At 43.8% G+C, this 108,686-nt stretch overlaps 3 protein-coding genes across 9 annotated transcripts; all 3 read left to right on the forward strand.

Annotated features, from left to right (window-relative positions):
• Positions 1–5,900: 5,900 nt before the first annotated feature.
• On the forward strand, positions 5,901–6,972 carry MTLN (mitoregulin). Its single transcript, XM_081254315.1, has 2 exons — positions 5,901–6,246; positions 6,867–6,972. The coding sequence occupies exon 1, from the start codon at positions 5,939–5,941 to the stop codon at positions 6,107–6,109; it is 171 nt and encodes a 56-aa protein (XP_081110441.1). The 5' UTR covers positions 5,901–5,938; the 3' UTR covers positions 6,110–6,246; positions 6,867–6,972.
• A 4,199-nt stretch (positions 6,973–11,171) lies between these two features.
• NPHP1 (nephrocystin 1) lies at positions 11,172–70,682 on the forward strand. 7 transcript variants are annotated; one of them, XM_081253549.1, is made up of 21 exons: positions 11,172–11,275; positions 14,189–14,262; positions 22,986–23,046; positions 24,134–24,258; positions 28,518–28,683; positions 28,997–29,098; positions 32,914–33,014; positions 33,340–33,382; positions 34,357–34,444; positions 35,934–36,028; positions 38,208–38,336; positions 48,720–48,794; positions 50,681–50,791; positions 51,863–51,945; positions 53,804–53,880; positions 55,045–55,144; positions 63,667–63,779; positions 66,008–66,081; positions 67,003–67,068; positions 67,986–68,030; positions 69,492–70,682. In XM_081253549.1, the coding sequence occupies exons 1-21, from the start codon at positions 11,207–11,209 to the stop codon at positions 69,762–69,764; spliced, it is 2,070 nt and encodes a 689-aa protein (XP_081109675.1). In that variant the 5' UTR covers positions 11,172–11,206; the 3' UTR covers positions 69,765–70,682. The 7 variants fall into 7 exon arrangements, with proteins under 7 accessions (XP_081109675.1, XP_081109676.1, XP_081109677.1 ...); XM_081253550.1 differs by having other exon boundaries at positions 34,360–34,444; XM_081253551.1 differs by having other exon boundaries at positions 28,533–28,683.
• Positions 70,683–81,659: 10,977 nt separating this feature from the next.
• MALL (mal, T cell differentiation protein like) lies at positions 81,660–107,412 on the forward strand. The gene is made up of 4 exons (XM_081253556.1): positions 81,660–81,826; positions 101,298–101,465; positions 103,688–103,810; positions 105,808–107,412. Exons 1-4 carry the CDS (start codon positions 81,722–81,724, stop codon positions 105,868–105,870), a joined length of 459 nt encoding a protein of 152 aa, XP_081109682.1. The 5' UTR covers positions 81,660–81,721; the 3' UTR covers positions 105,871–107,412.
• The last annotated feature ends 1,274 nt before the right edge of the window (positions 107,413–108,686 follow it).

Raw genomic sequence — 108,686 nt, forward strand, 5'->3', positions numbered from 1 at the left:
GGCACAGAATATGCACTCAGGAAATACTGGTGATAATTAGTGAATTATAGGTGACCACTTACCTTGGAATTATGAGGAGACTGGTTTGGGGTCTTACTCAGGATTTTTCTGTTCTCTCTGAAGGATTATAGGAGACCACTCTACTGTGCATGTCTCCAGAATTATAGAATAGAGAGGCAGACATGAATAAGTGTTTTATGGTTTCTGCCAAAGAGAAGAATCAGCTTTCCCCGTAGCATCCCTTGCATTTTTGATTCTGTACTGGGAGGAAATGATTCACACTTAGAAATCACACAAGGTATATTTAGTTGATATTGCTTACCCACCTCCCCTCAGTCCCAGACTCTTAGAGTGTGTACTTACTGGTGGAGGCAGGTGAGTTCGTTCAGCATGACACCCAACCATGCAGGGATTTCTCTTCCCACATCCAACAGTTCAGGGGATAAGAATGGGAAACAAAGGCTCTAGCAGTTAAACTCGGAGACTCAGGGTGTGGGCTTGTGGCCTGGGGACAACTGGCCCAGCAAGAGTTCTTCAGGGCCAGAACTCAAGGACCTACTGAGTTGAATGTTCCATTTTAATCATGACAAAGCTATACCTTTTAGGGTGTAAAATGCCTGCTGCATTGCTTATGGCCCTGGAGTTGTAGAGGAAACCAATTCCATTTACATATATACTATTTTTAATATTCTTTTTTTGTGAATATTCTTTTCCATTATGGTTTATCTCAGGAGATTGGATATAGTTCCCTGTGCTATACAGTAGGACCTTGTTGTTTATCCATTCTAAATGTAATGGTTTGCATCTACCAACCCCAAATTCCCGGTCCATCCCTCTCCCTCTCGCTCTCCCCCTCCACCCCCCCTCCCCCACCTTGGCAACCACAAGTCTGATCTCTATGTCTGTGAGCCTATTTCTGTTTTGTAGATAGGTTTGTTTGTGCCATATTTTAGATTCCACATCTAAGTGATATCATATGGTATTTGTCTTCCTCTTTCTGACTTACTTCACTTAGTATGATCATCTCTAGTTGCAATACGTATATACTTTAAATGAACCTACAACGAATAAAAGTCTAATACTGTAAATGGTAGTATCTTTTCCCTTGGCAAGCACTTCAAACAGCAAACTCAATAGTGGCAGTTAATGTATTATTCAAAAGATACTCTTGTAATCAGTTAAGTCATTACACTTGACTATTCAGCCTGTAAATCCACAGTAATCATCACCTCAAAGTTGGTTGACCATTATCAAGTCTACTAAAATGTCCCGTTGAAACAACGTACCCAGGGGAAAAATACAAAGTCTCAAACCAGGGACACACCGGCTTTTTAAGAGGGATTTAAATCTTACACAGCTGTCTCCTCTCCAGAAGTTCCATTCTTCTGTCTGGCCAGAGTTCCCTTCTGCTAAAACAAGGGCATTTCTACGGTCTCTGCCAGGTCTATGTGTCTAAGGTTTTCCCATATTTAAGGCTTCAATGTACATGATCTGGGTTTTTTTTGGCTGTGCCTCGTGGCTTGTGGGATCTTAGTTCCCTGACCAGGAATCAAACCTGGGCCCTCGGCAGCAAAAGGGTGGAGTCCTAACCCCTGGACCCCCAGGGAATTCCCATCGGGCTTATTTTTAACACAAAGGCCACTTAGGGATGAGGTACGGATTCCAAGTGAAGTTCTAATTTGCAATAACACCAGTGGCCCAAGTACACAAGGTCAGGCTGCCAAAACTAGCTTTTAAAAATGCCTTAGAGCTATTGAATCATACCAAGCTCCTCATTTTACAGCTGAGAAAACTAAGGTTCAGGGAAATTTAGTTTCTTCTTCTGATTATCCTACTTATCTTTCAAGATTCAGTTCAGCCACCCACAAAGAAGCCTCCTCTGACCACTCCCAGCCTGTTATCAACACCAAATGTTTATTGAGGGTCTGTTATGTGCCAGCCCCTGTCATAGGCACTTGGGATTCATCAGCATACAACTGAGAAAAAAAACCCTGCCCTCAAGTAGTTTACATTATAGTGGGAGAGCTGGAGATAAACAATTAGTGTAATAAGTAAATCCTACAGCAAGTGGAAGGCAGTAAGTAGAACAGAGATCAGGAGTGCCAGAGAGTGGGGATTGGTTGGGCTTGTGACTTTTATTTTATTTTATTTTTTTTTATTATTATTTTTTTCCAGTAAGCGGGCCTCTCACTGTTGTGGCCTCTCCCGTTGCGAGCACAGGCTCCAGACGCGCAGGCTCAGCAGCCATGGCCCACGGGCCCAGCCGCTCCGTGGCATGTGGGATCTTCCTGGACCGGGTTACGAATCCATGTCCCCTGCATCGGTAGGCGGACTCTCAACCACTGCGCCACCAGGGAAGCCCGGGCTTGTGACTTTTAAATAGTCAGGTAGGTCTCATTGAGAAGGTGACAGTTGACAAAAACCTAAAGGAGGTGAGGGAGTGGTTAAGATTCTGCGCTTCCAGTGCAGGGGGCACAGGTTGATCCCTGGTCAAGGAACTAAGATCCCACATGCCAAGTAACATGGCCAAAAAAAAAAAAAAAAAAAAAAGGAGGTGAAGGTGAAGGAGTTAGTCATGCAAGTATCTGGGGGAAGAGTATGCCAGGCAGGGGAACTGCACATGCAAATGTTCTTAGGTAGCACAGAACCTCATGAGCTCAAGAAACAATGAGCAGGGACTTCCCTGGCCGTCCAGTGGTTGAGACTTCACCTTCCAATGCAGGGGGTGCCGGTTCGATCTCTGGTCGGGGAGCTAAGATCCCAAAGGCCTCGCGGCCAAAAAACCAAAAACATAAAACAGAAGCAATAATGTAACAAATGCAATAAAGACTTTAAAAATGGTCCACATCGAAAAAAAATCTTAAAAAAAAAAACAACAATGAGCCGAAAAACAAATGAAACAGTGAGCAGACCAGTGAGATGTAAGAGGAAGAGGAGATCTGACCATGCAGGGGCTTTGGGCACTGCAGAGTTGGAGCAGAGGCATTGCATGGTCCACCTTCTGATTTCAAAGGCTCACTCTGGCTGCTGTATTGAGAATAGAATGTCGTGGACAGATATGGAAGCACACAAACCTGATAGGGGCTATTGCAGTATCTCAGGTAAGAGATGATGGTAGCTTGGGTGCAGTGGTAGCAGTCAGGTGAGAACAAGTTTAATTCTGGTCATATTTTGAAAGTAGAAATGTTGATGCAAATAATCAATAAACAATCTATAATAAGAATAGAAGAGAGTTTTATTTGAGCCAAACTGAGGACTATAGCCTGGGAAACAGCCTCTCAGTAGCTCTGAGGGACTGCTCTGAAGGGGTAGGGGAGGAGTATATATACATGATTATTTTGGGGCTAGGAAATACACGTAGTCAAGCATACATCCTGGTAAAAGATTACTGCCAATCACAAAGAATACATATCACAACTTAATGATTTTAGTGCCTTTCTATGTAAGAGAAGATGCAAAAATCTGGGGTCATTGAAATTCTTTCTGAGGTATGCATCTTAACTACCTAGGTACCATCTATTCAAATCACAGAATGACCCATCCTTTTTTTTTTTCCCTGAATTTCCCTCAGGGGGTACTCTAGGTGGGCAACTGCAGTGGGTTGCTACTTATCCCTTTGTATTACTAGATGGTGGGCAATTTCTTTAATGGTTAATGCAGATGTATAATGTATGTTTGACAGGCCACAAGACAGGCTGTTTTAGTTAGCATAAAGTTCAAGGCACATCACGCATAAGCCAGAATGACTTCCCTGTACCTCAATATGTGAAGATTTCTTCCACTAGAACCTACAGGATTGACTAATAGATTGAACGGAATATGAAAGAAAAGAAGGTTTCTGAGGGTTTTTTTTCTTTTTTAAAGGCTAAGCTACATACTTAACTGTATATTCCAATTCATCAGAGTGTGTCATAATTATTTTTTTCCATCTCTTTCACTCTGCACTAAGCTGTCTGAGGGCAGCTGTTGTGCCATATTCACCTCTACATTCCCAATACCTACTGCAACATTCAAGAAATATTTGCTAAGTAAATGATCATTAAGCATGGCAGACTTGAATTCACATTGGACCCAGTACTGTCTGTATCATCACCCTAATAATAATAATAATAGGTTTCATCTCAAGTATGAAAGTCCATTTGCTGATATCTATAGAGAGGCTAGGTCAGGCCCATGCTCTAAAAGAGTTCAGGCTCCACGTGCTGGTCTCCCTTTCATGACTGTATCTGTTTTCTATTGCTGTGTAATGAATTACCACAACACACATTTATAATCTCAACTTTCCATGGGTTAGGGGTCCAGGCACATGGGTCCTCTGTTAGGGTCTCACAAGGCTACAATCAAAGTATGAGCCAAGCTGTAATCTCATCTGGAGGCTGCACTGGGGGAAGAATCTGCTTCCAAGCCTATTCATGTTACAGGCAAAGTTAATTTCCTTGTGGTTGTAGGACTGAGAGCTCTAGCTTTTTGCTGGCTGTTGGCTGGAGGCATGCTGCTGTTCCTAGAGGCTACACATAGTTCTTTACTATATAAGCTTCTCCAACATGTTTGCTTACTTCATCAAGCCCACAACGGGAGTCTTCAGTCTGTTAAGAAGTTTTATATCACATAAGGTAAACACAGGAGTGACCTCCCAGCAAATCACAGATCAGCCCATACTCTAGGGGAAGGACTTAACACATGAACTTCAGGAGTGGAAATTGTTGGGGGTTACCTTAGGGTCTGTCCACCAGAATGAATTTCATCATTAGAATTTGTTTTCCCTCTATCCCCACAACTCTGACCCAGTGTTAGTTGTGGAATAGAATGGCTCTCTAGACCTTGCTGTCCAATATGGTAGCCACTAGCCCCTTATGTGACTAGTGTGACTGAAGAACTGATTTCTGAATTTTTAATAACAACTTAATAAAATTTAGTTTAAAAACCAATACTCGGACTTCCCTGTTGACACAGTGGTTATGAATCGGCCTGCCAATGCAGGGGACACAGGTTTGATCCCTGGTCCAGGAAGATCCCACATGCCGTGGAGCAACTAAGCCCATGAGCCATAACTACTGAGCCTGTGCTCTAGAGCCCGCGTGCCACAACTACTGAAGCCCGTGTGCCTAGAGCCCGTGCTCCCCAACAAGAGAAACCACTGAAATGAGAAGCTCACACACCGCAACAAAGAGTAGCCCCTGCTCACTAGAGAAAGCCCGCACGCAGCAATGAAGACCCAAAGCGGCCAAAAATAAATAAATAATTTATTTTAAAAAAGATACTCAACTCAGATATTGGAGAAATTTTTACATGTGTTTGAAACAACGTGGGTATATGAATCTAATTTTTCAGCTAACTTTTGTGAATTCTAGAAACTGATCAAGTATCTCCACCGAAAACTTAGTGTTCAAATTGAGATGTGCTGTTAATTATAACATCTATACCAGATTTCAGTCTTAGTATAAAAAAAGAATAAAAGATCTCATTAATAGCTTTTCTGATTACATGTTGAAAAGATAACATCCTTTATGTATATTAAGCTAAGTAAAATACGTTATTAACAATAATTTCATCTGTTTGCAGTTTTTTAAATGGGTGCCCAGAAAATTTAAAGTCACATATTTGGCTCGCATTCTGCTGCTGAGAGAAAATACAGAGGTTGAGCTGACCATGAGGTTGGAAAGACGCACCACCGTAGTTAGCTAATAATAATAAATCAAGGCAACATCTGATGAATGCCAAACAATAAGTATGGTAGGGGTTCAGAGGAGGGAACTGTGGAGCTATCTAAGGGCGGGGGAAGTCTTCAGCAGCAGGCGAGATCGACAAATCTTTAAATCGCAAGAGATGCGCGGCAGGGCGCGCCGGGCACTCACGGCCCGCGCCCCGCCCCGAAACGCGCTGCGCTTTTTGACCCGGCCGCCGCGCCGTAGGCCGCGCTGCAAGCCTGGGAGCCGCGATGGCGAACGTGTCCGAGAGGACGTTGCAGCTGTCCGTGCTGGTGGCTTTCGCTTCCGGAGTGCTCGTGGGCTGGCAGGCACACCGGCTGCGGCGGCGCTACCTGGACTGGAGAAAGAAGAGGCTGCAAGACAAGCTGGCGGCGACGCAGAAGAAGCTGGACCTGGCCTGAGATCCCTGCGCTGTCGGTCCCCGCCGGCCACCGGGCGGCCACCTCGAAGCCACCTCGCCTCTCCGGCGCGGGGCTCCAGCCGAAGCCAGGCTCGCCTCACTCTCTCCGCCCGCAGTGCCGGGCTCTTGCCGGAGTCGGTGAGCAGTACTTAACAGCGGCGCTCTAAGGGGAGACTTCGGGGACGGCCGGATATCTTGGGACAGGAGGGTCTTTGGAGAGCCCACAGGAGGTGACTTGTCCCCCCAGGCACCAGAAGGAGGAGGAAGTTCTGTTTTCCTTAATAACTCACATTTTGGTGTCGTAGTTCAGTTCACTGCGTGTGTTTAACGGGACTGTCTTAACCACGTGCAAAGTCGTTGCACCTTGGCAACATTAACCTTCAAAATGGAAAATACTGGAAAGAATAGAAAATGAAAAAAAAGGACCGTGGAGGTGTTCCTACCACACCCTTCCCCCCTCCCCACATAAATTTATTTTTTAAAATATCCTTGGTAGCACTATAGTACATCTTTGCATTCATGTTTTGTCATCTCCAGTCTAAATTCTTAGGTCCTTGGCAGGCTGACAATGGCTTGAAAGTCAGGAGCCTTGAGTCTAGTCCTGGCTTTTTCATCAGAGCTCTGCAAATTTACAGGGTCTCAGTTTTCTTATCCGTAACAGCAGATTTTGTTGTTCATGGTTTAACTAAACAATAGAATAATTTGAAGTTAACCATTATGTATTCCTAATTTTTATTTCTCTTTTCTGTTTCCAACAGCTTGTTGAAGATGAAATTAGAGAACTGGACAGAAATAGTTTCTCCTTGCACTTTATGAATCAATTTTATTTTTAAAATAAAAAAAATTAAACATATTTGAACCTTTTATTAAAAGGAAAAGGAGTATCTTGCTTCCCATGCAGCTTACTGCATTAAGAGATTTGGATCCTCAAAACTTATAATTACTGTTTTTGGTCAGATACCTTGTTTTCTAAAGAATCTATGCTAGTTCCTTGGTACAACTGCAAAGCAAAGTTGGTCTAGGAACCATTATGATTCCCTTTGGTTAGCAGTTTTGCTGGACCTATTCTGGAAAGCAAACGGCTATGTAAAAATAACTGAGGTAAGGGTAATTATGTAAGACCTTTACACATCTGGGGCTGACAACATACTCCAAGCACATAGTATAAGTTTTTATTGACAAAAATTTCATTTGTGTCATTATGGAGTATACATGTGAAGGAGAAACCTCATTGAATAGACCTTAGTGATAAATCCCAACTACAGTTGACCCTTGAACATGGGTTTGAATTGCACAGGTTCACTTATATGTAGATTTTTTTCAATAAATCTATATGTAAGTGGACCACTGTCCACTTACTATCCATGGCTGGTTGAGTCTGCGCATGCGGAAACATGGATAGGAAGGGCCAACTGTGGCACTTGAGCATCCTTGGATTTTGGTATCCGTGGCAGCTCCTGGGGTTCCAGGATGATGTCCTCCGATGATACCGAGGGATCACTGTGTCTGAAAATCAAGAGTGAGTGACCAAGTCCCAGGTTATTTTTGATTTTCCAGAGGTGTTTTCTAGAACACTGCCCTTGCTCATTCCTATAAAGATTAATTTTGTTTCTCAGTACATTTAGGATCAGCTCCGTATTAACATAAGAAAATTCAGGAAAGTTGTTTCCACAGAAAGCTTTTTTTTTTTCCATTTTAGTAGGGCCGTTATGCTTTATTCCTTCCAATTTTATTTGCATTCTCTGAATGCAGTACTTAAGGACTGAAATGTTGGTTCTTAGAGCTCCATTCCATCTGGGCTGCAGGTGGCTGAAGTATCTGAGTCACCATTCATCAAAGAGTTGATCTCTTTGAGGGTCAAAGAGTTGAGGCTCTTTGAGACAAGGTAGGTTTCTTATGGCACATCCACAGTGCCTCCAGACTGTTGGTATGTGCCTGGTTAAGCATCTAGGTTATGACCAGTTCTGCCTGTATGGGCCTGTTCTTGTGCCACGTTCCTGGTGGACCTGGTCTTTCCAATGTGACTCCTTTCCCATTACTTATGTGCAGCACCCGGACACACTCGTCTCCCTCTCCTGTCTCACCCCAGTGTTCTCTCATCCTGCCCCTCTGGGCCTGTGCTGTTCACCCCCGAGGCCTGACTAGTCCTTACGCGGTTTTCAGCCACCCTACACCACTCAATCTGCCCCTCATTTTCTGCCTATTGCCTCTTTACACTGTGCCCATGTGTTCCCAGCCCTGTGGTGGACAATTCCCCCCCGACATTGCCTCTCACTGTTTCTCCTCTAGCTGTCTACCCCTTGCCCTACTTAAATGTGTTTGCTTTTTTCCCTGAAACTATTGCCTTACATGGAGATGTTACATTTTCCATGTTAACCACTAGTTCTACACTATGAGTCTCTCCGAAGCTATTAAATTCTTTTTCAGTATCTCCTGTGAGACGGCAGTACAAAGTGGATACACATTGTAACACAAAGTGGATACATTGTAACACAAAGTGGATACACATTGTAACACAAAGTGGATACACATTGTAACACAAAGTGGATACACATTGTAACACAAAGTGGATACACATTGTAACACAAAGTGGATATACATTGTAACACAAAGTTGGTATACATTGTAACAAAGTGGATACACATTGTAACACAAAGTGGATACACATTGTAACACAAAGTGGATACACATTGTAACACAAAGTGGATATACATTGTAACACAAAGTGGATATACATTGTAACACAAAGTTGGTATACATTATAACACAAAGTTGGTATACATTGTAACACAAAGTGGATACACTTTGTAACACAAAGTGGATACACTTTGTAACACAAAGTGGATACACATTGTAACACAAAGTGGATACACATTGTAACACAAAGTGGATACACATTGTAACAGTGGATACACATTGTAACACAAAGTGGATATACATTGTAACACAAAGTGGATATACATTGTAACACAAAGTGGATATACATTGTAACACACTGATGGAAGAAAATCATAACGAGTTTTATGAAATAGCTTGTTCTCGGGAGAAACAATGGCCATGGTTTGCTTTGGTTTCAGCTACCTCACTTCAAAACGGTCTTGTAGGTTACTCTGATTTTCGTAATGTCATCAAGGGATGACAACAGAAGCAGTGACTAGTGCTAAAGTGACTATACTGAGCATTACAAGTCAAAAGAAATGTAAGTTAATGAAAAAGAAGGCAGCTAGCTGAGTAATCTCATTCCTTAGAGCGTGGTAAATACCTAAGTGGTATTTCTCAAACTTGAAGGTGCACATGAAACACTGGGGTATTGTTAAAGTTTAGATTCTGATCCTGTGGGTCTATGGTGAGGCCTGAGAGTATGCATTTCTAACAGTCACCCAGGTGATATTGATGATACTGATGCAGGAATCATAAGGAATAAACACTTCTCATGCTGAATAGTGTACAAAAATGTATAAAATCAAAGCATCTTTCCACCCGAGATGAACAAGAGTAATAAACCTTTTTTGCACCCTTCCTCATACATATGTACACGTGTAGGGGGTTTGTTTTGTTTATTTTTACCAACATAGAATTGTACCATCTTCATGACCCTGTAACTTTTCCATTTAAAATATGTAAATCCCTATAAAGTAGGTAGATTTAAAAATTTTTATAGACATGTAAAATAAATAAGGATTTCATAAATGACAGGTTGTCTTTAGTGCAGTTGTTTTGCTTACCTCTAACAAGACACTTAGAAGTACCGATTTATTAATCCATCTAAAAATACTTTATAGTACTTACTACTTCCTCATTTGGTGTTAGATTTTCAATGGAAAAACTACGGCTGTTTAAGTGAACTTTTAAGTATCATGAGCCATGATGGAGAAATTAATTCAAAGTAAAGACATGAGATACAAAAAAGTAGAATGGATAAGTATATTAGAGTATGTCATACAAGGAAACATCAGAGAGCAATGAGAATGAACAAACTACAACCCACACAATGATATAGATTCATTGCACAAACAGGTTGAATGAAAGCCTGACAAGATGCCAGTACACTGCGTGATTCCATTATTCAGTTCAAAAAGAGGCAAGACAGATTTTTCCAGTTAGAGATTGGGATAGTGTTTACTTTTGGTGTAGGGGGTGGAGGTGGGCAGGGACTAGAAGGACGGGAAGACTACTAGGGTGCTGGTCACATTCTGTATCCAAATCTGGGTTATGTTACTTACATGGGGGTGTGTTCACCCTGAAAATTCAGTGCGGTGGGCGCTTGTCACTTCTCTTTATTGAAGAAAAAAGTATCGCAAATAGCATGGCAGTTGGGCCTGTGGAATTACCTTGTGTGTTGTACTGAAGAACACATCAGTATGGTTCATCTTTGAAAAGTGAGCTCAGGTCGTCATTCTTATTCGGTGTAGTGGAAAGAGTTTGGGAACTGGATTTATAGGACTGAGTCCCACTTGGGGAAATGTTATTACAACCTCCCTGAGAGATGTAAAATGGGGCTCATAATTAGGTGCTCACAAAATTGCTGTAGAGCAGAGTCACCATCCTCTCAGAACTCAGGATGGACAATGTGCAAAACTACAATGAAGTGATACTTCAGCAGTATCCCAAGTGGCAAAGAATTTTAAACTGCCTTTTTGAAGTGAGAGTATGCGCCAGAACCACGTATCCCATTAAGGCCATATAGGAAAGCTATCCTTGCAGTTAACTTAAGACATTGAGATGCTTAAATTGTATCTTAAGATAAGTTTAGAAAAACTGGTGTCAGAAAACAAGTGCCAAAACACCAAGTACCCCAGGAGGAATGTCGTGGTAGTACTGAGTATCATGGGACTTGTAGTTTCGGCCGCTGCGGGGCATTCTCCCTCATCTCCACCCCAATCCTTTGGGACTGGCGAGAAAAAGGTGAGTAGCTGGGCAGTGAGCTCAGGACCTGCGGGCTGGCGGAGCGGCTTCCTCGAGGGAGAATCATCCCCACCCTCTTCCCGCACCAAGCAGTCGGGCTGCGAGGCGGGCGCGCGGTGATGGCGTCACTTTCCGGTGCCGCCGTCTTGGTTTCCCTGGCGACCGGTGTGAGCTCCGCGCCAAGGCGAAGGAGATGCTGGCGAGGCGGCAGCGCGATCCCCTCCAGTCCCTGCAGCGTCGTAATCGGGAGCTGAAGCAGCAGGTATCATCTGGCTGTCCAGTGGGGGACCTGGGCTCTGGCGACGGGCGAGCTCTGGGTCGCACCCTAACCCTGGGAGCCTACCCAACCCCCTTCCCTTTCTAAGTTGTAACCTACCCCACCCCCAGCATCAAACTGACCCCAGCACCAAACTAATTCTAATCCTTCACACTCCCAACCCAACCCCGGGGAGGCTAGAAAATCGGGACCATCGACTAAGTGCTGCCCTCCCCCGCACCTCACCCTAACGGCTCCATCTCCAACCTAACAACTCCCTTAACCCATCTCACCTCCAAATCTAAACTTTTAACAATAATTATTCCAACCACTTCTGCGCCCAACATCACTCTCCTCCACTTTTCATGCCCCCTTTCCTTTATCCCTCATCCAGTGGAGCTATTGAGTGTTTTTGCTTCACATGAATCCAAGCGAAATAGGTGGCAAGGAATAGTCCTAATATATAAGAAAAATAAGACCTGACAAATGAGCAAAGGACTTGAACTAAAGGAGAAATACTAGTAACACACAAATATGAGAAAAGTTAACTTAAAAGATAATCAAGTAATTGCAAAGGAAGTAAGAGATAACAAGCACTTAAAATATCACAATACCCGGTATTGGGGAGGCTGTGATGAAACAGGCACTTACACTGCTGCAGGGTATAAGGCACAGCGTTTCTGGAAAGTGGTTTGACAAGATGTAGCAAGTATTCATGCTCCTAAGCTGGGAATTACATTTCCAGGAATTTACCGTACATAATAATAAAAAATTGGACACAGGTTGAGGTATGGAGGTATTCATCATAGTATTACTTATAATACAAAAGGCTGGATGCAACTTAAATGATCAGTAGTAGGGGAATGGATAAATAACATGTTGGGATATAATACTGAGATTAAAATTTTAAGGAGATTTTAACATGTTAGGGAAAATATTTGTGATAAAATGTCAAGTTAGAAAAAGAATATAAAATTGAATATACAGTATTTCAGTTTAAAAATTTTATATGTAATATACATAGAAAAAAAGATGGGAGGAAACATGCCAGCATGGTAACTCTATGTGGCAGAATACTAATGACTATTATGTTTCGCTTCATAATTTTTGATATTTTCATAATTTTGGGTTGGGGTGGGGAGACTTCCCTGGCGGTCCATTTGTTAAGACTTCGCCTTCCAGTGCAGGGGGTGTGGGTTCAACCCCTGGTCGGGGAACTAAGATCCCACATGCTTGGGGGCCAAAAAAACAGAACATAAAACAGAGGCAATATTGTAACAAATTCAATAAAGACTTTAAAAATGGTCCACGTTTTAAAAAAAAATCTTTTAAAAAAATTAAGAAAGGGAATTCCCTGGTGGTCCAGTGGTTGGGACTCCACGCTTTCACTGCTGAGGGTCCTGGTTCAATCCCTGGTCGGGGAACTAGGATCCCACAGGCCACGTGGCATGGCCAAGAAAAAAAATTTTTTTAAGAAAAAAGTAAGTAGTAATTAATGGGTTGTTAATTTATTTTCTGAAATTCCTATTTTACTTTGCTAATTTTACTTTTTATTTTTCATTTGATCTATTACCAAATAGTTTCCACTAAACAGAATTATTTTATAAACTTTAGCAGGTAAGAGATGTACTGAATGCTCATATTTTATCCACTTTTGGACTTTCACTTAAGAAGTACAAAAGATGGGATGGATAAATGTTTCTTAATGGACTCTATTGGAATTATAGTGGTACAACAAAATAGAATACTCTTCTGGTAGAAATAAAAATAAAACTTGATGTGACATTGACTTAAGCTAAGCTTTGGCCAGATGCTTAATATGGTTTTGTATTTAATTTTAAACTTAATGGGACATTGAGAGAACCAGGAAATGTAGAACTAAACTAAAAAAATTATCATTATTACAAAGATGTAACAAAGCAAACTATTGCCAGGATTATTCAAGTCAGAGACAAACTGGCTCCGGAGCCTTTTGATACCCTGCATGTCTGTGAAGGACTCTGTAGGTAGTGTGAGCTCATTCTTCCCTGGCTCCATGGAAGATACCTGAAGCAAAAAATGGAACATATTTCCAACTTGGTATCCATGGGACAAGTGATCAAGTGCCCATCTGGGTCATGCATGTGATGACTGACTCTGTTACCATGTGTGTGAATTTTGTAAATAACAGACAGATGCAAAATGGCAAGAGTAGAGAATTTTTATTTCTCTTTTTTCATCCACTTTATCTTCTCCACAGTATCTATAGAATGCAAAAGATGTATGTGCCTCTTTTGTGGGTATGTTGGCAAAGTTAAACGTAGTGTTTGGAAATTACTAAATCACAATATAAGATATAAGAATGAGGATTAAAAATTTTGTCGTTTATTCATATAATGAATACTACTCAGCAATAAGAAGGAATAAACTAATGATACACACAACAATATGGAAGTATCTCAAAAACATTCTTGTGAAATGATTACACAAACGAGTACATACTTTCTGGAGTAATGGTAATTTTCTGTACGTTGATAGGGGTTTGGATTACATGGTGTATGCATTTGCCAAAACTCAGTAAATGTATACTTAAGATTTGTGCATTTCATTTGTATGTAAATTTTACACCAAATATTGAACTCTAGTTAGTGATACCCATGGTGTATTAAGGGGAAATATATTGATGATTGTAGTTCACTTTGAAATACATAAAAAATAAGATGAATTGATGAATAGATGGGTCATAAAAGTATAGTAAAATATTAATAGTAGAATCTAGGTGGTGGGTATTTGGATGTTCACTATAAAGTTCTTTCAACTTTATTGTATATTTAAAAGTATTCATTATAAAATATTGGGAAAAAAGAATTAAAATTTTATTTCCTGAGGTTATATGGTATTTAACAATATGATATTTTAAACAGTCTCCATTTATTGTAGGTTGATGATTTGCTTTCTGAGAGTCGATTGAAAGGAGCTCTAGAAGCCAGTAAAAGGCGAGATATTTACCAAAGGTAAAGCGTATGAAATTATGTTAGCTTTGTAAGGACTATACTTACATTTCAGTGAGCAGTATTTACAGCATTGAAATTGAGGAATTATTTCCTTTTTTAATTAATAACATTTCTAAAAAGACAAAATAATAATGGGAAGTAATATTGAGGTAACAATGAATGAAATTTTCCAAAATGTATTTTACAATATTTCTTCTAATTATCTATGTCTACCTAGTCTAAATGTTGGAATGATAAGATTAAATAGAGAATTACAAATGTTAAAAAGGGGCAGCTTACATTTATTTTGTACTCTGTGTGTACCAAGCAGTGTGGTCCATACCCTAAAAACTTTTTCTTAATTAATTTTTACAATAACATTTTGAGATACTCATTAATATAGATGAGAAAATTAAGGTTCACAGTGGTTAGTTAATATGTCTAACATTACTTAGCTATAAGACATTAAAGTGGGAAGGCAATAAAGATGTTTTAAGATAAATGCAGAATTTATAGATATAATTAATTAATTAATTAAATTCAAGTATAGTTGACTTACAATGTTGTGTTCGTTTCTGGTGTACAGCAAAGTGGTTCAGTTATACATATATATGTGTATGTGTGCATATATATATATATGTTCTTTTTCATATTCTTTCCATTATGGTTTATCACAGGATATTGAATGTAGTTCTCTGTGCTATGCAGTAGGACCTTGCTGTTTATCCATCCTATATATAATAGTTTGCATCTGCTAGTCCCAAACTCTGAATCCATCCCTCCCCCACACCCCCACCCCTCCTTTGGCAACCACAAGTCTGTTCTCTATGGCTGTGAGTCAGTTTCTGTTTCACTGATAAGTTCATTTGTGTCATATTTTAGATTCCACATATAAGTGCTATCATATGGTATTTTTCTTTCTCTTTCTGACTTACTTAATATGATAATCTCTAGGTTCATCCATGTTGCTTCAAATGGCAGTATGTCATTCTTTTTTGTGGCTGAGTAGTGTTCCACTGTGTGTGTGTGTGTGCATGTGTGTGTGTGTGTGTGTATATATATATAACATCTTCTGTATCCATTCATCTGTTGATGGACATTTAGGTTGCTTCCATGTCTTGGCTATTGTAAATAGTGCTGCTGTGAACAGAGGGATGCATGTATCTTTTCAAATTAGAGTTTTGTCTGGATATATGCCCAGGAGTGGGATTGCTGGATCATAGGGCAGCTTTATTTTTAGTTTTTTGAGGAACCTCCATACTGTTTTCCATAGTGGCTGCACCAATTTACATTCCCACCAACAGTGTAGGAGGGTTCCCTTTTCTCCATACCCTCTCCAGCATTTGTTTTTTTGTAGACTTTTTAATCATGGCCATTCTGACCAGTGTGAGGTGGTACATCATTGTAGTTTTGATTTTCATTTCTCTAATAATTAGTGATTTTGAACATCTTTTCATGTGCCTATTGGCCATTTGTATATCTTCTTTGGAAAAATGTCTATTTAGGTCTTCTGCCCGTTTTTTGATTGGGTTGTTTGTTTTCTTGTTGCTGAGTTGTATGAGCTGTATGTATATTTTGGAAATTAAGCCCTTGTTGGTTGCATCATTTGCAAATATTTTCTCCCAGTCCATAGGTTGTCATTTCGTTTTGTTTATGGTTTCCTTTTCTGTGGAAAAGCTTGTAAGTTTGATTAGGTCCCATTTGTTTATTTTTGTTTTTATTTCTATTGCCTTGGGAGACTGACCTAAGAAAACATTGCGACAATTTATGTCAGAGAATGTTTTGCCTATGTTCTCTTCCAGGAGTTTTGTGGTTCTATGTCTTATATTTAAGTCTTTAAGCCATTTTGAGTTTATTTTTGTGTATATTGTGAGTGTATGTTCTAACTTCATTGATTTACACACAGCTGTCCAGCTTTCCCAATACTGCTTGCTGAAGAGACTGTCTTTTCTCCATTGTATATTCTTGCCTCCTTCATTGAAGATTAATTGACTGTAGGTGTGTGGGTTTATTTCTGGGCTCTCTATTCTGTTCCATTGACCCATATGTCTGTTTTTGTGCCAGTACCATGCTGTTTTGATTACTGTAGCTTTGTAGTATTGTCTTAAGTCTGGGAGGGTTAAGCCTCCTGCTTTGTTCTTTTTCCTCAGGATTGCTTTGGCAGTTCTGGGTCTTTCATGGTTCCATATACCTTTTAGGATTACTTGTTCTAGTTCTGTGAAAAATGTCATGGGTAATTTGATAGGAATTGCATCAAATCTGTAGATTGCTTTGGGTAGCATGGTCATTTTAATAATATTAATTCTTCCAATCTAATTAATCCAATAGTAATTCTTCCAGTCAAATTAATAATATTCTTTCTATTTCTTTGAATCATCTTCAGTTTCCTTTATCAGTGTTTTATAGTTCTCAGCATAAGTCTTTCACCTTACTCAGGTTTATTCCTAAGTATTTTATTATTTTTTTGATGTGATTTTTTTAAATAAATTTATTTATTTATTTTTGGCTGCATTGGATCTTCCTTGTTGGGTCTTCGTTGGTGTGCGTGGGCTTTCTCTAGTTGTGGCGAGTGGGGGCTACTCTTTGTTGCAATGCGCAGGTTTCTCATTGTGGTGGCTTCTCTTGCTGCAGAGCTTGGGCTCTAGGCACACGGGCTTCAGTAGTTGTGGCACGTGGGCCGAATAGTTGTGGCTCACGGGCTCTAGAGCGCAGGCTCAGTAGTTGTGGCGCATGGACTTAGTTGTTCCGTGGCATGTGGGATCTTCCCGGACCAGGGCTTGAACCCGTGTGCCCTGCATTGGCAGGCAGATTCTTAACCACTGCACCACCAGGGGAGTCCCTTTTGATGTGATTTTAAAAGGGACTTTTTTTTTTTACTTTCCCTTTCTGATATATATATATTTTTTTTTCATTTTCTGTTTCTGATATTTCATCATTAGTGTAAATAAATGCAACTGGTTTCTGTATGTTAATCTCGTATCCTGCTACCTTGCTGAATTTCTTTATCAGTTCTAGTAGTTTTTGTGTGGAGTCTTTAAAGGTTTTCTACATATAATATCATGTGATCTGCATATAATGACAATTTTACCTCTTCTCTTTCAATCTGGATACGTTTTATTTCTTTCTCTTGTCTGATTGTTGTGGCTAGGACTTCTAATACTATGTTGACTAGAAGTGGTGAGAGTGGGCATCCTTGTCTTGTTGCAGATTTTAGTGGGAAGGCTGTCAGCTTTTCACCATTGAGTATTATGTTGGCTGTGGGTTTGTCATAAGTAGCTTTTAGTATGTTGAGATATGTTGCCTCTATACCCATTTTGGTAAGAGGTTTTTCTTTGTTTTTTTTAAATTTTATTTATTTATTATTTACTTTTGGCTGCGTTGGGTCTTCGTTGCTGCGCACGGGCGTACGCTATTTGCAGTGAGTGGGGGGCTACTCTTTGTTGCAGTGCGTGGGCTTCTCATTGTGGTGGCTTCTCCTGTTGTGGAGCACGGGCTCTAGGCACGCAGACTTCAGTAGTTGCAGCACACAGGCTCAGTAGTTGTGGCATGTGGGCTCACTCGTTGCAGCTCATGGGCTCAGTAGTTGTGGCTCGCAGGTTCTAGAGCTCAGGCTCAGTAGTTGTGGTGCATGGGCTTAGTTGCTCTGCGGCATGTGGGATCTTCCTAGACCAGGGATCGAACCCATGTCCCCTGTATTGGCAGGCAGATTCTTAACCACTGCACCACTAGGGAAGTTCCTTGGTAAGAGTTTTTTTTTTTTCTTTTTTTGCGGTACGCGGGCCTCTCGCTGTTGTGGCCTCTTCCATTGCGGAGCACAGGCTCCAGATGCACAGGCTCAGCGGCCATGGCTCACGGGCCCAACTGCTCCGTGGCATGTGGGATCTTCCCAGACCGGGGCACGAACCCGTGTCCCCTGCATCGGCAGGCGGACTCCCAACCACTGCGCCACCAGGGAAGCCCCTTGGTAAGAGTTTTTATCATGAATAAATGTTGAATTTTATCAAATGCTTTTTCTGCATCGATTGAGATGATCATGTGGTTTTTGTCTTTTCTTTTGTTGTTGTGGTGTATCACATTGATTTGCATATGTTGAACCATCTATGTGACCCTGACAACTTGATCGTGGTGTATGATCTTCTTTATGTGTTGTTGGATTCGGTTTGCTAATATTTTGTTAAGAATTTTTGTATCTATATTCGTCAAAGATATTGGCCAGTAATTTTCTTTTTTGGTGTTATCCTTGTCTCATTTTGGTATCAGGGTGATGGTGGTTTCATAGAATGACTTTGGGAGTGTTCCCTCCTCTTCAGTCTTTTGGAAGAGTTTGAGAAGGATCAGTATAGTTCTTTTTTGTATGCTTGGTAGAACTCCCCAGTGAAGCCATTTGGTCCTGGACTTTTGTTTGCAGGGAGTTTTTAAAATTATAGATTCTATTTCACCTCTAGTGATTGGTCTGTTCAAATTATCTAGCTCTTTTTTTTTTTTTTTTTTTTTTTTTTTTTTTTTTTTTTTGCATTACGCGGGCCTCTCACTGTTGTGGCCTCTCCCGTTGCGGAGCACAGGCTCCGGACGCACAAGCTCAGCGGCCATGGCTCATGGGCCCAGCCGCTCTGCGGCATGTGGGATCTTCCCGGACCGGGGCGTGAACCCGTGTCCCCTGCATCGGCAGGCGGACTCTCAACCACTGCGCCACCAGGGAAGCCCTATCTAGCTCTTTTTGATTCAGTTTTGGTGGGCTGTATGTTCCTAGAAACTTGTCCAAGAAATGCAGAATTTAGTTAAGCAAGAGAAGGAACTTCACTACAGTCTCAGTGGAGTTGCAGCCTTTGGTCCATTTGAATCAAATGCAAGAATTATGTCATGGTATAATTTGGGTCTAAGAGCAAACAACCTAAGCCTGAAGGTTATGGACTTGCTGTTGTGACAGCAACTATAAAAACAGCTCAGAGTGAACATCAGTGGCTTAGGCCAAATTATGGTAAGTCCTTGGCCTATGTAGCCCCAGATCCTGTGACCTGTCAGAAGTCTCTGTCTATTAGCAATTCTGCCTTGCTTGGGATGGTGACCTTAGCTCTCTTGAGATGGGAAAACTGTTCTCATGATGGATGATTGTTTTTTGTTTTGTTTTGTTTTGAATTTTCTTTTTAATCCTTGGGAGAGTTTAAAATTAACTAGAGTTTAAAATTACATAGACATGATGAACTAAATCAAATTAGACTATTATTACTTTTGTATTAAGTTTAGGACATCATTAAAATAATCTGTATGCTTTGGGTATTTAAAGAATTTATAACATTCAAATGGATGTGAGATTTGTGCTGCTAGTTTAAATGATTCATTAGAACATTTGAAAAAATTTTGCTTAAGTCAGGCATTCAGAGTGCTTAAAAGCAAAATAAAATTTAAATCAATTTTAAGATGTGGGAATTTAATTAACTACCTTCATTAGTAGGATTGATTATTTGAGGAATTTAGCTCAAGTTGAATTAATCAAACAATAATGAAAGAAAAAGAGAAGGTAATTGTCCTTGCTTTACTAGATTTTAATATAGAATGAGAGTTATATGCTGAATTGAAGTACCAGGGAAAACTAGATTTTTAAATTTTATTTTAATAAGCTAATAATTATTTTTATACCCAAGTAATAGTCTTCTCTGTGTATAAAAAGATCCCCTCACAGTCATTTTAAAATACACATTGATATTTGCATGTCTGAAAACAACATTCAACCCTTACGTTTGATTAATAATTGGGTAGATATAGAGTAAAAAATTTTGTACTTAAACCTTTGAAGCCATTGTCTGGCTCCTTTACACCCAGTGATGCTGCCAAGGTTCATGGTCATTCCTTTGTAATTGATCTCTGTTTGAGGCTTTTCTTCTCGGCCTTGGTGTTTTGAAATTTTGTCATGGTGTATTTAGGTGTTGTTTGAATTCTTCTCAACACTCAAGGGGTCTTTTCAGTTTGAAAACTCTTGTCTCTCATGGGCTCCGGGAGAGTTTCTTTTACTAAAAGATAATTTTTTTACTTCTGTTTGTTTCTTCCTGAAACACCTTTGAGCCAGGTATTGAACCTCCTGGAATTTTCCTCTAGGTCTCTCCCCACTAGTTTTTGTTTCTTTGTTTTTTTGTTTATGCCTGAGAGGTTCTCTTGGCACTTTTTTTTTTTTTTTTTTTTTTTTTGGCTTGTGGGATCTTAATTCCCTGACCAGGGATCGAACCCGTGTCCCCTGCAGTAGAAGTGCAGAGTCCTAACCACTGGACCACCAGGGAAGTCCCTAAATTCAGTCTTATCTTAGCCAATCCTGACCTTGCACAAGCCTTTCTCAGTGTTCCTTTTCCTCAAACCTTCTGAAACTGTGCAACTCAGGTTGGGATTTGAACCCATGGGCCAGGTCTCAGACCCAGCCAAAACCCAGCTTGGGACTTCTTTTAACTGAGATCACACACCTGGTTTCAGGACTTAATGAAGCTCAGGTTCTTGATGTCTCATTGCAGAAAGAACTCAGTGAGAGACAAAGTGATAGGTAAGACGTGGATTTATTTAGAGAGAAACACACTCCACAGAGTGTGGGCCATCTCAGAAGGCAAGAGCAGCCAACTTTTCTTTTAACTTTTCCGTGGATGTTTTATTTCAGCAGCTGTATTGTTAATTTACAAGTCTTTTTCCTTGTTCTTTAATTTTTCTTTTTTCTAGCATTATGTTCCTGTTTTTAGGTTATCTCATTAATACTTCCATGATTGGGAGTTGTTTTTTTTTTTTTTTTTTTTAAGTTCTTTTCTGTTCTCTGAGTTGTCTTTGGTTCCTCTGGGCTCAGATTTTTTTTATTTGTTTCCTTTTGGTTAGTCTTAAATTTTATATTCCATGTTGCTAGTTTTCTTCATTATGCCCAATGGTCCTTGGATTATCTTTTTTTTTTTAAGAATGAGGGACTAAGCTGATTATTCTAGAGAGTTGCCATGGGTTCTTCTACTGTTGTGTATATAGGTCTCAAGGACCAGCCCTTCCTGTCATTTTTCTCTATCCTCTTCAGCTTGTCCGTGACAGCCCTGCATACCATTACAAAGTCCCCAGTCATCATTACCTAAAAGCAGAAAGGGTGATGGTTCTTTACCTGCTCCATCAGGGAGAATAAAATGGGAGGAACTGCCCAACACATTTCTTTTATGTATCATTGGCCAGTGCTGGGCCATACACACACCCTACCTGCAGTGGAGGCTGAGCACTTGCGTGTCAGTGGGAGGCCAAGCATGCCAGCATGGAGGAGGGTGGCAGAAGGGCTTTGGGGTAGATAACTAGCAGGGTCAGCTGTGGGTTGATGTTTCTACTTCTCTTTTCTGCCTCTTTCACAAAGGATTTTTGTCCCCCTTTTCACTGCTCATTTCATTTTATGAGTCTCTGGAAGAAAAAAAAATAACTCAGCATAAAAAATAATGACTTTTTCAGGTTATTGGTGGAGAAAACATTTGATTTTTGAAAACTCATAACTAGCTGTAGCCCATTTTCAGTCATTTTTTTCTCTCTCTTTTTTTAAAATTGAAGTACAGTTGAGTTACAGTGTTGTGTTAATTTCTGCTGTACAGCAAAGTGATTCAGTTATACCTATATATACATTCTTCTTTATATTCTTTTCCTTTACGGTTTATCTCAGGATACTGAATATAGTTCGCTGTGCCTTGCTGTATGTAGGACCTTGTTGTTTATCCATTCTATATATAATCGTTTGCCTCCACTAACCCCAAACTCGGTCATTTTCATACTTCTAATTTGGGTGTCTAAGACTTAAGCCAAATTATATGAGCTGTCCATGAAATATCTAAAACACTGTACCCATATGGATGGGCCATGTTCACGAGGGGAGTGTGCTGTTGTGGGGAGAGGCCAGCTGTAGAATCCTAAACTCTGCCTTCACATGGCTACTCTCCCTCTGACTAGCTCTGGTCCCTTTTCAGAACCTCACTTTCTTCAACTGGAGTGAGGGTTGTTATGAGACTCAAATGAGGTGATGCTTGTAAACTGCTTAGCAGTATTTGTGACGCAAAAAATAAATTTTAGCTGTTATTATCATTATTAGTTTTGTCGTCTTGGTTGCATCCTAGGTTTATGGAATTTTATAGCTGGAGAAGCATTTTTAAAGTCCAGTGCTTTCCTTAGTTTAGGGATAGGAAACTGAAGCCCAGAGTCACTGAAGTTTTCTGAGTTCTGGTTATCATACCTCATACCTGAGATCTTGACTATGAGCATCACCCAAGCTAATGAATGGAAAGGCATTTACATGTGAATTTTTAAACATCATTCATGCAATAGAAATTGCCTTACCTGGGCTTCCCTAGTGGTGCAGTGGCTGAGACTCTGCCTGCCAATGCAGGGGATACGGGTTCGAGCCCTGGTCTAGGAAGATCCCACATGCCGCGGGGCAACTAGGCCCGTGAGCCACAACTACTGAGCCTGCGCGTCTCGAGCCTGTGCTCCGCAACAAGAGAGGCCGCGACAGTGAGAGGCCTGCGCACCGTGATGAAGAGTGGCCCCCGCTCGCCACAACTAGAGAAAGCCCTAGCACAGAAACGAAGACCCAACACAGCCAAAAATTAATTAATTAATTAATTTTTTTTAAAGGCAGATGCTTGCTTTAAAAAAAAAAAGAAATTGCCTTACCTGCTTAAAGACTTATGTATGATTTTATAAAATAGCTTTTCGTTCTGACAATTAAAAAATCAATATTTTGTTTCTTTTTTAAAATTTAGATGTATCCAATTAAAACAGGCAATAGATGAAAATAAAAATGCTCTTCAAAAATTAAGCAAAGTAAGTATTACGGTTAATCATGTTAAAAAAATTCTGTTTTTACCCAAATATTTTGTTAAGTGGAAGTTCATTAGAGGGGGTAAGTTCCTGGGTTCACGTAAGTTATGAAGTGTAACTGTGGTCAGTGCTGACCTGCCCGATGGGCTTACTGAATGTGCTTGGGAGCAGAAAAGCCAGGGCTCCAAACCCTGGTAAAAGTTCAGCTTTAATGAACTCACCCAGCATTAAGGACTCGGAAAAACCCGGAAGGAGCTATTTTTATTTTTGCATTGAGTAAGTTTTGTGTTTTACAGTTTAGAATTATTTCATTTTAATTACATTGTGGGGAGAGTACATAATCTGGCCCTGAGGGTAAGTGGTAGAGAAACTTCTTATATCACATGGCAGCCCTGATATTGGTGACTCTGCAGAAACAGGGCAAACTAGAATTTACTCTGGGCAGTTCCCATCAGGATTTCCTCTTTTAATATGAGCCTGAGCTTCAGCTAGGTGTCCGGGCCAGAGACTCACAGAGCATTTAGGGTGGAAGGCATTTGAAAGTCATCTGCCTGCCTGCATGTGAATCTCCTTTACTGCGTCTGAGACAAGTGGTCACTGAGTGTCTCTTCTGCATTTCTCCAGTGACACAAAACTGTAATTCCGGAGGCAGACTGACCCTAAATTTGAAAACCTAACTATTCCTGTTTCACAAATGAGGAAACTGAGGCTTCCAAAGGTGAAGCAGCTTTCCCAGTCTCACTGCCAGTAAGTGGCAGAACTTGGACTTGGCACTTGTATTTTTGACTCCAAAGCTGGTCCTCTGTCTGGAACCTGTCCCTTACTGACTATAGAGGGGCTGCCATACCAAGCAAGAAAACAAAACAAAAAAACAGGAGGTATACTTTTATTTTGTCATGTGGTTTGCATTCCAACATAATAATCTACATTTCTTTTAAACTTATTTCTCTAAAGTAGGCATAGTCTCATATCAATATTTGCTTTGTCTTTTAGCACTTACTGGAGTTTTTTACTTTTAAAATAAATGTAATCGGAAACTGAAATTTTTATTTTTATTTTTTTAGTGAAATAGACTTATATTCTCTCATAGGCTGATGAACCTGCCCCTGTTGGGAGTTACAATCAGAAGAAAGAGGAGGAACACAATCTTTTGGATAAGCTTACCCACCAACTGCAGGAACTTGCTGTGTCCATAAGTAGAGAAAATGTCACTGAGTATGCTCCCTTCCTTCCTTTCTTTCTTTCAGATATTATGTCGCCAGCAGTTTTAATGTTTGACTCAGAATAAAGTCATATATAGATAAAAACAAATGGCAGTAACAGTACAATTAGTCAACATTTATTTATTGTGTATAGTAGAAAGTGTGAGATCCCATGAGAGATGTAAAGAAGTAGAAGCCATAATCTCTGCTCTCAGGTAATTTATAAGCTAGCTGGGGAAATAAAACAGAGATCGGAAAAGCTAAATAAACAGATGTTAGAAAATAAGGATCGGGCTTCCCTGGTGGTGCAGTGGTTAAGAATCCGCCTGCCAATGCAGGGGACACGGGTTCAAGCCCTGGTCTGGGAAGATCCCACATGCCACGGAGCAACTAAGCCCGTGTGCCACAACTACTGAGCCTGTGCTCTAGAGCCCACGAGCCACAACTACTGAGCCCGCGTGCCACAACTACTGAAGCCTGCACGCCTAGAGCCTGTGCTCCGCAACAAGAGAAGCCACTGCAATGAGAAGCCCGCGCACTACAACGAAGAGTAGCCCCCGCTTGCCACAACTAGAGAAAGCCCACGAGCAGCAACAAAGACCCAACATAGCCAAAAATAAATAAATAAATAAATATATTTAAAAATTTTTTTAAAAGAAAATAAGGACCATGCCTTTAATGTCAGTGTTGATGTGTAAAAAGAAAATTATTTGGATTATTTGGATTGTTATACAGCCAACAACCCTATAATTCATGCCTGAAGAAATCTTAACACACTTATTTTCTCCATTAGGGCACATCACAGCCTTCTTGTGCTTGGGAACACTACACAGCATTTCAGCAGTATGTTTGGGGGCCATTTAAAACAGCATAGCTAGGTTACAAGTAAAAGATTGGAAAAAGGTATTCCATGTTAACCCTGACCAAAACAAAGGTGATGCAGCTATAGTAGTATCAGGCAGAGAAGACTTTAAGGTCAAAAGTAATTTAATAGATAAATACATCTTATAATAATAATAAAATAATAAAATACATCTTATAATAATAATAAATAATAATAATAATTTTTTATAAATAATAAAAAATAATGCATCTTATAATTTTAAAAAATAAAAATACATCTTATAATAATAAAAATAATAATCTTATAAAATAAATAATAATATATCTTATAATAATAAATTCAATAGAAAAAAATTATCCCTAATGTGTAGACACCTAATAACATAGCTTTGCAGTGTATAATGTAAAAATTGTTAGCACTGAAGGAGAGCTATATAATCCACAAACCTTAACCACCTTTACCTAATTAAAAATATGTTTGTAGAATGTTGTATCCAACTAGATAATATACCTCTCTTCCAAGTGCATGTGTAATGTTAACCAAAATGAATCATAATGGACCATAAACCAATTGTCAACAAATGTCAAAGGACTGAAATCATGTAGTGTGTAGTCTGATGACTTGGAATTACATTAAAACTCAGTGACAATCTAAAACTAATACAATGGTATATGTCAATTATATATCAATTTTTTTTTAAACTCAAATGACAGAAAAATAACTAAAAATCTCCAGATGTTTGCAAATTAAGTCACATACTTCTATGTAACCTAGGGGTCAAAGAAAATATTACAATGGAAATCTTAAAATATTTTGAATGATAATAAAATACAACTGGGGGCTGCAGCTAAAGCAGCATTTAGAGGGAAATTTATGACTTTAAATGCATAGTTTAGAAAAGTTGAAAATTAATTACTGAAGTTTCCAACCTAAGAAGCCAGAATAAGAATAACAAATTAAACCCAAGAAAAATAGAAGTAAGGAAATAATAAAGAACAGAAGACAGTGAATAATAAACAGACATACAGTAGATAAAATCAATAAACCAATAGTTGGTTCTTTGGAAAAGTTAATTAAATGGGTAAATTCCAAGCAAGACTGATTAAGAAAAGAGAAAGAGAAGTAAAACAGCAACAATAAAACAGGGAAGAAAACTAATCACTACAGAGTCTACAGAAATTAAAAAGATACTATGAAGATACTATGAACATCTTAATGCCAATAAATTTGAAAATTTAGATAAAATAAGTTCCTTGAAAAATAAAATGTACTCAATTTACACAAGATAAATAGAAAATCTTAATAATACTACCAAAATATCTACTAAAGTTGAATATATAATTAAAACCTTTCCACAGAATAAACCCTCAGGTTGCTTCACTGATAAATTTCTGCATTTAAGTAAGAAATAATACCAGTATTATAAAATCTTTCTAGAGAATTGAAAAAGAAACATTTCCCAGATCATTTCATGAGTGCTAGATAACTTCAATATCAAAACCTGATGAGTATTATAAGAAAAATACAAGGCCTTCATGAATGAATGCACAAACTCAATATAAAATATTAGCAAATAGAATCCAGGGCATATAAAAATGACAGTACATCATGACTAAGTGGGATTTATTCTAGAATGCAAGGTTAATTTAACATTGAAAAATCACTAATTGAAATTTACTGTATTAGCATAATAAAGAAGAGCCATTTGGGTCTATTTGGCTAGTTTTATGGTTAGCAATGTCCATTTGCATCAACGTATTGTTATCCCATTTTATTTTTTTATTTTTTATTTTTAAAAATTTATTTCATTTATTTATTTTTGGCTGTGTTGGCTCTTCGTTGCTGCGTGTGGGCTTTCTCTAGTTGTGGCAAGTGGGGGTTACTCTTTGTTGCAGTGCGTGGGTTTCTCATTGTGGTGGCTTCTCTTGTTGTGGAGCACGGGCTCTAGAGCACAGGCTTAGTAGTTGTGGCACACAGGCTTAGTTGCTCCATGGCATGTGGGATCTTCCCGGACCAGGGCTCGAACCCGTGTCCCCTGCATTGGCAGGTGGACTCTCAACCACTGCACCACCAGGGAAGCCCCTGTTATCCCATTTTAAAGATAAGCTTCTCTAATGTAAGCGTTAGGAGAGCAAAGACCTCTATTTTGTTCATTGTTACACCCCTAGCACATAGTGTCTGTCACACAGTAGGTGCCCAGTAAATGCTGCATGTTGAATGAATAAATAAAGCTCAGGGAGACTTAACGACTTATCCAAGCTAGTATTTTAGCTCCTCTCTCTTCCCTCCTCAGTATCTTTCCCAAACACCTTTCTCTTCATCCCTAATTCTTAGTTTAAACTGTTTCATGTCTCACTTTTAACAGCCATCTTTGTCTTTAGCCCTTCTTCCAATCCCTTGCCCACGTGACACCTGATCATCTTCCTGAAGTGAAGATCAGATCATGCCTTTCCCTTCATTTTTAGGGAATACCTTTAGAGATAAAGCTCACATGGGCTGCGTTCTGCTCACCTCTTTTCAATCTCATCTCTTGCTTATTTCTCCCAAGCCTCGTCCTACCACTCATGAGCTACTTGAAGTTCCCTGATCTTGAGCCTCCTTTCTCCACTCCCTTCCTTACCTTTCTACTCCCCTTTTACCTGATTAATTCCAATTCATCCCTCAAGACCTAATTCTAAGCCTTTCTGACCCCCACCCATGCAGTCGAAGTTAGGTGTCCCTCTTGTGTGCTTCCTTGGTATCCTGTGTTTACCTCTATTGCAGTATCTGTTGAACTATATAGTACTTATCCGTCTGATAGATTGTTTCATTGTCCTCCTTGAGGACAGGGAATTGTGTCTCATTTATCTCTGTATCTACTGTGTCTGACATGGAACCTGACATATATCATCATCATCATCATCATCATCGCCGACTTTTATTGAAAGCCTGCAGACACTGTTGTAAACACTTTGCAAGTTTGTAACTCCTCTCATCTTCATGATGACCTTATGAGGCAGGTTCTATTATTATCTCCACTTTACCAATGAGAAATGGGGAGATTAAAAGAAACCTATCCAAGGTCACTCAATGAGAAGGAGATAGAACCAGAACTTAAACTCAGAGCCCGTGCTCTAATCACTGTACAGTAATGCTCAAGCAGCATCTGCTGAATGGATGAATCCAAGATTTCAGTGCAAGTCTCTTGGCCTCAAGTCCAGCACATGCTTCACCAGGTCACATACGTTCCTCAGATATATTAACTCCTCATCACTCTCAGTTCCTCGGTCACATATTCTTTGCTAGATGGTAGAAACTGTTAGTTGCACTTTCCCTTTATTCCCTTTATTTGCCACTTCCAAATATAGGCCAGTTCTATATGTAGGAGTTATACTCGTACTCAATCTGGATCTGTTCTTATACGTTATTTCAGGTGACCCTTGTCAAAGAATTATTTTTTGCAGAACTGGGGCGCTTACTGAAGGAGAGGACGATGACAGTTCTGCTGAAGAAGATGATGATGATGATGATGATGATGATGAAGAGGCCACAAGTGGAGAATACATTGCTGTCGGAGATTTTACGGCTCAGCAAGTCGGAGACCTTACATTTAAGGTAGTAGAAACAGACTGCAAGCTAACCGAAGGATAAATTTTCATACCTAACATAGTAAGAAAACTCTACCTGTATCCCTGGATTAGATATTCCTGATACTAACTTTTTAAAGACTCAATCTGTTTAAATAAAATAAGTGATAATTAAGATTTGCAAGCGGTAGTCAGGCAAAATTCTGTTATCAAAGTTACCTGGTAGTAAAATGGTAAAAAGAGTAGATGCTCTTCTGTTTTTGAAAATAGTTTTCATGTTGATAATTCTGAATTTAGGGGTAAATTTTAATTTAAAAATTTTTACTTTTATTTTCTTTAAGAAAGGGGAAATTCTCCTTATAATTGAAAAAAACCCTGATGGTTGGTGGATGGCTAAGAATGCCAAAGGAAACAAAGGTCTTATTCCCAGAACGTACTTGGAGGTTAGTCTTTTTTGTTTATTCTTTCCTTTTTCTTCTTCAAGACATTTTTTCATTTATAAGAAAACACTAAGATGTAGTCTTTGATCAATTGACTAGTGAATGAGTTAAGATATAGAATTTGCCTCAATTTTAGAAGGACAGAGCATGGGAAAAACACTGTGTGTTATAGTTCTGGGGACCTGTGAAGTGCTCTTATGTAGCTGAGCCCTAGAATGTTATCCCACAATGAAGATGTTCTGTGGATTAATGTTGATCATAAAAATTAATAGGTATTTATTATTTGTTGTGAGACAAAACCACAGTTAACTTTGTGTTAACTTCCAAAGATATATGATCCTTTACTAAGATGTGGACATACTATATATGCATGTTTATGGCCTATTTCTTTCACATTTCATAATATAGCATGGTCATTTTCTGTGCCAATATATATAGATCAGTGCTGTCCAATAGAAATATAATGCAAACCACAAGTATATAAATTTGTTATAAAGCAAAAAAATAAATAAATAATAAATAGCACTTTCCTCTTTGCAAAAAAAAAAAAAAAAACCACAAGTATAATTTAAAATTTTATAGTAATGACACTGAGCTGTCTTGTTTTTCTTCACACCACTTCTAACACCAACTGTGTGTTTCTTTTCTGACACCAAATACATGTTGTTTTTCCACACTGATTCTTTGAAACCAACCAGGTATCCACAATTCAGTTCAGTTCTGACACTAGCTCCTGGAGTTAGCACAGACCTCCACAAGGTAAGGGCTCAGTCCCGCAAGACTGCCCCACTTCAGATGCCAGTCGCAAGTCCCCGGGGCTAGCTGTGCTTCTGAGTGACCGGCTCTAAACTTGGAAGTTCCCACACCTTTCCTCAGGTTCAATAATTTGCTAGAGGGACCCACAGATCTCAGGAAACACCTCACTTTTGCTTCCCAGTTCATTATAAAGGATATAGTTCAGGAACAGCCAAATGGAAGAGGTGCACAGGACAAGGTATTGGGAGAGGGAGGGAGTGGGACCTGGTTCTTCCATGTGCTCCTGGAGCCACCCTGCCAGCACTTCAAGTGATGGCCAACCCAGAAGCTCCCTAAACACTGTCTTTTAGGGGTTTTTTGGAGGTTTCATTACATAGACACGATTGATCGAATCATTGGTCATCGGTGATTAAATTCAATCTCTAGCTCCTTTTCCCTCCCTGAAGGTGAGGGGGTGAGTGGCATCAAAAGTTTCCACCTTCTAATCACTGGTTCCTCTGGCCACCAGCACCCACCCCTCCCCAAGCCATGACCTCATGAGCATAAACTCAAGTATGTTTGAAAGGGGCTTGTTACGAATAACAAAAGACACTCCCAGTCACTCAGGAAATTCTAAGAATTTTAGGAACTCTGTGCCAAGGACTGGGCGTAAAGACCAAATGTGTATTTTTATTATACCACACACATTTTTTTAAAGTAAACGGAAACAGGTGACATTATTAATTTTTAAAAACATTAATTTGTTTATTTTTGGCTGTGTTGGGTCTTCATTGCTGCATGCAGGCTTTCTTTAGTTGTGGTGAGCGGGGGCTACTCTTCATTGCAGTGTGCGGGCTTCTCATTGCGGTGGCTTCTCTTGTTGCGGAGCACGGGCTCTAGGCGCGCAGGCTCCAGTAGTTGTGGCACACGGGCTCAGTAGTTGTGGCTTGCGGGCTCTAGAGCGCAGGCTCAGTAGTTGTGGCGCACGAGCTTAGTTGCTCCGCGGTATGTGGGATCTTCCCAGACCAGGACTCGAACCCGTGTCCCCTGCATTGGCAGGCAGATTCTTAACCACTGCTCCACCAGGGAAGCCCGGTGGCATTATTTTTAATAATTTATTTTATCCAGTATATTAAACATTATCTCATTTCAACATATAATCAATATTTTTAAATCCTTTCTTTTTTTTTTTTTTTTATGGTATGCGGGCCTCTCACTGTCGTGGCCTCTCCCGTTGCGGACCACAGGCTCCGGACGCACAGGCCCAGCGGCCATGGCTCATGGGCCCAGCCGCTCCGCGGCATGTGGGATCCTCCCGGACCGGGGCACGAACCCGCGTCCCCTGCATCGGCAGGCGGACTCTCAACCATTGCGCCACCAGGGAAGCCCCTCTTTCTTTTTTTTTAATGCTAAGTCTTCAAATTCTAGTGTGTATTTTACACTTAAATAGCACATCTCAGTTTAGACTGGTCACATTTCAAGTATCAGTAGGCACAGGTGGTGAGTGCCTGCCCTATTGCCCAGCTCAGTTCTGGGTCATCTGTTTCAATGGTAGCATAGTATTCCAGTCTCATTTAGATGGACATTTAGGTTTCCAACCTATAATAACTATAAATGACATTGCAAAGAAGGTAAGATTAGCTTCCGCTATGAATTACAGAAGAGCTCCAAAATAGTGGCCTAAATAAGGTAGAAGCATATTTCTCTTGTGTGTGGAGGAAGTGTGGAGATGGGCAATCAAGGAATGGTAAGGCCCTATCTAATATTTTACCCTGTGGGTAGGTGTGAGCAGCTCTTCCTAGGGTTGTTATCTCTTTAGCTTAGGTTGGCTGCTAGATCTTTCGTTATTAACAATTCCAAGCAGTGAAAGAGGAAAGGGGAAGAAGAAGTCAAAAGGCATGAGTTGCCGTCTTTTAAAGGTTTCTTGGAAGTTACACAAAAAGCTTCCAGTTATATCTCCTTGGCCAGAATTTAGTTTCTTGACAACACCTAGCTGCAAGGAGGGCTTGGAAAATGTAGTCTTTTGGCTGATTCATTGCTATATTCAGGGATTCTGTTAGAAAAGAAGACACTGTGTTGTGATCAGTCTGCCCATATACCTTGTAGACTGTCTGGTTATTCCCCTTAAATAAATTCCTAAATGCTCATTGCTGGTGCAAAGGGTTTACACCTTTGTATTTTGATTGAATTTGCCATTTTTCCTTTTAGCAAAGTTATGCCTATTTGGACTCCCATCTCCAGCAGCCGAGAGTGCTTGCTTGTCTACACATTTGCCAGTGATGGTTGTCATCAATCTTTTTGCCATTGTGATAGACCAAAAAAAACCCCAAAAAGCTCATTATTGTTTTTTATTTGCACTTATTGTACTGCTAGTGAGGTTGAGCATGATTTCATTTGCTTTATGACCATTTCTATTTCTTCTTTGTAAATTGCCTTTTCAGTTCATTTTTCTAAGGATTTTTGAAAATTGTATTGATTTATAAGAGTTTTTGTAATATCTTGATAATAAGGATATCAACCCTTAGAAACTTGTGGCAGATATCTTCTTGGTTGACTTTCACCCATGTTTTATTTTTTATGTAGTTAAATCAAAGTTCCATGGTTTTGGTATCATGACTGGAAAGGGCTTTCGAATCTCAAGATTATTTTCTTCGGGGACTTCCCTGGAGGTCCAGTGGTTAAGACTCCACACTTCCACTGCAGGGCGCACGGGTTTGATCCCTGGTTTGGGAACTAAGATCCACATGCCATGTGGCGTGGCCAAAAAAAAGAGAAAAAAAAAGATTATTTTCTTCTAACACTTCTATAGTTCTTTTTGCTTTTTTGTCTTTTCTTCTTCTTTTTTTTCATTTGAATATGTCCCATCTGGCATTTATTTTTATTAAACTTGTTCTCTACCTCTGTCATTGTAATTTTTTCATATAGTGACATTATCAACCATGTATTGAAATCTTTTTCCACTGATTTTTTATATGCCCATCATATACTAAATCCCTATCTACACTTGAGCCTTTTTGAAAGTACGTTTATTGGTTGATTTTTGCATTAGGTAAAAAGTCCTTCATATTTCAATAATTTTTCAGCCCTATAATAAAGAAGAAGGCCAGGAGTCTAGTGAAGAAGGCAGTGAAGAAGACCTAGAGGTAGGGGGTGAAACGGCAGAAGGAACAGAAGTTACACAAAGGTAAAAAGGTGTGAGGGGACATCAAAGTAGGTTTAGGGAACATTTTGTTTATTTTTACTATTATAAGTAATTCAAGAATTTCTTGAAATGGAAACAGCTTATAGTTTGGGAGCAGGGCTTTTCATATTACTGTTTGCTTAAGATCATTACAACTTTAACTTGGTGATTATTGTTAGCACATGATATTATGCTTAGTTTCAGGTAGACTCTTTTAGGTTTTCAGAAGTTACAATTATATACTTTGTTCTTTGATTAATGAAATTCGCTAATTGAGCGAATAGGCATAACCTTTCTGTATACTCACCTAGCTACCGTTTCTCCCTAGAACCGATTCTCATTGGAGTGCTGTCCGAAAAGCCATCTCAGAGGTTGGTATCTCCTGTCTTATTAATGATGTCTCGTTTTGTTACCTAATAACTCTGATAAGAGTTCAGATTCAAAACAGGATGGAAACTTTAAATGAAAGCATTGGATCTTAAGCAGGATACAGATCATGGAATGCACAGAGCATTAAAACGTATTTCTGGTTTAGTAAGCCTATGCCTGTGAGGGCTTGGAAATGTCTCTCGTTGATTCTGCTTGAATTTTCTATCATTTGGGTAAAGACAGTTGTTAAATTTTGTTAATATTTAAAAATTCCAAAAAGCTCAAATAAGTAAGAAACTTGGGACTTCCCTTGTGGTCCAGTGGTTGAGACTCCACACTTCCAATGTAGGGGGCATGGGTTTGATCCCTGGTTGGGGAACTAAGACATGCCTCAGGGCGCAACCAAAAAAAAAGAAAAAGTAAGAAACTATCAATAATCCTATCATTTAAAAAGTTGCATAACAAAATGAAAATCCACTCCTTCCATAAGTAATCATCACTAACCATTTAGTAAATATATTCTTTCTGCCTTTTTTACCCTACTTATCACTTACATGGACATGCACGTGTGCGCACGCGTGTGTGTGTGAGTGTGTGTATGTACATATAGTGTACAAAAAAGCCATTAATTCTTCAGTGCATATCAGTTTACGATATCAACTCATCTGTGACATGGCCGTACTTTGTGGAGCAGGACAGGCCATTTTGATGGGGGCCATGCAGGAAGCAACAGGTCTGGAGCACAGAGCTCAGCCCCCTGGGCACTGCATGGGGCTTAGGTCCTCAGGAAAGGCCAGGATTCAGCAATGGCGTCTTCTCAGGAATTGGGGGTTAAATTGCTATATTCTTCCGCTAAAGTCTGTACATTTGTATTTTTCTTTCGGGGGTTGTAGTTGCTATAGTGATAAAGAGAGAGTATCCTAGAGGTGAGGAAACATGAATTAAACCAAGCAAATTTTTGTTTTACTCTCTTCAGCAGATTAACACCGTCGACGTATTGACTACGATGGGAGCTATTCCTGCTGGGTTCAGGCCTTCCACCCTCTTCCAGCTTCTGGAGGAAGGTAACAGGTGTCCATCCGCCACCACAGACTTTTAGTTAAGCGGTCACGGTTTACATCTCATTTTTCTGGCACAGCCAAAGCAAGTCATTGAAAAAGATGTAACATCTCACATCTCTTGGATGCTCATCTTTTCCTTCATCTTGCCTGTGAAGGAGGAAGGAGCCCTGATCCTATCAGAGGCCAAGCCCCCTTCCTTTATTTCAAAAACATGACTCTTTGATCAACCCTTTCCTGTGTCTTCAGCCTGCTCTCCCCTGCCCCACTGGCTGATTCCCTCATCAGCAGTCCTAGCAAACCTAAAACCTCCCACCTTTACGGACCAGCTCCCCGCAGCCCTGTCCCATTCTGGATGAAGCCTCCCTTTCTCTGCTTTTCCTCACAGTGAGACTTTTCCAAAGAGTTTTCCCTATTCGCTGTTTCTGTTTCCTTATTCATTCTTGGATTGCCCCGTACTTGGCAACATTTGTTCATAAGCTCATTTTAAAGAGGAATAATGCTGTGGGGAGGCTCCCTTGTATACCCTGAGCTGCTGAGTCATCTGTGGAGGGGCTGCTTTGAGGCTTCTCTGTTGGGAAGCTCTTCTCAGCCCTCGCTGAACACCCAGCTCCTTCTCATGCTTTGTTTTATTTTTTTTTAATTATAAATCTCTTTTTATTTATTTATTTATCTATTTATTATTATTATTCTTTTGGGCTGTGCTGCGCAGCTTGTGGGATCTTAGTTCCCCCACCAGGGATCAAACCCGGGCCCTCGTGGAGTCCTAACCACTGGACCGCCAGGGAATTCCCCGCTTCTCATGCTTTGGGTCTCAGGGTACATTCCCAGAGTCACCTTCCATGTAGGCCCTCCTACTCCCATTCACTTGAGCACCCTTTATAAGTCTAAGTCAGCTTATAATTATTTTGTCTTTTGTCTACTTATTTTTCATAACTCTTTCCCCCACTGAAGTGTAAGCTAATGAGGGCAGGGGCCATATTTCTCTGATTCACGTTTATGTTTCCAGCTCCCAGCATAGCACCTGGCAGAGTAGGAACTCAAAAATGAGTTCTTGGGTGAGTAAATGATTTTGTAATAGGTATTCGTCATGACACAAGTATGGAAGAACAGTATTAAAATGCTCTTGTGTTAAGAAGTAAAATTAATGATTATATACTTTTTCTAAAATATCTAAAAAGTGTTCACAGATTTTCTGCATTTTACAAAAATATTTGAATGGATCATCTTCATCCTGGGGCATGTTACTGGCCTAAAAGCCTTTAAGGTCTTTCCTGAAGCCACTTTAAGATCAGCTCTCATGTGCTTCTATCCTTACGTTTCCTGCTGTTGCTCTTATCTCTGTTGGTATGTCTGTCTTAGGAAGCAAGTTGCTAGTAAACAGCTTGGCATTTTCGACGTCTGTTTCCTAAGTCTGTACCATAACATCATGAATTTGGGGTTTTGAATTTCATTCGTTCTTTGTAATAAAATAAAGGAACACTTATTTTTGCAGGGAATCAATTTCGAGCAAGTTACTTCTTACAACCAGAGCTCACTACTTCACAACTGGCCTTCAGAGATCTAATGTGGGATGCTAAAACGGGCTCTGTAAGTATGGTTACTGTCAGTAAAATTATAAATTTTCCAGATTTTGTCATGGTTGCAAATATACAGGTAACGTAAATTGATTAACGCGTTATAAAAAAACAAAAAACAATTGTCTCTGTATTGTAATTTCGAAACACTTAGCGACAGTTTCATAGCTGAGACAAAACTTGGGTCTGTTACCTTGACTTTTTCTTGTTTCTCTTCTCCACTGCTTTCTTCTCCCATTGTTACAAAGGAAATAATACTAGGTATCAGTCTTAATCATTCGTTGCCTCAATTTTTTCATCTGTAAAAAGGGAAAAATAGTAATAATACTTCCGACATAGGGTTATTATGAGAATTGCACTGAATGTGTGAAGGGCTTAGAACAGGGCCTGACCCGTGATGATAACTTAGTAAATGTTAGCCAGTATCATCATTATTAGTGGTAGTAGTAATATTATTTTAATTAAATAGGAATGAGGAACTTGGCAGTACTTTCTGATTATATTTTGTGGGGAGCGTGGAGTGAAGGATTACTGGTCTCCCCCTTATGTGAAGTAGGAAATGCTCTTGACGTTTAATTCTCCTCTTCTCCTCCTTAGAAGGTATAAAGTGCATTTGAGCCCCTCACTCCCCTGCCTGTTTACCTTCTGCTTTTTCTCCCTTGCTCCCCCAGAGCCTCAGGGAAGAATAAGAGAACCCAGTGTGGTCAGGTTTTCTGGGGAGGGGCGGTGCAGCATTGTCGTGCTCTTTTCCTTCTCAACCCGAGCAGTGCCTGGAATCTTTTTTTAGCATTAAATATCTCCTATTGCAAGTTTACAAATATGTTATATTTGGTGTGTGTAGTATACTAGTACTGAATAAAAGGCATTTAATTTTGTGAACTTGTCCCCAGAGAGCTCAATTGTCAGCTCTCATTTCTTAAATTGAAAAGGTGACAAACTGTTAAACATGGTCTGATTTTTTTCAGTGATATGTTATTTAACTGGAAAGGCCCAGGACCATAAAGCAGAATGTTAAGAAGTGAAGATGTTCTTAAATAAAAAAAAAAACTAGAATGCCAGTTTTTTTAATTGACATTCTGAATTATCTTGTGAAGTAGAACTGAATAACTACATCCAATGGTCAGTGCGTTCTCTCTGTCAAAACATCTTGATAAGAAGCCAGGGAACAATGTAGATAAATGCTTGGAATTGAAACAAGGAGGAGCTAGCTGGATAATATTAACGCCAGGTGTCACAGGTCTCTATGCTGTGGTGACCTTCTATGGGGACCTGCCTTATGTAAGAAGGAGCTGTAAGAACGAACCTGGAATACAGTTGATTCCATGGTCAGGTCATTCTTCTTCCCTGATCGTACTGACTGTTCTTTTCATCACAATTTTTGTGTATTTAAGAAAAAAATGCAAAATTTTAAAAAAGATTTATTTATTATTTATTTATTTTTGACGGTGTCAGGTTTTAGTTGTGGCATGCGGGAGGTTCGTTGCGGCACTCAGGCCTCTCTCTAGTTGTGGCGTGCGGGTTTTCTCTTCTCTAGTTGTGGCATGCGGGGTCCAGAGCGCGTGGGCGCTGTAGTTTGTGGCCCGCGGGCTCTCTCGTTGAGGCGCGCAAGCTCAGTAGTTGTGGCACGCGGGCTTAGTTGCCCTGCGGCATGTGGGATCTTAGTTCCCTGACCAGGGATCAAACCCACGTCCCCTGCATTGTAAGGTGGATTCTTTACCACTGGGCCACCAGGGAAGTCCCAAAAGCAAATATTTTAAATATAAATATTTATGAAAATTTTAACTGAAGTTTTGGGTTAAACTAACAGACTATTGAAACTTTTCTTGTGTGTGTATGTTGTGTGCAAAATTTATTCTTTTGTTCTTTTTTATTCTATATGCATTTTCTTAAGCATTTACAAAAGGTGCTTTGAAAATGAATTTGTCTTATAAGTCATAAAAGTAAACCTTCCAGGGCTTCCCTGGTGGCACAGTGGTTGAGAGTCCGCCTGCCGATGCAGGGGGCACGGGTTCGTGCCCTGGTCCGGGAAGATCCCACATGCCACGGAGCGGCTGGGCTCGTGGGCCATGGCCACTGGGCCTGCGCGTCCAGAGCCTGTGCTCTGCAACGGGAGAGGCCATAACAGTGAGAGGCCTGCGTACCGCAAAAAAAAAAAAAAAGTAAACCTTCCTCATAACTAATTTTTCTCTCAGATTAGGTCAAGACCAAGTCATGTTTCCTTGATTCTGACCCTCTGGAGCTGTAAGATGATTCCTCTTCCAGGAGTGAGCATCCAGGTTCTGAGCAGACACGTGCGCTTCTGTCTGTTTGATGGCAATAAGGTGAGCTTGCTGAGGAGTTAAACCAGTTCCCACGATATGTTAATGCCACATATTAACCGCATACTGCACAGGGTCTGTCTGTCTCTTTCTCCCTCTCAACCTCTCTCTCTCTCCGTGTGTGTATATATAAGTATCTATATAAAATAATGTGTGGTAGAGTGCAAACTACATGTGTTCTGATGACACAGACTTAACTCCTGGCTCTTTCAGTTGCTAAGTGTGTGATATTTATACATCACAGTTAACGCCTCTGAGCCTTAGATTTTTCACTTACAAAAAGGTACTGATGCCTACCTTCTAGTATTGTATACAGTTCAGGTTTGAAGGTTAGAGTATTGCATTTTTGACAGGTGTACACACCTGTTTAACCAACATCCCAGTCAACATATGGAGCATTACCATCACCTGACAAAGTTGCCTTGTGTCCTTTTCCATTCTGTTCCTCTCTGATTCCTAAGAGAATATTTTTTACCCAGTACCAAAAAATTTGAATAACTCTTAATTAATTGATTTATGAGATACAGATGAAACAGTGCTTGGATGGAACTTTATGACTTTAATTGTGTACACTAGACAAGAAGAAAGATTTTTAAATCAGTGATCTAAGCTCGAACTCAAGAGCCTAGAAAAGGAAGAGTGAGTCAACCCCCAAGGAAGTAGAATGGAGGAAATAATAAAGAGGAGAAATTACTGAAACAGGAAATAAGAGAAAACCAGAAAAGGCAAAGTTTATTCTTTGAAAAGATTAATAAAATTGAGAGATGCCTAGTAAGACTGATCAAGAAATTTTAAAAGAGAGAAAGAAAGAAAACAAATGATTGTTGCCGAAACTCTGCCTCTGTTCACCGGTGCCAAATAGAAACACGGAAACAGAGTTCTGGGTGAAGTAGAAAAGAAGAGCTTTATTGCTTTGCCAGGCAAAGGGGGCCACAGTAGGCTAATGCCCTCAGAACTGTGTGCTCCACCCTGGAGCAGGTAGTGAATCGTGTTACAGCGCTCAAGGAGCAGAGAGTGATCGGCTCATGGACATTCTCCTGACTGGCTGGTGGTGAGGTGATTGGGAGTCAACGTCATCAACCTCCTGGTTCCAACCAATCTGGGGTCTGCGTGCCTGTGGGCAACACACAGTTAAGTTCTCCCACCTGGGGGGGGTTTCAGTATCTGCAAAACAGCTCACAGAACATGGCTCAGAATATTATCTATAGCCCTTGAGGAAGAACTAAAGGTCCTTGACTTTGTTTAATGGCTAAAGTATTATTATTTTGTCTTGCTTGACTGTTTCCCTTTCTTTCTGCATTTTTTCACTTCTCTGATTAAATTTATGCTTTGAGTAAAGTTTTTCTACAGACAAAAGGCAGGCGGAGGACAGGGGTGGGGCTCTTTTCTGGGAAGGCCTCATAGGGTCCTGCTTGGTTATGTGGTCACCATCTGACATGAAAATGGAGACCTCAGCACAGATCCTGCACACATTAAAGGGATAAGCAGGGGATATTGTAAACAACTTTATGGCAGTAAATTTGATGACATCAATTAACAGATAAATTCTTTGAAAACCATAACTTAATGAAACTGACACAAGAAGAAATAGAACAACTTGAATGACCCCTGTTAAAGAAATTGAAACAGTAATTAAAAATCTTCCAGTAAAGAAGACTCCAGACCCAGCTGATTTCACTGGTGGATTCCTCCAAACAATTTAAGGAAGAAATAATACCAATAGTACACAAACTTCCAAAGAATACATAAAGAGGAAATGCTTCCCATCTCATTTCATGAGGCCAGGAAAAAACATGATACCAAAATTTGACGAGATATTACAAAAAAGAAAAATTACAAGACCAGTATTCCTCATGAATATATAAACTAAAATCTTAAACAAAATATGAGCAAATTGAATCTAGCCATGTATAAAAAAGGACAATATATTATGACTAACTGGGGTTTATTCCAGGAATTCAAATGTACGCACCTGTGTAACCAATATTTAACATTTGAAAATAGATTATTGTAATTTGCCATATTAACAGAACTAAAGAAGAAAAATCACCTGATCATCTCAATAGATGCGGAAAAAGCAGTTGACAAATTTTGACACCCATTTATGATTTTTAAAAAGTTCTCACCAAACTAAGAACAGAAGGGAACTTCAAATTGGTAAAGGGCAACAAGAGAAAACTGAAGCACAGCTACTAGCATCATCATACTTAATGTGAAATATTGCATACTTTTCCCCTACGGTCAGGAACGTTTCAAGGATATCCAAGAAATAAAAAGATAACTCAGGTTTTTTTAATTGACAAAAGACTTGAACAGGCACTTAAAGAAAGAAAATATGGGGACTTCCCTGGTGGTGCAGTGGTTAAGAATCCGCCTGCCAATGCAGGGGACATGGGTTCAAGCCCTGGTCTGGGAAGATCCCACATGCATCGGAGCAACTAAGCCTGTGTGCCACAACTACTGAGCCTGTGCTCTAGAGCCTGTGAGCCACAGCTACTGAGCCTGCACGCCACAACTACTGAAGCCCGCATGCCTACAGCCCGTGCTCTGCAACAAGAGAAGCCACCGCAATGAGAAACCCACACACTGCAACGAAGAGTAGCTCCCGCTTGCCGTAACTAGAGAAAGCCCACGTGCAGCAACAAAGACCCAGTGCAGCCAAAAATTAATTAATTAATTAATTTTTTTTAAGGTATAGTACAGATGTTTAAAAAAAAGGAAGAAAATATGACAAACCAATGAACCTATAAAAAGATACACAACATATAATAAGTCATCCAGGAAATGCAAATTAAAACCAGAATGAGAGAGAGCCAACCATAGGCTATGCTTGAGAAACCACCTTAAACATAACAATATAGGCAGGTTAGAAGTAGAAGGATGGAAAAAGATACACCATTCAAAACATATTAATATCAGACAAAGTATACTTCAGAAGAAGGAAAATTACCGGGAATAAAGTGGTACATTACACGATAAAATGGACAATTCACCAAGAAGATGTAACAATCTGAAATGTCTATACACCTAACATCAGAGCTTCAAAATACATGCAGTAAAAATGGATAGAACTGAAAGGAGAAATGGGCAAAGCCACAATCATAATTGGAGACTTTAATACTTCTCTCTACAGTATTGTAGAACAAGTAGACAGAAAATTAGTAAGAATTAAGAGAACAGAATAGCACCATGAACAAACTGGATCTAATTAACATTTGTACAACAGTTCACCCCCAAAGAGGAAAATACACATTCTTTTTAGTGCGTATGGAACATTCTTCAAAATAGATGATCCTGAGCAGATTTAGAAGAATTGAAGTCATACAATGTACGGTCTTTGATCACATGTGATTGAATTAGAAATCAGAAACAGAAAGATAACTGGAAAAATCCTTAAATACTTAGAAATTAAACAACAGATTTCTCAAGAATCAATGGGTTAAAAGAAAATTTCAAGGGAAATTAGGAAATATTTTGAACCGAGCAAAAAGATGAAAATGCAGTATAATATTTGTGGGATGTTAGCGAAAGCATTGCTTAGAGGGAAATTTGTAGCACCAGAAAAGAATTCTATTATGGGGAGGGGGAAGGGTAAGCTGTGACAAAGTGAGAGAGTGGCATGGACATATATACACTACCAAATGTAAAATAGATAGCTAGTGGGAAGCAGCCGCATAGCACAGGGAGATCAGCTCGGGTGCTTTGTGACCAGCTAGAGGGGTGGGATAGGGAGGGTGGGAGGGAGGGAGACGGAAGAGGGAAGAGATATGGGAACATATGTATATGTATAGCTGATTCACTTTGTTATAAAGCAGAAACTAACACACCATTGTAAAGCAATTATACTCCAATAAAGATGTTAAAAAAAAAAAAGAATTCTCAATACCATAGTCTACCTCTTGAGGGGGTGATGCTTGCCTTGAGATCTGAGGGGTGAACAGGCCATAAGGAGATGAAGAGAAAAGGGGACAAGGGGAGCGTGTACCTGGCTGAAGGAGCAGCACAGGCCAGGGCCCTGACAGGAAAGGACTCGGGAAAGGGATCCAAGGGGGCTGAGTGGGGGCAGCAAGAGGAAGTGTAGGAGGGGATGAAGCAGGAGATACAGCGTAAGACGTTGTAAGCCATGATGTAGGGAGTTTCGTCTTTACCCTAAAAGCGGGGAAAGTCATTGGAGGTAGGACATGACTTAGATGTACATTTGGGGATGATTTCTGGCTCCTCTCTGGAGATGGATTGAAGGCGGGCGGGAGTCAGAGGGATCTGAGTAGATCACTTGGGGGCTATGTCACAGTGTGGTGGTCAAAGGGCAGCAAGTGTCGCCTCAAGAAAACGAAATCTGGAGCCATTTTGCCTGGAATTAACCCTGGCTCTGCCAGCTGGGTGTGGGACGCTGACCAAATGACTCGACCTTGCTCTCTGTCTCATGTGCATCCCTTAGGGTCGATGTGAGGACTAAATGAGTTAATGTAAGTGAAGCACTTAGACCAATATATGGAACATCAAAAGTTGACCAGATGAGAGATGACGATGGTAACTTAGATTAGGGAAGTGGAGATGAGAGCTGTGGCCGGAGGGATATTTAGGAGGCAAAACCCAACACCCTTTGGTTGGTGGTGGGTTGGATGTGGCAGGTGAGGGAGAGTGGGACGCCAAGCATGACACTAGGTCTTTGACTTCCACATCTGGGTGGATGGTGGTGACGTGCAGTGAGATAGAGAACACTGATAGATATCTTTCCTGCTGCTGAGTGTACTTCTAACTCGCAGCATGAGGAAGGTGCCTTTCTTTCATCTGCACTGGGGGTAAATAAATGAACTTGTGTTACTGTAAGGATCTTTCCTTCTACATGCTCTACACAAGATCACTGCCAAAAACGAGCCAGTAGGCGTCGCCAGTGACCAAGAAAGGATGAATTGCCTTCTTTTTCCCAGATCTGGTTCCATACTTTATGCTGTACCTCTCGCTATTCTCATACATGACAACATAAAACAAAGATTAGAATTTTATTTTGAATAATATATCAAAATAGTAGAAGTTCTTGTATATAAAAATAATAGAAGTTAGTTTATGAAACAAATTTATGCCAAATTTTCCAAGTTGAGGAGTTAGAGAACATATTTAATAGTTACATACTCATGCTATTTACTTAAGAATACTTTTTTTTTTTTTTGCGGTACGCGGGCCTCTCACTGTTGTGGCCTCTCCCGTTGCGGAGCACAGGCTCCGGACACGCAGGCTCAGCGGCCATGGCTCACGGGCCCAGCTGCTCCGCGGCATGTGGGATCTTCCTGGACCGGGGCATGAACCCGTGTACCCTGCATCGGCAGGCGGACTCTCAACCACTGCGTCACCAGGGAAGCCCAAGAATACTTCTTTAATAAGCCTAAGCCAAGTTACAAATAAAAAGCGTTATTACTAAAACTAGTTAATGAGACACTACGTCCAATAATGACTGAGTAAACTCTTCTCCAAATAACTTGCCCAGTGATGAGAACTGTAAATTCTGAGTAATATATGAAAGGCAACTCCCTCAGGGCTCTGAAAAGCATCCCAAAGCAGGCAGGTCCTGGAGGGGCATCTTTAACTCTTGAGTCTGCTGTTTTATTTCTTCTCTTTGTTCACTCTTTTTCATTCCTCTGTTTTATTTTTTTCTGTCTTCCTATGTGTTACCTGAACATTTTTTAGAACTCCATTCTGAATTGTCTGCCGTGCTGTTGAGCGAATCTCTTTGTATAACTTTTGGTATGACTTTATACCTACATAACTTCCCACAGTTGGCTAGTGTCAACATTCCAGTTGAAGTGACATGTAGAAACCTTACCTCCCTTTAAACCTCTTTACCCGCCCTGCTTTCTAATTGTCTTAAATATCTCCTCTACATACATTGAGAACCACATCACACAGTGTTATAATTTTCCTTCAACCGTCAAGCATAATTTAGAAAACTTAAGAGAAACCTCCTCATATTTACCCTTGTTTTTACTCTTTCCACTGTTCTTCCTTCCTTCCTGATATTCAGAGATTTCTGTTATCATGTTTTTTCTATTTAGAGAACTTCCTTTAACCATTCTTTTAGGGTAGGTCTGCAGGCTACAAATTCTCTTAGTTTTTCTTTATCTGAGAATGCCTGTTTCCCCTTTATTCCTAAGGGATATTTTCACTAGCTATACAATTCTAGGTTGGCAATTCTTTTCTTTAAGCACTCAAAAAATATCGTTCCATTTCCTTCTGGCCTCTGTCTGATGAGAATTGGTTTTTCCCTATGGGTGAATCTAGGTGGTGGTTCCCTCTCACTGCTTTCAAGATATCGTGTTTAGTTTTTAGAAGTTTATGTACTTTGTCATGGATTTCTTGGGTTTAACCTGTTTAGGGTTTTCTCAGCTTTTTAAACCATAGGTTTATGTCTTTTGCCAAATTTGGGGATTTTTCAGCCATTATTTTCTCAAATACTTTTCCAGCTCCAAACTCCCCTCTCCTCTGGGACTCCGATGACATGAATGTTAGTTAGATCTTTTGTTATAATCCCACAGGTTCCTGAGGCTCTGGTCATTTTTTCCCATCTATTCTATCTCAGTTGTTCAGACTGCATAGTTTCTGTTTTCCTATCTTCAAGTTCACTGATTCTTTTCTCTCTTTTCTATACTGTGGTTGAGTCTATTCAGTGACTTGTGTAGGTATGTGTGTATGTCTGTTTTTAATCTTGGTTATTGTATTTTTCAGTTCTAGAATTTCCATTAGGGTCTCCTTTATCTTTCATTTTTTTGTTGAGATGTCCTTATTTCTTTCTTGAGACTTTGTATTTCTTTCTATGTTTTAAATTTCTGTTAAGCATCTCCATAGTTGTTTATTGAAACATTTTTAGATGGCTGCTTTAAAATGCTTGTCAAATAATTCCAATATCTGTGTCATCTCAGTATTGGTATCTTTTGATACCAGTCTCATTCATGTTGAGATTTTCCTGGTACTTGGAATAATGAATGATTTTTTTCTTTTTTTTTTATTGTATCCTGGACATTTTGAGTGTTGGGAGTCTCTGGATCTTAATAAGTTTAACTTCTATTTTAGCAGGCCTCTGACACTATTACTGCTAGGTGAGAATGGAAGTCCAGATTCCCCACTTGGCCTCTGCCCACACCCCTGGGGGTAGATGTGCCTCCTTACTTTTGGGCCCTAATGGAAGTTCAGGCTCCTCTCTAGGCCTCCAGAGACAGCACTCACTGTGTCATTCCTCAGGACCTATGACCCCTAGTCAGCCCACTTTCCTGTCTCCATTCTGAACATTACAAGAAGATAAAAAAATAAGGTTACTGAATTTCATTGTGTTAAATTTTCGATCAAAAAAAGAACTGTGAACAAATGATGAACTCTAGCTAATGATATGCATGCTAATGTATTTAGAGGAAAGTTTACTTATGTCTGCAAGTTTGCAGTGTATCAAAAAATTATACACTGCAATTGATGGATGAATTGATGGATGGACAGAAGACATATGTGGTAACGCAAGTATAGTAAAATATTGATGGCAGAATCTAGGTGATAAGCTTATGGGTGTTCACTATAAGTTTCTTTTAACTTGTCTGATATATTTGACACATTTCATAATTAACCACCATTGTATGTTTCATCCTTAAAAATTGATTGAAAACCCTTAAGAACTCAGTAAGAAATAATACATCAAGTAATCGTATTAGTTTTGCCAATAATAAAAGAAATAGAAAAGAAGTGTAAATCTCACATTTAGACTCTTATCTTAGAACATTACAATCTTCCAATTTGTTTATTCTTTTCCTTTTACATGTACTTTATACCACAATCTGACTTTTACTGGAATTAGCAATATTTGTTAAATTAGTAACTATTTCAAATACATAGAAACATGAAGAAAAAAGCATAACAGCTACCCATGGCCTTGTCACTTAGTTCTATTGAAGCCTTTCAGTTTGCAATATGTAAATGTTTAGCCTACCTACTTAGCTGTAGATTATTCTCATAAATCTAAACTCTGTGTTTCTTTCTCCTAACACACCAAAGATACTGACATGCTTTAGCTACCTACGGCCCCATCTTGTCATCGTTGCCTAGAAGTTTTTTGGGTTTTTTTTTAATGCAAACAAATCTGTTTTTTTAAAAACAATAAATATGTAATTATGTATAGTGACATATTTTGTTAATATCTATGCTCAGGGTTGTTTCTTGTATTGTAAGTATTTGATTTCTTCGTGTGTCCTTAGAAGCACATTTTATGCAGAAGATATTTTACCCTTCCCCCGCCAGCCAAGCCCCACCAATCTAATGGTGTTGTGGTTGCTACCACCAATACTACCCCCACCTCCAAACTCCAGTCCAGAACCAGATCTTACAGTGAAGTTTACTGTTCTTGATCTAAGGTGATGTCAGGGACATCAGCGATTCACTTAAAGGTTCACTTGTTTACTTGGTTCTGATCCTGGTGTCACAGCTCCATGTTTGTCCTCCTTCCTGCTTAGGCTCTTTACTTCCTATGAGGAGGAGGGTTGGCCACCATCTTTCTTCCATCCTACTGGCTTCAAGCAATAAGGCTGTCTCTGTTCCTCTATCATGTGTTGAGTACCATCTGCCTCTGTAACATACAAATCCGGCTCCTTGTCACCACATCCCGCTCTAGACTCAGAGCCCAGGAGACCCCCAGTTTTAGTCTCGCCCTGTTCTTTGTTTTTCTCTTCTGTTTATGGGCCACTGAAATATTCCTCTCACTTTTGAGTCCTCCTCTGTCTTTTTAAGTGTCACTGCTTTATGTTTGGAGCAGAACAGCTGTGTTGAAGCATAAATTCATCTTGAGCAGAAGTCCTCATGCCTTCTTTGGTTTGTTTGTTTTTAAAATATTTATTTATGTATTTGGCTGCTCCGGGTCTTGGTTGCAGCACACGGGATGTTCGTTGCGGCACGTGGGATCTTTTAGTTGCGGCATGCGGAATATTTAGTTGTGGCATGCGGGGTCTAGTTCCCTGACAAGGGACCGAACCCGGGCACCCTGCATTGGGAGCGTGGAGTCTTAACTGCTGGACCACCTGGGAAGTCCCCCTTATGCATTCTTGATGCCGTTTGCTAAGTGGAAAAATCTCTAAAATTTTGAATCCTTGATTATTTCATCCTTATGCTCTGAGCCAGTCATTCACCCTCTCTCGGGGCAGTTTTCTCAAATGTATAATGAGATGTTTGGACTAAGTCCTTTTTAGCTCTCAGAGTCGGTAACTCAAGAAGGATGTAAAATTATCAAGCAGAAGAAGTTATTCCTCAATCAAAATCAGCATTCTCCAAGTTGAGAAGATAAAAGCAGCAATAGTATGAGAGCTCAATTTCAATGATTGCAGAGGACTTCTTAGATATTAGAAGCGGGGAACCCTTCTTGAAAAACCAAGAAGGACCTTAGAATAAATAAAATGCCGTCTTAGATTAGATACCAGATAGTGATCAAAAGGAGTTTGTACTCCAAGAGCCCAGTCTGGGAATATATATCATTTTAGAAAGGGTTTAAATAAATTCATTTATATTAGCTGTGGAAGGAAATGGAGACTTTCTCTGTGGAAAACAACTTAGCTGCCCATGAGATCCTCCTAGCTGCCTACCAATAGCGACACAGAGGGCAGTGAATTGAATTTGACCTCATAGGACATATTCAGGATGATTTCTAATTATTTTTAAAGCTTAGTTTTAGAAATGCTATACTAAGATATTTTTATCTAAAATAAAAATTGTATATTATCTCTTCTTCTGGAAAATGTCAGTTTGGGCCATAACTTTATAGAATTTGAACTCTTTTTTTTTTTTTTTTTACAGTTTTTGCTCCTTTTGTATTCTATTGATTTGTGTATATTATACGACTAACTTCTTGCAATAGCATTTTATAAGAGATTAAATTCCAGGAAAAATATACTTTATGGGCCTAGGGATCTTGAAGAAAGCTGTAACCGTGTATCAGAGCTGGTAGCAGGGTCTGTCTTGATGGCAGGGTAATGGATTGCACATAAAATGCTCTTGTGGGTCATATTTCTTAAAAGGTCATTCATACCTAACATTTCTCTGAATTTTCTGGTTAATGTATCTCATATATTAAGTATTTCACTTAATACAGTTTATCACTAGTGCAAAGATCTGAGTCTGAATTCATTTATCAGTTCTTCCGTTGTGTTATAAGTGCTGTAACACTTGTGTTTTTGTTCATCATTTTAAATGTTAGGTATGTATAATACCTGATGTAGAAAGAAAAAAGAATTGCAGAATTACACAAAGTAAGAAATAAAATATCCTCCTCTCCCTCTGCCCAGCTGTTAAGTGTTTGGGACCTGGAAGTGGTAATGTTTCAGAGAGCTTCTATGATATGATTCCAATGGGAAAATCTCATTTCAGGTTCTGAGCAACATTCATACAGTCAGGGCCACGTGGCAACCTAAGAAACCCAAAACATGGACCTTTTCTCCCCAGGTAAGTAATCTGCTTACTTGTGAATGGAAGTAAGCAGAATGGAATGAAACATGAACTTCTTTTTTTTACCTGATAAGTATTATATGATTAATTTCTAAGGCAAGATTGTCAAAGTGTATTCCTGAAATAATGTATGTGTATTTAACACAGAATATATGGGGCCAGATTTGAATCCTTAGATTAATGTTCTTTGAGGACTTTGATAACAATTACTCATGTTTCTGACTCACCAAAGTTGTAATGCCTATGAATCATCTCATTCAATGGGTCACAAGGTTTAATTCTAGAAAATTCCCTCTGATGAAAAATGAAAACAGAAAGAGAAGATTTAGGACGTGTTTTTCAAAAATGCAGTCCCCAACTGTGCCCATGAGAATTGTGCTTTCTTCAGATAAAAATCAAGGGTGACGCCTAGGGAACTGGTCATTACACCCAGCAACTGTCAAGACTGGGACAAACAAAGGCTGGAATGAGGTTAAGTGGCTTGAAACCACCGAGTCAGTGCCACATAGATGCCAGTGGAGACAAAGATATCTTTATGTTCTTTTAATAATATTAACTTTCTATAGTTCTATTTACTTTACTTTTTTTTCTACCTCCAGAGTTTCATTACTTCCCTCCCACAACTAACTCCCTTATGTCACTGCCCCTGAGAACCCTTCATTAACCTCCTCCTATTGCATCAGAAGATCTTACAGCAAGATAGAGGTTCACTGAGAGGACACAGCATGTGGAGGAGGCCCGGTCACCTCACCTGTGGGCTGTGTGTGTCCACACTTGTCTACCACGTGACTCCTACAAGTCCAGTTTGATCTTCTAAGCATCCTACTGCTTACATTTTTTTAAATTGTAACAATATAATTGTTCTACTCTTTTTTTTGTTAATTTCCCTTTTTTTTTTTTTTTTATGTTTTGGCCGCCCCACGCGGAGCGCGGGATCTTAGTTCCCCAACCAGGGATCGAACCCACGCCCTCTGCAGTGGAAGGGTGGAGTCTTAACCACTGGACCGCCAGGGAAGTCCCCCTACTGCTTCCATTTTAACACAGTACTTCACAGTTCTGATAGTGCGTCTCTGTGCCTGTGAAGTGGTTAGGGTAGAATTTTCCAAGGTTTTCCTGGATATAAAGATGAACTGTTTTGAGGGATAAATAATATGTGTATGTTGCTTTGTTGAATGAAATTAAGCATCCTTAGGTGTGAGGCATTCTTCCTAGGTACTGTGGGAGCTTACACGTTAGTAGAGAAGACACATAAAACACCAATATCCTTTATTTATGGAGCTCTGACCACGTGCCAGGCGTGAGGTAGGCCGTGATGTGCATTTTCTCATCTAATCCTTGGAGTCACTCTAAGGAGTGGGTGCTGTTGATAACTGGCACGTAGGCAGAATGTAATGTCACACAGGCAGCACCTAGGGATCCAAGTGCTGTGGAAGCACAGAGGAGGGTGAAACTAATTCTAGTCCTTAGGCTCAGGGAAGGTTTTCTAGAAGAGAAACAAAACTTTGAAGGATGGGTAGGATTTTATAGGCAAGGAAGAGGGATGTAGTTGTCCAGGGAGGGGGAATGGAGAGGGCAGAAGGGAAGGAAAGGAAAATTTCCAAGGCGTGCCTGAGAAAAGTTGAGCAAGTGTGTGTGCAGTCCGCACATTTTAAAAACATTTATTTTATGGAAGTGTAGTTGATTTACAATGTTGTGTTAACGTCTGCTGTACAGCAAACTGATTCAGTTATACACATATATACATTCTTTTTCATATTCTTTTCCATTATGGTTTATGACAGGATATTGAATATAGTTCCCTGTGCTATCGGTAGGACCTCATTGTTTATCCTCCAACCATTTTTCATGTTTATTAGTAATTTTCGGTTTTGGTATCATTTCAGGTTACTGGCATCTTGCCCTGCTTGCTTGATGGTGACTGTTTCATCAGGTCCAATTCTTCTTCTCCAGATCTTGGAATATTATTTGAACTTGGAATTTCTTATATTCGCAATGTATGTCAGTTGAAAGATACAGCTTTCTAATGTGTCAAAGGGGAAGTTTTCCCTTATGTCTGTCTTTAGTAAAATAATCGAGGTTTTTATGTGTAATAGAATTTTAATCTCTTGAGGAATGAGAGTGACAGTGATTCTAATTTTTTTATGATGCTACTTTTCCAGTAGTGTTTAAAATAAGTGTACTTGTTTACATTTATAGCTTGAGCAAACTCCAGTGCTTTTAAAGAATGAAGATTGGAAAAACATGAGACCTTGCAGAAAGTGATAAAAGATGCTCAGCGGCTTTGCAGCACAGTGCTTTAGCTCTGTCCTGGAGGGTCAGAGTGCCCCTAACCTTGTAAATGAGGGTTCTAATGAAGGGACCTGGCAGAGGGGTAATTTTTATAAAGGGAACACCAGAAACTTGGATTAATTTACATCATATAGACTATTGAATCAGTGGGTGTGGGTCTGTGGTAATAATTATATATTTCCATATTCCAGTAATAGCTTGATAGGTGTAGGATGTGCGCTTGGCCTCGTGATAACCCAGAGAGCCAATTTTTATTATGTTAATGGTGTAATACTGTCCTTTCATTTCTTTAAGGCAAATTCATCCGTCTGCTGCGGGTGGGTAGGACAGGAGCAGCTCCCCCAGGTGAACCCCAGATGCCTCTGACAATTGACAGTGGGGTTAAGTTCTGAGCAGAAGGACCCTTGAATGCTTTAAGTGGCTCATTCCATTTCTTACCGAGACAGAACCTCCCACTCTCATGTATACTGAGGCGATCTGGAATCATCCCACAGCATATTTATGTCACTCAAGAAGCAATAGTAACAGTTGTCATATCATCAGCTTTAGGGGTTTTTCAGGAGCAATTGAACGAGAGATTTTCATTTTACATCCTGCCTGTACCATCTGGCCTGCAAGTCAAATGGGACTCCACTGGGTTTCCCTTTGTTTTCTTGTGAAGAATTTTTTAGCTCTAAAGGCAAATACTAGTTTTATTCCTTTTAGAAGAACTTGGTATGTGCTTATAGATTTGACTGATTCAGACATTAAGTTTCATACACTTTTTTATTTTCTAGTCAACTGGTGAGAGAGGAGAATTAAGTTGTGGCTGGGTGTTTCTTAAACTTTTTGATGCCAGTGGAATTCCTATTCCAGCAAAGTAAGTTGGCTTATATATTCCTTCCAAATGGGTAATTTTGTGGGAATTCATTTTTTTTAGAATCTAGATGCCTTAGGTTTCTAGAGTGTATTATTTACATTTCAGTAACTTGTGTGGAGAGGGCTTTTAATGTTGACTTTAATGTTCTTTTAGGTAGTATATGAAAACAGTACACATGATCTCATCCTAGCGGGGAAGAAATGACACATGTAGCAAAGGTATTTTAAAAGATGTTTGCACCGGTTGTCTGCTGAGAATATTCTTTCAGTGATTTCCTGTGGTATTAGTACATTTCACAATGCTGAAATAGAGCCTCATTCTCGCCAAAGAGTGAGAAAGCTGAGTCTGGGGTCCCCAGGTCCTCCGTGACTCCGCCTTTCTTCCGTAGGTGGTACATGGAAATTGTAGCAGCAGCCACTGTAAACAAATTTAAGACCAAAAACAAATATTTGTAATGCATTTGCAATATATACCTAACAGTCACAAGATTATTATCCCTAATACAAAAAGAGCTTTCAAAAATTAAAAAGAGGACAATCCAAATTTGAAAATGGGCACACACACAAATCTAAGTCTGGAAGATAAGAAACCCACAGAAGAGATACAGATGGGCAGTCACTAGGATGATGATTGAGATCCCAGATTTGGAATGGTAAAATTCAGGGCTGTAGCCTGGGCTCTGTCCATGTAACTGTAAGCAGGTTGTCTGCAAGCCTCAACTTCCCCCATCTTTAAAATGGGATCATAATAGTTCCCAAGCCCAAAGGTTTAATTCAGATAATGCTCCCGTCTTCCATCTTTACTGATACCACAGGGGTGGGCGTGACCTCCTTACCACTGAACAGAGGTAAAAGCCCTCCTCTGATGTTACCCCAGTGGGAGGGGGAGGGGCACTCTATCACACCCAACCTCCCCAGCCACTGCCTGTAGATGTAGAGGCCCAGGCTTCTTGTGGGGTTTTTTTGTTTTTCTGCTTTTGTTTTTTGTCTTTAATACTGTTCAGGGTTTCTCGCTGTGCTTAGTGGGAGGGAAAAGTGTTTATCCTATCCTTCTTAAAGTGAAGTCATAGCTATTTTTTTAAATGAGGTGGAGGCCTACGTATTGATACAGAAACATCTCCAATGTATATTATTATATGAAAATGGCAAGTTGCAGAATCGTGTGTGTGCCGACTCCACCTCTGTTCACGAAGAGCTGTGTGTGTGTGCGTGGGTGTAAACTGTTCCCGGAGGTTGTCTCTGGGGAGCAGAACTGGGGAGGTGGTGCCACAGGATTAAGGAGGCCTCTTACCTTCTGCTTCCACACTTACGGAGTACGCAGCTTTAAACGTGTGTCAGTTTGAGATTTACTGGTTAAATGTATGTGTTTGTTTCCATTTGTATTGAAACAGATAGGACAAGGGGCTCCCAAACTAGGGGGGAAAGAAGGAGGGAGGGATTTTTCATTTTTTGTTTATCATTTCTATGCCATTTGAACTTTTTACAACAATCTACATGTTACTTTTATATTTTAAACATAGTATGAATTCATAATAGCTTTATTTCCAATGATGATTTGAAACATTTGGAAAATGCATTTAAATAACACGAGTCATTAAAGTCAAAAGACCTTAATGACATCAATTAATCTTTCTCATTTTTATGTAGAAAAATGTATTTTCTGTGGTTCATAGTTAAGAGACTTTATCTACTGAGATGATAACCCCATGGAGGTATCAACAACTTTCATTCTCATTTACCAATGAGGCATAAACAAAATGTCTGTGAATGCATCTGTGCTAAAAAATGTTCCACTGCTGACTCTCCTGTTTCTCAATGTCCATAACATGTATCCATCATGGTATATTTTTCTTTTGTAGAACTTATGAACTCTTCTTGAATGGAGGCACCCCTTATGAAAAAGGTGTTGAAGTGGACCCTTCAGTATCCAGAAGAGGTACCACTCTTCTGTGTTGCTTTCTTTCCTTTCCTTAAAGATTAAACAAGCAGAAGATGCATCAGAGAAGATACCTATAGTTTAATAAGCGTAACACTTTTCACGTGAATTCACATTTTTAAAAATATGTCGTTTAGGGCTTCCCTGGTGGCGCAGTGGTTGAGAGTCCGCCTGCCGATGCAGGGGACACGGGTTCGTGTCCCGGTCCGGGAAGATCCCACATGCCGCGGAGCGGCTGGGCCCGTGAGCCATGGCCACTGAGCCTGCGCGTCAGGAGCCTGTGCTCCACAACGGGAGAGGCCACAACAGTGAGAAGCCCGCGTACCGCCAAAAAAAAAAAAAAAAAAAAAAAAATATGTCGTTTGATGTTAAAATCTTAATCATTTTTATCTAAGTGCTTATTTTCTTGGTAGCATATTTGAGACTGTAACGTAGGAAATTAGGATGCATGAGGACCCTGTACTGGTTCCTTTTCATTGAACACTGGGCCACAGAATTGATAGAATGGGCCAATGCAGTGATTGCCTATTGCTAGGTCAAAGGGTGTAGACATTTGAAATTGTGGTATACATACCAGGTTGCCCTCCAAAAATACTGAGCGTCTTTTAATGTGTTCATTGACCAGGCACTGTGCTAGATAAAGGGAACATGGAGAGTAAGGCAGATAGGGCCCTTGCCTCTTGGAGCTCAGAGCCTGGTGGGTTTGAAACTCCCCTCTTGCTCCTCAGACATCCCCCTCCTTGTTCCGTGATTTAGGACACACAGCACTGCTGCCGCCCCAGCAATACCAGTCCCACCTTCTTGGAACAGGAAGGAGCTGGGATCTGGGATGCAGCTGGTTCTACTTGGAGTCAGACGTGCTCTTTAAACTCCCTTTTTGTTTGTCATCTGGCAGCAGTGACGCTGTCGCGGTATCTGGTGTAATGGCAGCTCCAGGGCTGGGCCGGTTGGGTACATTCTGAAGGTCCTTAGGGCACATCATACTTCATCAGTCCATTTAGGGCGTATGGACGACTCCTGCCTCTCACACAATTCAGCCCCACTGGTGCTGAAAAAAACTTTGTCTTATTTTTATATATAAAAAAGTATATAAAATACTCTATTTTATTCTATTCACTGCCTAAGCACTTAAAGTTTTGAGATGTATTTTTTATTTTTTTAAAGCACATGGTAGTGTTTTCCATCAGATGATGACAGTGAGAAGGCAGCCTCAGCTTCTAGTAAAACTGAGATCTTTGAACAGAAGATCAAGGAACATGCTAAGGTTGGTACCTGCTGTTACCTGTCCAGTGAACTTGGGCCCATTCAGCGTTTGTGGACCATCTCTGCTTCTGGCTTCTCCACATGCTTGGTCACCTTTTGTTAGTTATTTTTTTTTTTCATCACTAATTCTTCTGCCAAGGATCAGTAGGGAAATGGAATAATAATACATTTCAGATTAGCTTATTCTTCTGTTTACCAGTTAGCACAAAGGATAGATACGGTCAGAAATAGTATAGAAACTTTTGAGTCAACGGGACATATTATCCACAGTCCTACCCTTAGGGAACTTTGGGGAACTTTTTTTAATGTCAAGTTGGTTGAGGTATAATTTACACGCAGTAAAATTTGCCCTTTTTAGTTTAAGTTCTTTGCGTTTTGACAAGTATATACAGTCGTATAACTACCACACAGTCAAGATAGAGAATATTCCCATCACTATAAACAGTGAACTGATGCCCCTTTGTAATCAGCTCTCCAGCTCTGGCCTCAGGCTACTCCTCCTCTGTTTTCTTTCCCAACGGTTTTGCCTTTTCCAGAATGTCCTACCAATGGACTCACACAATACATAGCCTTCTGAGTCTGGCTTCTTTCATTCAGTGTAACGCAGTTGAGATACACCCATGCTGTTGCATGTGCTAGTGGTTTTTCCCTCCTTGTTCTAACTAGTATTCCATTTGGTGGATATACCATAATGTGTTTATTTATTCACTAGTTGATAGATACTTGGGTTGTTTCTGGATTTGGGCAATTACGAATAAAGCTGCTCTATATATTTGCGTAAGAGTTTTTTTGTGTGTGGGGGCATGTCTTCCTTCCTCGTGGGTATAAGTACTTAGGAGTGGGATTACTGGATCATCTGGTGTTTGTTTAACTTTATAAGAAACTGCCAAACTGTTTTCCAATATGACTAGGCCATTTTACACTCTCTCCAGCAGCATATGAGAGTTCCAATTATTCCGTATTCTTGACAGCATTTGATATGATCAATTTTTTTTCTGTTTTGCCCATTTGATTGATTGATTGATTGATTGATTGATTGATTTATGGTTGCATTGGGTCTTCGTTGCTGCGCGCGGGCTTTCTCTAGTTGCGGCAAGCGGGGGCTACTCTTGGTTGTGGTGCACGGGCTTCTCCTTGCGGTGGCTTCTCTTGTTGCGTAGCACGGGCTCTAGGCGCATGGTCTTCAGTAGTTGTAGCACTTGGGCTCAGTAGTTGTGGCTTGCGGGCTCTAGAGCACAGGTTCAGTAGTTGTGGCGCACAGGCTTAGTTGCTTCACAGCATGTGGGATCTTCCTGGACCAGGGATCAAACCTGTGTCCCCTGCATGGGCAGGCAGATTCTTAACCACTGTGCCACCAGGGAAGTCCTTGCCCATTTTAATAAATGATTAGTGGTAGCTGTTGGTGGTTTTAATTTGCATTTTCTTCAGGGAGACTTTGCACTGGTAGAATCCCAGGTCAATCCATTTCTAACTCAGTAACCTCCTGGACAAGTCATTTACCGTCTTTCTCAGGGTCTCAAGGTCTACGTCTTTAAAATGGGCATAATAATAATATTAACCCCATCAAGCTCTAAAGCAGTTTAAGGAAAAGAAAATACATAAAACACTTAGCTAGTACATGGCACACAGTAACACACAATAAGTACCAGCTATAATTATTACTATTATATAGTAATAGCTATATTATAAACAGCTATAGCTATTACTATTATTATTATCATGTCTAGATAAATGTAAATATAATGACCAGTGGCTGGTATTGTCATCAGATTTGTTCAAATGAGGATGTGCTATGTAGCTGGTAGGATCGGGGGATTCAAAATAGGTTTAGAAAAAAGAAAAATAAATAAGCTTTGAAGGTTTGGAAGAGGTGCCATTTGATGACGTGGAGATGTGGAGAGTACACAGTGGACAGGAGGGGCAGAGAGAAGAGCCTGGCTCGGGAACAGAGACTGATGCAGTTGACTGGTCCCCAGTGACCTGCTCTCTGCTCGCGGATTATCAGGAAGCAGGGAACCTTGGCCCACCTCGGTGAATGGTTGCTTTTCTCATTCTAGATCATGCTCCCAGTTTAAATATCCCTTGTTCTTATCTCTAGTACTGAAATGTGTATCATAATTATAGTGTTAACAGTTAAATCTTTCAATAACCATTAATTATGTGTTCATGGGTAGTATTCATTCTCTTGGCTCTTTTTTTTCCTGGATGTTCATAGAGCCTATAAATTCCCTTTCTTTGGCCAATCTTTCCTTGGACAGTTTTTATTTTTCAAGATTAATAAAAGAAGCACAGTAGCGGTCTTTGTAGAAGAAAAGCCAGAATCCTGTTTGGCCCCATTCTTCCTACTTCTTCAGCCTCCCGCTACCCCTCTTGTTGATAAGCTTTCGAGAGTCCAAAGCACTCCCAAGCATGTCTGTCAAGTACAGCTCTTAATACTGTTTCTTTGGCCCCAAATATCAGTTTGCAGATACGCTTTACTTACAATCTAGAGATCAAATCTGACTTGGGTGTGCGGCGGTCAGATGGGCGGGCCCATTCTCCCAGAGCAATGAACGTTCTTCTGTGTGCTGGGTTCTCAAAGAAGGGTCCCAGGTCCTCATCCCCTGACCTCAGGAACTGAGCCCTCGTTGGTTACAGCATACAGTAGGCACCAGAAAAATGTTTGTGAAATAATTTCCAAGCACAGCTCTTCCTGCTGGTGTAAAAGAGGTCGGGAGCTCTGCTCTGCCTTCTGCGGTCCCTGGCCTCCCCCACCTCGTCTTGGTGTGCGCTCCTGTCTCCGCCCAGAGACCTGAGCACCGTCTTGAAATCGCCGCTCCACTTTGCCTGATTCAGAAATGCACTCTGCTCTCCTGGTAGTGTCAAGCGTGGGCCGCAGGGCCCGCCGGCCTCGGGCAGGCTCTCCCAGAGGCAGGCCATGGGCATGGTGAAGCCAGAGGCCTTGGGCCCTACTGCCGGGCCATGGGCTGGGGTGCGAGGGCTGTGCTGTGGGTCCAGGATGAGAGGCTGGGATCAGGCCTGTGCGCCCTGGAGGTGGAGCCTGAGGCGGGGCTGACCCTTCTCAGTCTCTCCCTGACCTGCCACCCGCAGCGAGTGGAGAAAGAAGGCGGATGATGCTACCAACAGCCCTCCTCCTTCTCTCCTCCAAAAGCCCGTCCCGCCTCTGTCCCCACTCTCCCTTGCTTAGGAACTTCATCTTTGGGAATTTCCCTGGTGGTCCAGTGGTTAAGACCCCACGCTTCAACTGCAGGGGGCACGAGTTCGATCCCTGGTTGGGGAACTAGGATCCTACGGGCCGCAAAAGAAAAAACAAAACAAACAAACAAAAATACCCTTCATCTTATGTACATGTATAGCTGATTCACTTTGTTATAAAGCAGAAACTAACACACCATTGTAAAGCAATTATACTCCAATAAAGATGTTAAAAAATAAATAAATAAATAAATAAACCCTTCATCTTTGTTTAGCCAGAGTTCTCTGCTTGAAGGAGAAAGGACAGGGGCTCTTTTTGTTATGCCAAGGGACCTACAAAACTGCGGGCAGGGCCAAGGGTGGGAAGCCCAGTTATAATCTGCATTAGTGCCCAGTTTCCCCAGTATCCTTGCTGGTTGGCTTCATCCTGCCCTCTCACCAGCCAGCAGTCTTCCGTGTGTGTCTCCTTTGGCTGTCAGGAGCCCTGTGAAAATCCGATGAATCAACGTGGACTCGTCTCCTTGACGAAAGAAACAGCACCAGAATCCTGTCCCTGGGTCTCCTTTTACGGAGACAACTCTGATCATGTTGACCCTCAGCTGAGACGGAAGAGGAGCAAATAGATCCTCCTGTTTCACCAGGACTTGCCTTTCTGATTTTGGAGCTGTTTTTTTGATGGGGTTTAACTTGGTGTGATTTGGCCAAATGCATGCTTTTAAGCCTCTGATGAGGGAAAGCCCTGAATTTAGACCCAGACTCCCAGAGCACGGGTTCTGAATACCGAGACGTACTGGTCTGTGGCAGTAGGCTACATGCCTGTATATAAATTTGCTACAAATTTGTTTATTTTCCTTTGCCTTTTTGACGTATGCCATCTTTTTTTCTCTTTTACTTCCATTGTATTATTGCTAAAAATAAATGAAGTAATAGTGTTGCTTGAGGGGGGCCCAGTATCATGTTTATTGCCCTTCTGTTGGTCTGTCTGTGAGGTCAGAAAGAAGTATATCTTTACTTCTTCAGCTCAGAGCTTCCTGGTCACCTTGGATTTGGGAAAATCAAAGGATTTCCCTAAAGGAAGCTCCGATACAGCAGCATTGCTTCATGTTATGGGGAGGTGCCAGAAGGAAAGGAGTGCCTGCACTGTGGGCGCTGAAGGCCTCTACTGCAGGCTGGCCGCGATGCCTGCCAGACAGAGCAGGCCAGTCTGGGAGAGAAGGGGAGGAGAGAATGGAAGGAAGGTTCCACCCCTTCCCCTCGGAAAATTAATGTCTGCTTATCAGCATGAGACATGAGTTTGGGCAAGCTGCTGAAACACTGCCCACATGAGCCATAGACCAGAGGGCGGGGTGTAGAACAACCCTTGGGAATCACAGCATGAACACCGAGAAGGCATGTGGTGGCATCAAGGCAGCTTAAATGTTCCCCTGCAGCCAACCTGAAATCTAGGTCAGGTATATACACGATCAGAATTTTAGCAGGGCTGGAAAAGGATGGCTTCTGGCTCTGTGTATGAAATGCTCTATATGAACATAAGTGTGGTAAGAGAATCTATCTTGTGTTTTGGGGCACTTCTAGAAATGCAAGGGTTAGGGAGTGGTCAAGGATACGTATCTAAATTCCGTGAAACTAGCCATAGGGACCCATTACTCCTGCACCATCCCCGGGGTCACGTTCCTTCTGTTCTCTTTCAGCAGGCTGGAAGCCTGGATGTTACCTCTGTGATTAATTTTCCCTTCTAAAATTCTCATCCTAGAAGTTAGAAGGAAGGATTATTTTCTGAAGTTAAAGCCTCTTTTAACTTTAGGTGGTTTCCCTTAGCCCAAAGACATCTTCCTCTTGGTAGAGGACATTGTTTGCAAGGTTTTCGAGATATCCTATACGGTCCTTCTTCATGCTTAGTGACAGAGTTCATGTATTTCTAAAAAGAACACAGAAAATGTGTGTTTAGAATGATTCAAGACATTTTCTTGAGTATCTGCTAAGGTTAACTCTGGTGCTCAATATTCCCAGTAAGTATTTAGTGTGTACCAGGTGTCAGGTTTTAAAGCACTCACTTGTTGTATTTCCGGATTATATTTTGAAATCTCAATATTGAAATTTTATTTCTATTTTTTTATTCCCAAGTATTTTCTTTCTTTCAATGCTATTAGATATGCTATTAAATGAAATTAAAGTTTTAATTTCCTTTTCAAATTGTTCATTGTTAGTATATAGAAACATGACTGATTTGTGTATGTTGATTTTATATCCTGCAACTTTGCTGCATTTATTAGTTCTAACAGTTTTGTGTGTATGTGTGTGTGTGTGTGTGATCTTTAGGATCTTCTACATATGAAATCACGTTGTGTGTGAACAGAGATAATTTTACTTCTTTTTTTTCTAACTTAGATGCTTTTTATTCATTTTTCTTGCCTGACTGCTCTGGCTAGGGCTTCCAGTAATATGTTGAATAAAAGTGGTGAAAACGAGCATCCTTGTCTTGATCTTGATCTTGATCTTGATCTTGGAGGGAAAGCCTCCAGTCTTTCTCCATTGAGTATGAGGTTAGCTATGGGATTTTCACATATGGCCATTATTATGTTGAGATAGTTTCCTTCTATTCCTAGTTTGTTGGGTGTTTTTATTATGAAAATATGTTGCACTTTGTCAAATGCTTTCAGCATCAGCTAAGAAAATCACGTGTTTTTTTTCCCTTGATTCTGTTAATCTAGTGTATTACATCGATTGATTTTCTTATTTTGAACCATCCTCGCCTTGTAAGAATAAATCCTACTTGGTCATAGTGTATAAAACTTAATATGCTGTTGAATTATGTTTGCTAGTATTTTGTTGAGGATTTTTTGCATCAGTATTCATCAGGGATATTGGTCAGTAGTTTTTTTTGTTGTGTCTTTGTCTGGCTTTGGTATCAGGATAATGCTGGCTTCACAGAATGAGTTTGGAAGTATTCCTTTCATTTCAGAAGAGTTTGAAAGGGATTGGTATTAATTCTTCTTTAAATGTTTGGTAGAATTCACCAGTGAAGCCATCTGGTCCTGGGGTTTTCTTTGTTGGGAGGCTTTTGATTACTATTCAATCTCCTTTCTAGTTATAAGTCTGTTCCGATTTTGTATTTATTCATTATTTAGTCTTGGTAGGTTGTGTGTTTCTAGGAGTTTGTTTTATCTAGATTATCTAATTTGTTGGCATACAGTTATTCATAGTACTCTTTTATAATCCTCTGTAATTTTTGTAAAATCAGTCATAATGTCTCCTTTCATTTCTGATTTTAGTAACTTGAGTCTCTCTCTTTTTTTCTTAGTCAACCTAGCTAAAGGTTTGTCAATTTTATGTCTTTTCAAAGAACCAGCTCTGCTTTCATTGATTTTTCTCTGTTGTTTTCTATTCTCTACTTTGTTCATTTCTGCTCTAATCTTTATTATTTCCTTTCTTCTGCTTCCTTTGGGTTTCATTTGTTTTCCTTTTCAAGTTTCTTAAGGTGTGAAGGTAGGTTGGTGATTTGAAGTCTTTCTTCTGTTTTAATGTAAGTGTTTGTAGCTGTAAATTTTCCCTCTTAACAGTGAGCTGTCACTACATCCCATACGTTTTGGTGTGTTGTATGTTCATTGTATTTGTCTCAAGATATTCTCTGATTTCCCATGTGATTTCTTCTTTGAGCCATTGGTTGCTCAAAAGTATGTTGTTTGATATCCACATATTTGTGCATTTTCCAGTTTTCCTTCTGCTATTGATTCCTAGTTTCATTCCATTGTGATCAGAAAATATACTTTGGAAAAAAGAAAATATACTTCGTATAATTTGTCTTTTAAATTGTTAAGGCTTGTTTTGTGGCCTAATATATGACCACATATGTTAGGAGAATGTCCTGGAGAATGTCCCGTGTGCACTTGAGAAAAATGTATATTCTGCTATTGGGCAGAGTGTTCTGTATATGTCGGTCAGTTACAGTTGGTCTGCAGTGTTGTTCAAGTTCTCTTTCCTTATTGATCTTCTGTCTGGTTGTTCTATCCCTTATTGAAAGTGGGGTATTGAAGTCCCCTGCTATGATTGTAGACCTATTTCTCTCTTCACTTTTGTCACTGTTTACTTCCTATATTTAGGAGCTCTGATGTTTGTTGTGTACGTTTATAATTGTTATATCTTCTTGATGAATTGACCCTTTTATCATTATATAATATCTTTCATTGTAACAGCTTTTTGGCTTAAGATGTGTTTTGTCTGATGTTAGTATAGCTATCCCTGCTCTCGTTTGTTTACTATTTGCATGGAATATCTTTAACTATCCTTTCATTTTCAACCTATGAATGTCCTTAGATCTAGAGTGGGTCTCTTGTAGACACAATATAGTTGGATCCTGTTTTTTTAATCCATTCTGCCAATCTATGTCTTTGGGTTGGGGAGTTTAATCCATTTACATTGAAAATAATTACTAATGGGGAAGGACTTAATTGCCGTTTTGTTATTTGTTTTCTATATGTTTTAAGGGTTTTTTTTTGTCCCTCCTTTCCTCCCTTACTGCCTTCCTTTGTTTTTAATTGATTTTTTTTGTAATGATACATTTTGATTTCCTTTTGTGTATATTCTATACATTTTTTTGTGGTTACCATGAGGATTACATACAACATCCTAAAATTCTTACAGTCTATTTTAAACTGATATCAATGTAACTTCAATATTGAAATTTTCTTGTCCTTGAGACCTTACTACAGTATGTACCAGGCATTGCATTAAGCATTCCACATTTACCTCATTTTAATCCTTTTAGTAACCTGAGATGCAGCTATGACTATCTGTGTTCTACAAATGAAGAAACCAAAACACAAGGAGAATAAATAATTAACCCAAAATCACATAGCTAGGAGGTAGCATAGCAAAGTCAGAATTCAGTCTGATCTGCCACACCCTGCTGTGTTCCACCCAGCACCGGGAACAGTCTGAACTCGTTTCCTCTGCATTCGTCATGTCAGGTGGGGTGGCAACATGGCTTTGTTAAAACTTGTAGCTGACTAGTCCCGTTCTTTCTAAAACACATAATTGATGACTTTTATTTTTTATTCGACATTTAAGATGGGTGTATATGCGAACATGGAAACACAGGAATGGTAACCCAGAGTTGCAACTTGAAAGTACACACGTAAAAATAAAAGTTTTCTGAAGTTTAACGTGGTCAACTTATAGTGGAAGTTTTCCTCAAAATTATTAAACATTTTTTTCAATGAAGCAAAACTTGAAACTCTTCATTTGAGTAATAAGTATACATTTTAAAAACACCATAGGTTGGATCATAGGGGATTGTTTAATGAATACATTTTTTTTCTTCTTTAATAGTCTACTGCCGGAAACATTAATTGGAAGTATGTGCTCCGTTCATTTGTTGATATTTTATCGCCAGATTCTTGGAGACGTGCTCCTGAAAGACAGGATGAGCATGCACAGTGCTGGTGAGAAGTCTTTGCAGTTTCCTTACGTACAACAGTGCATCATGCTTTGAGTAAATGTAACCTCTGCCAGCCTTTATCTTCTGCTTCTGAAGGTGACATTTGGAGTAAAATATTTAGAATAGCATCAGTGTCAATCACTTACTTCAGATGCAAAGCATTGTGCTCAGTGTGCATCCTGTGTGAGCTCCGTACGTGTTCCGTTCTTTACAGTATACACTTTTTACCATTCAGATTCTGGGGACTTGAGATCCTAAATTTCAGATATAATCATATTTTCCTTTAATGTCTTTAATAATGTTTTTACTACGTGTTTGATATGTATATCATCTTTTTGGAAAGTGACCAAAATTACCCAAAATAACTGGTTCTTAATGCAAGAAGTTTAAAAATCAATAAAATTGGTGAATCCAGGTAAGCGGTGTTCAGGGGTTCTATTTTTATTCTTGCAACTTTTTTGTCAGCTTGAAACTTTTTCCAAGTAAAATGTTAAAAAGTAATTTTTGAAAATCAGTGAGCTGTCACACATGATTGAACTTGCACAGAGATATGCATGTGTTGTAAGAATTACCTCCAGAGAAAGTTGAATTTTATTGGATATTCTTTATTGAGTGCCTAGTATATGCCAGGCATTGTGCCAGGACCCAGTGATGAATGAGACAGGCACCATCATCCCTACTCTCGTGGAGCAACAGACTTCAAACCCAAAATTATATGAATAATCCTTTTCAACCTCAAGTGTTCTGAAGGGAAATACACAACAAGAGCATACCCTAGGAAGACCTGAATTAATTCATAGGATGAGGGAAGGCTTCTCTGGGCAAGGAATTTTTTTTTTTTTTTTTTGCGGTACGCAGGCCCCTCACTGTTGTGGCCTCTCCCATTGCGGAGCGCAGGTTCAGCGGCCATGGCTCACGGGCCCAGCCGCTCCGCGGCATGTGGGATCTTCCTGGACCGGGGCACAAACCCGTGTCCGCTGCACCGGCAGGCGGACTCTCAACCACTGCGCCACCAGGGAAGCCCAAGGAATATTTAAGATAAGACCTGAGAGAGGAGTTAGACATACAGGGGAGATGGGTGGGGGCGGATCCTTTCTGGATAGAGGGACCAGCATGTCTGAAGACCCAAGGCAAGAAAACCTGAGTGCACTGGAAGGATTGAAATTGAAGGCTGGCCAGTGTGGCTGGAATCGAGTGAGAGGGAGAGAGAGCCCCATGGTGACTCGGCTCTCGTGGACAAGTGGAGTTCATGGTTAGACACGAGTCCCCTCCCAGGCACACACCACCTGGATAGGTAGATAGAAATGGAACTACCTAGAGTCAGAGAAGCACCAACATTTCTCAAGGAATAATTGTAATTCTAAAGGAAGGACAGTTTAAGCCTTTTAGTCATCACTTGCCTCTGAATTTGTTTCAATGACTCTAGAAAAACTTCACGAACGACCTGACTCCTTAAAGAGGAGAAGGCTTACTAGTTTTCCCGTAGGTAGGGAGAAGCCTACTCAGAATTGTTGGCTTCATTTGAATCTTCACATCAGAATAAACTTAGTAAGACCTAGAGAGAGGATTTTTCTCTACTGAGGACACAAGATTATAGAAGTCACTGCCCTTGCCGTTTCTGAAGTGTCCTTCCTGGTGGGCCTCTCTGCACAGCCCTCCACGTGCCATTATTGATTGTGAAATATCAGTATTCTCCTGCACAGTATGTAGGCACGTGGTCAGAATCCCCAACTCCTCATTCCTCCCGCTGTCATCCAGCACCGTCCGTTGGCCCCAGGCTGGGCAGGAGCTGCCCACCCTCCACCTCCTTTCCCTTGGTGCCCCCTGGTTCCCACTCAGCCTCCTGAGAGTGCGGGAGCCTCCTAATTGGAAGATTTCTCTTACCACACCACACTTCAGCCGTGAGGAGGAAAGAGAGGTTGAAAAAAAAACATAGAAAGAAGAACAAAATGTTCTCGTCTTACTCTGTTCAGAGCCACTTTACTCCCACCTGAAAGCTTTATCTCCTTGGTACCAGACTCATTTCAGACTTCCCCGGGGTGTGGATATAGGGGCGGATGGAGGCTGAGGGGGCAGCTTCCAGCCCTCCAAGAGGGTCAAGTGAGTAGGATGTGTTATCAACAGATCACGTGGCACAGTAATTTCAATCTGAATGAATGTTTTTATGTCTGTTGCTATAAAATACATTGGCTGAAGTTTATATAAAATCCTTTTTATTCTTTTGTATTTCAGATTTAATCAGTAATCCAGTGCTGGCCACCTTCCCCAAGCTCTTGGAGCAGCCTGACGTCATGGATGCGCTCAGGGTGAGTAGTATGCGGCATGGTGGAAACCCGACGGGTTCTAAAAGCGGTTAGACTTACTGCATAATGAGTTCTGACACCAGCTCTAGGTTTTTGTGGGGTTTGTTTCTTCCCTATTTGGATGATGTCTCCCGATCCCTGTCTATTGTCTAGCTAACTTGGTCTCATCTGTCCTTTCTTACTGTGGATGTTACTTCCCCAGGGCTGCCTTCCCTGACCCAATAAGCAGATGGAGTGCCTGCCGTCTACCCCGTTGCAATCTCCTCCCTATTGTTTGTTCCTTGACTTAAGATGGCCACCGATCGTGTCCTAAGAGCAAAAATCCAAAATGGTTTGTTAGATAAATTGACTGAGTTTTCAGGGGCGAATCAGGGCATGCATATCATTTTTATTTTAATTTGAAGTATGTTATCTGTTGTATGAAAAAGCAGCTGGATATTAGATTGAACCATGTGAAATCTCTAATTTTTAGCCATTTATTGGCCTTCAAAAACGGCAGTTTCACGAAGTTCAACTTAAATATTAGAATCAACAAACATTAGGCCTGTGAGGCAAATACTCAGATAACATAAGTGCCGTAGGGGATGTGTAATCCAGGTCCTTGCAGATTTAAAGAAGGCAGCATCTGAGGATCAGGAGCCTGTTTCATTAAAGAGGTCCTCAGGGAGATGCACCTAATGAAAGCCTGGGGGCCTAGTCGGGTTTCGACATCCTGAGCCAGGAGAAGAAGACATCACACGTGGGATGATCAGCACAGGCAAAAAGTTTGACGCAGCAGGGAATAGGGCATGTTCTCGAGGAGAGCAGACGACCCAGTCTGGCCTGTCGGATGTCGTGTGTAGACGGTCACGGGCGATCTCAGTCTCATCCTGTGGGTGAAGAGTGTGGTAGGTGGTGGGCAACCCATGAAGCGTTTTGCTTTAGGGACCCCGGACAGCACAGAGCCATGGAGAAGCACATGCGCAGGAGGGAGGGGAGCTGTGTTGGGAGGTGAGTCCTCTTGCTAAGGAGGGAGGTCACACGGCCTGGTGGAGTTGGAAGGAGGGAGCATCATCTACGGAGGTTTTTATTAGACTCTGAAACTGATTGCACGTGCTGGTCTGGCTGGGGAGGGGGTGTCAACAGTAATGATGTTTTAGCAAAAAGATGTAAGAGAATGTTCTTGGCGTACGCTTATCTGTAATTTCAGACAAGCTCATCTGGCACTGTAGTTAGATAATGCAGAATTTCTCTTTCTTCCCCTATAAGGCATTAGTATATTAATATTTACTCGTTATACAAAACGTACATACATTGATTCATTCAACAGATATTTCACGAGAGCCCACTATGGCTAAGGCGCCATGCTGGGCCCTAGAAGGTCTCTGATTCATACTTCTGTGGGGTTAATTGAACTCTGGGTGTTTTATTTCTTTAAAGAAGCTTTCGTGAACCTTTATGCACAGATTGGAAATATTTACTTGCAAAGCTATACTTCATTCTACCTCTCCCTGACCATCTTCCTCATCACGGTCAATAGGATTGTCGAGGAGTGTGGTATTTGGCAGACTGTTCTATTTTCATGACTGTCTTACCTTGAAAGCTTAATGGTATTTTATTGTTTAGGTGCTGCGTTGGTGCAGTTTGCACGCATGTGTTAGCATTGCACTGATTCTGTTCTTAAATTAGTTTTGACTTGTAAGAATCACGGGCTTCTGAGGAATCGTTCACTGATACATCCCGCCTAGTCAGTCTGGTTCTGGGTCATTAGCACTTGATGCCTAATTAGAGATTCACTCCTTACATGTGCAGAATCTGTACAGCGTTTGTAATCCTGTCCGTAAGTGTAATTACAGAGTAAAGTTGCAGAGGTGTGGCAAAGACTTGTGAATACTCGGATTAACATAATATTTCTATTTGCTTTTTAGAGCTCCTGGGCTGAGAAAGAAAGTACATTAAAAAGATCAGAGAAGGTAACGTGATTGTGCACCCCGAGCTTCACACGTTTGGTGCTCAGTGTCTGCTGCACTCCCTAATCATGCCTCTTTTTTAGCTGAAGTAACCGTGGTCCTAATCCCTCTTGACAGTTAAACGGTGTTATTACGGTTGCAAAGCCACCTTCCAAGAAGAGTATGGGTGATGGATTCCAAGTGTAAAAAAAACACTTGATCGAGACAGTCATTTCAGATCACTGAGTTTATTGAACTGAGGGGAACTTTCTAAGCCAAAGTGTCCCAGTTGGCTATCAAATTTCTCTCATTTAAAAAAAAAAAAAAAAATTCCCCTAGCTCTCAAAGTCCGTATCAGGTAAGGAGAAGGAGGAAGAAAATTGGCACAAGCTGTAGCACACGTTGAAAGCATGCATGGCTGTGCTTACATGGCCAGAGCATGTGGTCATTACCAAACAGAACTTGCAGTGATCAGTGAGCAGTGGCTTGACTGCTCTAGTCTGGGATTGACAAACTTTTCTGGTAAAGGGCCAGAGAGTAAATATTTTTGGCTTTGCAGGCCACATGTGGTCTGTCTCAAACACCCAGCTCTGCCACTGTAACGCAAGGCAGCTTCAGGCAATATGTAAGCACCTGGGCAGGGCTGTTTTCTGTAAAACTATTTCTAAAAAGAGATGGCAGTGGGCTGCATTGGGCCCATGGTCCATGGTTTTAGGACTACTAATCTGAACTTTTCATTATCCTCAAGGAATCGTGGGAGAACAAACAAAGACACTAAAAATTGAACAAAAAGTGTATATATTGTATCCTTGTTTGAGTTTTTGTTTGACTAAAACTGGCAGGTTTAATGCCCTTCTAGCTTGGCAGTGGACAGGTGCTGGGCCTCGGGCCTGTAGAAGCTGCCTCTCCACACACGGTAGCCTGCGGGGGCCACATCGCAGTGTAGACCGCCACCCCGGCTGTGATTCCCACCCCAGCTGTCGGAGCCGGGCTGCTTACCCGTGTGGATATTGCCCAGCTCTTGTTATGGGGAGGCGGGGTTGACAACACGTTCTTACTGCTCGGGGCTCCTTTCTCTGGATTTCACGCAGAGCCCTTGATACCCCCGTATCACCTTGACCTCATTCAGCAATACAGCTGATGTCACACTGTGTCTTAGTTCCATTTACCTGGAACCGCACCCTTGTCCCCGGAATTAGATTCTGGCACCCCAGTCTGCTTGATGGAATGTCCGAGACACTCCGTGGCACCCAGGGGGCACCCTGGCCTCAAGGAGCCCCTTGCAGACCCTCAGAGAGAACCACTTGTCTCTCTCCACGTCCTGACTGAGCAGCCGATTCAGAGCCGACTCCCTGCCAGACACTGATGGCACCTCCCTCCCACCCCCTTGGCGGCTTCTAGTGAACAGAGCTCATACAGTGTAACACGTGAGGAGTAATGAGCTGGGTCCACTCACAGTCACTGGTGGTGCCTCTGTTTTCCCAGAGAGACAAGGAGCTCCTGAAGGCCGTGTTCCTCCTGGTTTACCACGACTGCGCGCTCCCCCTCCTCCACTCCGCGCTCCTGCCCCCGTTCAGGTGGGCAGAGGAGGAGACCGAGGCTGCCCGATGGAAGGTCATCGCCGACTTCCTCAAGCAAAACCGAGAAAACGAGGGAGCCCTTCAGGCTCTGCTGTCGCCAGCGGGGCTCCATGAGCCTTTTGACATTTCAGAGCAGACCTATGACTTCTTGGGTGAAATAAGAAAGATCGCCGCCTGACAGCGGTGCCCCTTGACCTTCCACTTCCCGCTGAATCTGATAGACCCTCCATGACAACCTGCATCGCATGACAAAACCAGAAGTAACTGTACCATCATAACTTAGGCTTTATTCTTTTTTGTCCAGGCCACATTCTATAAGAAATATTTATCTGGTAATTTGAATATGTGTTAATACAGTGAAGTAAATTTTTATAAGAAATACTATTATATCTAAATTTAAAGAATTTATTTTCAAAAACCAACTAACAAGTTTTTGTTTTGTTTTTCTTTTTTTATTGAGTAGAGTTGATTTACCATATTATGAAAGTTTCAGGTGTACAACGTAGTGATTAACAATTTTTAAAGATTATACTCCATTTAAAGTTATTAATACTGGCTGTATTCCCTGTGCTATACAATATATCCTTGTAGCTTATTTATTTTATACTTAATAGTTGTGCCTCTTAATCCCCTGCCCCTATCTTGCCTCTCCCCACTGGTAACCACTAATTTGTTCTCTATATCTGTGAGTCTGTTTCTTTTTTTCTTATTGAAGTATAGTTGATTTACAATGTTGTGTTAATTTCTTCTGTATAGCAAAGTGACTCAGTTATACATATATATACACTCTTTTTTATATTCTTTTCCATTATGGCTTGTCATAGGATATTGGATATAGTTCCCTGTGCTATGCAGTAGGACCTTGTTGTCCGTCCATTCTGTATGTAATACCAAGTAACAAATTTAAGTTAACTGTATCTATAGATTTGTATGAAAGCAAGATTTTATCAAAAGCTAAATTTATGACTATTCAAGAAAGTGAAAATATAATCCACAGAATAGGAGAAGATATTTGCAAATGATATATCTGATAAGAGTCTAGGACCCAGAATATATTAAATATACGATTTTGCTAATAAACTTTGTGTTGTGAAATGTAGGGGAAATCAGAGTAATAATCTATTTGAGAAAGTTGTGTTATTAATCACTGAATTCAGTCTAATATTTGAATGTGGTTTATTCTAATTAGATATAAAAACAGAACCTAGTTTTACCTTTTCAAGTCCATATAATTGGTGCTCTTAAAAAGAAAATAAAACAAAACAACAAAACACCTCCAGGCTTTGGGGACTAAGTTAACCCACCCCTGTGTCAAAGAACAAAGATTTTGTTGCATTTCAAATAAACCGGTGACTGCCAGTAAATTGTCCCAAGGCTTCACTGTTAACAATAACAGTACAGCTGGCATCTGTTGAGTGCCTGCTGCATGTGTTCTCATTTACTAGGTTAGCGCTCACAGCTACTATAGGAGGCCAGCACTGTTTTTTTCCTGTATTACTACTGCTGAAGAAACAGGCCAGGCAGATTCGATAACTTTCCTAAAGTCAGAGCTAGTAAGTGGCACAGCTAATGTACCTCGTAGAGAGACCATGTATAATCTACAACCTAAGACAGTCCCCTCATCAGTGCAAACATTTAAGAATTGCATGTGAGGGCTTCCCTGGTGGCACAGTGGTTGAGAGTCCGCCTGCTGGTGCAGGGGACACGGGTTGGTGACCCGGTCCGGGAAGATCCCACACGCCGCAGAGCGGCTGGGCCCGTGAGCCATGGCCGCTGAGCCTGTGCGTCCGGAGCCTGTGCTCCGCAACGGGAGAGGCCGCAGCAGTGAGAGGTCCGCGTACCGCCAAAAAAAAAAAAAAAAAAAAGAAAAGAATTGCATGTGAACATAAAACATAAGAAGGCTATTGGAAGAAAAAGACGATCAAATTAGAGGTTAACCTAAAGTATCAGAGCACCAACTGAGGAGCTTTTTTTGACAGCGTGCTGCCTTAAAGGAGGCATTTGCTTTGAGAGATCCATTGTATTATGAAACTCCTGGGCTACATCTTTAGTCAGCTTCCGCTAAACCCTTAACCGAAACTCAACGTGGGCCTTCATCTCCGAACTTAACATGGTATGGAAGGGCTCCCAGCCACAAATGTCATGAGAGAACATGGCCTTGGAGAAGAGACTTGGCTACGTCTCCACCGCCCCCCCGCCCCAGACCCCACCCCATGCCTTCAGTGACGTGTGGGAAGCCATCATGACGAGCTGCCTGTCCCCTTCCCAGGGCGGTGCCTCTCTCCCTCTGGGACCATGGCCCTCCACAGCTCCTGCTGCAGGAGAGGGGTTCCCGCCTGTGTAAATGGAGGTGGCGAGCGTGTGTGCAGAGATTTCCCCGTCTGTCAGAGGTGTTTCATCTTAGGTCCCTGCTGTCTTGTTTGAGAGAACATGAAACCATGTCACTCCCCATTGCGAAGGTCATTTTTCTGTAGACTCTTTAATTCCTAGCTGCCACCTTTTACTTTTTCTAATCATTTAGCTTATTCTTAGCATCAAGCCAGAGGTGGGGCATTCTGAGTGAAAGAAAATACTGCTGGTGAATTCCTTTCAGTGAATGCACGGCGTGGAGCGAGGGAGCTTTCCTTAGGGGGTGTTTTCACAGACTGTCTTCTGTGTTCATTTGAAATGTGTCGTGTTTGACGAATGCGGCCAACTTCAGGGTTTCTGACACATAAGCAAAACACGGAGACAGGAGAGAAAGCAGTTTTAGTCACGCTCAGGCCCAAAAGGAAAGCGCGGTGGCAGTTGGCCCACACGGAGGAGGCTGTTCCGCAAGGGTGAGCGTGTCTCTGCCATCGAGAGGCTGAAGTTACCTCCTCAGTCAGTGGAGGCTTTTTTTTTCAGAACAATGAAACCTCTCTGGCTTTTTAATGCCACCTTTTAGCTTCCAAAACAGGAAGAGGCTGGCAAGGAGCCAAAAACATCCTGGAAACGAGCCCTTGGGGGTCCGCGTGTCAAGGAGCGTGACTTGGCAACACACCGACTTAACCGTGAACTGAAGCGGGGGAGCAGGAAGAGGGCAGCAAGTATGGGGTGCCTCCCTGTGAGGGGGCGTCCCCGCATCAGAGTCATGGGTCGGGGCAGGGGGACCTTCCCTGGTGGTCCAGTGGTTAAGACTTTGCCTTCCAGTGCAGGGGGTGCGGGTTCGATCCCTGCTCGGGGAGCCAAGATCCCACATGCCTGGCAGCCAGAAAACCAAAGCATAAAACAGAAGCAATATTGAAACAAATTCAATAGAGACTTTTAAAATGGTCCACATCAAAAAACAAAAAAAAATCTTAAAAGAAAAAAGAACCATTGTGGAGGACGGGGGAATTGGCCCGTTCCCTCCACCTCCAGCCTCATGCAATGGATTGAGCATCATATCCATCAGATCTGCTGGAGGCGGAAAATGTTGCAATTCCCTGGTCTGGGGGCCCCGTCTGGATGGCAAGGGACGGGGCGTGTACTACAGAGCAGGTACCACCTCAGTCGCCAGTGGTTTTATGGTCTAAGATTGAGGCCAGAACAACTCACAAGGGAGTGGTTGAAATGCATGATACCACATACAAACGGAGCAGGTTTGACTTGCCAACCCAGCAGCATCTGGGAAACCTCCAGGGACCAGGGAGGGCGCTGGAAGTGACATCTGCCAGCCCAGGGCTTTGTCAGTTTACAGTGTTACAGGACATCCTTTGCTGTGGACTTGCTCACTTCCTCTGGTGTGAAGCATTCCAAGCTGGGAGGTTTTCTCTGGGCGTGGAGGTGACCAGAGCTGGCTGTGACCTAGCTGCTTTGTGTTCTACTTCCTCAAAACAGAGAGTCTGAGACAGAGCCCTACTGATTCAAGGCACCATACATCTGAGGTTTATAATCGCCCATTCGTTCGTTCATTCATTCATTGTGTATTTGCTGAGCACCTACTATGCTCCAGGCACAGCATCGGCTTGGAGGACCCGGTGGGAGCAGCCCTGATGAGATCCCTGTCCTGACTTACAATGCACGATGTGGACGTAATCACACATGAGAACCGTGAAGAAGGGCACAGACTGCTGGAAGGGCCTCTCGCTGTGTCTTTCCGTTGCTGCCGTGATATTTAAATTCCAGCCATCCCGTGTCTGCGGGGTTAAGAGTCCTGAAGCGGGCACCGAGTAAGCGATCAGCACAGGTGGTCCTTCTTACCGTGCTCTCTCTCCCCAGACACCGCCATCCCACGTTGGGGACCAGCTGGCTTCCACTCAGTTTTTGGATGAATCCCTCACTCTCTGCACTCCCACCGTTCGCTGTCTGAAACTCAGGAATATGTGGATTTAATAACATGTGGGTCCCTCAAGAGCCAGACTTGCTAGCAGAAATTCTGGTACTTGAAGGCAGTAATCGAGTAATCACATAGATTTGGACGGCGAGGGATGGGAGGAGTGATAAATGAATGGTGAGTGAAGGGCTGTGCATGATGGGTAGGAAAACGGAGGCCTCAGAATTTATGTCTCAGTGACAGACACTGAATGAGGGCGTGCAGGCGTGCGGGCAGAGTATAAAATGGAAATCAGAAATCAAGGATGGAAAACAGCTTGCACTCGGGACTTTGGTAATATGGCCATTGGGTAGTCCATTTCTCATACTCTGGAGACAGACTGGACCTTAACCTGCTCATTTGTATTTGACTTTGCCAACAAAGATTAACTTTGCCGAACTTTGCCCTTTCGAAGAGGCCACTTGGGGAGATAACAAAAAAGGCTCCAGGCTTTCTGAGCCATTCTCCAGGGAGGTCTCTCTGGAGGACCCAATCATTATCCCATGAGTCTGTCCTTTTTCCTGCCAGCTGTCCTTTGACCCTGAAGCATTCTGTGCCTGCCCAGACCCCAAGGACGCTGGGAACCAGACTCAGTTCTTCCTGATGGCCACAACCAGCATTAACCGCAGCCTCCTCCCAAGCCTGGTCCTGTGGGTTTGTGCCTTCTAACTCCCCCATTTGGGAGTCAGGTTGATTTGTAGAGATAGTAGCTGCAATCCAGCTGTGTCTGAATGAGCAGGCCAGAGCCAGTGAGACATGAGTGTCCCTGCAGTGTGAAGGGGGAGGGCTGGGCTCCTCCTTCTACAGGGGGAAGCAAGTGCATGGACATCTGGTGCATTTGCTGTCCAATATCCATAGACTTCTGGTAGCTCCACCCCCCTTCTCCTCCTGGAGGAGCCCCCCCACCACCACTACACCACACCCTTTCATCCCTTTCATCACAGCTCCAGGAAGGGCTATGATTGGCTCAAGAAGATCAGGATATGCCACTCCCCTGGTCACAGTGATTGGATTAAGAATGGGCCAATAGAGAGCAAACCCCAGAAGATTTACTCCAGAGCCCTCTCCTTCCCTGCCCAGTGTAGCAGGAGATGTGAGATCTGGAGCCACTGTGTATTGCAGCGATTTTACTACTGGGAAGTGAAAGCCTAGAGCTGTGTGTACATGGGGGTAGCACTGAGTGAGGTTAAGAACAAAGCCAATGGTAGTGACAGCGACAGGCAGGCAGGTCTGACCAAACAGGGGATCTTAGGTCCTTGGTAGCATTGTTTGAGTCCCTGGATCAAGCCTCACCTGAAGCCAACATTCCCCCAACTTCTCACTTACCTGAGGCAATAAATTCCCTTGGTTGTTAGAGCCAGGTGGGATGGGTTCTTCTAACACGTGCAGTGGGAGGAATGGATACGCTGTCCCTTCTCCAAGCATCTCTGGCTTTCTCCTGGCCTGCCCCTTATCTGTCAGGCAACCAATAAAGCTTTTATGAAAAATGTATAAGGCGCTTTATTGGTGGGGATAGAGTTTGAGGAAGAAGAGACCAAAAAAGAGAGAAGCAGTTGTCTCCAAAGTCTTTCTAATGGAGAGGGTAGATTCAATCATTCGAAAACATTTATTGAGTGCTTACTGTGTGCCAGGCAATATTCAATACAAACAAAGTTACTGCTCCCCTGAAGCCAACATCCGAGGGAGGGCAGGGGCGGGAGACAAACAATATGCAATATGCAAACGAATCAATAAACAAAGATACGAGGTAGTGATAAGTGCTATACAGAGAATCAAAACAGGCTGGTAGAGTTTTGGTTCTGGTCAAATAGAGATGGATATTCTACCCTTTCCTCCCCACTGAATGCAACTAAAGCCCTGGATAGGATGCATGGAACAGCTTTCTGAGGACTCTGAAAAATAAGTAGAAGTGGGACTATTTGGGAAGGAAACCAGAATTGAAAATACTACCAAAGTGGTGGTGAGTTTCCCATTTTTTCCCTCCAGATTCTTCAGGCCTGGGCTCAGACAACATGAAACCTAGAACTGTGTACAGGATACAGACCAAAAACGTCTCCGAAAAAGCCCTCCATTTCTGGGCTTAGGAATGGGAAAGAGAGCCTGTATAAGTCAGAGAGAGTGTAGAAAACCCCCGTTTATTTGTGGAGTTTTTTCCATTCTTTCCTGCCCCCAGGCAGTCTAGTGACAGTAGGGGTGACAATGGCAGTGGCAGCCAGACAGGTGACTAAACTCTAAGGAGGGGCACCCTTCTCTCTGACCAAAGGAACTGTGGTCCTAAGAGCATGGGGGGAAATCCTTCTTTCTCTCTCTTTCTCTGTGTAAATATATCTTGTTGCTTTTTGTCACAGTAGAGCAGGGAAAGTAAAACCCTGGCTTTTTAGCCAGGGGACCAAGGTGAGGGTGGAGGGGTCAGGATCACCTGGGAACTGGAAAGTGGGGGGGGGGGATCATGGGGAGGAGGGAGCTAAAGAAAGTGATCCCATAAAGTAGTGTGTGAATGTCTTAGCTGCCCCTAAACAGCATGCCAAAGGATTTTAGAACTGAGCAGCACGGTCCCAGACTGATCCTAGGTCCAAGACTAGCACACACACCAAACAGATCTCAGTAGCACTGCAAAGCCTTAAAAACTGAACTGACATTGTTCAGGTGGTTTCAGACCAGAGAAGGTAGACAGGAACTTACTTGCAGCCTGCCTCTAACCAGGTTGGTCACCTGCTAAAGCAAACAAAAAAATCAACATTTTCTATAGGATTTAAAGAAGACCCATAATCCTATAACATAATATTCAAAATGTCCAAGGTAAAATCCACAACTACTTGATATTTGAAGACCCAGGAAAATCTCTCAAAGGGGAAAGATGAAAAGACAGTAAGAGACAACAAGCCTGAGATGACATGGTTGTTGGAATTGAGACATTAAAGCAGCTGTTATAATCATGCTCTAAGAAGTAAGGGCAGAGGCTTCCCTGGTGGCGCAGTGGTTGAGAGTCCGCCTGCCGATGCAGGGGACACGGGTTCGTGCCCCGGTCTGGGAGGATCCCACGTGCCGCGGAGCGGCTGGGCCCGTGAGCCACGGCCGCTGAGCCTGCGCATCCGGAGCCTGTGCTCCGCAACAGGAGAGGCCACAACAGTGAGGGGCCCGCGTACCAAAAAAAAAAAAAAGAAGTAAGGGCAAATCCCCTCGAAATGAATAGTCTCATCAGAGAAACATGATATAAAAAGAACCAAATTGAAGTTTTAGAAATAAAAAATACAATAACCAAAATGAAAAAGATTAATTGGATGAACTCAATAACAATGCAGATGATAGAAAACTCAGTAAATTTAAAGATAGTTCAATAGGTCAACATAAATCAATATAGATAGGTCAATACAAATTGTCCAGTTGAAGAATAGAAAGAAAAGAGATTGAAAAAATAAACAAATCCTTAAGAACCCATGGGACAATGCCAAAAGGTCTAACATTCTTGTCACCAGAGTCTCAGTAGGAGGGGAGAAATAGTGTAGTACAGGAAAAAAAAAAAAGTTTTTTTGAAGAAATAATGGCTGAAAACTTTTAAAATTTGATGAAAGGCTTAAAAGTTACAGATTCAAGAGCTTAGTGAACAACAAAAAAGATAAACTCAGGGAAAGCCATGCACAGCCATATCAGAATCAAACTATAAAACTAAACACGAAGAAAAAAAGTCTTGAAAGCAACCAAAGAAAAACAATGCATTCAACAGAGGGAACAACAGTTTGAATTACTGAGAATTGCTCATCAAAACCAGAGGCCAAAACATTTCTTAAGTGCTGAAAGAAAAAACAAAACTGGCAACCCAGAATTCTATATTCTGCAACAATACCCTATAAGAACGAAGGTGGAATTAAGACATTCTCAGATGAGGGAAAACTAAGGGAATCTATTGTCAACAGACTTGCTCTGAAAGAAATGCTAAATGAAGTTCTTCAGGCAGAAGGGAAATGATACCAAAGGAAAGCTTGGAACATCAAGAATGAAGGAACAGCAACAGAAATGGTAAATATCTGGGTAAACAGATTAAATTTTTCTCTTAAGTTCTTTAAAATATGTATGATGGTTGAAAGCGAAAAACATAACATTGTCTGCTGGGGTTTTCATCGTATGCATTTATAACATGAATGACAACTACAACTGAAAAGAAGAGGGTAAAGGGACCTGTATGGTCTTCACTGCATCCGAAGTGGCAAAGTACGCTTGAGTCGACTGGAAAGTTAAGTATGTATACTGTAACTCCTAGAGCAACTTCTAAACAAATAATACAAAGAGACATGGTAAAAAACTCAATAGATGAATTAAGATGGAATACTAAAAATGGTTTTAAAATCCAAAAGAAGGCCCAAAAGATGAAACAAAGAAATGAAACACAGAGCAAACAAATAAAAAACAAAAAATGAAATGGTAGACCAAAATCCAAATATATCAATAATTACATTAAATGTAAATAGCCTAAAAATACCAATTAAAGGCAGCAAATTGTTGGGAGTTCTCTAGTGGTCCAGTGGTCAGGACACAGCACTTTCACCGCCATGGCCAAGGGTTCAATCCCTGGTCTGGGAACTAAGATCCCACAGGCTGTGTGACCCAGGCAAAAAACAAAACAAAACAAAACAGCAAATTGCAAAACGGATTAAAAACAAAGGCCCAACTCTGTCATAACCACACACACACACACACACACACACACACAAACCATTATAAATATAGTGATATAGGTAAGTTAGAAGTAAAAGAGTAGGAACATATATATCACGCAAACACCAAGTGTATTATAATAAACACGCAAACATCAATTATAAGCAACAGTATTTGCATACATTGTTGGTGGGAGTATAAATGGTTTAACCACTTTGAAAAATAGCTTGACATTTTCTAAAAACGCACACCACATGACCGACAATTCCATTCCTGAGATATTCCCAATAGAAATGCATACTTAGATGCCCTAAAAGATATGTTCTAGAATTTCCATAGCAGTGTTACTAATTAAGACCCCAAATTGAAATAACCCAAATGTTCATAAACAATAGAATGGATAAAGTGTAGAATATTTATATAATGGAATACTGTGCAGCAGTGAGTAAACTACAGCAGCACACAACAACGTGGATGAGTTTCCCAGGCATAATGTTGGGCGAAAGAAGCCAGACGCACAGAAATTCATTCAAAAACAAGCAGAACTGAGTGATAGGGTTAGACATCATGGGAGAAGACATCTGGGGAGAAGGGAGGGCGAAATGACTGGGTGGAGTCTGGCAACGTTCTAGTTCTTGCTCTGGGTGGTGGTTTCATGGCCTGTATGTTTTGTGCATTTTTTCTGTAAGCATATTATACATCAACAAAAACAATTTTGAAATGATTTTTTAAAATCAGAATGGAGGGACTTCCCTGGTGGCACAGTGGTTAAGAATCCACCTGCGAATGCAGGGGATACAGGTTCGATCCCTGGTCTGGGGAGATCCCACATGCCGCGGAGCAGCTAAGCCGTGCGCCACAATTACTGAGCCTGCGCGCCACAACTACTGAGCCCGAGTGCTGCAACTACTGAAGCCCACACGCCTAGAGCCCCTGCTCTGCAACAAGAGAAGCCACCGCAGTGAGAAGCCCACGCACCGCAATGAAGAGTAGCCCCCGCTGGCCACAACTAGAGAAAGCCCGCAAGCAGCAATGAAGACCCAACGCAGCCAAAATTAAATAAAATTAAAAAAAAAAATCAGGATGGAAATATTAACAGAGAAGGTGCTGGTCTTACTATGGAAAGGAGAAGCAAAGAGAAGTGATTTCAGGATTAGAAGTAGATGAACAACTACTTGTAAAGCGTCTGCCGTTAGCCAGAACTGTCCTGGAAGTTTTCAAATAGACTGTATCTCATTTAACTCGCCCCAACACACAAAGGAGAAAATGTGACCCACAGCCTCACACCAGGCGCTGACCTTGCCTCACAGCGCATCCACACCTACAGCCCCAGCGAGGCATCAGCTGGACTGGAAGGCGAAGATGTTCTCACAGCTCTAAACTTCTGTCCGTCCTGGCATCCCATTGCCTGTGGTGCATTATGAATCCTACAGCTTTCTTATGAAGAGCCTCCGTAGAGTGTCCTATACTTCATCGCATATAATTAAACATGACTTGGCTAAATGTAAAATGTTTAAACTATGCCAAATTTTTTACAGCCTTGTTTTGTCGCATCTTCCCTTCTAAACATATGAATTGTCTCGGAAGGTAGAAGTGGCTCAGGCCCTGTCCAGGTTCTGGTATTAACTCTACTTCATAGCCCGAGAAAGGTTATTTTCCTTCTTGTTTTCCCTGAGCTGTTCCCATAGACTATGTGCCATGTTGTAGGTGGCTGAGTCCAGGGTATCCTACAGCCCAAGAGAGTGGCCATGGCTGACTTACAACAGTCCGGAGAGGAGGCAAGAGGTGGGATTCCTGGGGCAGAGCCTGCTGTGCTGGGTTCATCCTGCAAATGAGGTGGGGCTGGAAGGCAGGTGGGATCAGGGCCTCACTTCCCTGCTAGATCTCCCCAGGCCTGAAGGAGGGCATGACTGGGCTGGCTTGACGTTTACTCCATGTGCCCTTTGCCTCTCTTTGCAGTGACTTTGCTTTGGGCTCATTTGTCCAAACTCCCCTGTCCCCTGGCCCTCACCCAGCTCTCTCCCAACCAGGTGAAGGCCCAGCAGATTGCTACCCCGACCTGTGCCCAGGAGGGCCGGCCCTGGTTGTTCAGGAACTGGCCTCTTGTGGTGGACATTTCCTGACCCCAGCACACAGAGCGGTCCTCCCTCATCCCCTCCACTCCAGGGCTGAGGCCACGGAGGGCAGGGAGAATGGACCTCCAAACCCCGAGCATCCCCAGCAGACTTTGGGGCACCAGGCCTTCCTGCAGGGTGGCAGATTCTCAGATTGACAGGCAAAGGGCCCACATCTCCAGGCCCTTTCTTTAGAGGGAAAGGAGGCACTTGGTCGCTGGGTCACAGCCCTGGAGCTCGGCCAGCAGGCAGGCGGAAGGCAGGAAGGAACCGCTTGGCCCCAAGCCTGGCTCCTGGAAGCACCGGCTGGGGCGCTGGGACAGAGAGGGGAGGAGAGCTCGGGTGCCCACTGGGGCGGATTCTTCCCAGAGAGGGAGGCCTCCTCCTCTGCTGGGAGAGAAAAGTAGGAGAGGAGGATGGTGACAAGGGTGCAGAGAGAGAAGGAAGTGCCACGTCCCCAGGATGGGGCAGGAGCTGGAAGTGAGGGCTATTCCTCTCCCTCTGGCTTGAGGCCCCCAAGGATGGAGAAGGCGGGAGCAGGGCATGCTGTGACCTTGACTTGACCTGGCAGATTCTTGGTCTCCTCACTTGGAAAAGGGGCCACCCAGTCACGTGCCGGGCTGTGGGAGCACCAGAATTGACTGCAGATTTCTTAGCTCCTAGTAGCTCCTCAATAAACGGTCCTTGTCATTCAAGCGGCTCAGCCTGTATTCTGGGCACCCGGTTGGGGTGGTGGCTATAGCCGGCCTCCCCTGGAGTAGCACGCCTGGGATTCAAAACTTCCTTAGGAGGAAAAGTCTAGGAAGAGGCTCCGGCTCTCCTTCCTTAGCGACTCTGCCCCAGCCCGGGCGAAAGCCTGTCTGATGCACAAACCGCATTTCACTGAGGATTCTCTTGGCTGGAGCCAGTGGAAGGACCTGCTGGGCTGGAACGGTTTTTTTTTTTTTTTCCTTCCAGGCAACGTCCTCTGATGGGTGTGTCGGGCAGGAGGTGATATTTGAAGGGCTGCGGGCACAGGCTGTGGAGCCAGGGCGCCAGGCAGTGGGTGAGAGCATGGCCTCCCGCGACCCACCTCCCACCAGCTACACCCAGCCCGAAGTGCCCTCGGGGGTCGCGCTGTTCCTCACCATCCCCTACGCCTTCTTCTTGCCCGAGCTGGTGAGTGCGGCCCGTGGGGGCCACCTGCATAAAGCCGGGGCTGGGAGACACAGGCCTGGAGCTGGAAGCAGCTCCCTGGGGAAGGGGCTCCAAGGCCAGAGCTGCCGTGGCCTCCAGTCTCCCCCACGGGGCTCCAGGCTGGGTGTCCCCTAATCCTTCCCTGAGCGCCTCTGGGCTTCTGCAGTATGGGTGGGTTACCTCCTCCCAAAATGAAACCCACCGGGGTAACTGGGCAGGCGACCTGGTGATCGGAGGTGTGGGCGAACTGCTAAAGTATCCTGGGTCCTCAGGAAGATGTTGGGAACGGACTTTTATTATGTGGTTTCTTTTCTCCAACTACTTGTTGTTTGTGCTTTTCTAAAGTTCACAACAGGGGCACTCTGTCTTTCCTTCTGAGAGCAGCTCTTCCAGGATTTTCTTAATTGTCACGTCAGCTAACGTTGAACTTGGAGCTGTGTGGGAAGTTGCTTATGACAACATCTGCCATAGAACAGTCGTGTGAGATGCCCTGGGTGCTCTCAACGACCTGTCACTGCCTTCCTCTCCGGGTCCCTGGGCTGAAACGGGGTCCCAATCCCTGCTGGGTCCAGAGTGTTCAACAGAATTTGAGTCCACTCCGAGCTGGCTGTCACCATGTCCTTTTCACTGACGGGGATCACAAGTCTGGTGAACAATTTAGGGCAGAGAAGTTTCTTGTGGTTTTTGAGCACCTTCTGAAATATCTAGTTTGTGGGTGATATTTTTTTACCAACTCTGAGTTTGGCAGTGCTGCCCCCAGGCAGGGAGAAAAAGAAAGTGGTTCCAACTTCCAGTTGGAACTGACGGCCCTGTCACCCTGTCATCTGCCTGGAAGGCTGGCCTGATTGAGTGATCTTTTGGCAAACTGGCTAAAGAGAGCCCATTGATGGCAACAAGAAAGCTAAGCCTGGGAATTCCCTGGTGGTCCAGTGGTTAGGACTCCGCACTTCCACTGCAGGGGGCTCGGGTTCGATCCCTGGTCGGGGAACGAAGATCCTGCATGCCGTGTGGCACTGCCTTAAAAAAAAAAAAAAAAGAAAGAAAGAAAGAAAGAAAGAAAGAAAGGGAAGCCAGGCAGGGTGGGCCCCACGTTTGGGTGGCTCCAGCTGAAACCCCACCCAAGAAGCAGGTTTCTGCCAGGCCTGGCCCCTAGGGGGATACAAGTCAGGGCATCCCACCAGACTGATAGCATCTCAGCGCTCCTGCGAGTTCTCTGGACCAGGCGCGCCCTTCGCCTCAGAACAGCCACAAGAATGGACAGGGTCGGGGTCGACCCCTCCCCTTTTTGTGGAGCACATGCTCCGTGTCAGCCACACCAGCCACTGGCAACAGGACCCATGCCCTCCCAGGTTCTCTGTCTGCTGGACAGAGGCCCGCGAGCACTTCCTCGCTACAGTCAGACGGTGCTTGAGGGGGCGAAGGTCCTGCGCTGTGACACCAGCAAGGAGAGGCCATCCGATCTTGTCACCTCGGAGAGGGGTCTGGGCCTGTCACTGAGGAGGTGACTTTGCAGTTGGACCTCAAAGGACAGGCTGGATTTCCAGGCTGGGGGGCAGGAGAGGGAAAGGCCTGGACCCCAGGAGAGGCTGGCAGGCAGGAGGCTGGAGGGATGGGGCTTCAGGAGTCAGGATGGGCAGTCGTGAGAAGGGCCATCTGGTGCCCACAGCCCCAGGACGCTGGGCTCCTGCAGCGAATTCCCGGCGGGGAAGAAAAGTGCTTGGTTATGCTGGGCTCTGGGGCCTTGAGTATCCCAGGGCGTGGGATGGTGTCACTGGTTCCATATCGTTCATTTCTTTTTCTTTTGAAATCATTTTAGATTTATAGCAACGCTAGTAACAGTAGAACAGTGTTCCCATATACTCTCTACTCAGCTTCCCTTAAGGGCCACATCTTACATAGTACAACTGTCAAAATCAGGGAATTAACATTGATACCATGCTAGCCACTGTTCTAATGAACCTTGTTCAGATTGTGCTGAATTCCCCACAAATGTCCTTTTCCTGGTCCAGGATCCAGTTCAGAATTCTGCATGTCATTTGGTGGCCGTAACTCCTTCATCTACTTTGATCTGGGCCGATTCCCTCCATCTTTGTCTTGAGACTTTTGAAAATACCGATCAGTTATTTTGTAGAATGTCCTTCTATTTGGCCTTGTCTGGTGTTTCCTCATTACAACTTCAGTTTTAATTCGTAAGTAATCCTTGTTCATCGCTGAACACTTAGAAAATACAGAAGAATTATAATCCATGTATATGCATATATTCGTATTTATACACATATAAGCATATGTTTAATGGGTTTATTCTGCACCTGCTTTCTCCTTAAACGAGCGTTCCTAGCATGGAATATCGGACCAAGTGTGCATCACATCTGGGGTGCGGATGGGAAGGTAAACGGGCGAGGACGGAAGAATGTCCAGTTGGTGGTTAATTCTTTTTTTTTTTTTTAACCGCATCGCGTGGCCTGAGGGATCTTAGTTCCCCAACCAGGGATCGAACCTGCGCCCCCTTAAGTGGAAGCATGGAGTCTTAACCACTGGACCACCGGGGAACGCCCTGGTGGTTGATTTTGATCCCCCTGAGCGGGAGATGTGCTGGGCTGGAGAGAAGAGCACAGGATCAGCCTAGCAGAAGCCCCTCTGTCCCCGGCCGCCTGGATATGCTGCCTGCTGCCGCCCCACAGAGCCCCAGGCCTTGGGGGGGTCCCAGATTCTCAGTCTGGGGGGCCTAAGGCATCAGGGACAGGCATATGCTTTTCTAAGGCCATGAGTCCAGAGAGTGAATTCTCAAATTGGGAGCTCCGGCCAGCCAAAAGGGGCAGAGAAAGCAAACTCTATAACCTGGATTCAGATGTGGTCCATGATGGGGGCAGCCAGGGTGTACATCAGGGGTGACTGGAGGCACAGCTTCCTCCAGCCACTGTTTCCTAAGACAGCGAGGGTCTTCTTATAAAACGAGGGCCCCAAAACACAGGGACAGCAGAGGGCTCCCCTGGGGCCTCACTGCAGCCCCGCTGCCAACAGCCTCCAGCTATTTTGTATCAACGATGATGACAGACTAGGATGGCCCAGACACCAGGGGCTCTGGGCGTTCCCTACCAGCTCCGCTCCCCACAGCCTGCTGTGAACGCTCTTTGCCTAAGTGGCTTTATTTTAGAGCTTTTAACACTAAAATGCACATTTTCAAACCTTTGTCATAGTTATACATTGATAGGCAAACAGAGTTCCGAGAGGCCTCCCACACCCTTCCCCTAGCCTCTTCCTGTAGTCACACCTTTTGTAATAACTCTCTCTTACAATATGACACCAGGGAGCCGACATTTGTAAGCTATGTCTCTACTTCCATGCCATTTTCTCACACGTGTAGATTTACGTGACCCCTACCACCAAGACACAGAACCGTTCCATCACCATGAGGATCTCCCCTCCTGCTTCTGTTTTATAGTCACCCCATCTTGTCTTCCTTCACTCTCTCTCTCACCCCTGAATACTATTAATTCCATCCCTATAATTTTTTTCTATAAATTTATTTATTCTTTATTTTTATTTTTGGCTGCGTTGGGTCTTCATTGCTGCTGCGGGCTTTCTCTAGTTGTGGTGAGCGGGGGCCACTCTTCACTGCGGTGCGCGGGCTTCTCATTGCGGTGGCTTCTCTTGTTGCGGAGCGTGGGCTCTAGGCGCGCCAGCTTCAGTAGTTATGGCATATACATTTATTCATTCTTTTTTAGATTCTTTTCTCATATAGGTTATTGGGTGGATGTAATTTTCACGTCTCTGGGGAAATACCAGAGTGAGTGTGATTGCTGGGTTGTATGTATAATAAAGTGTCTGCTTCATTTTTATTAAGAAACAGACAAACTGTTTTCCAGAGTGGCTGGGCCATTTTACATTCCCACCGGCAGCGGATAAGACTGGGGATTTTAACATTAAAGTTTGTATTTTGTCTGGTTTACAGTTGAATTCAGATTTCTCATCTGAAAACAATATTAATTTCAAAACGTAAGCTCCAAGCGTGAGGAGCCTTTGAATCAGTGCATTTTAAGGTGAGAACAGATGTCGTTTATTCCCTTTCTCCTTCATTCAGTGAACAGACATTGTTTATTCCCTCCTTTCCTCAGTGAGTGTGGGAGCCTGCTGGTACCAGTGCCCGGAGGGCTGGGGACCAGGTGACTCACAGCCCCACTGCCTGGCTCTTCAGAGCAAACAGCGTGTGGGTGGCCGGCCTGGGGCAGGGATCACGTGACTGTTACCCGCCTGCTGTGAGTTGGCTCATCAGCTTTTTTACAAGATGAAAGGTGGACACACAGCTGGCCCTGGTGACTACAGCTGAGGGACAGCTTTGTAAATAAGAGTCCAAGGAAGTCTTTTAACTTTCAACCTTTTCACTAGTTAACTTATTAATTAGATACTTGACTAATTACAAAGAAACAGCTAAGAAGGTTTCTAGAGAGTCAGCCAGTTAAAAGGAGAGTCAGTTTGGACACTCTGGTGTTTGATGCTTTCAGCTTTTTAATTTGCCCACACAGTGGTCAGAAGGAAATACTCTGACCACCCTAGAAGCTCATTCCAGAACCTTCCCGCTGGGGAAGCTCACCTTTATATCTTATCCAGATCCCCAGCTTCCCCTTCATTTCAGCTTGTTTTTGTTTTTTGTTTCTTTTGCGGTACGCGGGCCTCTCACTGTTGTGGCCTCTCCCATCGCGGAGCACAGGCTCCGGACGCGCAGGCTCAGCGGCCATGGCTCACGGGCCCAGCCACTCCGCGGCATGTGGGATCTTCCCGGACCGGGGCACGAACCCGTGTCCCCTGCATTGGCAGGCAGACTCTCAACCAGTGCGCCACCAGGGAAGCCCCAGCCTGTTTCTTTTTCTACTCTGTTTATATGTAAAAGCCCGTTTGAGAGCTTACTGAGCCCCAGAACCGTCAGTCAATGGTGTGGGGCTGAGAGAGGGAATTAGGGCTCATCTTGGGCCTGGCTTAGGGCAGGTACCTCCCCTTTGTTACAACACTTCTTGAGAAGTTGAGTTTTCCAAAAGGAAAAATCCTTTCTCTTGTTTCCCTCTGCTCCCTTTTCAATTCTGCATACTTCTGGGGAGCAGTAAAAGTAAAGTCAATGTGCCCCAGCTTTACTTCATCTTGGTGGCGTCTGTCCTTCCCTTCATTCCACACCTGGTCCCCAGCCTCCCCCGTGACCTTGCCCAGCCCCTGCAGGACCAGGGGCCAACGGCCTCCATGGCCAGGGCGCCACTGAGACCCAACACAGTGATGCCCAAGGAGGCCCCAGGAAAGCTGCGACAGGGAGGGCCGACAGGGCAAAGGGAAGGTAAATCAAAGTGTGGTGCTGGGAAGAGCAAGCATCCTGAGGAGCATGGGAGGCGCCGTGTGGAAAGGAGTCGGATGTCAGCCTCCCCAATTGCCTGGACCCATTTTGGCTTCCTGGCCCCAGGCCCAGCCCTTACCCTGGGAGGCCCCCCGCCCCTCCCCCTGTGCTGTTCAGGTTCAGTAAAAGAGAGTCAGTTGGGAGGGGTAAGCCTGGCTCTGCCGCCTAACGGCTGTGAGACCCTGGGCAGGTTACTTAACCGCTCTGAGCCTCAACAAGGGGGGAGCAGCAGCAGCAAAGATCTCCTAAGACGGCTCTGGGGTTTCAGTAACAACTGTTCTAGAAATGTGAGCCCATACTATGTTATTGTTGGTGGTCGTCTGGACCTCTTACTAGAAAGCGTGGGTCTCTTGTGAGCAAATCCCAGTTGTAAACCAAGAAATAGTTACTGAGATTCTACTATTGCTCTAGCCCCATGCTTTGCTTTCAGGGGCATACAAGAGTCAAAATGTAATAATAAGAGGGATATGGTAAATCCTGGACCCTGTCTTAAAGGAGTGATGCATGAACATTGAGGAGCATCCCAAGACAGGAAACAGGGTAAAAAGCAGGGGGGCACAGCCTCACTTGTCAAAGGCTCCTGCCGCTAGAGAAGTTGTCAGGACAAGCTCCCTCAGGGTGAGGGCTTGGCATTCTTAAAGAGCTTGGATTAGGGATGAGATATTTGCTTGTTCAGACTAAGACTTCCTAGGTCTGAGAGGTTAACAAATATATAAAATCAAGCTGTAAGGAAAGAAGAAGTCGGCCCCACGTAAATCCCATGTATTCACTCAACAAATATGTATTGAGCCCCTACCCTGTGCCTACCACGGGAATATAATGAGGAAGAAGACAGACATGGCCCCGTCTCAGGGAGTTTGATGCTTAATGGGGGCAGATGGTGACAAGCCAAGGAGACCAGTAAGTGGTGCCTTTCAATGCAGGAGGGAACGGAAAGCACAGGGCGTTCTGCCCACAGAGGGCATTCGACATAGGGAAGTGTTCCTGCAGTTGTTGAAAGGCTGAAGGAGCAGCAGGGAGATGCTGAAGCACCAGAGAGTGATGAGTACACAAAGCAAGCACCGTGCATCCTCCAGCCTCCAGAGGAAGCCCAGCCTTGGCGGGGGTGCGGTGGGGCTGCAGTGAGGCCAGGCAGTCGTTGCCCCGGAGGAGGGGCACAGGGACCTTGGGGTTGGAGCTAACTGTTGCTGGCGTGACAGTGACAGGACCTGGAAAAGCCTCCTTTTCCGGTCCCCTCCAAGTTCTCTCAGTGCCAGAACCTAGCAAGAATCCAGCTTCAAAGGGAACCGGGAAACGTGGCTTGCAGGGCTCCAGCCGCATGGCGGAGCAGAGCGCGGCAGGATGGGCTTGAGCTGAGACCCTCAGAGCTAACTAACGAACAGCCCACATGCCCACATCTGCACACTCCCCTCTGCCTGTGTCTGGACGTCTGGTCCCGTTCTTCCCCCGACCATTCAGTCAAACCATAAGCAACCTTCCCTGAGCTGGCGGCCTTTCTCAGCTCAGACAAGACAGGCCACCAAGGCTGCTGCTGGAAGGTCAGCCCACCAGGAGGACTTCTCTTAACCGGCAGGTGCCCTGAAGGGAATAACCGGGCCCCCGGGCAGAGGGAACCAGGGAGCGGCCCAGCACAGTGAGTCCCCGCTGGACTGAGGGAGCCCCAGATAAGAAGCCTCACTGATAAGAAGGCTCCACCTCTGCCAGTGCCCTTCCAAGGGAACTTTCCTGGGGAACTTTCCCCGTGGGAGGCAGGAGAGGCTGCCAGAGTGTCGTCCAGGCGGGCAACTGGCAGAGCAGGGAAGCAGGCCAGAGTAGGGCGGGGTGGAGGAGCCCCACGCCGGTTCCCTGGACTTGACCCCTCTCCCCTCTCCCCAGCCCTTCCCTGCTTCCTTCCCTACCTGCCAGCCAGCCTGCCCCTCAGCTGTCGCCACCTGGTCAGACCTTCCCCATCTCGGCCCAGCCCTGTTGTAGCAGAGTTGGCCGGTGCCCATGTCCCACAGTTGCCCCCAACCTCCAGCCTCAGGTTGGACCCAGAAGGTACCAGGTAGGCCCCAGAGTGGGGCCTCCGTGGACTCCCCACCCAGCGGGGGCCAGACATCACGAGTTTGGGGCTCCAGAGTCTTTTGACCTATTATGAAGACGTTGCTCCCCAGCCCCTTCCCTTGGAGGGATTCTCTGAGCTTTGCTTCTCTGCGCCTGCACTGCTTACTGCTTACTGCTTACATTTCCAGCCCCTGACACCCGGCCCCTCTCTCTGCCCCCATGATGCTGGGTGGCAGTGGGAGTGTGTGTGTTTATTTGAACACCGTCCTCTCCGACAGCACGTTCTTGCCCAGTCCTTCCTACGTGCTGTGCCGGGGGAGGAGGAAGGGGGTTGGAAAAGCTTTCCAGGGAAGCCCAGCTGCTCTCCCAGGGGAGATGCTCCCGACCTAGAGAACTTCTAGGGCCCGGGAGGTGAGGGAGCAGGAAATGCGTGAGGATGAAACAGATGGGTGTTTGTTCCCATGTGGTCCCGGCTCCTGGCAGAAATGCCAGTCCGTGGCTGGGCCAGTGGCTGGCCCAGAAGGCATCAGGTACTGCCACCTGTGTGGGAATCAGGCCCAGGTAGATGAGACTGCGCTGCCAGGAGGGGAGAGTCCAGCAAGCTGCCACCTGCCTCTGGAGTGGACCAATAGCACGTGCTGCGCACCTGCTTCATGCCAGGCTCCGTGCCCCACATCGGGGACGCAAAGACCACAGGTCAGAGTCCTACATCCAGGAGCTCAGGGACTGGGGAGGAGTAGGCAGGAGAGGCTTCCTGGAGGAGGTGACAATTGGTCTGGTCCCTGCCCTCGAGGGTCTGGTCTTAGACAAGCAGGGGAAGGGCAAGCTGAGCAAGAGTCAACTGGAACTAGAGTGGGTGGGTCCTCGGTGCCTGGTGAGGGGCAGGAACATGGCCACGGGTCACAGGATGTCTGCGGTTCCTGAGGGAAGGAGAAGGTGGGGCCCTCCCCTGAGCCCAATTCCAGGGCTCATCTGGGGACGTCCTGGGGACGTGTGAAGGGAGCCAAGGTTAATAAGCATAGTGGGAGCCAAGGAGGGAGAGACCAGGGGGGAGGCCTGGGAACTGGGGACCACTGCGGGGAGTGGGATGTATTTATCCGCTTCTTCACATCTTTTCTGTACTCTCTAACTTTTCTAAGGTGCTCAAATTCTTTTTTAAAAGGAAACAAATTTGCCCCTAAAATTCTTAGGTTTTTGTTTGTTTTTTTAAGCCCTTTAGACTTTGGAGGAATAAGGTTTTTATTACCTTAGTTTATGTTAACATCGTAAATCTGGACTGTTGAGTCCATGAGAAGCGGGGCCAGTGGGGGTGGGTGTCTGAATGGGCAGGCGCGGTCCTGGGGGAGGAAGCCGATGGTGGTGGGGGGAGGAAGCCCGTGGGGAGGGGAGGAAGCCGACGGGGGTGGGGGGCGAGGGGAGGAAGGCAGAGGAGGCCTGGCCGCTGACTCACCAGCCCCTCCCAGCGGCATCCTGCCCCTCCCAGGCTCACACCCCAGGGCAGGGGCTGATCTCCTGGCGCGCGGCCAGCCCAGTCTTGGGAGCCCTTGTGGGTACTAGGGGTTCGTATACGACTTCTTCTGCCGGGGGCGGAGCTCTGGCCCGCACCATTGTTCCTGGATTGGACCGAATAAGACAGGGGTCCTCACGTGGAGGCCAAGGGGCCTGGGCCGGCAGCTTCCTGCTCACCTTAAAGCCACAGAGAGAAAATTCTCACTCGGGGAGTCAGGATGGAGCGGCTGCTGTATGGAAGGGTCCTGGGTTGAATTATGGAGCGTAGCGCTTCCACGCAATGCCAGTGGCCTGGGTGGCCTCGGGGTCCGGGATGGCAGCCCGGGCCGGCCGCGCCCCCACGGGGAAGTCGCTCCGCCTCTCAAACCGGTTTCCTCCCGGGTCAGAGGAGGTGACCTGTCAGCCCAGAGATCCTCACAGGCTGAGAGCCCCAGGTGTGGAAATGGGAGTGGCCTCGTGTGTGCTAAAGAGGACCCACGTGGGCACTGGGGGCCCTGCGCTGCCCGCAGGGAGGCCTGCAGCCAGGGCAGGACTGCTGAGGGGTGCCTGACCCCACGGAGTCGGGGGGTGCGGCCTGGAAGAGGCTGGGCCCCAACCCCCCAGCTGTGGAGGCCGCCCGTGCCTTTATGCTAAGTCCCATCACCGCAGATAGGGGACGTTCCAGGACTCCCCCGCGTGTCTGACAACCCGCCGTCCCCTCTCCCTCCCTCTCAGTGGCTCATGCTTCCCACACAGGCCTCAGCGTGGCCCCCCAGGACGCAGGATGGGGCTCTGGCTGCAGCAGCTGCCAGGGCTCTGAGCTGACGCCGGGGGAGTGTCCGCCCGCTGGCACAGTGCAGGAAGGGACTGTGGAGAGGGCTAGAGGCCCTGGGCCAGAGGCGGGAAGGCAGGCTGGAGCTGGGGTTTCCACAGCTGACCGTGATGCACTGAAGAAATGTATTTTCATGGCAACTTCGTGTGTGTGTGAGTGTGTGTGTGTGTGTATGTGTGTGTGTGTAACTGAAACAAAAGATTCAGGAAACAGTATTTCCCTTTCTATGGACAATGCACTGTAGTTTTTCTTCTAGTCTACTTAACTTTTTTTTCAAAACAAGCTACTTTTTATTGAAGTATAGTTGATTTACAGTGTTGTGTTAGTCTCGGGTATGCAGCAAAGCAATTCAGTTATATGTATATTTTTTTTTCAGATTGTTTTGCATTGTAGGTCATTACAAGTATTGAATATAGTTTCCTGTGCTAGACAGTAGGTCCTTGTTGTTTACCTATTTTACATACAGTAGGTTGTATCTGTTAATCCCAAACTCCTAATTTATCCCTCCCCCCTTTTCCCCTTTAGTAACCATAGGTTTGCTTTCTATGTCTGTGAGTCTGCTTCTGTTTTGTAGTCAATTCATTTGTATCATTTTTTAGATTCCACATCTAAGTGATATCATACGATATTTGTCTTTCTCTGTCTGACTTCCTTCACTTAGTATGATCGTCTCTAGGTCCATCCACGTTGCTGCTAGTTTACTTAACCTCTTAACGCTGGTGGTGACTAGATGGACTTCAACACCCACTAACAGGTCTCATCCCGATGCTGGGGTCACTGCAGGGGCCTCAGGGAGACTGGCACAGGCAGGGCCTGCTGGGTGGTAGCCGAGTGTGGCCTGGGGGTCACGGGGAGCCAGTGAGGGGGTGAGGGGTGTGGGTGATGTGTGCAGACTCGCATCCCACGTCCTCAGCAGGGCTATGACAAGAGCTGTCGCTGGCTCAGACTGGCTCCAGCAGAAGGGAGGTAGACAATCTCATGTCCCGGGAAGCCCGAAGTTAGGCAGGCTCTGCCAGGGCTGGCTCTTTGGCAGTGCAGTTGTGCCATGCATCTTTCCTTCTCTCTCTCTCCTCTTCCTCATCATAGCTTCAGGCCTCATACCAGACACAGCCATGGCCAGAGCAGGAGCGGGACTGTCCTATTACTGGGGCAGGAAGAAGCCCCTCCCAGGAGTCCCCAGAAGGCTTGCACCTCACCGGCCAGGGCAGTCACTCATGTGTCCCAGCCAAGGGATGCGTTGAACCTAACGCATGTTGGAAAGTCACCCACTACATCCCCTCTCTCCCCACGCCACCCACCAGTACGCCCAGTTGGGCAATTTCCTCCATAGAAAGAATTCAAAAGAAGACAACTATCTCTGCAGTGTTATTTACTGTGGCGTCATCTATACCAGGGAAAAGCTAGAAACATCCAACCTCCTTGCCCTGGGGCCTCATTGAGTAAATGAAGTTTTATCAACTTGATGGAATGTAATGGTGGCATTGAAAGTATGGTCAGGCCTCATGAGTCACGGATTCTGCATTTGCAAATTCACTTACTAAAATGTATGTGTAACCCCCAAGTCAATACCTACAGTGTTGTCACTGGCATTTGAGGACGTGTGCAGAGTGGAAAAACATTGAAGTCACAAATTTGAGACACACACGGTAAACCTGAGGTTGATCGCTGCCTTCTTACAGCTCATGCTGTAAACAAGGTCCTTTCCCAGGCCTGGTTAGTGCCATGTCATGCATATTTTTGTGCTTTTGGTTGGTGATTTTGCTGTTTAAAATAGCCCCAAGTCCTCTGCTGAACTTATTTCTAGTGTTCCTAAGTTTGACAAGGCAGTGATTTGCCGTATGTAGAAAATACGTGTTAGATAAGCTTATAGTTATAGAGCTGTTGGCTGAGAGCTCAGTGTTAATGGATGAACAGTATATATTAAAATAAGGGGTCTTTAAACAGAAACACACATAAAACAAAGTTATGTGTTGATCAGTTGATGAAAATATTGTGACCACAATCTCACAGGAACCTAGCTCTGTATTTTCCCAGGAGCAATGCTTCACAATTCACAACTAAATTTGCCAGTGCTGAGGGCAACTTTACAGAACTACCTTGAACGACAAGAATCGACTGTATTACTGAGCCACGTAGCAAAATAGAAAAATATGAAAAGTTGCAAGCAAAATGTATGTTCACTATGATTTACAACTTTATAAAGAATATGTATACACCAGCACTAGGCCTGGGAAGAAACATACTAAAAAATTCCTTTGCTGCTAACATTATTTTTACAATCAATTTAAAATATTAGGGTTGAAAAATAATAACAGACCTAATTCCTGGCATGCCGTTTAAGCCACTAAAATCACCCCGGAGTTAAGGCATTTTGAGTGGACGGTACCAAACTCCAAAGGGACGTGTGCTCTGGCCACAGTGGCACAAACAGGGGTGCTCTGTTCAAAGGAGCTGTGTGTCTCGGGCATTTGCACCAGAACTGCCCGATGGGGTCCAAAGTGCAGCCCCTGGATGCATCTCCTCTTATTTTTCCCATTTAAAGGAGGTGCATCAAACAGGTAGTTGTACGTTCACGTTCACAGCAGCACTACTCACAATAGCCAAAAGGTGGAAGCAGCCCACGTGTCCATCGATGGATGAATGGATAAACAAAATAGGTACACGGTATAATGGAATATTATTCAGCCTTAAAAAGGAAGGAAATTCTGACAACATGGATGAACCTTGAGGACAATACGCTGAGTGAAATAAGCCAGACACAAAAGAACAAATACTCTGTGATTCCACACATACGAGGTACTTAGAGGCGTCACATTTATAGGGACAAAAGAAGGATGGTTGCCAGGGGCTGGGGGAGGCGGGAAGTAGTAAGTTATTGTTGAATGGGTGCAAGGTATCAGCTTTGCCAGATGAAAAGTATTCTGGAGATGGATGGACGGTGGAGATGGTTACACAATGACATGAATGCACTTAATACCACTGAACTGTACACTTAAAAATGGTTTAAATGGTAAATTTTGTTCAGTGTGTTTTACCACAGTTTTTTTTAAAGGGGAGGGGGGTAAACAATGGCCAAAAGACCCTGGACTTACACAACGTGGGCCATGGATACCTGAATGTGAGGGACAATCATTTTCTTCATCTCGAGACATCTCAGCATCAGAGGGAGCCCTCAGGGAGTTCTGGTTCCCACCGTGTTCAAGGCCAGAACTTGTCCTTCATGGAGCCAGTTCCTCCCGGGCCATCAGAACGGGTGGGAGCCCCCAGTTCATTTGGCACTGCTGACCTCCTGGGCCTCCCCATCTTGAGTCAGGCCTTTTCCTCCCAGCCTGCAGTTTCTGAGGCTTTGTGGTACAGTCTGCGTTCACCCGAGTACCAGGAAAGGGAAGGAGGGGCCATGAACGCTTCATGAAGATTAAGGCAAGTGGTAAGAAAAGGAATGCAGTGTTGGTGGTGAGTGGACCAGCCAGGCTGAAATACTGCCCAGCTATGCAGAAAAACCTGCCACCTGTAGTATCACCAGTAGTATCACCTGTAGTATCGCCAGTATCTCCTCCTGGTTCTCAGTACCTGGTCCGCCCCACTTGGACCACACCTGCCAGGTGCAGCCAGGAGCCCAGGTGCAGACCTGAGCCAGGTGTCTTCTGGCTCCTCCTCCCCCCTTCACATGGGGTCATCGCTAGGGCAGCTCTGTCTTCAGAAGCTCTCAGGGTGTGAAGTTCACTGCCCTGTGGCAGCCCAGCCCCTGCATGGGCCCTTCGGAGGCCCCTCAGCTCTCTGCTGCTCTGTCCAGGTGTACAGATCAAAGGAAAGGCAATTCTGTTTTTGTCTCTCCCATTCAAAATCTTTTTTTTTTTAATTTTTATTGGAGTATAGTTGATTTACAATATTGTGTTAGTTTCAGGTGTACAGCAAAGTGAATCAGTTATATATATACCTATATCCACTCTTTAAAAAAATTTTTTTAGATTCTTTTCCCACATAGGTCATTACAGAGTATTGAGTAGAGTTCCCTGTGCTGTCCTTATTAGTTATCTATTTTATATATAATAGTGTGTATATGTCACTCCCAATCTCCCAGTTTATCCCTCTCCTCCCTTTCACCCCTGCTAACTATAAGTTTGTTTTCTACATCTGTGACTCTATTTCTGTTTTGTAAATAAGTTCATTTGTACCATTTTTTTAGATTCCACATATAAGCGGTATCCTATGATATTTGTCTTTCTCTGACTTACTTCACTCAGTATGACAATCTCTAGGTCCATCCATGTTGCTACAAAATCTTTTGACTTTTGAAACGAGCATCCATCATCCAGCACAGGGTCTTTCTTCTTTCTTTTTCAGTGTATATGTTGGTGATTTGGATTAGTTTAAACCTTCCCAACCCTGTCCCTGAGCCAAGAAATTTTCCTCCCAGGAGGCCAGGGCACTGATTGGTTTATTGAGTCTCATTCCAAAAACATTCTGTGCATCTACAAACAAATGCACATAATACACAAGCGCACACACATCCATTTTCTTCTTTTTCTATATAAATCATAGCACACTGGGCACACTGGTCTCTGCCTTGTACAGTTCTTAGAGTTTGTTTCATTTTGGTATACAGAGTTTTCATTCTTTTTGAAGGTTGCTGAGTGTTCCATTGTGCAGACATAATTGTTTTCACTAGCCCCGTCTGAATGAACATTTGGGATGTTTCTTTATCTTTCTGTAGCCAGCGAGGCTTTTTTTTGGGGGGGGTTGAATTTTTTAATTTAATTTTATTTATTTATTTTTTATATAGCAGGTTCTTTTTTATATATATATAAATTTATTTATTTATTTTTGGCTGCGTTGGGTCTTCGTCGCTGCACACAGGCTTTCTCTAGTTGTGGTGAGCGGGAGCTACTCTCCATTGCAGTGTGCGGGCTTCTCATTGCAGTGGCCTCTCTTGTTGCGGAGCACGGGCTCTAGGTGCGCGGGCTTCAGTAGTTGTGGTCTGCGGGCTCCAGAGTGCAGGCTCAGTAGTTTTAGCGCACGGGCTTAGTTGCTCCGTGGCATGTGGGATCTTCCCGGACCAGGGCTCGAACCCGTGTCCCCTGCATTGGCAGGCAGATTCCTAACCACTGAGCCACCAGGGAAGTCCCCAGCAGGTTCTTATTAGTTATCTATTTTACACATATTAGTGTATACATGGCAATCCCAATCTCCCAATTCATCCCACCACCACCACCCCCAACATCACTTTCCCCCCCTTGGTGTCCATACATTTGTTCTCTACATTTGTGTCTCTATTTCTGCAGCAAGGCTTTAATACACAACCTTATACATGCATCATTTTGTGCATGTGCATTATTTATAGGACAAATTCCAAAAAGTGAAATTACTGGGTCGAACAATATGTGCATTTAATGTCTTGATCAATATTGTCAAAATAGTAGATTGGCTGACAGCCAATTATTTAACCTGGCATTATTTAACCTGGCAATGGCAATGGCAATTGACTTCAACCTGGGGGCTGCAGGTGGGCTTTGAGCGTCTGTGAGTCCCAAGATTTGTAGACAAAACTCGTGCACATACATCGGTACATTTTTCTAGGTGACCAAAGCTTTCATCAACTCCGTAAAAGGGTCTGTGCTCGCTGAATGTTCTCACTCACCCCGCTAATTAGTCTTCCAGCTCTGACAGAAGTGAACCTCCCATCCCTCAGGAAGGCTGGCCTTGGAGTTTCCCTCTTCTGGGTCTTTCTCAGGGAAGACACCCTCCAATCTCATTATAGCTTATCACATGGCCAAAAATGGTTACTCAACACTCCCCCTGTCCAGAGAAACTCATCTAATTTTCACAGAAACCAGGAGAGAGAAGCCATCCCTACCTCCTCTGTTTGATGGACCAGGACATGGACACGTGGATGAGTTAAATAACCTGCCCAATAGGCAGAGGTAGGATTCAAATCCGGGAACATTGATGCTTCCTGTCTCATGAACTGAAGTGGATGAGCCTGGAAGCAAAGAGAGGGGCTTTGGGGGTTCTCAGTCTTGGCTGCAGCCCCTGCGGATCTTTTAACAACGCAGCCTCCCTCACCGGTTCCATCAGAATCTCTGGGGCAGGACCCAGACCTTGGGGCTTCCTCAAAGTCCCCGGATGGTTCCAGGAGTAGCAAGACTCAGGGTGCTGCTCTGAGGGTTAAGACTCAGGAATCCATGTATTTTAGAAGCTCCTTACCCTTATGCCATATTTTTGGCTTAATTCTTTTCCTTTATTGAGCATTTTTCAAAATAATAATTATTGGCCGTATAGTGGTGAACATAGCTGCCTTCCAAACTAATAAGCATCCGCCAAAAGTGACTAAAGTAGGATTTTTTAAAGAGTATCATTTTCAACTCATGACTTCCAAAATAATAAGCATCCTCCAAAAGTGACCAAAGTAGGGCTTTTTAAAGAGTATCATTTTCAACTCATGACTTGTGACTGGTTGATAGAGTCCAATCCCATAGTAGTTATTATATTTAGTTCGAGGTCAAATTGTCCCATCTTTGGCCAGCAGGAGCCTTCTGAATCCTTCTGACCTAACCCCAGAAGCCTTTGCTACCTGCTGTGATGAGGTATCCTGCCCAACTTCCCACCCTAGACCTGGAATCAGCCGTCGCTCCCATCTGGGAGCTGTTACCCCGGTTCTCATCCTCTAGGTCTTTAACCAGCTCTCTAAACGTGAGGGAGCTATTCTCCATGTTCTAGAGAAGAATGAGAAATTAATAAACTTCTTGTTAAGCTCTGCCCTCCCTTAAGTGATCCTTTCCAGTTTAGGTTCAGCCTTCAGAAAATGCATAGATGAGTAATCTGCGTTTGGTCTTCAGGAACAGGCTTAAGAAATTGCCAGAACTGTATTGGAAATACACTTGCTCAAAATGTCTGCCTCTAATAAAATAGTCTTCTGAGTTGAAGGCCAGCCCCAAACATCTAAAAATATCTCCTGCTCTTGAGAAATACAAAATGAGGATTAAAAGGACACAGCAGTTTAGGTTGCCAAAGAAAATTTGGAAAAAGCTAAATATAAGTTAAAAAAAGAAGTCAAGACAAATACTCGAAATTGCCTTCCTTGTAATGAATCCAACCTAGGCTGCTTGAGACAGAAACAGGATAACAAACTCCACTGGGTTTCAGTTCACCTGGAGTTTGTCCTTGGCCCTGGTCCCTTCAACTGTTCAGAAGGTAGAGGGCGTGGAAATAAAAAGTAAGTAACATTCCTCTGTGTAATGTTAATTATGGATTATGCAACCTTTACACCAAGAAGATTCCCGTGCAATTTGAGTAGATTCCCAAATGCCCAGAGGCCCTACCTTTGGGGTGTGAAATCTGGTTGTGAGGCGAGACGCACAGGTGCCCTACCCTGTGTCCTGCGTGGCCTCAGACCTCAGTCTCCTCCAGGTCAGCAGCACCTCACAGACCGTGGTGAGAATGAGTGGGCACATATAGACTGCGTGCATGCAGCAGTGTCTGCCTGGTGTGGCCTCTGATGGCAGGAGCTGGGCGGGGACCCCTTTGCCAGCACTGACAGGCCGGCTGGGGCTGAGGCACACTCGCCCGCTCCCGCGGGCCTGGCACAGGTGAGCTGCCAGTAAGTGGCGGCAGGTATCAAGTGGCAGCTCTCTGGTCTTAGAAAGCCCAAGGGAGTTAGAATTGCTGTACAGAAATGAGGCCGTCTGAGTGAATGCATTTTTTTTTTGAGGTACGCGGTCCTCTCACTGTTGTGGCCTCTCCCGTTGTGGAGCACGGGCTCCGGACATGCAGGCTCAGTGGCCATGGCTCACGGGTTCTATCCCTGGTCCAGGAAGATCCCACATGCCGTGAAGCAACCAAGCCCTCAAGTCACAACTACTGAGCCTGCGTGCCACAACTAATGAAGCCCGCACGCCTAGAGCTCATGGTCCGCAACAAGAGAAGCCATGGCAAAGAGAAGCCCGCGCACCACAACGAAGAGTAGCCCCCGCTCGCCACAACTAGAGAAAGCCTGTGCGCAGCAAAGAAGACCCAACACGGACAAAAACTAAATAAAATAACATTTTTAAGTAAAAAATATTAAAATAAAATTTGTGTGAAAAGGCAATAGGACTAGGGAAGGGGATGAGCTTTCTCCTGAGATGGACAGAAATGTGAGTCACCCGCACTGACAACTATTTTGAGTGCTGTAACTTTAGAGAAAAAAAATTTTAAATCTAGTAGTGTGAATCCGCCAAAGCACAAACCCAAGAGACATCCTTGGCTCCCCGTTTCCCATCACTCCGAATCCCCAGTGGTCTCATAGTCCAACAAATTCTTCTTTTTCAGAATTATTGTATTACTTAATAAAAGATATACTCCCATGTACCTACTATGAAGTGAAAGAAATAGAACATTATCATTATCTTTGGAGGCCACTGTACACTCGTTCCCAATCCCATAAGTCTCTTCCTCAGAAGGATCATTCTCAGGAGGTGCGGATGAGGGTCTTGAAGGAATTGGGGAGAGGCAGTGAGTTCAGATTTTGTACCTGTTAGACTTGAAAAGCTTGGGGGGCAGGGCCAGGAGTGGGGTGAGGCAAGTGGGGTGCCTAGGGTGCAAACTGTAATGAGGCACTTGCTCTCAGGGGTCATACAAGTGCAGAGAGATGTCCAAGTAGAGACATCAAGCGTGCATGCAGGGCTGAAGGCTGCAGAGAGAGAAATGTCCTGCACTGGGTTCCTGGGATCGCCAGCCCACGTGGTGCTTAAAAGCACAGACGTAACAGGAGTGAAGACAGGGGGAACCCAGGAGACTCGCCAGGACGTTCTAAGGAGGGCCGGGAAGGAGAGGAGACAAACCAAGAACAAAACTCCTTGGTGCTCATGTGCCTGTAAACCCTTGTCCTCCAGGCCTCTAACTGAATGTGCTGTCTGGTGGACATTAGTTCCTCCCTGGGCTCACCAACATGGCTGCAAGCCCAGCCCCAAAGCAAACAAATGCAGAGCCCGAGGCAACAGGAAAAAGTTTTGGCTTTTCCACCAAAGGGATAATAAGTGGCTAGACAGAGTTGAGAGGTGATTTAACTGGAACTGTACAGCCCAACTGGTAACTGACTCCAGGGCGCCAGATACTATACCCAGGAGGCTCCAAACCAAATAGCCACAGGGCCAGGCAGGCACTGTCAGTGGATGAAGGGAGCCAGAAGGAGAATACTATTCCTCAATGAAAGTGAGCAACCGGGAATGTGCCACACAATGGCATAGGGATTGGGAAGGTTGGGGATGTGGTCCACTGAGAACTCCAGGTCCTTTTTAAAGAGCCAGTCACAACTGGTTTCAGGCTACTCTGGCCTGGGAAATGGGTTCACTGTGGCCAGAACTATGGATTTCTCAAGAAAATGTCTGAAATCTGAATTTTTTGTGTGAAATATCCCGTTTTAAATGTTGGCAACTTACGCAGAAATGTTTCAAAAACTCTATATGCTAACACTGTTTGGGCCAAGAAGACCTATCCACAGCCCAAATTTAGCCAAGTCCTTCCCCTGGAAACCTCTGTGTTAACCAGGTGAATTTCCTAACAAAATCGACTCTGACTCAGGGGCCAGCCTTCCTTCCCCATTTCCCTCTTGAACCCCACTAACTCCACCCGAAGAGCATTTAACCAGAGCCAGAGGAGGAGAGAGGTGACCTGCGAAGGGAAACGTGCCCCACACCCGCCAATAAAACCCCTTCTCCTGTGGTTTTCTCTTACAGATATTTGGGTGCTGGGTCTGGATCCTGGTGGCCGCCACCCAGGTAGCAAACCCCCTGCTACAAGGATGGGTGATGTACGTCTCGCTCACCTCATTCCTCATCTCTCTGATGTTCCTCTTCTCTTATGTGTTCGGATTTTACAGAAGTTTGGAGTCCTGGAAAATCCTGGTAAGAACAAGTGAGAGCGACCCAGGCCCTCAGGCTCCTCCCAGGCCAACGTCCCAGGTGTGGTGAGGACAGCAGGCCTCCTGGGCGGGAAGGAGAACCAGAGACCTTTCCTGGCCTGGGCCCCTAGGGCAGCGGTCCCCAACCTTTTTGGCACCAGGGACCGGTTTTGTGGAAGACAATTTTTCTACGGACTGGGGTGGGGGTGGGAGGGTGCTTCAGGCGGTGATACAAGCCATGGTTCAGGCGGTGATGGGAGCTATGGGGAGTGATGGGGAGCGGCAGATGAAGCTTTGCTCACTCCCCTCGCCCCTCACCTCCTGCTGTGAGGCCCGGTTCCTAACAGGGCTTGGGGACCCCTGCCCTAGGGAACCCCGACTTTTTGTTTCAATATGTTCACTATTAGGTCGGAATGAAAGCTTTCCTCTGCCAGAGTCCATCCTTCACTGTATGCCCCCCCCCATTGCCTCCCTCATTAGGGAATATCCATGGCCTGGCTACTCCTGCAGCAAGCGCCTCTGGAAGCATTTTCCCTCTAGATTTAATTTATGGTAAAATCACTGGAGCAGCATTGAAGAAAAGGCTAGTAGAAAGAGAATCACCCCAATCTCAAGATCCTACCACAATCACCTATCACAATCCATTCTTCCATATTCCCGGCAAATTTTATGCAAAATGTATAAATCGCACTGAACCAATCATCTTGGATGTAGAGTCTTTCGTTTAATATTATGTCGTTAACTTTTTTCATCACATCATCTTGATAACCACTGAAAATTTTTTCTATATTGAACAAGTCAAAACATATACAAAAAGGAGGGAGGATTATATTATGGACCCTCATGTAACCATAACCCAGATTCCAGAATTTTCAAGATTTTATCACACTTGCTTCACCTAGCCTTTATTTTTCCCCCTGAAGAATTTTAAAGCAAACCCCAAACATCATGTCATTCCATTCCAGACACGTCAGTATACCTCCAAAAAATACACAAATTTTCTTATATTATCACACTTACATAAAGTGAACAATAATTCCTCGGTATCATCAAAGACGCAGGTCACATTCAGGTTTCCCCCATTGTAACTGAAACATCTTTTTGCAGTTGGCCTGTTTGAATCGGGGTCCTCACCACGCCCACTTGCACTTGGTAGTGATGGTTCTTGGGTACCTTTAATCTAGAATGATTCTCCCTGACGGGGACTTGCTGAAGAAACTGGGTGGTCAGCTGTCCTGTAGAAGGTCCCACATTTTGGGTTTGTTTGCTTCTTCCTGGTGTGATTTGACTTGCTCGTCTAGTCCCTGAATTTTCTGTAAGCTGGAAGTTAGCATCTAAAGGCTAAACTGAAGATGGGTTAAACCTTTCTGGCAAGAAGGCTTCGGAAGTGGCTTCAAGTCACATCACACACAGGGACTGATGGTCCCTCTTTCACTGTGACAACCTTACCCCATCAACTTTTTCCCTAATGCTTTCTTTCATCTACTGATGAATATTCTTTAGGGGCTGCAAAATGCCGATTTACCTATTATGACATTTCTCCCAGAACTGATAACTATGACATCCTTGTGGTATTGAAAACTCTGCTGAGGGTTTAACATAGAGGTTCAAAAATTGAAATCTAGAGTCAGATTAGCCTGACTCTGCCATGTGTCAGCTAAGCCTCAGTTTTCTCATCTGTAAAGTGGAGATGTTAATAGTAGCAGCCTTATGAAATTAGCTGTGAAGATGACATGACACACGTGTATACTGTTAGGACAGCGCCCAGCACACAGCAGGTCTTCATAGCCCTAATGGTTAGGAGCACAGGCTTGGTGTTAATGTGGCCTGGGCTCAAATCCTGGCTCAGCTTTTGTTCACTGACTTTAACCTTGAACTTCTCTTTCCTCAGAATGGCACTAACGATAAATAGTAGCGACCTCGTAGTTGACAAGGTTAAATGAGATAAATGGGGAAAAGGCTCAGCCTAGAGCTTGGCTGGGAAGAAGCACTCAATAACCAACCAATATGTTGGTTCATACTGGTATTATTATTGCTGTATATTAATCCACTATTGTTCACCACATAGAAATTTCATTAGAAACACTGCAAAAGAAAAAAGCAGGAGTTTCGGGAGAAGGCTAGGCTCCTTTGCCACCTCTTCCCAGCTACGTAGTCAAAGAGGAAAGTGTTGCCTGCTCGCGTGTTCGCGTGACTGTGGCCATGGCCTCCGCTCCATCTTTCCAGGACAGCCTGTACCACGGGACCACTGGCATCCTGTACATGAGCGCCGCCGTCTTACAAGTACATGCCACGATCGTGTCTGAGACCTCGGACCTGAAAAACTACTACATAAACACTGCAGCCTCGGTGAGTGCTGGACGAGAGCATGACAGCTGCCACCGTGGAGGGAAATGCATGAGGCTTAATTCTGTCTCCTGCAGAATAGATGTTCCTGAGCCCTCAGGCTGAAGGAGCCTTGCAGGATAGGAGGAGGGGTGTGTGTGTGTGTGTGTGCGTGTGTGTGTGCACGCACACGCACGCAATCAGGTGTGCCCAAGCTCGCAGGGTACCAAGCCCCAGTTCAGGTGTCATCTCTCGTCTTGGTTTTCTTGCCCCCTCTTACACCCACTACGCTGCCCTCAGAATATGTTTTTCCCAAACGTAAACTTTCCAAAATACACATCTCTTATTGAAAACTCTTCAGTGACTCCCATTGCTGCTGGAACGGAGCCGGAATTCCTCAGCATGGCTCAAGTTCCCGTGTCCTTTTATTTCAATGACAGACGTGCACAGGGTAACATATTGGCTGATGGAATCCGAGGCAAGGTGGTCCAGGCGAGTCATGGGACGAGCAGGACCCCTGGACTTTAGGTCCACTGGGACCGGAGACTCTAGGCCAGCAGGGCCCGGCCTTTCCAGACCCCGCGAGGCAGCCTCCTTCCTCTCTTGGTGGGATGGCGCCCTCACGTGGCAGGTGGCTCACAGCTGGGGAATGTCACCTCTGGAGCCGCCTACTCTTCCTTACACCTTCCCAGGAAGGTCTAATACCCAGGCTGGGTCCCAGTCCACCCCCACCTGTCGCTGTGACCGGAAAGGTCCTGTGTCAGTCGGGGACTCCCACAGGGGTCAGGCAGCAGGAGGAAGGGGTGTGGCGCAGGGTGCTGACCCCACTGTAAGGAGGATGCCAGGCAAGGGAGATGACCCACTAGGGAGGCCTCAGGGGACTTTGGCTGCCTTTCTGGCCTGTCGGCTTCCTCCCGTTCCTGGCCCAGCACCGCTCTGCACCCCCCCAGCCCGGCTGCTCGCCCTTGCTCTGCTGCTCCAGCCACACCCGTCTCCTTGCTGCCCCTGGACCCGCTCTCGCCTTGGCCTTGGCCCCAAGACAAGCACTGCAGCTCCGTCTCCTTCTGGGTGAGGCCGTTCCCCTCCCCGTCCCCTTCCTGCTTTATTTTCTCCTGCGCGCTTAGCCCCACCTTCCGTACTACTCTACTGGTTTATCTTGCTTATTTTCTGCTTCTGCCACTAAAATGTAAGCTCTAGGAGGATAGGAATTGTTGAATTTTTGTCCAGCGTTATAGCCACAGTTGCTCATGAAGCACAGCAGGTGCTTACAAGATATTTGTTGGATGAATGAATGAATGGAACAGAGTGTGATTGGACAGGGGGTTCAAGTGAGGCTGGAGTCGTCTGCTGGGCCAGGACATCATCAGGCTGTGCAGCTGGGCGACTCTGCGGATGGCTTTGGACGTGGCGGGTTGGGGAGGGACCCCTGGGGAGGGAGGGGTGGGAGGGATCACAGGTTTGTGGCTTGGGTAGCTGGATGAGATGAGGGTCCTGGGGCCGACTGAGCTTGTGAGGAAATCTCAGGAGTTCAGTTTGGACCCCAGAGAGCTCGTGGGGCCTCTGAGGCTCGGAGGGGCTGAGAGGTGGGTGCACAGAGTTGAGTTCTGGACCGGTGAGTGAAACTCGTCATCAGAGCCCAGACGGTGGCTGAAGGTGGGTGGGGGGAGAGTGCCCAGAACCAGACAGCAAGAGAGAGAGATACAGAGAGAGAGAGAGAGAGAAGAGGGGGAGTGGGTCCAGGGCAGGGATGGAGATGGACCCACTTTATGGCCAGGTAGAGGAGCCCACGTCTGCAGGTGACAGGGACGCTGCACAGTCACAGTGGAACACGGGGATGGAGCGTTTCAAGGAGGATGAGAGGCCGGCCAGTGGTTGCCGCCCTTAAGCCAGGCAGGGCTTGGGCAGAGAGGCGATGCAGCAGGGTCAGAACAAGGGCCTCCCAGCAGCTAAGGGCCTCTGTGGGCTGGGAGCGGGGAGCGATCACCAGCATCCCTAAGGAAGTAACTCCCGGGCTCTTCCAGTTATTCGCCTTCATCACCTCCCTGCTCTACATCCTCCATGCCTTCAGCATCTATTACCACTGAAGAAGCAGGGAGCTGGGCCGACATGGGAAATGCTCTTTGGAAGCCTGGAGTATCAGCTCCCAGAAGCGGTTTTCAGCATTTGCCATCTGGGTGATAAACAGAAGCTCAGCGATGACATCACGGGATCAACAGACCATCTTTTCAGAACGAGTGATGAAATCACATGCTGGGCAGATCTGTTTGGACATTTTAATTCATTGTGATGAATATGAAAAAGCTGGGAGGAGGGCTTTGTTGTTTTGTTTTGTTTTGTGTTTTGTTTTGTGCTGCCTGGGAAAGTAACTGTCTCTTGGAATTAGCTGACAAGGAACCTCCGTCTTCTAGAAAACTAACATCTGTAAGCCCTCACTACTGACAATTCCAGCTCTACCATCATCGGGCCTGTTTGGGGATCCTGCCTCAGCAACGAGATTCCCCACAGCAGGTCTATGGAACCTTCATAATTTCCTTAAAATCGAAATGGTGTTGTCAACGCCTTCAGACCTGAAGGCCCACAAACCTTGTTTCTGTCCCGTGGTCCTGTCTCTGCTTCTCAGCAGTGGTCCAAACCCGCTGACCGACCCCCATTCACATCCCCTCCCCTTTCCTCCCCAGCTTTGGGAGCCAAGAGAAATCTGTGTAAAATCAGCTTTGAGGGTAGGTTTGTGGGGGAAATAAGCGATTGGTTCTACAGAATTTTTACACAGCAAGACCTAGGGGAGGGGAGGAGGGGTCGGGGAGGGAAGGGTGTAACCCGCTTCTCTGTAACTGTAAGTCGGGCCGCGCTGCTCAGAGAACTGCAGGGCTGCAGGACCCCCGAGTCAGGCCTCCAGACCCCACCCCCTAAGGACTGGGAGTCACCCTGTCCCTCAGAAAAGGAAGCCGGCAGGACGTTACATGCCAGGATTCTCCTCTGGGCTCCTGTCACACGTGGGACATCGATGAGGCCGGAAAGGACCCATCCCAGGGTTCCTACTGTTTCCCATGCGTCCCCGAGTGGTCCAGCTGGGAGGGGCCTGGAACCACCCAGCCAGCCTCCTGCACTGAAGGGCTCCCAGGGGCCAGGGCTTGCAAATGCATTTGCACTTCGGGGCCATTCTCAAAGAAAAGGCACAGAGAAATGTACAGTCGAGGTGCTGGATTCCCAAGTAAATGTTTTTCAAAAGTAGGCTGTGCCCTCTGGCATTTCTGTCCCTGTGCTGGGGTTCCAGCTGCTTGGCCTCAATCTCTAACGTTGAGTCAGGGCTCAGCCCCTTAACTGCATGGGCACGATGCCATTTTGAAATGAAATAAATTATTATGTGGAAGGGACTTGTCTTAGCCTATTCTAGGGCTTACAGTTTTGTATTGACTCTTTTCTGCTCCTGAAGGGGAGGGGGAGGCAGGAGGGAAAGTCACCAGAGAGAAAACTCCGGCTTCATTCCCTGACAGCTCACTTTCTAATCGCCCCCGTAGCTTGAAAAGCCACCGTTCATCTCTCACGGTCTTGCCTGGTGGCTATCTGAGATGGTCATTGTTAAATATTTACTGAGTAGCCACATCCAAATAAAAGTCATTTGTACAGTCAAAAGCCTGGAGTTGGTCGATTTCGTGGTGTCCGCACTGGAACGGGCCACCAGGTGACAGGTCCCGACAGCAATTGCACAGAAAGCACCCCGTGGAGGGTTTTAAGGCCCAGCCCACCAGGCCTTGCTTCTAGGACAGCTACACAGGGACACTGAGACTGTCTCCAGGGCTCCGGTTTGTGGTGTCATTTCCACTTCAGTAAGAATAGTTTGGGTGCAAGTTCCGGAAACCAAACTCATGCAGCTTAAGCAAAGTCAGGGATGCCCTGGCCAGGCCTGGGAGGTGCAGAGGCCTGGGTGGGCAGGAGAAGACCCCTTGCCCAGCCCTCTGCCCTCATGTCCCTGCTCTCCTTCATGGGGTGCTGTCCTGTCCTCCCATCACATTGCAAAGCCCCCCACCCACTGGGCAGACACTGTGGACCCAGCCCTGAGCCCCGGCACCCCCTAGTTCACCTGCAGCTGCTGTAGCTCCCGGCCACCTTCCTGCCTTCAGGACGGCTGTCCTCTCTCTCTAGGACTCTCCCCAGCTCTCATCTTCTGTGCGGAAGACCCGAGGCAGCCCACTGGACTCCTCAGAGCCCCCGGCAGAGGGGTGCACCCCCTGGGCCGAGCCAGGCTGGGCTTTGCTGGGTGGCTCTCACCCGGCAGGATCCAGGGAGCCCCTGCTTTCCCGTGGGGCTCCCTGGATCCTGCACCGAAGTCCTCGCCTCAGGGTGGGCTTCAGGGGAGCTCAGACTAAGACATCTTGGTCTCAGGTGGCCTCAGCCTGCAGCGGCTTAAAGCAGGGTTTCGGTTCCCCAGCCAGAGATTGAAGTCAGGCCAAGGCAGTGAGAAGGTTGACTCCTAGCCTCTACACCACGATGGCCAGTGACAAGGCCCCTGGCCCTTTGGCTTTGCAGAAATGAATTCCCACAAAGACAGAAAGTAGCAAAACAAGTAAAGTGTTTATTAGGAAGAAAAAGAGTACGTGTGGATAGACATGGGGTGGACTCAGAGAGAGAGCTGCGCCCTCAGGGTAGTTTGAATCACTTACATGGGGCATTTCTTTCAGGTTTCCTTTGGCCAATTATCTTGCTTTGCCTGGTTCTGAGTCCATATTTGGTTTATCTCGGGGTCCTCCTATGTGTGCACATGCATCTCTTAGCCAAGATGGATTCTAGCAAAGAGGAGTATAGCTAGGTTGACATCACTCCCTTTTGGACCTCCTGAGCACGTATAGTCGGGAAGGTCTCCTTGACCTCGAGAACAAGGAATATGTGGTCTCTATCTCTC

The sequence above is a fragment of the Mesoplodon bidens genome (assembly GCF_964165515.1).
Source record: "Mesoplodon bidens genome assembly, chromosome: 14".
Taxonomy (NCBI): Eukaryota; Metazoa; Chordata; class Mammalia; order Artiodactyla; family Ziphiidae; genus Mesoplodon; species Mesoplodon bidens.

Excerpts from the sequence above, each read along its gene's own strand:
- MTLN (XM_081254315.1), top strand. The coding sequence starts at position 5,939 with ATGGCGAACGTGTCCGAGAGGACGTTGCAGCTGTCCGTGCTGGTGGCT.
- NPHP1 (XM_081253549.1), top strand. The coding sequence starts at position 11,207 with ATGCTGGCGAGGCGGCAGCGCGATCCCCTCCAGTCCCTGCAGCGTCGT. Across the intron at positions 11,276-14,188 it reads ATCGGGAGCTGAAGCAGCAG|GTTGATGATTTGCTTTCTGA; the intron begins GTATCATCTGGC and ends CATTTATTGTAG. Across the intron at positions 23,047-24,133 it reads CTCTTCAAAAATTAAGCAAA|GCTGATGAACCTGCCCCTGT; the intron begins GTAAGTATTACG and ends ATTCTCTCATAG.
- MALL (XM_081253556.1), top strand. The coding sequence starts at position 81,722 with ATGGCCTCCCGCGACCCACCTCCCACCAGCTACACCCAGCCCGAAGTG. Across the intron at positions 81,827-101,297 it reads CCTTCTTCTTGCCCGAGCTG|ATATTTGGGTGCTGGGTCTG; the intron begins GTGAGTGCGGCC and ends TTTCTCTTACAG. Across the intron at positions 103,811-105,807 it reads ACATAAACACTGCAGCCTCG|TTATTCGCCTTCATCACCTC; the intron begins GTGAGTGCTGGA and ends GGGCTCTTCCAG.